This window comes from Schistocerca cancellata, chromosome 9 (assembly GCF_023864275.1).
Source record: "Schistocerca cancellata isolate TAMUIC-IGC-003103 chromosome 9, iqSchCanc2.1, whole genome shotgun sequence".
Classification (NCBI taxonomy): Eukaryota; Metazoa; Arthropoda; class Insecta; order Orthoptera; family Acrididae; genus Schistocerca; species Schistocerca cancellata.
Genome location: NC_064634.1, coordinates 380,176,434 through 380,320,612, shown reverse-complemented (window position 1 = coordinate 380,320,612; position 144,179 = coordinate 380,176,434). Strand labels below are relative to the sequence as shown.

At 41.8% G+C, this 144,179-nt stretch overlaps 1 non-coding gene across 1 annotated transcript; it reads left to right on the top strand.

The window, feature by feature from the left end:
• The first annotated feature begins 47,173 nt into the window (after positions 1-47,173).
• Positions 47,174-47,245, top strand: Trnai-aau (transfer RNA isoleucine (anticodon AAU)). The gene has a single exon. It is a non-coding gene; the product is annotated as a tRNA-Ile (tRNA).
• The last annotated feature ends 96,934 nt before the right edge of the window (positions 47,246-144,179 follow it).

Sequence of the window (144,179 nt, the reverse complement as noted above, 5' to 3'; positions counted from 1 at the left end):
AAGCACCACGAGGAAATTATCCGAATGGGACACAAATCGGTAGATGTGATGTAAAGCTCTTTTTCTCGAATAAATCATCCAATTCTTTTCTAAACTTGTGATGTTTTGTTTGTCTGTACATGTACAAGTTGACTAAGCCAATAACGCGTACGTTCACTTCTGGCTCTTACGAAACCAGTTATTCGGCTTCGCATTGATTGGTAGAGTTGTTAGATGTTCGCCTCAGGCAGTCGTGCCAAATTCCGTCCAATTCGTGCGTTAAATCGTAAAAATCCCGAGCTGATTGGAAGGCCCTGTCTAAAATGATCCAAACGTTCTCAATTGGGGAGAGATCCGGCGACCTTGTTTGTCACGGCAGGGTTTGACAAGCACGAAGACAAGCAGTAGTAAATCTCACCCTGTGCAGGCTAGCATTATCTTGCTGGAATGTAAGTCCAATATCGCTTGCCATGAAGGGCAACAAAACAGGACGTAGAATATCGTCGACTTACCGCCGTGCCGTAAGGGTGCCGCGGATGGCAACCAACATTCCTGATAATCGGGTCATAAGGCGAGCGACAGTCAGGTTAGTATCACACCGCTGTGCAGGACATTTTTAGACACGCCTTTGTCCTTCAGTCTCATTGACGTAAGTAGAACTGTCTTCATTGATGAGTCCCGTTTCGAACTGAGCCTCGATGATCAGCGAAAAAGTGTCTGGGGACGCCTCGGTCAGTGGCGAGATACCAATCTGACTGTCGCATGCCATACAGCCCAAAAACCAGGAGTCCTGTCTGGGTGCCGTTTGTTTTCATTGCAGCAACGAGGAGTGGCTGCGCGGTCTAGGTCATGTCACGGACTGCGTAGCCCCTCCCACCAGACGTTCGAGTCCTCTATCAGGCATAGGTATGTGTTGTTCTTAGCATAAGTTGGTTTAAGTAGTGTGTAAGTCTAGGGACCGATGACCTAAGCAGTTTGGTCGCTTAGGAATTCACACACATTTGAACATTTTTCTTTCATTGCAGGACCCCTTTGGTTTTCATACGCGGCTACCTTTCTGCACAGCGGTACGTCGAAGACACTCAGCGCCCCTTCTTGTTGACCTTTATGGCTAGCCATCATGGGTTCATATTTCAGCAAGATAAAGCCCGCCCGCACACAGCGAGAATTTCTGCTGCTTGTCTTCGTGCTTGCCAAAGCCTACCTTGGCCAGCAAGGTTCCCGGGTCTCTCCCCAGTTGAGAACGTTTAGAACATTATGGACAGACCCCTACAACCAACTAGGTGGTGGTGGTTAGTTTAACGTCCCGTCGACAACGAGGTCATTAGAGACGGAGCTCAAGCTCGGGTTAGGGAAGGATTGGGAAGGAAATCGGCCGTGCCCTTTCAAAGGAACCATCCCGGCATTTGCCTGAAACGATTTAGGGAAATCACGGAAAATCCTAAATCAGGATGACTGGAGACGGGATTGAACCGTCGTCCTCCCGAATGCGAGTCCAGTGTGCTAACCACTGCGCCACCTCGCTCGGTACAACCAACTAGGGAACTGCACGATGTAACGTCGCGACTCCCTGAGGAGGACATCCAACAACTCTGTCCATCAATGCGAAGCTTGCTTTCTTGCATAAGGGACAGAGATGGTGACTTGGCCAATTTTTCTTGAATAAATCATGCAACTTTTCTAATATTGTAATCACTTGTTTACCTGAACGTTTACATCACATCTACCAATTTCCATTCCACCGGATAATCCCTTCAATGCGTGTCGTCTTTTTGTCTTAGAATCTATTACACACATATGTATATTTCCCATATATTTAAATTATTTTACACATACACTCCTGGAAATTGAAATAAGAACACCGTGAATTCATTGTCCCAGGAAGGGGAAACTTTATTGACACATTCCTGGGGTCAGATACATCACATGATCACACTGACAGAACCACAGGCACATAGACACAGGCAACAGAGCATGCACAATGTCGGCACTAGTACAGTGTATATCCACCTTTCGCAGCAATGCAGGCTGCTATTCTCCCATGGAGACGATCGTAGAGATGCTGGATGTAGTCCTGTGGAACGGCTTGCCATGCCATTTCCACCTGGCGCCTCAGTTGGACCAGCGTTCGTGCTGGACGTGCAGACCGCGTGAGACGACGCTTCATTCAGTCCCAAACATGCTCAATGGGGGACAGATCCGGAGATCTTGCTGGCCAGGGTAGTTGACTTACACCTTCTAGAGCACGTTGGGTGGCACGGGATACATGCGGACGTGCATTGTCCTGTTGGAACAGCAACTTCCCTTGCCGGTCTACGAATGGTAGAACGATGGGTTCGATGACGGTTTGGATGTACCGTGCACTATTCAGTGTCCCCTCGACGATCATCAGTGGTGTACGGCCAGTGTAGGAGATCGCTCCCCACACCATGATGCCGGGTGTTGGCCCTGTGTGCCTCGGTCGTATGCAGTCCTGATTGTGGCGCTCACCTGCACGGCGCCAAACACGCATACGACCATCATTGGCACCAAGGCAGAAGCGACTCTCATCGCTGAAGACGACACGTCTCCATTCGTCCCTCCATTCACGCCTGTCGCGACACCACTGGAGGCGGGCTGCACGATGTTGGGGCGACACCACTGGAGGCGGGCTGCACGATGTTGGGGCGTGAGCGGAAGACGGCCTAACGGTGTGCGGGACCGTAGCCCAGCTTCATGGAGACGGTTGCGAATGGTCCTCGCCGATACCCCAGGAGCAACAGTGTCCCTAATTTGCTGGGAAGTGGCGGTGCGGTCCCCTACGGCACTGCGTAGGATCCTACGGTCTTGGCGTGCATCCGTGCGTCGCTGCGGTCCGGTCCCAGGTCGACGGGCACGTGCACCTTCCGCCGACCACTGGCGACAACATCGATGTACTGTGGAGACCTCACGCCCCACGTGTTGAGCAATTCGGCGGTACGTCCACCCGGCCTCCCGCATGCCCACTATACGCCCTCGCTCAAAGTCCGTCAACTGCACATACGGTTCACGTCCACGCTGTCGCGGCATGCTACCAGTGTTAAAGACTGCGATGGAGCTCCGTATGCCACGGCAAACTGGCTGACACTGACGGCGGCGGTGCACAAATGCTGCGCAGCTAGCGCCATTCGACGGCCAACACCGCGGTTGCTGGTGTGTCCGCTGTGCCGTGCGTGTGATCATTGCTTGTACAGCCCTCTCGCAGTGTCCGGAGCAAGTATGGTGGGTCTGACACACCGGTGTCAATGTGTTCTTTTTTCCATTTCCAGGAGTGTATTTCTATACATATTTTAATCTGTAATTGCAGCGAATTTCATTCTGATTTTCAAGAAAAAGGACTTTTGCTGGCATCTGTATGGTTCTCCACCGTTTTCCACCATGCGACTCCAGAAATGACATTAAATGTAACTGCGATCTTAAGATCTGTGAGATGATCATTGTCCACGAAACACGCCAACAATATTACTGACTCCCTGCAGAGCTTATTCTCGCGACATGGTTGACGCACTGAACAACGCAAATAAAAGACAGATTGCACTTCAAACTTTGATAGTGTTCCAAGTCAACAAAATAAATAAGTAGCACCCTTTCTCATCTTCACATCCTCCTCTTCCTTCCCCCCCACCCTCTTCCTTCCCTCCCCCCCCCCCCTCCGCTCCTAACTCCTTTAGGTTCGCTTTGCTTTTGCTCAGCTGGTTAACTGGGATAGATTAGGGACATCTACATCTACATTTATACTCCGCAAGCCACCCAACGGTGTGTGGCGGAGGGCACTTTACGTGCCACTGCCATTACCTGCCTTTTCTGTTCCAGTCGCGTATGGTTCGCGGGAAGAACGACTGTCTGAAAGCCTCCGTGCGCGCTCGAATCTCTCTAATTTTACATCCGTGATCTCCTCGGGAGGTATAAGTAGGGGGAAGCAATATATTCGATACCTCATCCAGAAACGCAGCCTCTCGAAACCTGGCGAGCAAGCTACACCGCGATGCAGACCGCCTCTCTTGCAGAGTCTGCCACTTGAGTTTGCTAAACATCTCCGTAACGCTATCACGGTTACCAGATAACACTGTGACGAAACGCGTCGCTCTTCTTTGGATCTTCTCTATCTTCTCCGTCAACCCGATATGGTACGGATCCCACACTGATGAGCAGTACTCAAATATAGGTCGAACGAGTGTTTTGTAAGCCACCTCCTTTGTTGATGGACTACATCTTCTAAGGACTCTCCCAATGAATCTCAACCTGGTACCCGCCTTACCAACAATTAATTTTATATGATCATTCCATTTCAAATCGTTCCGCACGCATACTCCCAGATATTTTACAGAAGTAACTGCTACCAGTGTTTGTTCCGCTATCATATAATCATACAATAAATGATCCTTCTTTCTATGTATTCGCAATACATTACATTTGTCTATGTTAAGGGTCAGTTGCCACTCCCTGCACCAAGTGCCTATCCGCTGCAGATCTTCCTGCATTTCGCTACAATTTTCTAATGCTGCAACTTCTCTGTATACTACAGCATCATCCGCGAAAAGCCGCTTGGAACTTCCGACACTATCTACTAGGTCATTTATATATATTGTGAAAAGCAGTGGTCCCATAACACTCCCCTGCGGCACGCCAGAGGTTACCTTAACGTCTGTAGACGTCTCTCCATTGATAACAACATGCTGTGTTCTGTTTGCTAAAAACTCTTCAATCCAGCCACACAGCTGGTCTGATATTCCGTAGGCTCTTACTTTATTTATCAGGCGACAGTGCGGAACTGTATCGAACGCCTTCCTGAAGTCAAGGAAAATAGCATCTACCTGGGAGCCTGTATCTAATATTTTCTGGGTCTCATGAACAAATAAAGCGAGTTGGGTCTCACACGATCGCTGTTTCTGGAATCCATGTTGATTCCTACAGAGTAGATTTTGGGTTTCCAAAAACGACATGATACGCGAGCAAAAAACATGTTCTAATATTGTACAACAGATCAACGTCAGAGATATAGGTCTATAGTTTTGCGCATCTGCTCGACGACCCTTCTTGAAGACTGGGACTACCTGTGCTCTTTTCCAATCATTTGGAACCTTCCGTTCCTCTAGAGACTTGCGGTACATGGCTGTTAGAAGGGGGGCAAGTTCTTTCGCGTACTCTGTGTAGAATCGAATTGGTATCCCGTCAGGTCCAGTGGACTTTCCTCTGTTGAGTGATTGCAGTTGCTTTTCTATTCCTTGGACACTTATTTCGATGTCAGCCATTTTTTCGTTTGTGCGAGGATTTAGAGAAGGAACTGCAGTGCGGTCTTCCTCTGTGAAACAGCTTTGGAAAAAGGTGTTTAGTATTTCAGCTTTACGCGTGTCATCCTCTGTTTCAATGCCATCATCATCCCGGAGTGTCTGGATATGCTGTTTCGAGCCACTTACTGATTTAACGTAAGACCAGGACTTCCTATGATTTTCTGTCAAGTCGGTACATAGAATTTTACTTTCGAATTTGCTGAACGCTTCACGCATAGCCCTCCTTACGCTAACTTTGACATCGTTTAGCTTCTGTTTGTCTGAGAGGTTTTGGCTGCGTTTAAACTTGGAGTGAAGCTCTCTTTGCTTTCTCAGAAGTTTCCTAACTTTGTTATTGAACCACGGTGGGACATTCAAGTCGCAAGTCGCTGAAGTGCCATCTAATCGAAAAATTTCTACCCAGCCGTTGAATCACACACGGTGTCTTAGGCCTAAATCTGTAAACAGTAATGGTACATTACTCCAACAGTATTCTTCTACAAATCAATGACTCATGTATATACCAAGTTTGCTAGAAACTGCTCGAGGCGTTTATGAACTGTGCTTTTATATTATTTTATATCATATTTTACATCCACACTCAGCTGTAGAGGTACAAGGAATATCTTACACTGCCAATCTTTATTTACGAACAGCATGTGACACGTGTACCAATGAAAGGTGTCTGCTTAAGCCACCTTTCACGAAAGTATCGGGTCGTTATTATTAAAGTGCAACTACTCGCTGAGGTCCAGAGTGAGCTGCAATTATCGTATGGTAGCGAAACTTGGTAGATACACCAACATGTTTATGCGGAGCCGCTTTTCAATGGAAAAAAAATTAGTTCCAGTTTTGGCCACCAGGTACAGATCCGCCGCCGCACATAATCTCGTAGTGGCACATGTTGCTCATACTGAACAAATTTGTAAGCGAATGTTAATAATAAAATCGATATTATGCCTTTCTGACTTGTTTTACTTTTTTTGTCCACGTCCCATTCCTAATCCATAATCACCTTGAGGCTAAAATTGGAAAAAAAAAAATTCCACCGCAAATCGGTCCCACATTCTCGCATTAAAATATATACAAAGCTTCGCTGCCATACGATAATTAGAGTCTATAATTGTCCTCTCTGAGTTGCTGCACTTTAATTATAACCACCTTGTATTTTAACTTGGATTCACCGAGTTCAACAGATTGTAGATCTGCTACTTGCTTATTACATAGCCATACCTGGGAGAAGGATTGCATAGTGAACCAACTTTATTAATTTCATTCTCCTTTTATTTCATATTAGCATCCTGTGTTGCCTTTTACCAACGACTTTATCACGGTTATCTGCATCATCTGTGAACGTATCGTTAATAGGGCGGACATGTGCAATCGTAGAATTGGTGTAGCTTTCTTGGTTCTAATTTTAGAATGATGGGAACGTGCGTTGAATTTTAACTTTCGAGGTTGGCTTGTATTGTGACCAGACTGAAGACAACAGTTTCTCCTGCTCTTGTTAAAAGTTCGTCTTGTAACTAGTCAGTCAGACCAACAAACGAACTGTGGAATTTTCCACTGAATTCTTCTTCAAATTTTGTTTAGTATACTGATGGGACACAAAGGAACTAAAAACGTTAACTGCCAGAGGGGTGATTTATATCAGTGGGACAAGTTGAGATAAGCCTCCTCCTTACTAGGCAGATGCGCAAACCAATACGCCATCCGGAGACAGTGGTCACCTTAACCGTATGGAGGACTGCTCTAGCACACATATCATCACAAACTCTCAACTTATACCACGCACTTCCGGCCTCGGTGGCCGAGCGGTTCTAGGCGCTTCAGTCCGGAACCGCGCGACTGCTATGGTCGCAGGTTCGAATGCTGCCTCCGCCATGGATGTGTGTGATGTCCTTAGGTTAGTTAGGTTCAAGTAGTTCTACGTTCGAGGTGACTGATGACCTCAGATGTTAAGTCCAATAGTACTCAGAGCCATTTGAGCCATTTTTTATACCACGCACTACTGATGCATTGCCTCTGCTCATTAGCCTCACCACTGGCGGCATATTGGCGAATATCGCAAGAGTTCCAGCATGGTGTGCACTGCACTGAAGGGATCATTGGTCGCCATTGCCTTAATTATTCCTACGAAAGAAGAGACACCATTTTGATCCTGCAGCCACTATGAATAAGACACTTCCTTGCGGGAACCTTGAGTGAGGGGTGCTGGCATTTCCTTTAGCATCCTCCAGACTGGGTGACGCGTTTGGTGCCATGGAGTCGTTTTCGTGGCGATTGGTCGCCAGCCGCCTCCACTCTGGGATGCCGCACCTGACCACAGCGTCCGAGAACTTGAAGAATATTTTTCGTTTGTCAACTTGTCCTGATCTCTCCTACATCATCGCTACAGCCAAATTCTTCTTCTTGTTAATGCCACTCCAAAACTGAAATACTTTTAACGTGCAAGAGTGTGGCAATTTGCTACGCTCGTCACCTATCGAGCATTACTTATTTCAAAGTAGTTGCAGTCACTAATGGAGTTCATGGATTCGAAGAATCTGAGACCAAACCTTATGATCACCTTCGTGTAATGAAAATAGTTTTCAGCGGTGAAAGTTGCTGCAGATCACACCGAAAACTAGTAATGTTCCTGCTCAAGCCACATCACTTACAGGCCAGCCCACAGAAAGTCCTAATGCTTCTCTGAATAATATCAGGTTCAGAATACTGAATAACAAGGACATTCGAAAACTGCTGCTCCAATTAAGCCAAAATTGTGCGGAAGTACTTTAAACCATTGCCTAAAGGAAGGCCGTCCGCGAAAAAAGCACGAAAGAGTCACACTTCGCAAAAATGTAAGTGTCTCAGTAATCTCACCTGTAAATCCGATGTTAACTGATAAGTAAGCACACAAGATGGAACAGTAACATTTAAAACAAAGAAACTGAAGTGCAGCGTCCTGCGTGTAATGATATCTATCCATCTCCACAAACTGGACAGAGTCATAAGCTATAACTGAAAAAAACTTCACAAGCCAAGATCTCTAAAAAGCCATTTTATTGGATGACAGGTTTCGACAGAGCTACGCTCTCATCATCGTGTGTTAACCTGTCATCTAGTAAAATGCTTTTTTAGTGATCTTGGCTTGTTAAGTTTTCTTCAGTTACCAAATACTTCGGTTCGCCTCCCATACTGACAATCTCAGGAATATATAAAGAGTCATAAATGCCACACACGCTGATTCGAGGGTTGCTCGAACACTAAAGGAGAAAATTTGTATCTATTTTTGTTACTGATAAACACCGATCTAGAGTAATATTGATTTTCAGAATCCTTTCATTAAACGCTATTCAATAAAAAATACAGAAGAATGTTCAATTAATTAATGTATTGACTTATACTTCCCAAGAATAAAAAAGTATTCAGTTTTTATCTGTACTGTCATCTTTCTCCGTCCCACCAGGCTAGACGAGAGCGCTAATACGCTGCTTCCTGGACTTGGATAGGTGCGCCGACCAGTGGTCGAATCCACCCAGCGGATTACCGACGAGGGCCGGTGTGCCAGCCAGCCTGGATGTGATTTTTAGGCGGTTTTCTACATCCCACTAGGTGAATACTGGGCTGGTCCCCACGTCCCACCTCAGTTACACGACTCGCAGACATCTGAGCATGTTCACACTATTCCATGGATTAGTCTAGTCGCAGGCAGCTGGGGTACACTAATTTCGTCCTGGGGATACGGGGTGACGGCGGGAATGGCATCTGGCCACCCCTTAACAATAACCTTGCCAAATCCGATTCTAACAATGCCGATCCTGTGAAACGCGGGATAAAGGCACAAGCGATAGATATACGTCTACATCCTCATCTACATCCATACTCCGCAAGCCACCTGACGGTGTGTGGCGGAGGGTACCCTGAGTACCTCTATCGGTTCTCCCTTCTATTCCAGTCTCGTATTGTTCGTGGAAAGAAGGATTGTCTGTATGCTTCTGTGTGGGCTCTAATCTCTCTGATTTTATCCTCATGGTCTCTTCGCGAGATATACGTAGGAGGGAGCAATATACTGCTGGACTCTTCGGTGAAGGTATGTTCTCGAAACTTTAACAAAAGCCCGTACCGAGCTACTGAGCGTCTCTCCTGTAGAGTCTTCCACTGGAGTTTATCTATCATCTCCGTAACGCTTTCGCGATTACTAAATGATCCTGTAACGAAGCGCGCTGCTCTCCGTTGGATCTTCTCTATCTCTTTTATCAACCCTATCTGGTACGGATCCCACACCGCTGAGCAGTATTCAAGCAGTGGGCGAACGAGTGTACTGTAACCTACTTCCTTTGTTTTCGGATTGCATTTCCTTAGGATTCTTCCAGTGAATCTCAGTCTGGCATCTGCTTTACCGACGATCAACATTATATGATCATTCCATTTTAAATCACTCTTAATGCGTACTCCCAGATAATTTATGGAATTAACTGCTTCCAGTTGCTGACCTGCTATTTTGTAGCTAAATGATAAGGGATCTATCTTTCTATGTATTCGCAGCACATTACACTTGTCTACATTGAGATTCAATTGCCATTCCCTGCACCATGCGTCAATTCGCTGCAGATCCTCCTGCATTTCAGTACAATTTTCCATTGTTACAACCTCTTGATACACCACAGCATCATCTGCAAAAAGCCTCAGTGAACTTCCGATGTCATCCACCAGGTCATTTATGTATATTGTGAACAGCAACGGTCCCATGACACTCCCCTGTGGCACACCTGAAATCACACTTACTTCGGAAAACTTCTCTCCATTGGGAATGACATGCTGCGTTCTGTTACCTAGGAACTCCTCAATCCAATCACACAATTGGTCTGATAGTCCATATGCTCTTACTTTGTTCATTAAACGACTGTGGGGAACTGTATCGAACGCCTTGCGGAAGTCAAGAAACACGGCATCTACCTGTGAACCCGTGTCTGTGGCCCTCTGAGTCTCGTGGACGAATAGCGCGAGCTGGGTTTCACACGACCGTCTTTTTCGACACCCATGCTGTTTCCTACAGAGTAGATTTCTAGTCTCCAGAAAAGTCATCATACTCGAACATAATACGTGTTCCAAAATTCTACAACTGATCGACGTTAGAGATATAGGTCTATAGTTCTGCACATCTGTTCGACGTCCCTTCTTGAAAACGGGGATGACCTCCGCCCTTTTCCAATCCTTTGGAACACTACGCTCTTCTAGAGACCTACGGTACACCGCTGCAAGCAGGGGGGCAAGTTCCTTCGCGTACTCTGTGTAAAATAGAACTGGTATCCCATCAGGTCCAGCGGCCTTCCCTCTTTTGAGCGATTTTAATTGTTTCTCTATCCCTCTGTCGTCTATTTCGATATCTACCATTTTGTCATCTGTGCGACAATCTAGAGAAGGAACTACAGTGCAGTCTTCCTCTGTCAAACAGCTTTGGAAAAAGACATTTAGTATTTCGGCCTTTAGTCTGTCATCCTTTATTTCTGTACCATTTTGGTCACAGAGTGTCTGGACATTTTGTTTTGATCCACCTACCGCTTTGACGTAAGACCAGAATTTCTTAGGATTTTCTGCCAAGTCAGTACATAGAACTTTACTTTCGAATTCATTGAAGACCTCTCGCGTAGCCCTCCTCACACTACATTTCGCTTCGCGTAATTTTTGTTTGTCTGCAAGGCTTTGGCTACGTTTATGTTTGGTGTGAAGTTCCGTTTGCTTCCGCAGCAGTTTTCTAACTCGGTTGTTGCACCACGGTGGCTCTTTTCCATCTCTTACGATCTTGCTTGGCACATACTCATCTAACGCATATTGTACGATGGTTTTGAACTTTGTCCACTGATCCTCAACACGTCATCTTTCTCCGTGATGAAAGTCATCTTGCCTCAGTATTTCAGCATGCTGGCACTTGTTCATTATCATTAAACATTATCTCTGTAATTGTGATTGTATGAAAATTAAAATTTATGCGACTACTGGGGTTGAACATAAACATGGAAAGATTACGAGAAACGCATGTTTGAACATTAATGCAGACGAAACCCAAGTCTGCAGGTTTTAGTCTTGTATTTGGCCACGAACGGGACCTGTGCAGTGTCCTCAGTACGTTGCAAGTCTCAGTTGTGTTCGACTTATCTCACAGTTATACAGAAGTCCAAGATGGGCATGTTGTTGTTGCTCGTGTGGTAGATGCTCTCATTACGAAGGTAGACGATGTGTTTGGTTTTTCAATAGAAACGAAATCGAAAATTTACAACGCATACTGGGAAAGCGGAAAAACTAAGCTACAACACAACGGAAGTGTGTGATGAGGGATCGTGACAAACGAGCGCTGAAGAGGACTATCACAAAAAATAAGGAGGTGACAGCAGCAGAAATCAATACAGAGCTAAATGTCGCCCTCGTGAATCCTGCCAGAACTGGAACAACACGAAGGAGCTTCCATAAGCTGGGAATTAAGGGACGAGCTGGAATTCCAAAACCAGTGATCAGTCATACAGATGCCCACAACAGGAAAATGTGGTGGCGAAGCCACAAAATCTGGATTATGGAACAATGGAAGAATGTCATTTGGTTGGATGGTTCTTTTCGCACTGTTTCCAACTCCCGGCCGAGTTTACGTTCAGGAGTGGAATATGGTAAGAGTTCTGCGATGATTTGGGCGGCCGTGTCGTGGTGTTCCATGGGCCCCATGGTTACTTTTCAAGGTCGCGTTCTTGCCAAGCACTATGTGACCATTTAAACTGATCAGGTCCATCCAGTGGTGCAAAGTTCTTATTTTCCCAAGGGCGATGCTGTGTTCCAAGACGACAAAGGTCCTGTTCACACGGCTCCCATTGTCCAGGACTGGTTTTGTGAGCACGAATATGAATAGTTATATCTCCCCTGGCCACCGCGGTCACCAGATCTTAATATTATTCAGTCTTTGTGGTCTGCTTAGGAGAGAAGTGTGCCTGATAGCTGTCCACCTCAACATCGTTACCTGAACGTGCCACTATTTTGCAGGAGTAAGTGTATAAGATTACCTTGGAAACCATACAGGACCTGTATTTATCCATACCGAAACGATTGTCAGCGGTTTCCAATGCCAAAGTGTCTCCTAAACCTGTAGGCATGGAAATTTGTTGTGTTTGTGATATTTCCATATTTTGGTCCACCCCTGTAGATAAAATAAAATAAAAGACTATTCTATTAATTTATATAAAGAGTAAGAATTTATTAAAAATTCATGTCCGCTAAGATCGCCAACTTGACCCTGTTTCTCCTGCTCATACAACAATTCTGTTGAGTAACTCTCAGCAAGACAACACTTCCTAAATACTCTTCTGATATCGTGTTCTCGCCATACCCTGCAGCCCAATACATTTCTCCTAGCCGCGCCTAAAGTGTGCTCCCATCTACGTTGGTCCTATCGATAGTGCGTATTAACACACAAAGGCCTTCCGCCATACTGCGCTAGACAGAGTAACGACGTGTATGTGGGGACCACGTCCATGACAATCGTTCAGTTGGAGCTGCTCTGCAGCACGCTTTATTAACAGGGGTGGGGTTCTGTTTAACAGAATCCCTGTCCTCCTTCGGCATGCAAGACAACAGAAGTTGATTTTGTAATGGCTTTTACTATTTTTTCGTACATCGACAAAGAAAGATGGCAGCGTGGGAAGAACGACTTCCTGGACACCATTGTCCGAGTTGGTACTTGCTTAATATATCTGTGTGATCTCTACGATAACTGATGACTACATGACCATTTTGATAACCTCATCTGTGGGCTACTTCTGTCTGTTCGCTTTCATACGAACACCTTCCGTTTTATGCCTTTATTTCAACTTACTTTAGTTTTGCACCTTTAATGTCTCGTTGTGGAAACGATTTGTAAATTGATGCCACTATGATAAGTTTTCGCACTGTCAGGAAATATGGTATTACATTACGTGTGACGCAAATCTACTTTAGTTTTTCGCCGTTAGTGTCTCGTTACAGAAGGCGCGAAAACATTTATTAAATTCATACTACTACGATAAATTTTCGCACTGTCAGGAAACATGTTACTACACAAGTTCAAAACGAATAACTATTCAATTCACTGACGATGCCTAATAGTAAAGGTGGAACACATCTGAAGTATAAATATAAGTTGCAACAAGAAAAAGGCGTTTCAATATGTAAAACAAATAGTATTTGAGGGAATTTGATAATGTTTTTTATTTTATCCGTCTCAGTTGCTTGAATATGCAGTCTTCTGCTGAGTGGTTACCGGTTTCGGTCCGACACGCCCATTCTCAAACCATAAACCTAGTTATTAACTGTCGCCAGTCATACAATACGGCGTCAGGAGGCACGAAAAACTTCTGTACAGGACGTGAAACTGTGGGAAAAAGTGTCTTTGTGATACGTATATTTCAAAGTACTAATTGTTGTGGATTGGCAAGACAGCCAACCCACTATGACAGGAAGCCGAAAGGCACGCGTTTAAGCTCACAAAGGCGGGCGTGAGGTCTGGAACAGGACACTGAAATGAGACTAGTAAAGAAAGTACGTAGCTGCTGGAATACGTAACTTTAATCCATAATTGGTGAACGTCGCTCTTGACGGTACGTGTTTTACAGCATCAATAGTAACTGGTAATGGCGCCTTACTAGGTCATAGCAAATGACGTAGCTGAAGGCTCTGCTAACTATCGTCTCGGCAAATGAGAGCGTAATTTGTCAGTGAACCATCGCTAGCAAAGTCGGCTGTACAACTGGGGCGAGTGCTAGGAAGTGTCTCTAGACCTGCCGTGTGGCGGCGCTCGGTCTGCAATCACTGATAGTGGCGACACGCGGGTCCGACATATACTAACGGACCGCGGCCGATTTAAAGGCTACCACCTAGCAAGTGTGGTGTCTGGCCGTGACACCACACTAATACTGGTCAATAAATAGGGAGTGTGATGGCCATGGCCTTAGAATCTATGCCAGCGTTCCCCGGAATGATTCAGGAAAATGTATAGACTGGGTTTTCAGTACAACAGTGTTTCCGAAGCCTAATCCTTTTAGTACGTTATAACAACTGCAATTATAGTTAAATAAACGTCAGGTATGTAGAAATGTTCTAAAACAACATTTTGTCACTGACTGAAAATATTCAGTTAACTCCTGAGCGCATGCAGTACTTTCGGGAAGAGGCCGGTCGTTGATGTGTACTGCACAGCAACGCATACTGAACGACGCTCACGGACATGATTCCCACATACACGTCGTTACTCTGGCTAGCGTTCTCAGAATGGCCGTAGCTGTTCCGTTCACATCAATGCATGCTGCTAACAACAAATTACATACGACTGTCCATGTAAGTATTTCGGACTTACTAAAGAGTCGTTCTCATACGACCCAGATGACATACTTCTGGAATAAGAAATTCCCTTGTGTTAGGACTGATTTACTCCGAAATATTATCCCATCGACATAAAAAAATGAGACAGATAGAAACTCCAAAATGGCAAAGCAGGAAATACCTAGGTCGGAAATGCAAATGTGTAGAAGCGTGAATGACTATGAGGAACACAGATGCCACCAACAGGATAATTACAGAGACTTTTGGAGAAAAGAGAAACTGTCATTAGAATATCAAGAGCTCACATGGCAACCTATGAATATCAGGAGCTCACTTGGCAAGCCAGTAATAAGAAAAGTAAGGAAAGATGAACGATGGAAGGAATATGTATAAGAGCTATACAAAGGAATCGAACTTCAGGACATTATTACAGAAGGGGAAGAGGAAGTAAATCAAGATGAGATGGGAAATACATAACTGTGAGAAGAAAAGTCAGAGCACCGAAAGACCAATGTCCAAAGGTGGAGGCTGGAGTAGACGAGATTTTACAAGAATTATTCATTCCCTTTGGGAGAACCAATCATTATAAAATTATCCCACCTGGTATACAAGCTAATATGAGACAGGTGAAGTAATCTTAGATTTCAGGACGAACATAATAACTCCTATTCCATAAAAGGCAGCCACCGACAGATGTGAATATTACCAGAACATCAGTTTGACACACCATGGTTGCAAAATACTGACACGAAATACTTAGAGAAGAATGGGAAAGCTAGTAGAAGCCAACCCCGGAAAAGGATGACTACGGGAAGAGCATCCGGCAACTCTCTACGACTAACATTTGCAAATCCCGAATAACTTATTGTCCTCTTGAAGCTACGAGATAAGGCCAGAAGAAGATTGCTCATATACTAACTGAGGAAGTTTGATTAGGTGTCATCTTGTTAGGTGAAACAAATATCTTAACGACGTATATCAAGTGCAAATGAATAGCAAAAATAACGAAGGAAATATAGTGAAAAGTAGTTCATAGTGTTTTTCAATGTATGGGTGTAGATGTACAAGTAAATGCACAGATTAGACTAGATTACATCACATGCACTTTTCGTTCCTGTAGATCCGTAGTGGGGAGATGCTCAAAGAAAACAAATATGCTGATGTGCCTTCCACGGTTACCAAGTCAAACTGTCCTCATGAATGTGGAATAAATAAAAAAAATATATTAATTTAGACGGTAGATGCTCAAGGTGCAATGATAATTTTTAGGCTCTATGTAGCAATGCATCAACAAACAGGAAGATCATTTTTAACACTTACTATGATCGCAGTATATCGAGGAAGCAATGATGGAAATAAAAGAAAGGTTCAGGAGTGGAATTAAAATACAAAGTGAAAGGATATCAATGATACGATTCGCTGATGACATTGCTATCCTGAGTGAAAGTGAAGAAGAATTAAATGATCTGCTGAACGGAATGAACAGTCTAATGAGTAGACAGTATGGTTTGAGAGTAAATCGGAGAAAGACGAAGGTAATGAGAAGTAGTAGAAATGATAACAGCGAGAAACTTAACATCAGGATTGATGGTCACGAAGTCAATGAAGTTAAGGAATTCTGTTTCCTAGGCAGTAAAATAACCAATGACGGACGGAGCAACGAGGACATCAAAAGCAGACTTACTATGGCAAAAAAGGCATTTCTGGCCAAGAGAAGTCTACTAATATCAAATACCGGCCTTAATTTGAGGAAGAAATTTCTGAGGATGTACGTCTGGAGTACAGCATTGTATGGTAGTGAAACATGGACTGTGGAAAAACCGGAACAGAAGAGAATCGAAGCATTTGAGATGTGGTGCTATAGACGAATGTTGAAAATTAGGTGGACTGATAAGGTAAGGAATGAGGAGGTTCTACGCAGAATCGGAGATGAAAGGAATATGTGGAAAACACTGATAAGGAGAAGGGACAAGATGATAGGACATCTGCTAAGACATGAGGGAATGACTTCCATGGTACTAGAGGGAGCTGAGAGGGCAAAAACTGTACAGGAAGAAAGAGATCGGAATACGTCAAGCAAATAATTGAGGACGTAGGTTGCAAGTGCTACTCTGAGATGAAGAGGTTAGCACAGGAAAGGAATTCGTGGCGGGCCGCATCAAACCAGTCAGTAGACTGATGACCAAAAAGAAAAAAAAAACTTCAGCTGCGGATGCTCATATTTTAAAGTTTCCCGATAAATATGGAAAATCCTTCTTTTTCCACTTCTGTTCTACAAAAGTGAGACAGTAACCTAATTCTGTAACGCTTCACACCTGTACTAGTGGTTACATGATGTTGAGAGAGGCAGATTATATGTCAACTGGGTTTAATGATTCTGATTCATCAATGCAGATAAGTAGTTCGTTAATTTTACTCCTTACTGCTCACATATTTTATGCAGTAAAGATAGCCGGCATTTCACACTGACTGATATAAAATTGGATGGAAACAAAACTTTTACTGGTTGCTGAACGATTTTAGCAAATAGCTGCTTGAGCAGATGCAGTATTCCAGAATTATATTTGGTTTCTTTCTGAAACTTGAAGTTTGTTTCAATGCTAACCTCTCTTAAAACAAGGATTGTTTCTGCCCTTTCTAACCTAAAATATGCTGTACTGTGATACCTGAAACCATTTGTGTTTTATCTCCCGTGACAGTGCCTACGCCCCTTAAATTTTCTGCTATTAGTGCAGTCAGTTTACCCTCCCGTTTTCTGGTGACGTGAAGACCATACCTAGTACAGTAGTGGAAATCATTATAAAGGCAGGTTTCTTCTGAAATTAATAGTACAATGTCTGTGTCACACTATATCGAATTTATTATGAAAGTAGTAAACACTTACAGGACACTAACAATTATGACGGAATTACGTAGTTTCTTTCATAACACGAGTAACAAAATTAGAAACCTGCGTTTTGTGGGTGGAAATTGATATAACGGCGTTCACCGTCCCGTTGTGTTGTCACATTGTTAGTATTTTGTCCAACCTCTGTTCTTCCTAATTGTCTCACAAATTCTTTTCCGCATTGATTTTGTTAGAGTTTGTAGCTCTTGCAGTAAAACTCTCACCGACTCTTTTCCTATCGCACTTTTCAGCACAAATACGGCTTCAAATTATCTGCCATTGCGATAAACACGCCTTGCAAGTTCAAATTCAAATTCAAATGCCTCTAAGCACTATGGGACTTAACATCTGATGTCATTAGTCCCCTAGACTTAGAACTACTTAAACCTAACTAACCTAAGGACATCACACACATCCATGCCCGATTCGAACGTGCGACCGTAGCAGCAGCACTGTTCCGGACTAAAGCGCCTAGAAACGCTCGGCCACAGCGGTCGGCGTCTTACAAGTGTTCCCCAAAAGTTTTCCATGGGTTTCAAATCCGTGCTACGTGCAGGCGATGGCAAGACAACAAACTATATTTTTGGCTCTAGCTGAAACGTGCACAGATGAATTATCTTCTCGAAATGTTAGGGTTTCGTCCTGTAGATCCTCATACATTCTCATCGAGTCAGTATCTAGCATCTCACTGTACATGTTAGAGTTCATTGTACTGTTCAGGCAAGCAATGCGTGATTTATCATTAGTGCAGAAGACTGCCCAAATCATAACAATTCCACCACAAACATTTCTGTCTTACCTGCTGCTCTGTTCTCAGGGCATGCCAATAACGTTGAATCCATCCGGTCCATCTAAATTAAACTTCTCATCACTGAAGCTCAATTTATCCCATTCTGAAGTCCATGACGTACGTTTTTGAGCAATCTGCAATCTAGCCTATTTATCTTTGTGTATTAGAGCAGGTCTCTGCAGTAGTTTCTTGAATGCAAGATATTTGTCATTTGACAAAATTTGTCGTACCGTCTACAGGTTACTGGCAGATGTAAATCAGCAACAAGCTTCGAAGAATAACTGGTTGTGGCCGTTGCTTCGCACAAAAGGAACCGTTTCGATGCCTTACATAATTTTCTATGTAGGTCATATTTTACTTTCTGTCCATATCGTGCGACCATCCTACCGAAATTATCAGTCACTGTACCTGAACAGTTCCACTTCTTGGCGATTTAACGATTAGGTGTCCCATTTCCTTGTATGGACCAACTTTTTCTTCATCTCATGATCTGTGCGGCTGATCCCGGCGGAGGTTCGAGTCCTCCCTCGGGCATGGGTGTGTGTGTGTTTGTCCTTAGGATAATTTAGGTTAAGTAGTGTGTAAGATTAGGGAGTGATGACCTTAGCAGTTAAGACCCATAAGATTTCACCCACGCACATCTCGTGAAAACTGTTTCCCACGTGGCAGTGTCACAATTCTGGTTTATATACACAACACGCTTTGTCAGTAAATGTGTCTGTTTCCTATATGCAGTAAAGGCACATACGCACACACTAATACAACACACAGCCGACTGACTTTATACTGAGTTCCACCCTCCGTCACATGAATCGTTGATGTCTTTTTATATACTGTACTATTGACATCAAATGCGGTACCATTTGACTGCATTTGTCAGTATACTGAACAACTATTTCAGCCGACAATGTCAATTGTCCTACAAAGATCCGTGTGTTGATGCCGATTTCCACTACTGCATAATCCCACCCGCGACACACTGAGCGACAGTGATGACGTAATGATCTCTGTGCCTGTGGCTGCAGCAGCCGGGTAGGGCCGGGCCGCCGGTGAGCGCCGCCTGGCACCGCCCCAGGTGCGCCGCGCAGAGCCGGCGCGTGCTCCACGAGGCGGACGTGCTACGTGCCCGAGATCTGTCCGCGAGATGTTCGCAAAGTGCCGTATGGAAACCCACGCCTATCTGCTGCTGCGACGGCCATCGGGGCTCACGCGCTAACGGGAGTCCGCCGGCCTTCCCCGCCAAATCGCCGGCGATACGTAGCGACACACGTAACCACCCAAGGTCCGCCCGCTGGTTTCTGCCGTGTTTACTGCCGCCAATTGTTGTAAAACCGAGGGTACCTCTGTCAATGGTTTGTGCTAACTGGACGGCGTAACGCGCGCGGATGCTTATCTGTCCGCTCGCCGGCGCCGTATGGGAAGTCCGTATCTGATACGCTTTCCGCGAGAAAGCCCGTAATAGTCGCCGGCCGAGACCGATTTTGGGCAATGTTCTATCGACGACGTGTTAATGGCTTATTTCGGCTCAACTCTAACGAGCTACCCTTTCAATTTCTTCTTTTTTTGCGGAGTTAAACTTTTTTTCTGCAGCGAGGTCGTCGGTTCTTGAGAAAGTAGTGAGATTTGTCGAGGAACTGCCGTGCTACTGTTCAAGTAACCACCCCATCATTCTCCTGTATCAATTAAGAAAAATGGCGGTAATTGTAGATAGAAAGACATTAGCGTCTCCGAGCGAGTTTACGCAGTCGTTAGAAAACCACACTCACATTCGGAAGGACGACAGTTCCGTGATTTCCATAAATCGCTACCGTCAAATGCTGGGATGGCTCATTTGAAAGGGCACGGACGATATCCTCTCCCATTCTTGAAATAATTCTGGCTTATCCTCCTTGTCTAATGATTCAGTTGTCCACTGGACGTTAAACCCTAATCTTCCTTCCTTGAAGGTCTCGACTGACCTTGCTAAATACGGAATTAGTTCTGAGATATGTGAGTGGCTCGAAGACTTCTTCAGTAATATAATGTTTTCGCTGCCCTGGACGGCAAGAGTTCATCATATACAAAGGAATCGTTACGAGTGCTTCAGAGAAGTGTGATAGGACGGCTCTTGTTCCTTGTAGTGCGTGATTTCGTGATGAGGCTACAAACTTTCAGAGATATGGAGAAGAATAAATGTAACAGTCTCTGGCTAGGGACTTTGATTTTTAGCAAAAAAGAAGAAATTGAAGGGGTAGCTCGTTAGAGTTGAAGTTATAAACGAAAATCATACTGATACGTCCGACATTGGGAAATATGTACCGGTACTATTGTTGCTAACATCCAAACTTCCAGATGTCAGACACTCAGATCGGTACCGAACGTTGTATGTCGAAGGAATATCAACCAAAACATCGATGTAGTTCGCGCTATATGCTACCGTCCAACAGAACACTCACATTAAAAGTAGCACCAGAACTACAGACTAAATGAAAAGCGTATCTGTGAATAACTATTGTGCGTGGGTGAGTTGGTAGAGCGTGAGGTTGTCGTATCAAAGATCCCGCGTTCGAAGCTAGTGATGAAATTTTTGTTCAACTGTTTACGTGTGAAAATGTCGCATGGGATAACCATTCCCTGACATCTCAAAGGACTTTTCGGAGTTTGTAGCAATGTTCTTTTGGCAGTCTGCTTTCGCTTTGTTAGTTAAAAGTAGCAAACCTATAGAGTTGTATAGAGAGTAATGGTGTTGTGTCGGACATGTGCTACTGAACAGGCACCACTCGTGATGAAGCAGATAGTGCATTTGTAGTTTCACAGAAGAAACATAAACAATCGGTACTGTAGAATAAACAAACAACTGCATCACACATGCGGAAATATTAACCTTCACGTACGATATAACCTACCAGAAGACAAAATCAAAATTTACATAATTCCAGTAAACACAAGCTCCATTTATCAACCGCTATTATCATTTATTTATTTAAACTGTTTAGACCCATAGAGGATCACACAAAGCGAACTACGGTTTGTGCTTGCTATTTTTCTTGTCCTTCCAGAATAATTTCGTCCTCTCGCTATGTTTAGCTCGTCTTTCTTCCGTTCATTTTCCCGTAGATCTTTTGAGTTTTTCTTCTTGGGCATCTTTCCAGCAGTGGATCTACTGTCTGAAGATTTTTCGATCTGCTATGTCTGCGGATGTGATGTTGGCATTTTTGAGATTAGGTTGAACTTGTTTGATCCAAACTGTTGTCGTTTTTAGTTTCTGTGAGTACATTACAATTTTCTTTATTAATCTGTTGTCACCAAGTCTCATGATGTGTCCATAGAACTTCAGTCGTCGTTTGCGGAAGTCTGTTTAAATGTTGGAGTATTTATCTGTTGTCGTGTTTGAATGTAGCCGATATCCTTCGTCTGTGACCTTTGGACCCAGGATTTTGCGAATGATTTTCCTTTCAACTTTTTAGATGTTGTTGAGATCCCATTTGTAACTGGGGTTTAGAGTCTCCCTTGCATACAGTGTTACGGGTTTGATGACAATCGCATAGTCTCGATTTTTTTTATATTCATGCACCTTTTGTTGTAGATGTTCGCAGTTTGCCCGTATGCTTTTCGCATTTTGACATCACGTGTTTTTTGGGATAATCTTCCTGTTCCTGTGGGTTCGATGATTTCACCCAAGTTTTTAACGTGATTGACTTTGTTTGTTGTGTCGTATTCTGTGATAAAATTTTATGTTTTGACGTGTTTTGCGGCCATAAATTTAGTTTTTATTAAAGAGATTTGGAGCCCGACTTTTTCCGTACATTCTTGGAGTACTTAGATCTGACGAAATGCTGTTTGTTCATCCTCCGGGAAGATCGCGAGATCGTCAGCGAAGGCTAAACATGCGACATTGATGTTATCCTGTTTTTTTTCCTAGCATGATGGGTCTTCAGCTGTTTTGTTTTGTCAGTTCTTTTTCCCATTCTTTGATGACCTTGTCAAGAACGATGTTGAAAAGTACTAGGGACAGTCCGTCACCCTGTCGGACGCCGGTTTTGATGAGGAAAGGTTGAGAGATTTTTCCGCTGAACTTGACTTTGGAAGTGGTGTCGGGTAGGGTTTGTTGGATGAGTCGTCGTTTTTCGGGTCAAGATTGCTTTCTTCGAGTATATTAAAGAGGTATTATCGATCGGTGGAGTCGTAGGCTTTCTTAAGTCGACGAATGATCTGGTGGTTGCGAGGTTTCGTGTAGCTTGAGGTTTTAATACTATGTATTTCAGGTTGAAAATTTGTCCAGTGGATGATTTGTGTTGTTTAAACCCTGTCTGGTAGTCACCAATTAGGGGCTCGATCTGTTCCTGTGCACCTTGTAGGAGGCAGGTGGAGAGTATTTTGTAAGGGACGGGGAGGAGGGAGATTCCTCTGTAGTTATTTACGTCGGGTTTCCTTTTTTGTGGAGTGGGTGGATGAGTGCCCATTTCACTTTCCCAGATTTCTTGGGTGATTTGTGTCATTTCCTTAAGTGATCGTGGCCCCGGATTATTCAGTAATTCTGCGACTATTCCATCTTCTCCTGATGCCTTTCCGTTCTTGAGTTTCTTGATGTGGTGATGGATTTATTGTTGTGTTGGTGGTTCTGTATTGGATTTTGTGTGCTATGGGACTCGGTGATGGAAACGTTTGGATGGTTTGGGACAGTTGAGGCGATTGGAGTAGTACCGTGCCAGTTCTTCTAAGTTTTCTTGGTTGGTGAGTGCAAGTTTTCTATCACGTTTCCTGGCAGTCAGCTTCTGCGGTGAGTAACCTTTAATTTTGCTAGCAAAAATCTTGTAGACATTTCTGCTGTTGAAGATATCTGCTATTGATTTGAGTTGTTTAGTAATTCTGTCGCGTCTTGTTTTCTTGGTGGTTCTGTTTGTCTGCTTGCGGATGTTGAGGAAGTGCTGTTGAGTTTCTAGTGATTTGTGGCTGTTGTATTTTTGGAAGGCGAGTTGGCGGTTAACGATAATTTGATCACAGTCAGAATTGCACCAGGGGTGTTTTACCTTCTTTTGCAGTGAGATCAGTTCTTTGGCTTTTTTTATTATTTTGTTGCGGAAGTCAGTCCAATTTTTCGCCGGTTCTTTCTCCCATTCTTCTGCGATTTTTGTTTCCTGAATTTTCGACGTATCAAAATTTTGGATGTGGGCTTTTTTGTGGTGAACTCTCTCCGGGGAAAAATTTACTTTGACTCGTGTAAGGTAGTGGTCCGAATCGCTATTCGCACACCAATAGACTTGGACATCATGCACGGTTCTGTAGTGAGCTTGGGAGATGACTACGTGATCGATCTGGTACTCACCGAGTTGCTGGATTGATGTTCGCCACGTTTTCTGTTTGTGGCGCCGACGGACTGCATTGTCCTCATGATTCTGAGAATAGTGGTGGACAGTTCCCTGCTGGGTGCGACTGTCTGGCGCCAGATGGCAAGTTAAGTCCCCTCAGTTGAATAGCAGAGGCATGATTGGTAAACTTAAACTGAGGCTAGTCGACGTCATAAAGCCCTGCTCGAAATTGGAGGGAACGGCCGCTATTGGCGCGGAGACAGTGTGGGGAAATGTTGGAATGAGCACTGAATGCTAATTCGCGGTTTTTGAGAATAGTAGGGAGTTGAGCAAGGTTGGCTTCGCTCTTACGTTGCACGGGCGCAGTGCATTCGGGATCTGATCTTCGTCGGAGTCTGACAGTCTTGCGACATAGTCGCACTTTTTCGTCAGAACTTAGAATTCTCGGACAGCCTTCGAGGCCAGGGGTTGAAACAGAGTTTCTGCACACCAAAAGTCGGTGCCTACATCGTCAGAAAGCTGCCTACCGACGACCTGCTACAAATTTCAGGATTTGTAAAGTATCTTGCGGCTCCGGCATTGAACGACCTATCACTTTTATACTGAAGTCCTCAGCAGCACGCGCGCTCGCTTTGCCACAAGTCCACCATGCTTGTTTCTCCATGTGATCCCATTTGAGCTCTCACTACTAATCGGGATACTACAGTATAGTCGGGAGAGTAACATTTGAATCATTAGGACCTCCAGTAAGTATCGTCAGTCTATTGCATCACAGAGAGTAGGAGCCCTTGTTCTCGAGCCAACTCTTATTCTCATAATAGTTCAGCATACCCTGTCCTTTAACCTACTGTTTGTTTCGATAAGCATGTGCCTTTATTTTCTGATGTATAGTAAATCTCATTGTAATATTTAATCCGCATATCATTTCGTAGATATATGCAGAATATCCTGTTGTTTATTATGATAAAGATCTCTTTTATTTCTCTGAGCATATTGCGATTTTTGATTAAATTATTGTGAGCGTGCACTCTTTATTTCACCAACTAGCAGGGTCCACCATCATTTCCTTTCGTTTCCGTTGTGCGCATAATTAATTAGGTGGTTGGTAAGGAGGGGTCGAGTGCTTGTCTCTTTCTCATGCAAAATTTGACAGAATTAAAGAGATACAAACTCTTCTCCACCCTGCACTTCGAAACTCTTTCATTCACACATTATGGAGCTTTTTCTTGAAGCGTAGTATGGCACAAGGACATACTGTAGAGCTTATTCCTTAAGGGAAATATAGTAAAAGGATGGAAGAGGCTGCTGATGCTAAATATAGTGAACGAAATTAAAGTACATTGGCCTCCTCGCCAATCTTTCTCCCAGATCTCATTTTATGTAAAGCAAACAGCAGCAAAGAAACCTATTAGAGTAATAGAACGTAATTTAAATGCTTCTGACAAATGTTATACGAAAAGGGACTGATACAGAAGCGTCTCAAGTTGTATTTCCCTGATCCATCTCCTTCCACTTAGGTACGATTGTGGACACCTCCATTCACTGTTCCCTGACCGGACCAAGCAATCGTAGAGTTATCGGATTTCGTTCTCGTTTCTTGGGCTCGTCTACTGGCCCCATTACTCATCCATAGTGACTGTTCGCTATAGTTATGTCTTGATTTTTCTGAGACAGTGTCAAGTAGAAGATTTAGAGTATCATATGATTATGTTCTAAACAGTTTTAACTTTTAAAACTAGTCTAGCAGTCATTGTTGTATCTTCAGGACATTGAGCCGTGGTAAAAATAGCTGTTTTGAAGAGCTCGCCGCAGCGCGTAGTGTGAAGCAGTCGCCCTCCGTTTCTGTCGGTGGCGTCGCTGTGGCAGTCGCAGCTTTGGTCTCTCTCTCTGGTGGGAAAGGGTAAAGGTTGCCTGTTCACGTGCATTTAAGGGGCGCTATGAGCTCGCCAGTCGATCAGGCTAGTCTGTCTCTCGTCCGCATTTGTTAGGCAGTTAGTGTCTGTCGTTCGGATCAACCTTTAAAGCCGACAAAATGAGAGTCTTTCCACTCAGCGAGTGGTCGTCCGGTCGGGGCTTAGTTCCTGCATCTGCGCGTTAGGCCGCCAGTCTGCTCTATTTTGCTCAGGCAGTGGTCATTGGCGGTTGGAACGATCGGATGGTCGGTCGCGCACTGAGACACAAGATGACTTGTCCGTCTTGAGCGTCGGCGCATTTGAGGTCGCCACGTGAGTCCAGTGGGCCTCGGCGTATAGCGAGGAGTAGTGACTTCGCGGTCGACACGAGAGCAACAGGAGTCAACCCACGACATCGGTCTGGCCGGTGCGAGCTGCGACGCCGTAAGACGGGACATCGGCGCGCCTTCCTGCGTCCGTTGAAGCGGCTGGCAGCAGGTGGTTCGGGAGAGCGATTTTGGGATGCTGCGCCCGGTCTTCTCGAGAAATCGCAGTTTATTAGAAGTTAAGTGATTGGTGATATCTTGTTTGATTTAATCTTGTTAAATTCTACTTGTCTTCTTGGTGAGGTCACCAGCCGTTTTGCTTTGGGGTCGTCCCACCATTCTTCGCCGTTTGCCCACCCGCGGGAAGGTGGTTGTTTATAAATTGGGTGGTCCGTTTTTCCCTTGTGGAGCAGGGGCGGGTTAGAGCAACCTGCGGTTCGGGTTGTTCGGTAATCTCCCTATCAGTCTACCGTACGTTTGTAGCTGCCTCTGTCATGTTTGTCGGATGTGGTGTGTTAACGAATTTATTGCTTGGAGTGTAACGGCCTAATACTTGAAACATGTTTTGATCTTTGGAAACTTTGATATTATTGCCTATGATCTTGAGAGGCGGTATATATGTACTGTAGAGCATCTTAACTATTGTTTGGCTAACCTCGTAGAATCTTATATAAGATTGCATTTCATGGGCTTTTATTTGAATGATCATTTTAGTACCTAAAGTTGCCACCCTTTCACTTTTCTTAGAAGTTAAAATCAAGTTGCACCTTCGGTGGCAAGGTTAATATTTTAACTGATCCTGTTTTGTACCATTTCCATCCCTCCTATGGGGGGTGCATAGTTTGTGTGCTTGTGTAAATTGTTAAAACTCTTAGTTCAAAGTTATCTGGTGTATTGCAGATTTGCACCAGTGTAGTCTTTCAGAGGCTGTTGTGAGCGGTCGTAACTACGGCTGTGTCAAAAGGGAGCGGCAAGGTTCTGTGCCCGAAAGCTCATACAGTCAAAACTTGTTTCTTTCTGCCTCTGAATAAATTGTAACTTGATATTTAGAGGGTGCTTTCTGATTAAAATTTTAAATGTGTTTCTTTTAAGAAATGCTTTTAGGCACTATTAAAGTGAATAAAATTCCCATTTGTTAAAAGGAATTTGGTTATGATTTCATCAGTTACTCCCTGGCAACTACTTCCATGCTTACATAGTGTAATTAAATGTGTTAATATTCTTGATGAATCGCTAGTAAATAAAATAAATTCTTAAGAATATTATTTGAAAACAAATCACGGTTCAGACATTATATGTTGTACCAATATCGAACCAATCTCTGCTGGCCGCTGTCCTCCTACCAAACGTACAGGTATCTGCCATCGACCGCAGGTAACGTCTTTGACACAAGCCTTTCAGAATGACGCGGTGAACATACCTACACGACATAGACGTTGCATAAAACGCCAAAAGAGCCAATGAGCGTCATGAAAAGACATTACGCGTTCTCACTAGAATGGTCCAGGCGCTCCCGTATCGTGCCTCCGAGATAGATCCCACTCTCCATCGGGAACGGTCCACTTTACATAGCTGGTCAGATATGGAGATGGCGTGGCCTTCAGTTGAAGTGCGATATGCGCCCAGCCGTGGAGATAGAATCGCTAGCATATCTTTCTACGTAGAACACATCTTCACGGTATCTACATTTACATATATAATCCGCAAGGCACCATACGGTGCAATGTAGTTGCCGTCTTGTAACACTGCTGCTCATTACCTTTACTGTTCCACTTGCAAATGGAATGAGGGATAAAAAATGGTACATATGCTCCCGAAATAGCCCTGATTTATCTAATCATCACGGAGCCTACGCGAAATGAAGGTTGGTGGCAGTAGAAACGTCCTTCAGTCTGTCGCAAATGCCGTTTGTCTAACTTTCTACATCTACATCTACATACATACTCCGCAATCCACCATACGGTGCGTGGCGGAGGGTACCTCGTACCACAACTAGCATCTTCTCTCCCTGTTCCACTCCCAAACAGAACGAGGGAAAAATGACTGCCTATATGCCTCTGTACGAGCCCTGATCTCTCTTATCTTTGTGGTCTTTCCGCGAAATGTAAGTTGGCGGCAGTAAAATTGTACTGCAGTCAGCCTCAAATGCTGGTTCTCTAAATTTCCTCAGTAGCGATTCACGAAAAGAACGCCTCTTTTCCTCTAGAGACTCCCACCGGAGTTCCTGAAGCATTTCCGTAACACTCGCGTGATGATCAAACTACCAGTAACAAATCTAGCAGCCCGCCTCTGAATTGCTTCTATGTCCTCCCTCAATCCGACCTGATAGGGATCCCAAACGCTCGAGCAGTACTCAAGAATAGGTCGTATTAGTGTTTTATAAGCGGTCTCCTTTACAGATGAACCACATCTTCCCAAAATTCTACCAATGAACCGAAGACGACTATCCGCCTTCCCCACAACTGCCATTACATGCTTGTCCCACTTCATATCGCTCTGCAATGTTACGCCCAAATATTTAATCGATGTGACTGTGTCAAGCGCTACACTACTAATGGAGTATTCAAACATCACAGGATTCTTTTCCTATTCATCTGAATTAATTTACATTTATCTATATTTAGAGTTAGCTGCCATTCTTTACACCAATCACAAATCCTGTCCAAGTCATCTTGTACCCTCCTACAGTCACTCAACGACGACACCTTCCCGTACACCACAGCATCATCAGCAAACAGCCGCACATTGCTATCCACCCTATCCAAAAGATCATTTACGTAGATAGAAAACAGCGGACCTACCACACTTTCCCGGGGGCCTCCAGATGATACCCTCAACTTCAATGAACACGAGGACAACGTACTGCGTTCTATTACTTAAGAAGTCTTCGAGCCACTCACATACTTGGGAACCAGTCCCATATGCACGTACCTTGGTTAGGAGTCTGCAGTGGGGCTCCGAGTCAAACGCTTTCCGGAAGTCAAGGAATATGACATCCGTCTGATACCCTTCATCCATGGTTCGCAAGATATCATGTGAAAAAAAGGCGTGTTGTGTTTCGCAGGAGCGATGCTTTATAAAGCCGTGCTGATGCATGGACAGCAACTTCTCTTTCTCAAGGAAATTCATTATATTCGAACTGAGAATATGTTCGAGAATCCTGCAACAAACTGATGTTAAGGATATTGGTCTGTAATTTTGAGGACCCATCCTTCTACCCTTCTTATATACAGGCGTCACCTGCGCTTTTTCCAGTCGCTCGGGACTTTACGTTCGGCAAGAGATTCGCGATAAGTGCAAACTAACCAAGGAGCCAATGCAGTAGAGTACTCTCTGTAAAACCGAACTGGAATCCCATCAGGACCTGGCGATTTATTTATTTTCAAGCCATTCAGCTGCTTCACAACCCGAGGGATGTCTATGTCCTCCATACGGGAATCTGTATGAGACTCAAACGGCGGTATGTTTGTACGATCCTCCTGCGTGAAAGATTCCTCAAATGCTAAATTTAAAATTTCAGCTTTCGTTTTGCTGTCTTCCGTTGCCGGGCCAGACTGATCAGTGAGTGACTGGATGGAAGCCTTCGACCCGCTTACCGATTTTACGTAAGACCAGAATTTCCTTGGGTTTTCACCAAGATCTTTTGCTAAGGTATGACGGTGGTAGTGGTTGAATGCTTCGCACATCGCTATTTTTTACAGCAGCACGAATCTCTACTAACTTTTGCCTGTCCTCATTCTCCCGATCTTTTTTGCTCCGCGAGTGCAACTGCCTTTGCTTCCAGGGCATTCTTCGAATTGCGTTGTTAAACCACGGTGGGTCTTTTCCGTCCGTAACCCACTTTTTCGGCACATACTTGTCCAATGCGTGATTTACAATGTATTTAAAATTTGCCCATAACTCTTCCACGTCCATCGTACCGGAAATAAGTGAAGTCGATTCATTTACTAAGTGGTATTTAAAATTTGCCCATAACTCTTCCACGTCCATCGTACCGGAAGTAAGTGAAGTCGATTCATTTACTAAGTGGGATGCTAACAACTACTTATCTGCTCTTTCTAGTAAGAATACTCTCGTAGCCTTCTTGACCGACTTTTTAACTTTCGTAACCATAGTCGTAATGACAACATCATGATCACTAATCCCTGTCTCAACACCGACACCGTCGATGTGGTCTGGTCTGTTCGTGGCTACCAGATCTAAAATATTTCCAATAGTCACGAACGTTGTGTTAGCCGCTGATGAAATTTCCGGGTGGTTGGGTCGTGCTTCATGTAACTTAATTGTTCCTGACGTTTTGGATTCCACGGATTCCCATTTGGGTTCATTGAGCATTTCCATAATACTTGCGCGCTGATCGAACCTACCAGCAATAAATCCAGCAGAACACCTCTGAAATGCTTTCATGTCTTCCAGTGATCAGAAGAGATGGAGATATCAAACCATCGATCAGTACTCAAGAATGGGTCGCACAAGTGTTCTATACGCAGTTTCCTTTATAAATGAGCTACACCTTCTAGAATTCTCCTAATAAACCGAACTCGACCATTCGCCTTCACTACCGCCAACGTCACGTTTTCGCTCTGTTTCATGTCTAACCGCAAACGTTATACCTAGCTATTCGATGTGACTGTGCCAAGCTTCACATCACTAATAATGTATTGGAACATTGTAGGGTTGGTTTCCTAGTCATATGCATTAAGTTACATTTTTCCACATGTAGAGTGACATGCCTTCCATCAGACAAAAAATGAAATTCTGTGCGAGTGATTTCGTATTCTCTAACATCACAACGACGAAACTTTCCCGTGCACAGTACAGCCACCACTAAACAGTCGCAGACTGATGCTCAGGTTATTTCTGTATGCTAAGTGATTCCGTGAGATTTTTACAAACTTTTAGTGCTGATGTAGAAGGGTAACTGTATCAATTTTAGGTCAGAGACCGATGTCTGGACGAGCGGTTCTAGGCGCTTCAGTCTGGAACCGCGCGACCGCTACGGTCGCAGGTTCGAATCCTGCCTCGGGCATGCATATGTGTGATGTCCTTAGGTTAGTTAGGTATAAGTAGTTCTAAGTTCTAGGGGGATGGTGACCACAGATGTTAAGTTCCATAGTGCTCAGAGCCATTTGAACCATTTTGAACCTTGCCTGGAAACAACAGAGTCGAAAGTTATAAGATAAAATCGTTCTGATACCTCTGACAATGGAATACATGTACCGGTACTGTTACTGTTACTGCCGAGACAGTGAGTAGACAACTTTCAGAGGCGGTAGTATGGGCCAAAAGCAGCAAGCTCTTTGGTTTCCACATGTTTGGAGGAGTTAGCATGGACCAAGCCAAGAAAAATTTACCAATAAATATGGGGTCTAAAATGCATAACTTATGGGCTATGGGCACTTGCTCAGCCGAACACACGTGTTTCACTGTTGCGAAGATTAACAAGTGCTCACAGCTGTGAGATACGCATACTACAGCCGATCTTTACTGGGTATTTTTTCTTGTTTTGGTTCACACTATCATCGCGGAAAGCTGCCTACCTTACAGCCACATACCAAAACCTCCAGATGTTAGACACTCAGATCGGTACCAAACGTTGTACGTCGATAGAGTATCAACCAAAACAGCGATTTAGTTCGTACTATGTGCTGTCGTCCAGCAGAACGGGAGTAAACATTAATGAAAAGTAACACCAGAACTACGGACCACAGGAAAAGCATGACTGTGAGTAACTAACACGTATAGCTTCCGTACGGAAGATGGTAGAGCATTAGTTTGTCAGATCAACGGTCCTGGGTTCATACCCCAGCGGTGACAATTTTTTACTGTATTATGCGTGAGTGTGTTATATGGGACAACATGTTTATGACATGTAAAAGGGCGTTTGGAGTTTATTTATTTATCTATTTAACCTGATCAGATTAGGGCCATCAGGCCCTCTCTTACATCGGACCAGTGTTTCACACATGCAGCATTTCACACATCAGAGTTACATCATGACAATAGTTTAAATAAGAAAATTAGATTACTCTAGTCACAATATGAATAAAAATAATGACTAAGACCTAATAAAGTAAGTACTGGCAGTATTTTTACAACAGGTGCTATACATACAAATTATGATAAAAGTAATAGTAGTAACAGTAAAAAAAATAATGATGATAAACATGAGAAAAATGGGCAATAGTAATGAATATTTGTGCAGATGTACATTAATATCTTGGTGTGTAAAGTAGATGTTTACTAGTATAGCGAGTTTTGGGGGAGGGAGACTTAAGGAGGGGGAAAGAGGGAAGTAATGAGGTGAAGTGCATTCGTGTACTAAGGAAAACATTACTGTTGCTTAAGCAGATACGTCATTAACTGTTTTTTGAAGCTGGACATGTTTTTAAGTTCTCTAACACACCGAGGGAGGTTATTCCACAGTCGGGTTCCCGCTACTGTAAAGGACTTGGAGAACGTGACTGAGCGATGCAGTGGAATAGAGAGGATTTTATTATGATGGGAACGTGTGTTTCTGTCATGTTGTTCAGACATAAGCGTTAAGGGCGAGGAGAGATATGAGGGACAGTGTACATTTATAAGGCAGTAGATGAGACAGAGTTTATGGAAATCTCTGCGTTTGTCTGCACGCAGCCAGGACAATTTTGCATATGCTGGTGAAATGTGATCAAAAAGTCGAACGTCACAGATATATCGGACGCAGGCATTCATGACCAGTTCCAGACGTCGCGAGTTTTCCTGAGAGAGGCCTTGTAGGATAATATCGCTGTAACCAATGATAGGGAGTATAAGCGTTTGTACTAATTTCTTTTTCAGATCGAAAGGGAAGAGTTTTTTATATTTTTGTAGGACATGAAGGGACGCTGATGCTTTTTTGCACACTGCAGTTACGTGCTCTGTCCAATTTAGATTTTCATCTATTATTACTCCCAAACTCTTTGTTGACGGAGAGAAGTTAATATTTGTTCCATTTAGGATAAGAGATGGTACGGATTCCCGATGTTTTGGGCTAATGAGCTTAGAGTGACCAACAAGTACCGCTTGGGTTTTAGATGGGTTTAGTTTTAGTCCTATGTCCTGTGCCCATTTTGATACTGCATCGAGATCAGTATTGAAGTTTTCAATAGCTTTCTTAAGATTGTTTGGTTTCGCACTTAGATACAACTGAAGGCAACGTTCTCTTGGCAGTCTGCTTTCGCTTCATTTCTTTGAAAGTAGTAAACTTTTGTGGTTTCACTGGGTATACAATTAGAACAGAAAAATAAAGAAACAACTGCATCACACGTGCGAAAATAATAGCAAAATAATAATAATAATAATAATAATAATAATAATAGCGCCCGTGTGAATTGTTAGACCCTCCATCGAGCGCCTCCCCAAGTGGCGGATAGGGGGAAGCCTCCCAGCTATGGGTGGTACCGAGAAAATCAGATACTCGGGGCAGACCAAATACTAACATGAACCCAAGAAATCCAAACACGCCTGTGTGAAAATCACCGGTACTCTTGTCAGCGTCTGTGAGGTCAGTGAGCTCGGCTGAAAACAATATGTTCCAAAGGCCTCAACAACCTCTGGTCCTAGCCGGTCCTGGAACGAACCAGGCCAAACCAGTGAAATACAAGTGAACATGAACTGTGCACGCAATCACAACTTTACCCCATGTGGTATACAGTCCACCTGTCAAGAGACGGCAGTTGGGCTTTCGGATTCTGGTGAGTCCTGGCAAGTACAGCAGAGAATGTCAGAGACCCCTGGGAAACTTCCCTACAGACAGAAAACATTCATCGGAACACTGAACGTCAACACATTTATTCAAACAGGAAAACTACACAACCTCACTGAAGAAATCGATCAACAATGAATCCTCATCCTCGCTCTTCAAGAAACACGACTGACCGACGACGAAACCATGGACAATGGAAATTGTCGCATCTTCAAAAGCAAAATACAGCAGAAAGTTGGGAAAGGTGCACCAATTTTCGACATGGCTTTTCTTGTGCGTAGATCTATCTTCAACTCTGTCACGGAAATCTCACCCGTCAACAATCGACATATGACTATGCGCATTCAGAGCGCCAATAAAAAGTATACCCTCATCAATGCACATGCCCCCACCAATGTCGACAGTAAGAAGAACGCCGAAACCGACAATCCTTCTTTCCACGAACAATACGAGACTGGAATAGAAGGGAGAACCGATAGAGGTACTGAAGGTACCCTCCGCCACACACCGTCAGGTGGCTTGCGGAGTATGGATGTAGATGTAGATTTATGAAAAGGGAGAATGGGATAATGAAGACAATTTTAGACCTATTTCTATGCCGTCAGTGTTTGCTAAAGTTACTGAAAAGGCTGTGTATCTAAGGATAATCGATCATTTTATATCACATAATTTGCTATCAAACGTACAGTTCGGCTTTAGAAGTCATTCAACAACTGAACTCTCTTCTCTGTGAGGTACTAAATGGAATAAACAAAAGGTTTAGAACGCCAGGCATATTTTTTATTTAACTTAGGCTTTTGAGTGTGTTCATCACAAAATATTGCTCCAGAAGTTGGACCATTACGCAGTACGGGGAGTAGCTCACAGTTAGTTCACCTCATACTTTAACAACAGACAGCAAAAGGTCATTATTCACAGTGTTGAGAATGGCTGTGACGTGGGGTACGGTTAAATTGGGGGTGCACTAGAGATCAGTGCTGGGGCCTCTCCGTTCCTTATTTATATAAGTGATATGCCCTCTAGTACTATGGGTAATTCTAAAATATTTCTGTTTGCTGATGAAACACGCTTGGTAGTAAAGGATGTTGTGTGCAACATTGGCTCGGTTTCAAACAGTACAGTTCATGACATGAGTTCATGGCTTACAGAAAATCACAGTAAGAGTTTCTATTGTTTCTAACAGACAATCCAACAAAACCCGACGTTTTAATTTCACAGAATTTGACTGTGATTAGAGAATCTGAGCAGTTCAAATTTGTAGGTGTTCAGATAGGTAGTAAAATGTCGTGGAAAGGCCACGTTCGAAGACTCAGTGCTGCCATTTTTAGTATTCTAACGGTATCTGAAGTAAGTGATCGTTCGACACGAAAATTAGTCTGCTTATTTTCATTCGCTTATGTCGTATGGTATTATATTTTGGGGTAACTCTTCCCATTCTCAAATGAGTCACCCTTTATCACTGCTGATATGCGTTGAAAATTCACCCCCCCCCCCCTACCTCTTAAGGAAGCGAAACTATAATTTTATCTTCTTTTTTGATACTTGCTGGTTGAGTTGAGAAAAGTAAGCTTGAAAGGTAATAAATACTAAATCTCATGCAAGAGAACTGAATTCTTTCCTGTACGGGCATTCTGCCATTTCCCCACTCCTACTGTACGATCTCTCGAAATGACACTTTTTCTTGAACAGAGAATTTTGATGCAGTCAGTCCCCTGCTCCTTCGTGTGAAGTCATTACTTCCAAACTGCGTTGTAATTGCTAATGTAATTTAATGGACTATATTCATTAAGGAATTAGCAGATGTATTAGAGAAGAAAGGGAGATCGTAAACCTAAACCGAGAGCAGCAACCTTTCGAAGTGATGCACTCTGATCCATCGCCATGCTATGCTGCCTGAAGGCAGACAGACATTGTTCGACCCGACAGCGTGGCTAAACTGATACCAACCGTGCACAGAAACTAAATACTTTGCTATAGTAGTGAAGCACAGGGAAGCCAAGCAATGAAGTTACACAAGACAATATACTACTTAACTGCTATCTGAGGACCAAGGATCCTAAAATTTCAAAATTAATCGTAGCAGAAATATTTGCATTAGTGTTTTAACGTAAGTTTTCGTAGTAAATTTTCTGTAGAGAATTAAGGTAGTGGCAGTAAAACCGGAAATTTTATACGCATACATTTTGTGTTGTTTGTTATTGAAGTAATAGTATATACTATTTTAATAGGACTAGTAGTAACAGGTGACAAAGCTAACTGTAAAAGGGGTTAAAATAAATTGAAGTAACGAAAACCTCTTTTTCTGTTACGTAAAGGAACACCAGACTGAAAGAGGAAAAACATTCCGTAGGATTACTACGCCCAGAGTAGCACTCGCGGTTCTAGGCGCTCAGTCCGGAACCGCGCGACTGCTGCGGTTCCAGGTTCGAATCCTGCCTCGGGCATGGATGTGTATGATGTCCTTAGGTTAGTTAGGTTTAAGTAGTTCTAAGTTCTAGGGGACTGATGACTATAGGTGTTGAGTCCCATAGTGCTCAGAGCCATTTGAACCATTTGAACCAGAGTAGCAAATATGTATCCATCTAAATGTTAAGAGTGATAGCGGCAGAAACAAACAGAGATTAAAAAAATGGCGTGATAGAGTCTGCAAACTTGGTTCAGTAATCAGAAAAGAAAAAAGAAAAAAAATTGATTGTTATAAATATCCACATGAATGTAGTTTTATACATGACTGCCCAATGCTGCCATTAAGAAAGTGGATTAGAATAAATAAATCTTTATGTCCGATCAGTTTACACCTACAGAGCACTGACGCGTAGTCCAATAGTCGTTCATAATCAATTTCTATCGTTCTCAGACTTACTGGAAGCAATCGATAATATTAAAAGAGTATTGTACTATGCGCTTTGCACGGGCTGTGCTGAGCGAGGGTATGAAATGTGCGGTGGACCATTTGTGACTCAGTGTTAGTTGCTACGAGAACGAGAGCTTTCGCCTATTCAAATAAAGCCTAAGTAGTGATTGTAAGAAGAGCAACGGAAGATGAATTCGAAAGTAGAACACTACGTAACAGAGTAAAAGATAGGGACTTTTCGTCAGATCGGTAGATAAAGTTTGTAATAGCGTGAAAGCCGTCTGTCCAGTCGTAGTTCACTATTCTGTGTGTAGTTGCATCGCTGTCATGGCTCTCCGCGATAGACGATTACTGTGCACCTCATTAGGCATCACTACCTCAACTGGATTCATGGAGTCCTCCATTCCCTCCTATATTTTGATAATTCTCACAGCTACTTGTTTTTACCATACACAATATTCTTGATAATCTGTTGTGCATATTTCTTTATTCTCCACCGCCTCTTGTTTTCCCCAGTAGGCCATTACGATTTTGCAACAGGATGAACTATTCTGACACACGAGCATGTGCCACGCATCTTTACCTTCCTTTTCGTAGCGCTATTCCGTAGACCTCTCTCCTCGCCTCGTCTATAATGCGTTGAACTATTACAGTACAAACGAAACGGGAGGGTAGAGGACAATGAAACAGGGAATATTCGAAATAAATATAATTACATCGTTTTGTTTCTATGGCCATTTTAGTTCAAGAGGACTGAGCCCGTAAGGGCTACATTTAGATCCAATTGGAAACCTAATAAGTTTTTGCTTAACGTGTTCAAAAGTCTTCTTATTTCATTATCCTCAGAGGAAGCCAGCGACATAAAAGCGCGACAGGAAATAAAAAATCTCGCACGGCGCGCACGTGCAGTACCTTAGGCCATTTGAGGCTATTTCCCGGTTTGATGGTTCACAAGTGTCGTATATCGAACTGCTTGTCTCGACTTCCCCTGCAGTACTGTGATGCGTTGTAAACAGTTACTGGACACAATCTGTATAGTGATACGGCCTCTTAAAAATTAACTACAGTTAATATGCAGTGAAGAAACGATACAAAGTTTAACATATACAGGGTGAACATTAATGAAACCGACAAACTGCAGTGACGGATTGCTAACTGGAAATGGAGTAAGAAATGGTCCTATACATGTGTCCAGACAGACAGTGTGCTTCCAGTGACAACAGATCGTTCCGGAACACAGTACAGAGCTGCATCGCATCCATGTCACAAGAGGCGTTCCGTATGGCCTCCATGGGATTGCAGATGACAGGGATATTAGCGGTTGTCATGCAGGATACACATAATCGTACTTCGGCTTACACTGTATTCGTGGGCTACTTGCCTGGAGCTTGTACTACGGTTTGTCTTAATATCCCGTAGAACCCGGTCCTCCAAATCTGATGTACGTACAGCCCACTGCGTTCGTCTGTTTCAAAGTAGCCATGATCTCACAAACGCCTGAAATGATTTGAAATGTTGTGCGGTGTCTGTGAGAGTAGTTGTTTTGATACAGCCGTGCTGCCTCTCGGCTGTTTCCAGCTGCTTGGCCGTACACAATCGCCATCTCGGCTTGTTCACGACATGAATACTGTGAATACTGTATCATTCTGCTGCCTGTAGTATGTTACGTCAGCCACACAGTCTCCAGCACATAAGGAACACGCAGCACATGGTGAGAGGAACTGTCATTCGTCGGCACCGTCTACTGTGCAATGACGCATTTCCAGACACACATTCATAGGACCTCTTTTCCCCCATTTCCGACCCTGAAGTTTCTCGGTTTTATTAATGTTCATGCTGTATCTGAACGAAACAACACAAATTAAAAGGAATGTAATTAGAGTCCTATGTGATTAGTGTTTAACTTAAATTACAACAGCTGTTACTGACAAGAGACTGATCCAATCCGACATGTCGAAAACTACCGTGAAATTTTTCACTTAGGAAGAATGCACCGAAAGAAATGTATTGTCAAAATTTTGACTGCTAAGATGCACTACAATTATTTACAAAATTTTCTCAAGTTTCGCCCTAGAGACCACAGACAAAACTTCTAGGACGTCATCCTTGTACGCAACAAAACCTTCGACATTATCTGCCAACCTAACAGATGTAAGTACGGTTCGATACTAATGACCCAGAACAATGAATAACTTACGGAGCCTTGGGAGACGAAAGCCCTTGTTAATCTTTTTGAATCGCAGACGAATGGAGTAGCGGCATTCCCCTCATATACGCTCTGGAAGGCGTCTCAGTTACTTTAAAACGGAGTGAAAAAGGCTTGACGGAACAGCAGGAGTAATTGACTTACGTGGAGGTACAACACGTGCACCGTTTACCGCCACCATCCACCATCGAGGTACAAATGGTCTGAAGATGGTCACATTCTGACCAGAACTGGTTCCCATTGTAAATAAATAAAAATTTTACTGCGTTCAGGACTGCTTTTAATCCAGCAGCTGGCCCGCAGTTTTTCTCCAAGAGGACCGTTCTCAAAAAATACCTCTCATTTAGGTATGGACATTTCGCCGGAAGACGGGCGACCGACCCACTGTTGGTTGAGGTGACAGGTCGTTCGGCCACCGACTTCCCGTAGGAGTTTATTACTGAGTCGATCTGGTCCCCGCTACAACAGTGTCACGGCAGAAAGAAAATGAATGTTTGAAAGGGTTCATCCGCTTATCTCAAAGCAAAGTTTGCCAATGGAACGTCAGGTGCTTTGAGGGCTATAATCGGATAAGGCGTGCGGATAGATGCTCGACTTGCGGGTGAAAGAGAACAAATTGAACCGGGTCACAAGAAATCGACAGTCGGATAGAAGGACCGCTACAGGAAGGTGCCAAAGGAAGTTATGGAGGTTGTAGTGGGACGCGAAATTGAAGCGTCACCCATCCACCAGTGTCAGCCCAGTTTGCAGGTGAATATAAGTTTAATTTCGTTTTGTTTATGTATTTTTTAATATTTTTTGTGATAGCTGTGAATTATCTAAAGTTTGTATTTTTTATATGTTTCATGTACGGAGAGGGCGGCGCAACGAACGGAGACAGCATCTTCGCTGCCGCGACCAGAGAGGAAATTGCTGGCCACTATACGTCGCGGGTCGACAGTCAAAGAGCAACAGAAGATCCTGGAACCGAGTTATTGCGTCGTGCTTCTAAAAAATTGAAAATGAATGTTTTGTACTCTTTTTGTATAACAATGACGTCATAGAGAGCTTAATCTTATTGAAAATGTCAGTCCTAGTTTGTTAACGGTCAAGTTCACATATGTATGTAGGAAGCTAATAAACTAGTGGAGGTTACTAAAGTTGAAACACGTGTTCTGAGGATTTATTTATGGAGAATTATGTGAACTGATTAATAATATATTTGACAAGATTATTGGATTTTGACAGCGTTCATCGCAACTTCGAATCTGAAAAGTTTAGTCAATGTGTGATTCTGATATCGATTAAGTCAAGATAACGTGTGTCAATATAAGTTCTGAGGAGAAACAAACGAAATTTAAATTGAAAGAGTTTACGCAAACCAATTGGCCCAAGTGACGAAATTCTTTGCTTACGACTCAACTGATGTTTTACAGTTTCGTTCAAGAACCATTCTGTGACAATTTAAAAATAATATAAATCATTTTGAAGTGGGTTGTAACTGACGTAGGTGACGAAGTCTGCACATGGTCATAGGTCGAAAGAAAACCATTTATAAACAAACCTATACGTCGTTACACTACACCGTGGCGACCTTATAAACAGGACTTGTGTGCAACTAAGGCACACAGGTACGAAACAAAACATCAAGAGTCCTTCGGAAGTCAACGCGAGTTCTCGTGGAGCCTTCACCAGCCAGCGGCGACTTCGCGGGTGTGGGCATCTGACGGAGCGCAGCCAAACAGTACGGTCACGCAGTTATTCCACGAGAAGGCGCATCTGTTGGGCAGTAGCTGAACGCTGCAAACCCCGACAACCTTTTTTCTCCCTAAGCTAACAGGCCCAGTGCGTCAGCTGGGGGGCGTTCCTCCGGCTGGTATTAGAGGTGTTGCTGAGGGCTTCGCCTGTCTACGGCGGTGCCGGGCGTGGTTGCAGCCAGGGACGTCTCCGGTGTTCGACTCAGCGTCCTGCTGGTTGCGGAAGCGGGATCGCAGCATCTCAGCGGCATCGACGGCTGTTACTTCTGCAGCCCATAGCAGCACACTGATCATCGAGAACTACAAATTACAATATTAGTGTCCGGTGAGTCTGTTTCAAGTTGGTAGTGCAGTGTTGTACATAGGGAGTGTGCTTTTACAGGATTGTTGATTACAAGTCTGTGTGTGTAACTAGTTAATATCTTACAATAATGTCGGGAAGTGAAATGTCAGACGAAGAGCAGTCTATGTCCGATACGAGCATGAGATCCCTTTTTAGGGCGATTGCTAAATTAAAACAGTCTAACGAAGAATTTACTGCTAGATTAAAAGAGGAATTAAAACAGTCTAACGAAGAATCTACTGCTAGATTAAGACAGTCTAACGAAGAATCTACTGCTAGATTAAAACAGTCTAACGAAGAATCTATTGCTAGATTAAAAGAGGAATTAAAACAATCTAATGAAGAATCTACTGCTAGATTAAGTGATAAAATAGAGGCTTCTAAAGTTGAAATGCAGGAAAAACTAGTAGGACTTAGTAATAAGATTGCGGATAATTGTAAAAGGTTAAAAGAACATATCCAGGAATCGCGCGAGGAAAAAGCTCGTATGCGAAATGATATTACTGACTTAACCGAGAGACTAGATAATGTCAATATCTTAGTTGTAAATGAAATACAGAAAAATAATGATATGTTACGAGATGAATTTTCTATGCAAACAGAAACTGTTCGTAGAGAATTATTAGACTCTATTAAAGAGGTCTCTACCAAACCTGTAGAGATTTCTTCAATAGATAATGTAGAATTAGAGACATTAACTCATCAAGTAGAAAAAGATCATACTGAAATAGAAAACATGAAATTTTTAATTACTGAAATATGCAGTAACCTTGAGACCTCCAAAGATAATAACATTGACGAAGGTACAGAGCGTTCACATCGTGAACACAGTGAAGAATCGATATTAGCTAACCGCGTATCCAATACAGAAATGCGAATACAGGAAATTACTAAACGGTTATCGGAATTAGATAATAATGAAAACATTTCAAATAACGTAATCAGAGACAACAGTCGCATCGAATTTGCTAGCTCGGACGACAACAATATAAACAAAGAGATCACGGCAAGCCAATCCGATGCAACTCCGTCTCTGAAATCTAAACAAAGTCCAACTATGTCTCTCGCAGAATGTTTGGATGATATAACGACAAATTCAAATGTGGCAAGTCGATTTCCTGTATTCAAACCAGGAGGCGAACTTCACCCTATAATCTTTATAAAAGCTTTTGAAACTTCATTATCTCCTAAATGGAGTAATGAAAAAAGGATCTCAGAATGTAGTTTCGGATGCTTTGTGGAGACTCCCCGTAGGAATGGAGAATATTAACATTGCAGAAGAACCAGGAACAAATTACCATGTTTATTTCCTTTTAACTCAGGAGAACGAACGTAAGGTTAAACGGATAGTAACTGCTATTAGATGCACTCAAAGAAATGATGATCAATATAGGGACCTTATACAAACCCTTAATAATGGGGACGAAACAGTTAACACCCGGGGTGTGTGGTTATATTTTAACGACTTGTTGTATTGGAAAGCACAGAGGGAACACCAGAGATGGAAAATCTGCATTCCGAAAACTGTTGTGTACGAGTTAATTACTTATATTCATGAAGGTTACGGGCATTTTGGAATTCATAAATGTATTAAACATCTAATGAAGTATTATTATTTCAAAAATATGTCCCGTATTGTGAGAAGTATTATTAGGGCTTGTGAAACCTGTCAAAAGGTTAAAGTTAATAACAAATCTAAGCGTTATAAATTATATGCTGTAATTCCTCGAGGTCTGTGGGATCTACTGTCATTAGATTTTTTCGGCCCTCTGCCTCGTAGTTCAGGAGGATTAACTTATGTGTTTGTTGTAATGGAATGTTGGTCCAAACATGTGAAGCTATATACTTTGAAACGAGCGAATACAGCAAGCGTTATACGTTGCCTCACCCGAAATTATTTTGTTAACTGGGGCATTCCTAAACGACTTATGTCTGACAACGGTAGTGCCTTTATTAGCCAAAAGTTTCAAGATATGATAAAACAATATGGAATCAAACATATCTTAATTTCGAAATATCACCCTCAAAGTAATTTAGTAGAAAGAGTCATGAAAGAATTAGGACGATTATGTAGAACTTATTGTGCACATAAACATACTCGGTGGGCCAAACTAATGCCTGAATTCGAAAAGATATTAAATGAATTGCCTCACCTAACGACGGGATTATCACCTATAGAAATTTTAGGCAAACGAATTATAGGTGAGCCTTTACTAGCTGCTCTACCTTGGCCACCAGCAAATGAGATCCAACAATGCATCCCAGACGAAAAAGTTTGCGAACAGATTATTAAAAATGCCGAACGGAGAATTAAAAGTTATAATCAACATGCTATAGAACCCTCATTTCAGGTAGGAGATCTTGTGCTAGTACGATCTCATCCTAAAAGTTCTAAGATCGGTAAGGAATGTAGAAAATTCTTCTTTATCTTTGAAGGTCCATATGTTGTACATAAGATTGTACATCCCAAAGCGTTACTTCTTATGGAACCTTCATCAGGTGTAATTAAAGGATTATATAGTGTTGATCAAATGAAACCGTTCATTCCTAAATAAGTTAATATTTAGTATATGTTACATACGGAAGAGCGTTCATAGTTCATTCATGTGAAGTTTCGTGATAGTTACGTGTTATTTTAAAGAAATAACAGAAAGCTTAAACAAGTGCTCTACAATAATCTACTGGTACTTCAAAAAGTGAAAGATAACCAAAAGGGGGATTTATATGGAAGAAATTTTGCTATTAGGTCAAAAGGAATTTTGTATATTTTCATGTTTACTCGGATAGTAGGAACCAAAGGGGATGGTCAATAATTTTAGGGACCATGGGCGTCCAGAGCTATATGGCTCACGAGAACATAGCAGAGTGCCTTTAATAGAGGTTTGTAATAGTGTTAATATAGAACACACCAAACGGGGCTCTCTCGCTTGTTTCTCCTAAATAAATTGCCATTACCAAACAAGGTGTCCGAAGGTAAAGAAAGCCGTGCCGAGATTCTAAAGAAAGTTTGCTTGATTTCTTCTTGACCTCAGGCATAAATAAGGCATTAGGGAAAAGAATGAAGTAAAGTAAATAGTACTATTAGTTATTGTGAGAAACATATTAGTGAAATACATTTTTGGAAAGAATAACTCTAGTAAATGAATAATACTAAAACTAATTTATCACAATTTGAACGCTCTGTCCTAATGTAACCACGTGAAAGAACGTACTAAATTATTATTTACTAGCAACTATTAAATGAAGAGGAGTAATCTCCATATATTCGGTTATGAATTACCATAATAGCACAATTAAGAGTAAATGACAAATAGTCACAACAATATCGTAGTAAAAGGATGAAATCTATCTAAGAACAAGGACTCTAGATTACGTAAAATGTGAGGAAAATGTATTAACAGTTAAATATTGTATACAGAAAAGGTCTTATTTTCGGTTAAAACCTGACAAACTGAGCTTGTGGGTGGGGTATGTAGTGGGACGCGAAATTGAAGCGTCACCCATCCACCAGTGTCAGCCCAGTTTGCAGGTGAATATAAGTTTAATTTAGTTTTGTTTATGTATTTTTTAATATTTTTTGTGATAGCTGTGAATTATCTAAAGTTTGTATTTTTTATATGTTTCATGTACGGAGAGGGCGGCGCAACGAACGGAGACAGCATCTTCGCTGCCGCGACCAGAGAGGAAATTGCTGGCCACTATACGTCGCGGGTCGACAGTCAAAGAGCAACAGAAGATCCTGGAACCGAGTTATTGCGTCGTGCTTCTAAAAAATTGAAAATGAATGTTTTGTACTCTTTTTGTATAACAATGACGTCATAGAGAGCTTAATCTTATTGAAAATGTCAGTCCTAGTTTGTTAACGGTCAAGTTCACATATGTATGTAGGAAGCTAATAAACTAGTGGAGGTTACTAAAGTTGAAACACGTGTTCTGAGGATTTATTTATGGAGAATTATGTGAACTGATTAATAATATATTTGACAAGATTATTGGATTTTGACAGCGTTCATCGCAACTTCGAATCTGAAAAGTTTAGTCAATGTGTGATTCTGATATCGATTAAGTCAAGATAACGTGTGTCAATATAAGTTCTGAGGAGAAACAAACGAAATTTAAATTGAAAGAGTTTACGCAAACCAATTGGCCCAAGTGACGAAATTCTTTGCTTACGACTCAACTGATGTTTTACAGTTTCGTTCAAGAACCATTCTGTGACAATTTAAAAAGAATATAAATCATTTTGAAGTGGGTTGTAACTGACGTAGGTGACGAAGTCTGCACATGGTCATAGGTCGAAAGAAAACCATTTATAAACAAACCTATACGTCGTTACACTACAAGGTTAAGGAAATAGGCACATCTGCAGCTGAAGTTTACACACCAAAACTTTGGTACTATAAGCTGCTAGAGCTTGAAATGTCTTGAAATTAACGAAATACCTTACACAATGACGATGGGACCAGTAGACAGGATGAGGTGAGCATACTTTAAATGAACAGTGGAACTTCAACAGCTTAGAAAATTGTAATCTTTTATTTATTTATTGCTCTTACGCAACGTTATTTACTTACTTTGTGCTTTTCTATTAAGAAAATGCGAAGGTATTTTACGATGGTGTTGTAAGACAAAATGTAAAAAGAGAAATGATGTGATTTTTTAATGTTAATTGTCCGAGTAGTGGGACACATGATATTGACAACAGCAGGAGTATAATATTAATATTGAGCTATAGGTTGACGCAGGACCTTGATAGTGTTAAGTTTCAATGAAACAAATGATTTTCATGATAACAGCGTTATGACCATACTTCTAAATAACAAAGCTTGCAGGCTCGACTTGTGAAAATATAAAGTTATGTACGATAACGCGCTGATGGCACGTGATCGTCGCGTCACCAAACTGGCCACATGCAACTGGTTTCATTGAGTGAAATCATATAAAATGGTTAACAGCTAGTAGAGCAATATATTAATGACTGTGATAATGAATGAAACAGAATGAATTTCTAAATATCAGATATACTGACAAAATAACACAGCAAAATATCCAACAGTCGAGAGAGCATACAAACAACCCACGCAGGACAAGATTTGAAACAAATAAGTCATACATCACTTTTTTGAAACACATGATTTGCAAATCTTACAGAGATTACATGCGCTAATGATGTACTCGGCAAGATGATTGGCTCTTTGACTGTAAATTACGTTATAACGATGTCTTGCAGTGTTCACTGGATGAAGTTTAACCACCACAGGACGCTGTCTTCCATTAACAAAATAATTTGTAACAGCATTTCGAAAGTTTCCTGCAGGTGCAATTGTTTCTCCGTATGTCCCTCGTTGTAATCTTTAAATATTTTTGTGTCTACTCTTATAGCCAGAAAAACGGTATGCAGTAGCATAAGAATGGAAACTAAAGTGATCAAAAAACTGTGTGGTAAACAGCATGTCATTACAATACATCTGAGTTTAGAAGGTCCCAATTAGATGTAGGCGTGAAATATTCAAAATTCCGAACATATTTTCAGCTGGACACCTTGCCGGTAGTATCCGTTAGTTGTTCATCATGTCTACCAGCAAAGGGGATGCCTCTTTGTCCAAATCTGATCTCCTCAAACCACCTTACTGTGCATGTGCATCATCAGTGACGAAGACGTAAGGTAAGATCGTGGATGTGTTTTTTACAGTTTTATTCATTTTAAATGTGTAATAAATCGTTCTACAGGTTCTCAAAAAATGAAGTGTTTTGAAGTACTCCATCAGAAAGTCTGAAGTTGATTCCAAAATCGCACATTATAAGTCCGTAATTCCCATCCACTAGTGCCAGTAATGACATACTGTGTATAATCTTGTGTTGTTGTTTTTGTTGTGGTCTTCAGTCTAAAACCTGGATTTCTGCATCTCTCCACGTTAGTCTATCCTCAGCAGTCCTCATTAACTTTGCATAACCACTACAACCTATATCCATCTGAACCGGCTTACAGTATTCAAACATTGGTGTTCCTCTCCAATTTTTACGCCCTCTTCCACCACATTTCCCTCCATTACTAAAATGACCATTTCTTGATGCCTCAAGATGTGTCCTGTACTCGATTCTTTCTTTTAGTCAAGTTGTACCGTAAAATTGGTTATGTTAGCATTTTTCAAGCATAACTTAGTAATCAAAGGAAGCTACATGGTTCCAGAGACCTTTTGGAGTCTAAAAAATCTGTGATGTATGTATGTAGACTGAAATGACGAATGAGAATTTGTATTACGGCCAGGATTCGAACCTAGGCAGGTGCGCTAACCACTGTGCCACCCTGGCATTATGGCTTTGCACAGCTGCACATCCTGCCCTAGCACGCCTTCCTCTTCAGTCCAAATTCCCATTCATGCCTCAGCCCACTTCGTATTCCAACTAAACTCGAACAGCACTGCAAAGGCTCTTGAACTATACTGGAAAGCACTTTAGCATCGAACGAAACGAGGATCCTGCCTGAAAGCCGGCACAGGTGCTACAATAGTGCGTGCAGTTGTGCAAAGCCACTGTGCCAAGGTGGAGTAGTGGTTAGCGCACCTGGCTAATGAGCAGGAGACCTAGGTTCGAATCCTGGCCTTGGTACAAATTTTCATTTGTCGTTTCAGCCCGTATATATGCATCGTAACTTATTAGACTGGTAGTTCAGTAATACTCACACCTGTCAATACCCGCCTTGTTTGTAATTGCAGCTACTACAATATTACTGAAGTCTATTTCACCTGCCTCACATATTTTGCAAATCAGATGGAATGGTGTTGACATGACTAACCCTCCCGAGAATCTCTGTCAAATTCTTCTCACCGTATCGTATCTCTCATCGTATTTCCTTTTATTTTCTCTCATTGTCCTATAATATTATATTTCCTCTTGTCTAATACTTCTATATTTTGCCTCCAACTTTCTCGCCTTCTCTTCTTTGATTAGTTGAATCCTGTAATTGTGAAATTCTGATACCCAGCTAGACGAGAGACGGTCTCACACTTCCCTTCCAGCGTTTCGAGCAGTGTGGGAAGTTGCAACGTTACTCAAAACGGTTGGCTATAGTTCTCCACTCATTTGCATTTTGTGGACACTTAAAAAGTAATAAATGAACTATAGATTGAGCAATATCTAGATAAGAAAATGAATGAATAAGAAGATAGTGAATATTTTGAACATATCAAAAACTCTAACTTTTTTGAGGAATAGGACAATGAGTGGACAGTAACGTTCAAAGTGACACTGTTTCCGACTTTATGGTAAAATTCAATCAACTGAAATACCTGAACAACGAACACCAACTTCTCAAATTAATGCTACTGCAGAGAAGCTGGATCTCACCAAAATCACCAGTGTGACCTTCCAGACCTACAGCTGATAGTAGTGCTGTAACAAACTTGATTTTTTGATTGTTAAGGATAATTTAAGCAACCCAGACACCAGAACAGCATTTTGATATGTTTGTAAAAGTCGTACTATGAAACTCCGCGATTTGGATGGCAACCAAGGGCTGGTTGGGGAGAAATTCATTAAAGATGTCTTGTTTGAAATCGAAGGTGGCACTTCAGGTGGAGGTTATGCATTTGTTCGTCTAGTGCCTTGTCACCACAAATCGTTGACGGAAATCTGTCCGGCTCCCTCACGTCTTTACAGAAACAACTACTGTGCTTCTTCGAGACCGAGTAGTTCACAGTACACCTGAGCCACCTCGTGGCTGTCACCACACCAGACACCGTCTGTGCATTCAGGATCTTCTCACCATAACTTAAACCAAGTCTGCTGTCATAATGAGTTAAAGCAAAGAAACTGTAATGTACTTTTCATGTTTATTTCTGCATACAATGAATCTTCATAATTCGTATTTTTCTTTATTTGTGATTTTGTTAACGTAAAAAATAATGCAATATAATTATGTGTTATTCATTAAGCTGTCAGATGACGATCAGTTTGCCTTTAGGAGTGCTAAAGGCAAGAGTGAGTCAGTTCTGATGTAGCGCTTGATAACGGAAGGAAAAGACGTTAGACAATGTAACGTGATGGAAGATGTTTGAAATTCTAAGAAAAGTAGTAATAAGTTATGTAAAAATACGGGTAATGTACTCGTGTAATATGTACAAGAACCAAGATGGAAATTAAGAATGGAAGACCAAGAAAGAATTGCTCGGATTAGGAAGATATGAGACAGTGTTTCAGACTTACTGTTCAATCTATATACGAAAGTGGCAATGATGGAAATAAAAGAAAGGTTAGGGAATGTGATTAAAAATTCACGGTGAAGGGATATAAATGATAAAATTCGCTGAAGCATGATCCTTAGTAAAAGAGAGGAAATGTTCCACGATCTGTTGAGTGGAATGAACAATCTAATGACCACACACTATGTATTTAGAGTAAACCGAAGAAAGCCGATAATAGTGAGGAGTAGCGGAAATGAGATTAGTGGTAAACTTGACATCAAAATTGGAGACCACGAAGTAGACAAAGTGAAGGAATTCTGATAATTTCGAAGGAAATTAACTCATGACGCACGAAACAAGGAGGAAATGAAAAGCAGTCTAAACGAGGCAAAGAGGGAAGTCCCGGAAAATATTTCTACCAACGTCGCACACAGTCGTTAGTTTGAGAAAGAAATTTGTGTAAACGTACGTTTGGAGCACAGCGTTGTATGATAATGAATCGTGGAGCGGGGAAAAACGAGAAAAGAAGAGAGTTGAAGTGTTTGACAGGCCGTTCAGTAGAAGGGTGTTACAAATTAAGTGCTAGATATGAATAAATGCACCCGCAAAATTATCCAGAATATATGGCATTCATGCAGCCCAGTTGTAGCTGAGGCAGCGAGAACATATAACTGCAAAACTCGCAGCACCTTATAACAGCCGCCTTTATACACAGCACTATTCAAGCTATGAGAGCTATTATTTTATAAAAGTTTTACTAAACGTTAATTTAGGCAGTCGGTCTCAAAATTATTCTTCATCAAAACATATAAAAACCAGTTGGCAAATCAATCCGGATTGCAAATCATTTGTGTAAGAGCACACAAATCTGTGATTACGTTTTGTTGCAAGGTAAAATTACTGTCGACAGTCCCGTTGTGATACACCGTTTGAAGAATAGAGAAATTCCAACAGTTGAACCCAAAATTTCAATTACTAATTAACTTGCTGCATTAACTATTTCATGAGAAAGATGTTGAATCAGCTTTTACATGTAATCTTGATTGTGTACTTTACTGGGAGACACTAATTGACCAGCAAATCACTCCCTCACATAAAGCTAAGAAATTATTCTGTACAGTTCTGAGCAAAGCAACATCTTAAGTAACCAACGAAATTAATTGGCAGCTCGACTTTGCTTACATACATGTCCCATTAACAGAAGTGCGTATAAATGAAGACACACTAGTCCCTCTTGGCAAACAATGAAATGCTAAATAATCATTTATCTTGAATGTTTGTTGAATAAGACTGTCAGAATAAAATTATTTTTAGATTAATAACTGACCTGAAAATTAAATTCTGACTGTGCCACACAACTAGACTCAATCGGCAATATAATTTTTCAAGATAACATAAATTTATGGCTGTTGAATCCTACCTAGTCGTCGAATATGTGGGGTCTAGGAAACCTGAGTTCTCGGATCGCTAGACAACACTCCAACAAGTCGCACTAATGAGTTTTGTTACAAAATGAACAATGACACTACTTAACATTGACATCAACACAGAAGGTTCGCAAGCAAAGGGCGACATGCAAATAAGCAATCTCTACAGTATGTATAATTCCTAATACAAGTGAAGTAACACAGTTGACTCTTCTATTGAGGTAGCCAGTCGTGAAGCTTCTGTGGAAGCGGGCCCGCGGCCAGTCTGGCGCTGCGCTTATGTTCTCTTTGCATAGAGGCCGCTGCTGTCGCGTTGTCCTGGAGAGGGGTCGGTCAGCGTGAAATTGGCTGCCGTCTTCTTCACAGCCCTCTCTGTTCTCTCGTTCCCGACTGGCGTGCCAGGCGCTTGACTTTACGCCGTAACATTCCTCCCCCCCCCCTCACCACCCCCTAAAGCGACGGACCGTCGTCGAATAAGGAACTCGACAACGGCTGGGGAGCCCGGAGCATGGACTCTCTGAGGGACTGGAAGCTGTGGCTGCAGGGGTCGCCAGACCTCCACTCGTTCCCTGCCACCCGGCCTTCGCTCTGACGAAAACGCCCCTTAGAAAACGACCAGAAAGGTACGCACCCACCTCCTGAGGCCCGTAGCAAGATGTAGAAGGAGTCGGCTGCTGCGGCGTGGGCGATTCCAGCTCCATCGGTAGGACGAGAGGAGGCGAACGCTCTGTCTCCTGCGGTGTCGTGATGACACCCTCTGGAGGCTGCTGTGGCCGCACTGTCCTCGGGATCCGTGAATCTGGGAGAAGAGATACAGAAGGATCACCGCAGACATGTGGCGAATTTGATTGTGATGGCAGCACTGCAATCCGTCTGCACCTGAAATGAGATACTTGCATGCGCCAAGTCGACGAAGGATCTCGACTCGTGCTCACCGTCTGCTGCCGCAAAAAAACCCTATAAAACACAATATCATGCGGCGCGAAGCGACACTTGAGGCTTTCCTTTGGTGCCGGATACTGAGGAGTGTGGAGCAGTGTCCGATGGCGGCGGCCGTAAAGCAATTTCGCCGGCGATCGTCCATCTCGTGGATGCGAACGATAGGTGGTGACAAACATTTTTGCAATGATTGGTCCGTGGTGTGTGTGGTGCGAAGTATGGCCATCTGCTGCCTGAAGGTCCTGACAAAACGTTCCGCTTCGCCTCTTTACTGTGAATGGAACGGTGCACTAGTTAGATACTGTATGCCGTTGCGTTCACAGAATGTTTCGGATTCATTGGATATGAGGTTGGTTATTTTGAAAATCAGCCTTATGCAAAATGAAATGATCCTATGGCATTTATTGGCCGGGATATCCCCTTCGGGGTTCGGCCGCTGTACTGACGCAACTTCAGCGACTTGCGTGTCAATGATGATGAAGGACACACAACACCCAGTCCACTGCCGGGAGTCGAACCCAGGCACCCTTGCCTGGTAGGCGGTAGCGCTACCGCTGCGCAACGGAGGCGGACAGCCTTATGCAAACACAATTAGTTTATTTTTGTATTTACTCAGACATGTTTAGACACCTATGTGTCATCCTCTGTGGGTCAAATTTTTATTTCTGTAAAGTATGATACGAAATTTATAATAATTCAACTGTTGTAGGCCTCAGAATTACAATACTTGTAATTCGCTTTGTTTTGTTTAGACGATCACCTTAAAATTACATCGATAAATAAACTGCATTGTTATACACTGGTTTTTATGCCCTTTTTCGTCTTTTTTATTTTATTTTATATTTATTATTATTATTATTAGTATTATTTTTTTTACAGCATGACATCTGCGAACTAGCCATGAAGAAAATTAATGTGCATTTACCAAGAACGTTGGTGAGTCAATCAACGGCTATTGAGCGCAATGTTTCCACATAGTTTTTCACACAATTTTCGCTCACTAGTACACTTCACATGCATTTATAGAAAGTGTGGCAAAACGTGATCTCAGCAGACACTTCTGACTCCATTCTCAGTGATAGGTGTTATGTTATTGCCACTGCTCACTTGTTCATCGTTGGTCTCGGTTGAATGTTTCGTCAGAACTGTGGCTGCTGGGAGACGCCTGAATGTATGTAATGTGTGTGTGTGTGTGTGTGTGTGTGTGTGCGTGCGGGAGGGGGGGAAAAGAAAACTTCCTCTCTCCCCCTCCCCCTCTCTCTGTCTCTCTACGACCAGCTGGCCGGGGTGGCCGAGCGGTTCTAGGCGCTACAGTCTGGAACCGCGAGACCGCTACGGTCGCAGGTTCGAATCCTTCCTCGGGCATGGATGTGTTTGATGTCTTTAGGTTACTTAGGTTTAAGTAGTTCTGAGTTCTAGGCGACTGATGACCTCAGAAGTTAAGTCCCACAGTGCTCAGAGCCATTTTCTCTACGACCACCCCCCGCCCCCCTTCTTCTCTCTCTCTCTCTCTCTCTCTCTCTCTCTCTCTCTCTGCCATAAGCAAAATGACTTGTTTCAATAAGTCTGTTTGCACATGTAACTAAACTATATTGATAAAAGAACACACAGTAATTACTGGCCCGTGTGATCCGCAATAATATAGAAAATTGTGCATTGCCTACAGGCGTCGATTTTGTGCACTACGTCGGCGTAGTCGAATATTGCGTAATTTCTTCCTCAATGTTTACAAGGAACACACATGGCCCTTCTTGTAATTAAAAGTTGCCATTTAGTACTGTTTATATGCACTGATGAGCCAAAACATTATGGTCACCTGTTAAATAGCGTGTTGGATCCACTATTCAAGCACAGAACAACAGAGATTCTGCTTTTCATGGATTCTACAAGTCCTTGACAGGTTTCCAGAAGTATGTGGCACCATATGTCTACGCACAGGTCAACCAGTTCTCGAAAATGTCAGGATGGTGGCTTAAGAGCACGCAGCTGGCGCCAGACAAGTGTTCCAGTGGGTAGAGATCAGGCACATTTGCTGGCCAAGACGTCATTGCGAGTTCACTATAACGCCCCTCAAACTACTGTAGCACGATTCTGACCTTGTAAGACGGACAATTACACTGCTAGAAGATGTCATCGCCGTAGGGGGAGACTTCAAGCATGAAGCGATGCAGGTGGTCGGTAGTAATGTTCACGTAGTTCAATACTGCCATTATGCCTTCGATTACTACTACAGATCCCGTTGAAGCCCAACTATGTACCCAAGGAGAATAACTCCGCCCTCACCGGCCTGCATCTGTGGAGCGGTGCATGTTTCGTGCAGCTTTTCACCTGGATGGCGGTGCGCAAAGACCCAGCCATCGACCTGACGTAGCAAGAAATGCGATTCATTCGACAGACGACACGTTCTATCGATCCACGGTGAAAACTTGGTGAATCTGTGCTCGCTGAAATCATAACTGACGATGTCGTTGGGTCAACACAGGAACGCGTAGTGGTCGTGTGATGTGGAGCTCCATTTTCAATAACAGCCTTTGAGCGGTGAGCTCTGAAACACTCGTGCCTGCACCAGCATTGTATGGATTACTCAGTGGTGAATCCTCCGACCTCTACGTTTTGTGATGAGACGTCATCGCCCAATACCATATGCCCCACCTTGAACCACTTTCCATAGGTGCTCACGACAGTAGTAAGCAAAAAGGCGACCAGCTTCTCTGTTTCAGAAATTCTCGTTTCCAGCCTCAGCGCCACAACAGCGTGCTCTTTGTCAAAACGGTTTATGTCTGTAGAGTTGCGCAATTGCGGCCCGTATCTTCCCTGTAATGACTGCCAGTTCGGATCTCTTCCGCTTATATTCTTTCCTTACTACGTCACGTTCCCACAATACCACCAGGAGGCATTCAACCTCGCGGTGGGCAGTGGTCATAATGTTCTGGCTCGTCAGTGTTTTTCATGTCTTTAGTATCGGAGTCAATGACCAGCTAAAGAAATATTTACATGGATTTCATACAGGGTGATTTTTTCCATTGTATACAAAATCTAGGGGTTGATCGAGGAGGGCATTCTTTTTTTTGTCTATCAGTCTTCTGACTGGTTTGATGCGGCCCGCCACGAATTCCTCTCCTGTGCTAACCTCTTCATCTCAGAGCAGCACTTGCAACCTACGTCCTCTATTATTTGCTGGATGTATTTCAATCTCTGTCTTCCTCTACAGCTTTTGCCTTCTACAGCTCCCTCTAGTACCATGGAAGTCATGCCCTCATGTCTTAACAGATGTCCTATCATTCTGTCCCTTCCCCTCACCAGTGTTTTCCACATATTCCTTTCCTCTCCGATTCTGCACAGAACCTCCTCATTCCTTACCTTACCAGTTCACCCAATTTTCAACATCCGTCTGTAGCACCACATTTCAAATGCTTCGATTCTGTTCTGGTCCGGTTTTCCCACAGTCCATGTTTCACTACCACACAATGCTGTACTCCAGACGTATATTCTCAGAAATTTTTTCCTCAAATTAAGGCCGATATTTGATATAAGTAGACCTCTGGGCCAGGAATGCCCTTTTTGCATTGCTAGTCTGCTTTTGATGTCCTGCTTGCTCCGTCCGCCACTCGTTATTTTACTGCATAGGTAGCAGAATTCCTTGACTTCATCTACTTCGTGACTATCGATTCTGGTATTAAGTTTCCCGCTGTTCTCATTTCTACTACTTCTCATTACCTTCGTCTTTCTAAGATTTACTCTCAATTCATACTCTGTACTCATTAGACTGCTCATCTGTTCAGCAGATCATGTACTTATTCTTCACTTTCAATCAGGATAACAATGTCATCAGCAAATCATATCATTGATATCCTTTCACCTTGACTTTTAATTCCATTCCTCGATGTACAGACTGAACAGTAGGGCTGAAAGACTACATTCTTGCCTTACACCCTTTTTAATCCGGGTACTTCGTTCTTGGTCGTACGCTCTTATTAGTCCCACTTGGCTGTTGTACATATTGTATATGACCCGTGTTTCCCTATAACTTACCCCTATTTTTCTCAGAATTTCGAACATCTTGAACCATTTTACACTGTCGAACGCTTTTTCCAGGTCGACAAATCCTATGAAAGTGTCTTGATTTTTCTTTAGTCTTGCTTGCATTATTAACCTCAACGTCAGAATTGCCTCTTTCGTGCCTTTACCTTTCCTAAAGCCAAACTGATCGTCATCTAGCGCATCCTCAATTTTCTTTACCATTCTTCTGTATATTATTCGTGTCAGCAACTTGGATGCATGAGCTGTTAAGCTGCTTGTGCGATAATTCTCACACTTGTCAGCTCTTGCCGTCTTCGGAATCGTGTGGATTATGTTTTTCCGAAAGTCAGATCGTATGCCGCCAGAGTCATACATTCTACACACCAACGTGAATAGTCGTTTTGTTGCCACTTCCCCCAACGATTTTGGAACTTCTGATGGAATGTTATCTATCCCTTCTGCCTTGTTTGATCTTAAATCCCACAAAGCTCTTTAAATTATGATTCTAATGCCGAGTCCCCTATCTTTTCTGAATCGACTCCTGTTTCTTCTCTTACACGTCAGACAAATCATCCCCCTCACAGAGGCTTGCAATGTATTCTTTCCACCTGTCCACTCTCTCGTCTGCATTTAACGTTGGAATTCCCGTTGCACTCTATTAATGTTATCATTCTTGCTTTTAATGTCACCGAAGGTTGATTTGACTTTGCTGTATGCTGAGTCAGTCCTACCGACAGTCATTTCTTTTTCGATTTCTTCACATTTTTCATGCAGTCATTTCGTCTTAGCTTCCCTGCAATTCCTATTTATTTCATTCCTCAGCGATTTGTATTTCTGTATTCCTGAGTTTCCCGGAACATTTTTGTACTTCCTCCTTTCATCGATCAATTGAAGTATTTCTTCTGTTACCCATGGTTTCTTCGGAGTTACCTTCTTTGTACCTATGTTTTCCTTCTCAACTTCTGTTATCGCCCTTTTTAGGGATGTCCATTCCTCTTCAACTGTACTGCCTACTGAGCTATTCCTTATTGCTGTATCTATAGCCTTAGAGAACTTCAAGCGTATCTCGTCATTCCTTAGTACTTCTGTATCCTTTGCGTGTTGATTCTTTCTGACTAATGTCTTAAACTTCAGCCACCTCTTCACCACTACTATGTTGTGAACTGAGTTTATACCTGCTCCTGGCTACGCCGTACAACCCAGTATCTGATTTCGAAATCTCTGTCTGACCATGATATAATCTAACTGAAATCTTCCCGTATCACCCGACCTTTCCCAAATATACTTCCTCCTCTTGTGGTTCCTGAATAGAGTATTCGCTATTACTAGCTGAAGTTTATTACAGAACACAATTAATCTTTCTCGTCTCTCATTGCTTGTCCTGAGCCCATATTCTCGTGTAACCTTTTCTTCTACTCCTTCCCCTACAACTGCCCTCTAGTCCCCCATGACTATTAGATTTTCATATCCCTTTACATACTGTATTACCCTTTTAATATCCTCATACACTTTCTCTATCTCTTCATCTTCAGCGTGCGACGTCGGCATGTATACCTGAACTATCGATGCCTGTGTTGGTTTGCTGTCGATTGTGATAAGGAGACCATTTATTCAGTCATGCATTGTTACAGAGACTGAGGTCTAATACGCGCTGCACCATGCAGCCACAGTTACAGTATGTGCTGAATATGGTTCCCATGTGCTTCAACTGGCAAAATGGGCTGGAGCACCATCATGTAGCACCCACAGAAGCCTTCGAGCCATCAATGGCACTTCTTCCCGCAGGGGAGGCAAGTCTCCCGCAAGAAACGGCGATAGTTCTGGTCTGTTAGGCGACGTGGAAGGAAGACTGGCCCCAAAGTACAATCGCCAATTATCCCGACTAACATATTCCGGCTGCACCGATGCTGATGATTCGCTGTAACCATATCATTGGGGCTGCATACAATCCCACAGATGACTGTTATGAAAGTTGAAGATACCACTCCGCTTAAAGGTGGCCTCATCTGCGAATAGGATTGATGACACAAATCCCGGAATCGTTGTTGCCTGGTGAAGAAACCAGTGACAAAACTGCTCCCAATGTGAAAAGTCTGTCGCTAGTAAGCCATTCACACGTTGTAGATGATAAGGATAGTAACATTGACATGCAGAATGTTACACGCGGTCGTCTGGGTTACCCTGTACAAGCGGGCCAACTGCCTGGTACTGACGCAGCAGTCGCCTTCTCCCGTGTGTCATATTCTGCTCCAAGTCTGGTGTTCGAACATTTCGGGTACGTCCTTCATGACTTTCTGCTTCGTGAAATGACCCTGACTCAGACAAACAGCAAAACACCGTTGCAAACATTGACTGCTGTGGTTGTTGTCGGCGGGGATAGATACAACCTAGCTTCCTGCCGCCGGTAGGCATTTGCCTTTCCGTAATTAAACACCATGTCGGCAAGCTTTCGATTCGAATACGTAATCATTGTGTACAACGCTGTATCACATCCACTACACGGTGAGTAAGTAAGAAAAGTGAATCGAACGCAACGTTACCAATTACTATGGCAGGAGGGGGTGCTAGGACCTGACGTGCGAGGAACAGTACCATCTTCTAGGAGGAGAAAGTGCATACTGTAACTGTGACTGCATGGTACAACGCGACTAAAAGCGCAGTCTCTTAACAAAGTAAGATTGAATAAATGGTCTCTAGCATGGAAACCATTTATTTCCGGACATAAGTTCATTAGACCTTTTTCGTTCCGTATCCTTTCGTCGATCAGTCCCTACAGTTTTTACACGGTGGAAAAAAATCATCCTGTAGATTTTTGCCTCATATTCGCTCCGAGACGTCCTCAGTACGATGACTGACTTCTGAGTACCGCTCTGTCCTCAGTTGTCGCAGCCTCCACTCACCGTCCACTTTTTCCATTGGCGGACTTTCGCCTTCTTAACACATGGGGATTTCCTTCCGGCTTTTCCTATCCTGTTGTTACAGTTCTGTCGACCCTATACATGGACCAGTAGCCTATATAAATTCGCAGATTAATTACAAGTACACAGGGTGGAAATTATTTATACCGACTGACTCTAGAAGTTTGCGCGAGACACCGAAATAGATATTTCTAACTAATATCACATTTCCCTGATAACATTTTTTAAACTGATAGAGTGAGTCTTCTCTGGATGAAAATTATTTAATCTAACAAACTCAGGGAGGATGCATGGGGCAATGAAAAATGAAATAACTTTTCTAATGTGTTTTCCTGTGACGACAAAAAGTAACACAAGTAAGTTCTAATATTTTATTATCAGTAGGTAATAACATTAACATAACACATTTACTTCAGATACACAGAGGTTCAAAAATGCCTCCATTGACAGAGGCTATACAGGTGGGTCATGTTCTGTCTAGTACGGCCAATGATTGCAGGAGCGTCCTTCATTCCTACTATCCCAGCAACCAGATCCTCTTCTGATTCAACAGTGGCTTTTTAAACAATGTTGCACATCTCTCCTCACAAAAAAATGAGGGGGGTTAACTCAGCGGACGAGTAGGCCATGGTCAGGACTACCACTGCCAATCCACCTTTTTGGAAACTGAAATGTGCCGGCGCCCCGCAATGCTAGTATCACCTGCGCTGTCTTTAGAAAGTGGCACGTCATCCAGCAACTCTGGCAATACTCCCGAGTGGACACTGTATAATGCGTACCATTTAATGGCCTAGTTCAGAGATATCGCCAAATTAAACAGTCACCTACAATACCTGCCTCCACATTCGCGTAGAAATGCACTAATGATCACGTGTAAATGGACGTGTGGATTGACTTGACACAAAACATGTGAATTGTGGATGTTGAAGTCCCCATCACTCACGAATGTTACTTCGTCTACAGAAAGCACAGAGAGTGAAAGTGCAGGATGCATTTTACACTGTTCTAGGTGCCTCTGCGAAAACTGAGTGGATAATCGTCTGGTTCCAGGTTGTGCTCACACCGTAAGGCAAATGATGTAGCTATTGCTCATGAAGGACGTTTCTTACATTCGCCTAATTCATCCCCACGTTATGTGGAGTTGCGCGAGTGCTAAGAGCTATTACCCCCTTTACCGGACAAAAAAAATGCTTGCAGGTGATTATGATATTTAAAAAAAAAAATTGTTTTGGTGTCTCGTGCAGTTACTCAGAGTTTGTCGGCTTAAATAATTTGTCACCCTTTAGAAGTGGTTAATATTTGGCACTAAATCGAAATAAACATAAATAGCGACACAATTTTCATACAACCCGGAAAAATATTGGAAATAACTTAAAATTTGTGAATGACATAAAGCGTTGTTCTTAAAACCTGAAGAAGACCATTGGGTCGGTCGTCGAAACAGTGTACAGGAAATAGAAATAATACCTTGGCTGAACATCAAGATTCATCATTGCTCAATGACGCCGAGAATATCTGACAGCTCCGATTTCCTCTCTACCCCCATATACCGGTACCGCGGCGGTGCTACGCTGTCTGCTCCTTACCCGATGTGACGTATTTCCTTATTTGGGTATGAAATGCCGAACTTCCGCCAAAGACGGCAATCGGTTTCGTGCTAAAATAAAATAAGTTATAACCTCCAAATATAGTAATTTCTCCAAAAATTCTAAATTCTAATCGAATTTTGAAGAAAGAAGTTCCTCTCTTTCAGGACTGAAGTACTAGCAGCGGAAATTACAGTAACTCCATTTCAAAAAGCTAAGTTTGTGTCAACATCTCTGTAATAAATAAGCTATAAAATGAGACAATTCGTCTCACTGATGGCGGCATAGAGGTGCCGAAACATGTTTGGGTCAGACGAAAAAACAAGCGGATCTGTATCCAATAATTTTAACTGAAAACACAGCAAATACAAAAGCATTAAATCCAAATGATGGAGACCATACGTCGCTTAGTGAGGAATTTTTCATTATTCGTTGGGGCGCAAACAGAATTTCTATGTCTTATACGGTTCCGGAAATATCTGTGCAGAACAGCTTAGCTGAATTACCTTGCATACGCTGCACAGTTGTATTTTCATCTAAACTGTCAATATTTGTTCCACAGCAGTCTTCCTTGTCTTTCCAAGCGTAAAAATAGGTTTCCAGCTGAGTTTGAAGTCTTCTTCTCATTTGTCACTCTCTTCATTGTTGCTGTAAAATGTTTGGAGGCTTATTCCACTGTCAGCTACTTTACTGACGACAACCAGTGTACAGCCGTTGGCAATTTCGTATTCAAAGTAAATACATAACGAGTATATAAATTCATGTGTTTGACCTGACAGAGCTATAAAAAGACATCGACATTATAAAGTTCAGAAACAGTTTCTCGATATATGTTCACGAAACCTCTAGAAGGAAGCGCCCCGCACCACTGCCTCGAAGACATAGTTGTCCAGAATCGCAGTAATACTTGAGATCTCACCCTAGAGTTATAAACAAAATCGCGTTACGTGATTGACTGTAGTAAACATGCGAAGTTGCTACGCGAAGCCCAGTGTAACTTCGCTGCCTGTACAGACTACAGATCATACGTGACACTTGGTAAATATGTAGAGCCAAGTCGAAGTTCAGAGCTGGTAAAGGGGATAAAATTTAAATTTGTTGGATAAACTGGAATTAAGACTTCGGCAGAATCTAACTCATCCCAAATGACTATTGGACACGATCGAGCACGCAACGTTAGACTTAGCAAAGTAACATCTCCCTTTCTTGTCTCTTGTCCGTTGTATCGAGTACAGATTCATAACGGTATGCTAGAGCAAAGCGCACAAATGTTCTTTGTTTGCAATAATAAATGTAATGGTCCATTCTAAGTCATTTTGGTGTATTACATTTTTGGAATGAGGCTTTCGGAAAAATGTACTTATTTATCCTAGGAAGCTTAATATCATAATGTCCTCTCTTACCTCTAACCAGGCATATTTTACATATCCAAACAGGCATATTTTGCATCAAATTCATTACATGTAAATGAGGTCTTATGCGTAAATGGAATCCAACAACTCGAAATAGTTATAAAATAAATAATGGAAACGGTAATAGCCACAGTAGAAAAAGAAACATAGTTTATATTTGTTTGTGAAAAGCAGAATAATTTAGCGTTGGCAGCAATGGACAAGCCAGACAGACTGGAAGGGGGACAGAAACAAAAGTAAAGTGAAGTTCATACGAAGACAATCAGCTGCTAAACTCATTCCTTGCAAATAGCGTTGTGAAACTGTTTCGTTATTGGCTGTCTACACATTGACGTCAGTCCACATTTCATTGTCAATGTTTTATGAGTACTGAGACACCATTTTCATCTCTGAAATTAAATGCGTGGTTGTTACATTGGTAATGGTGCAATTCAGGCTAGCTTGCTTGAGATCATTACAATAAAAACGAACAAACGTGGTTGAATAAAAAGATGACAGTTCGGGTATTGAGCGTCGTAGTATCCACATCGCGTTCGAAAGTCCGCAGTTGCCAAATATGTTTCAGACGTTTTGATGGCATCTAATAGGGAAGTTTCTTGTCTCCAGCTTTCGGACATCGGGCATTTCACACAGTTCATATTAATTTTTCTGTTTTTATAGTTATTCCCGCCTCATATTCTTTGGATACCATCCTCCTTTGCTTCTAGTGAAGAAAGTCTCTTCAGGATGGCTTCATAACTTCATAAGGACCTAAGGTTTTACAGAAGTTTCCAAATGCAGAGAGCGATCTTTATTAATATTAGATATTATTTCTAACAGAATCTATTTTGTTCCGTAAATTCGACATCGTCAATCCTTCGATCACGAATAACTGTCTGAACTGCGTTGCACTTTGTTCTTGTAATGAGCATTTAACGTACAATTATCAATAATTGTACGTCCAAAAATCAATAATTTCCTAGGTTCCATACATCATGTCGCATTTATTGAAATACAAACCAACTGATGGTTTCATGTCGTGAAAGTTGGAACGCCCCGAAACTTAATACATTCGTCAACTTTCAGTACTGCATACCACCCATGAGAGGTTCCTGGCAGTACGGTTTCGAAACTCAGTTTTGCAACGTCGTTTTGCTGATGATCCTGAGGTGTACGGGAAGGTGTCGTCGTTGAGTGACTATAGAAGAATACGAGATGACTTAGGCAAAGTTGCTAGTTGCTGTGATGAATGGCAGCTAGCTCTAAATCTAGAAAAATGTAAGTCAATGCGGATGAGTAGGAAAAACAAACCCATAATTCTCGTATACAGAGTTAGTAGTGTATTGTTTGACACAAAAATGGTTCAAAAGACTCTGAGCACTATGGGACTTAACATCTGAGGTCATCAGTCCCCTAGAACTTAGAACTACTTAAAGCTTAATAACCTAAGGACATCACACACATCCATGCCCGAGGCAGGATTCGAACCTGCGACCGTAGCAGTCGCGCGGTTCCGGACTGTAGCGCCTAGAACCGCTCGGCCACCGCGGCCGGCTGCTTGACACAGTCACATCGATTAAATATCCAGGCGTAACGTTGCAAAGCAATATGAAATGGAATGAGCATGTAAGGACTGTAGTAGAGAAGACAAATGGTCGACTTCGGTTTATTGGGAGAATTTTAGGAAAGCGTCGTTCATCTGTAAAGCATGACGCATTTAGGACGTAGTGCGACCCGTTGTTGAGTACTGTTCGAGTGTTCGGGATCCACACCAGGTCTGATTAAAGGAAGACACTGAAGCAATTCAGAGGCGATCTGTTTCATTTGCTACCAGTAGTTTCGAACAGCACACATGTATTACGGAGATCCCGTGGCCAACGCAACAGTAATTGACGATCTCGTTCGGTAACCATGTATGTTACGGAGGCCCATATTTAATAATGCACGCTGACCGGGAAACTCCAAAAGGTTTGCGCCTGTGCCAGCATTTTACTCTGTGGTCAGATCTATCACAATCACCGCTGATCCTACCTAACAGAATGGACAAGCCTCCGACCTCCACATTCTGTGAAACTTGGACGTCCAACACCTTGTCGCCTACTTGTCTTTTCACCATTCTTTAACCACTTACCATAGAAGCTGACGACATTAGCACGCAAGCAATCAGCCAGCTTCTTCATTTACGAGTTGCTCGTTCCCAGGCTCCAAGCCGTAACAGTCTGACCTTTGTCAAAGTAGTTTATATGACCTATTTTCCCTTTTATGGCTCCATCGTTTTCTGCTCTGCTAACACGTCACTTACCTGCAGTGCCAGTAGGCAACACTCAGCCTCATTACGTTCTGGCTCAGCAGTCATATTATAGCTGTTCGCTACCCGAATGTACCAACATAAACAAGAACCTACAAGAGAAGTGGCGTGTGGGATCTACTTTTCACTGTGAAGAAACGCTGCTCTGCATACGAGCTGCCAATTCTTGTTGTTTCGAAGGAAAGATCGACGTCAGCTGCAATCGAGCATCGAAATAATTCGATAGCGAAAGTTGAAAATTTGTATCGGACGGGGGCTTGTACACTGATCACCCGCTTAACACGAGCGATTGCAGCGGTTATTTGGACACGCTCCCCGTCCTACCCAAACTGTCAACTTGTCACACGCTAGTAACGTCCATTATCCATTCAGCTACTTGCTCGCAGCGAGTCTTGTATTCGCGCAAGAGGCTCAGACCCTGTTGTGCATTTGCACTGACGTCATCAAGGCAATTACGCCAATAGGTATACTATTGTATGTGTGTGGTGTCTGTTCTGTCAGATATTTCTTGCTGCGACCAAGTAGTTGAATGGACAGTGGACGATACTAGCGTGTGATAAGTTGAGAATTTTGGTTGGACGGGAAGCATGCCCAGTTGGCCGATGGGCGGGCAGGGTAGCTCAGCATGTCTCGTCAGAGGGGTGGCTGCTTTCCGTAAGAAAAACAAAGTGAGCGAAGTATTCAACAATGAAGTGGAATGGGTATCAAATGGCGTCTTCCCGGACCAAATGACGCGAACAATGGCGAAAAAATGGAAAAAGGCTGGTAAGGCAACCACTCACATTAAGCGGCAGATAACACCGATACTTGCAGCCGCTACATCAACAGGTATATCTGACCGAACATATACAACATATATACGCAGTATAACTTTTGCTTTTGCCTGCCAATCACATGCCAATGTAGCACAACCGTCCCTCTACAGTCATCTTGACTTCCAACTGTCCAACAATGTTCGGGAAAATCACGTCGGTTGTCGCGTGACAAGCAAAACAGAGAGGTGTATAGGGAAGCCTATCCCTGTAAACCTGCAGTTTAGTCGCCCTGAGGAGTACCTTGGCAAAGTCGGTCGAAAAGTCGGTTTTGAAGTGGTTTTAGTTACAAAATGACGTGTAAAATGCCCAAAACGTGTTTATTGTCTTTGATTCTGACAATGCAGGCCTGAAGAGCCAAAGAAACTGGTACACCTGCCTAATATCCTGCAGGGCCCCCGTGAGCACGTAGCCCGTGAGCACGTAGAAGTGCCGCGACACCATGTGACATGGACTCGACTAATGTCTGAAGTAGTGCTGGCGGAAACTGACGCCATGAATCTCGCAGGGCTTGAGACGTTCCATATTTATTTATTTACTTATTTATTTATTTATTTATTGCATGTCACCTCTCATTTTCATCAATTTTATTAACGTTTTATATCATTTCATGGTGGGAATGGGACGAATAAGGTTATTCTGATGAGAATATTTGTACTGAGAGCTCATATTGCTTTTCGCATGATTGCTACGCGTGCTTGGAACTGCAAGTGCTCTTGCTTCTAGTTTTCTCTGTTAATTTCCTGTGTGGCTTGTTGCGAGGCGAGCACCGGAGGACGCGACACACTGCGTTTTCGTGGGGGGTCTGCAGTTCCGCGAATACGGAGAGGATCGCACATCAGTGGGCTTGAGCGCCTGGCGGGGCGACTGACCTCGGAGTTCGCCTTTTGTATGGAGGGCGAAACGACCTGCAAGGCGTCTTGAGTGTCGCCGCAGCTTATGCATTTACCGTTCCGGCGCGTCTGGAACGAAGACTGCTGGCGCCGACTGACTGTATTGTCTTCATGATTCTGAGAATACTTGTGGACAGTGCCCTGCTGGGTGCGACTGTCTCGCGCTGGATGGCCGATGGTCTTGGCATGCTGTTTCCGTAGCCGGTCAAACGGCAAGTTTGGTGCACCCAGCTAATTAGCAGAGGCATTATTGGTCAACTTAAACTGAAGCCAGTTGACGTCGTAAAGCCCTGCACGAAATTGGAGGGAACGATCGGCACTGGCGTAGATGATGTTCCGAGATAGTGTGGGGGAATTTTGGAATCAGCACTGAATGCGGATTCGTGGCTTTTCGAGGATAGTGGGGATTTCAGTAACGTTGGCTTTGCTCTTGCACTGCACGGGTGCGTGGCACTCAGCATCTGATCTTCGTCGGAATCGGTCGGTCTTTAGACTCAGTCGCACATTTTCGTAATCGTTGTGGAGGATGACTTCAGTCATCCTTCAGTTTCATTCTGACCCAGATTCGTGCTCTGGGTTTTCGCACCTATACCGACAGGGTATAGGTGGAGATACATCCTCGTGCATCCAGAAGTTCCTCTGCTTCGATTACACGAGCAGAACTTAGAATTCTCGGACAGCATTCGAGGCCACGGGTTGAAACAGAGTGGCTGCACCACAGGAGTCGGTGCCTACATCATCAGAACGCTGCCTACCGACGACGTGTTGCAGGTTTCAGGACTGGTAAAGTATTTTGCGGCTCCGGCATTGCAGGCTCTATCGTTTTTACTCTGAAGTCCTCAGCAGCACATGCGCTCGTTTTGCTACAAGTCCACCTTGCTTGTTTCTCCATGTGCTCCCATTTGAGCTGTCACTACTAATCGCGATACTGCATTATAGTCAGGGGAATAATATCTAACTCGTTAGGGCTTCCAGTCATTATCGTCAATCTATAGCATCACAGAGAGTAGGAGCCCCTTGCTCTAGAGCCAACTCTTATTCTTATAATAGTTCAGTATACCCTATCGTTTAGCCTAGTGTTTGTACCGACAATCAGGTACCTTTATGTTCTGATTTGTAATAAATCTCATTGTAATATTTAATCCGCGTGTCATTTAGTAGATAGATGTAGAATCCCATTTTCTGTCTTTTATTCTGATAAAATTTTTTGAGTATATTACGATTTTTATTAAATTATTGTGAGTGTGTACTTCTTATTTTACCAGCTAGCAGGGTCGACCATCAGTTCCTTTCGTTACCGTTGTGCACATAATTAATTAAGTGGTAGATAAGGAGGTGTCAAGCGCATGTCTAGTTCAAATGGCTCTGAGCCCAATGGGACTTAACATCTGAGGTCATCAGTCCCCTAGGCTTAGAACTACTTAAACCTAACTAACCTAAGGACAGCACACACGTCCATGCCCGAGGCAGGATTCGAACCTGCGACCGTAGCAGCACCGCAGTTCCGGAGTGAAGCGCCTAGAACCGCTCGGCTGCAACGGCCGGCATGTCTAGTTCTCATGCAGAATTCTTCAGAATTAAAGAGGTACAAACTTTTCTCCACTCCAGCACCTCACATGCTGTCCATAAATCCGTAAGAGTACGAGAGGGTGGAGATCTCTTCTGAGTATCATGTTGCAAGGCATCCCAGATATGCTCAATAATGTTCATGTCTGTGGAGTTTGGCAGAAGTATTTAAACTAAAGGAGTGTTCCTGGAGCCACTCTGTAGTAATTCTGGCGGTGGGGGGAAGGGGGGGGGGGGCTTTTTGTCCTCCTGGAATTTCCCAAGTCCGCCAGAATGCACAATGGATATGAATGGCTGGAAGTGATCAACAGGATCCTTACGTACGTGTCACCAATCATAATCGTATCTAGACGTAGCAGGGGTTCCATATAACTCCAACTGCACACACCCCACATCTTACAGAGCCTCCTCCACCTTGAATAGTCCACTGCTGGTGTGCAGGGTCTACGGATTCATAAGGTTGTCTCCATACCTTTACACGTCCATCCGCTCGATACAATTTGAAACGAGACTCGTCCGACCAGGCAACATGTTCCCAGTCATGAACAGTCCAATGTCGGTGTTGACGCACCCAGATGAGGAGTAAAGCTTTGTATTGTGCAGTTATCAATAGTACACGAGTGGGCTTTCGGCTCCGAAAGCCCATATCGATGGTTCGCACGCTATTTATTGATGAGCCAGCATTGAAATCTGCAGCAATCTGCGAAAGGGTTGCACTTCTGTTACGTTGAACGATTCTCTTCCGTTGTTGTTGGTCCCATTCTTGCAGGATCTTTTTCCGGCCGCAGCGATGACGGAGATTTGATGTTTTACCAGATTCCTGATATTCACGATACACTCTTGAAGTGGTCGTACGGGAAAATTCCCACTTCATTGCTACCTCGGAGATGCTGTGCCCCTGCTAGTGCGCCGACTATAACACTATGCTCAAACTCACTTAAATCTTGATAACCTGCCATTGTAGCAGCAGTAACCGATCTAACAAATGCACCAGACACTTGTTGTCTTCTATAGGCGTTGCCGACCGTAGCGCCGTTTTCTGCCCGTTTACATATCTCTGTATTTGAATACGCATGCCTATACCAGATTCTTGGCTTTTCAGTGTAGACTTTACAAAGAAAGTTAGTTATGTCGTCCCACGCTAAGGTCACTAAGATCATTTTCCAGCAAGAGAGGCGCGTAGTCAGAAGAGAGTAACAGAACCATCACAGTGTGCAAATGAAGCTGTGCGCCGACTGGAAACGTACTCCAAAGATGAAGAGTGCGCAACGGTAAGATTCTTGTTTTAAAACGTTTAAATTGCACATAGATTCACCGTGAAATTCTGGCGATATATGGGCCAAATGAAATGTCACATCCAGTGCCAACAAGACGTGGGTGATGCTAGTCGTTAAGGAATGCCACTGACCTCGACCACAGGTGACAATCTTTGGGCAGTGGAGAAACACATTCGCAGCAGTCACAGACTGGCTATCACGGACTTTGTTAGGTAAATATGCATCCCAATAGGCAGCGCACATTCCGATATCGTCTGCAGTATAGGAAACTGTGCTCAAGTGGGTTCCACAATCACTGTAACTTTCACACAAAGGGGAAGGTTTTCGGTGTCGATCGATCATTTGTCAAATGGTTCAAATTGCTCTGAGCACTATGGGACTTAATATCTGAGGTCATCAGTCCCCTATAACTTACAACTACTTAAACCTAACTAACCTAAGGACATCACACACATCCAGGATTTGAACCTGCGACCGTAGCGGTCGCGCGGTTCCGGACTGAAGCCTAGAACCGCTCAGCCACTCCGCCCTTCGATCATTTGTCACCTGCAACAAAGAAAACACCTATGAAATACAGACACAATCTCGTCCATGAAAGAAATGGAAAAGGTCATTGCCACCATTTTCTTTAACTGCGAAGGACAGACAGATTTTATGATAAAGGGCACAACCATTAACTCCTATCTCTACTGTGTAAGTCGGACATCACTGCGCAACACCGTAAAGTACACGTAGAAAATTAAGGAAAGACATTTTCGGTGGGAAGTATAGTAACATCCTTGAGTGCCGCGCACCGAACTAATTTGACACACGTGCGCTCCTTCTTGGGGGAATACTTGGCTGCTTTTCTCCATAGTAACTGGGGTTTCTCATCGAGGACTGAGGTCAAAGTTCGTCATTTCATGGATGGCTGTGGAAAGAATGTGTATAATATCTGAAGTCTTACTACTTCCCTTTGCCTTTTTGGTCGCAGGTTTTAGTCTTCAGAGTCGGCACGTTTCCTGTTTCTACTACTTTGGTTTGAGGATACCGAGCTGCTAGTATTTACAACCATGCACCGAAGAAGAAAGAAAAATGGTGAACACTCTTTATTATGTGTGAACAACGTGCCGTTTGTAACTCTTGTTCTTTGATCATGGCTTTGCTGTACAGATTGTATTTAAATTCTCGCATGTACCGCTGTCTTGTTTTGAGTAACAACTGTTTTTTGGTCGCAGTCCACAACGCATACCAGCATTCCGAGTTATCAGCACATGCCCAAGTTATTGAACGTCTATTTCTTAAAGGCAAACGAAGTTAGATTTTAAGGCGTACTGTTTTATGGAAGCAGTATGCCCGTTTTCCTGTACAAAAGAAAAATTAACCCTCTAAATTGCGTACTTCGTTTTTAAAGGGATGTGTGTAACTATGACAGGCTAATCCTCTAAGGTGTTTATCTTCTTTCAGTATTCATGTATTAAATTGTCATCTAGATTTTTAAATAGTAGTGAGTCACAGTTAGAACCTGAAAGAGTCTTATATTTATAATTGCGTAAGCTTCCATGGTCAGAGTCAGTTGACATAAAAGTTTTCTGAGTATGGTACCGCGTCATCATGTAAAAAAAACCTGTACTGGAGAAACCAGTAGTCCCAGAAGAAGGCCACTGTAACTGTCATAGGAACGTTGGTTTCTCCAGTACAGTTTCTTTCTTTCTTTTTACATTATGATGCGGTTCGATACAGAGAAAGCTGTTATGTCAACCGGCATTCTATTCATTTGTGATTTTGTTACTTTGTGGTTAAATTTTACCTTGTGTGTGTTTTAGAGCAACTAATATGAGAGACCGAGCGATGCCTGGGTTAAGCTTAAGCTTAACACATGATGCCAATGCTTGAGTAAATATCAAATACACACTATGTGATCAAAGTATCCGGACTTCCCCAAAAACATACGATTTTCATATTAGGTGCATTGTGTTGCTTCCTACTGCCAGGTTCTCCGTATCAGCAACTCAGTAGTTATTAGACATCGTGAGAGAGCAGAATGGGGCGCTCCGCGGAACTCACGGACTTCGAACGTGGTCAAGTGATTGGGTGTCACTTGCGTCATAAGTCTGTCCGGGGATTTCCACACCCCTGAACATTCCTAGTTCCACTGTTTCCGATGTGATAGTGAAGTGGAAACGTGAAGGGACACGAATAGCACAAAAGCGTACAGGCCGACCTCATCTGTTGACTGACAGAGACCGCCGACAATTGAAGAGGGTCATAATGTATAATAGGCAGACATCTACCCAGACCATCACACAGGAATTCCAAACTGCATCAGGATCCACTGCAAGTACTATGACAGTTAGGCGGGAGGTGAGAAAACTGAGATTTCATGGTCGAGCGGTTGCTCATAAGCCACACATCACGCCGGTAAATGCCAAAAGACACCTCGCTTGGTGTAAGGAGCACAAACGTTGGACGATTGAACAGTGGAAAAACGTTATGTGGAGTGACGACTCACGGTACACAATGTGGCGATCTGATGGCAGGGTGTGGGTATGACGAATGCCCAGTGAACGTTATCTGCCAGCGTGTGTAGAGCCAACAGTAAAATTCCGAGGCGGTGGTGTTACGGAGTGGTCGTGTTTTTCATGGAGGGTGCTTGCATCCCTTGTTTTTTTGCGTGGCGCTATCACAGCACAGGCCTACGTTGATGTTTTAAGCACCTACTTGCTTCCCACTGTTGAAGAGCAGTTCGGGGATGGCGATTGCATCTTTCAACACGATCGAGCACCCGTTCATAATTCATGGCCTGTGGCGGAGTGGTTACACTACAATAACATCGCTGTAGTGGACTGACCTGCACAGAGTCCTGACCTGCATCCTAGAGAACACCCGTTGGGATGTTTTGGAACGCCGACTACGTGCCAGGCATCACCGACCGACATCGATACCTCTCGTCAATTCAGCACTCCGCGAAGAATGGGCTGCCATTCCCCAAGAAACCTTCCAGCACCTGATTGAACGTATGGCTACGATAGTGGAAGTTGTCATCAAGACTAAGGGTGGGCCAACACCATATTGAATTCCAGCATTACCATTGGAGGGCGCCACGAACTTGTAAATCATTTTCAACCAGGTGTCTGGATACCTTTGATCACATAGTGTAGTTGTTCCACAACTTTTAAATGAAATTTAATATGGTCCCTGTTTTCACTGTTTAAATTATCTTAAAATTGATTATCTTATTGTTCGTCATGTTCAAGAACTAACTTGTGGTAAATTTTGAAAATTTTGATACATACTCAATGTCTTAATCTATCGTTCACATTGTGGCCATTAAATTTTTATGGTGGTCCTTATTTTTCACTTTATCATTTTCAAAATGCCGCTGAGGCAAATAATTTTGTTAAAAGACTTTTTTGTCTTTGATTCGGCAGCTTATCAATCCCAGATCGAGGCTCCCTACGTTTCCAACCCACCGTACATTTCACGTATTGCGTCATATTATTTCCATCGTTGCGGCAAACTGAAACAACATCCGGGCGGAAAGAGATTTTCCAACTATAAGGACGTTCAGTCAGCGATTGTCGGATGGTTACGTGACCATGGAGCGGACTTCTATCGTCGAGGAATTTAAGGATCAGTAGTACGATCCGACCGTTGTTTAAAGAGACTTGGTGATTATGTTGAAAAATAATGTCAATTATCTTCGTCAGTTCGAAGTGTTGTCCAACATTTGGGAGGGGCAGTTGGCCATGTATGTTAATTTTTTAGAGAAAAGTTAAGAGGGTGACAAAAGGAAGAGCTTTAGTTTCTTCTTCAGTGCATCAGGACAATGATTTGTGAGCAGCGTGCTGTGTAGCTTGTTCTGAAGGCGGACAACGGCAGTCGAGAAGGAGTTCCCAAACATTTTTGTGTTACGGACAGCTAGAGCAAGAGATAAGTGAGACCTTACATAGCGATTGTGGCCTGAAGGCCGAAATTTAATGTGTGATACGAGGCGCTGTAATGTGTGCTCTCTGAAGAGCCAGTGTAGTAAACAGCATATTGTAGTCACATAACTTGTGAGCCAGCTACCACCGTAGCTGCGCGTACGAAGCACTGACATAGTCAAATGTGCGACTGATTCAGAGGTAACAAGCACAAGTAATCATTACTGCATAGGATTTTGAGTACAGGTACTGTGTAGGATTACATATCAGTAGTAGGGATATTTCTCTGTAGACCGCGGGCATGTGATGTGCGTCAGTCTTATTTTTGCCATAATCGTTGCAGGTAGCTCAACCACAAAGTGATACGCACGGCAAGTGCCACTAAATCTTGGTGGAATGGCGCCATGCCGTAGCTCCCACACACGCTTCCCCCGAACTGCCATTACTCTGCACGACTCACGAGCTGCAAGATCTTCGATAAGTCCCACAATGAAACCACACACTGGCGTGCCATCTAGATACGGTTTCCCATCGTTGCACGTCTCGCGTCAGAATGTCTTTTATGGCGACCTTTATGGCGTTATATGCTGACGAGATTCTTTCGTTTCCTTTCTGCTCTAAGACGTACGAGCTGAAGATCCGGCTTAAAAAAAAGCTTCCATCAACATATAAGTTGATCACTTCTACAACACGACTTATTCCACTCGTTATCTTTGAAGGACGACAGTTACTTCAGCTGCCTTACACTCACGATGAAACTGGGACCTGCTTCGCACTGTATTACTAAAGCGACTTGATGAAGTCTACTGGTGGCGTATTTCTCCGTCCGCTTCAGTGTAGTTGTAAATTATGAGTAACGTTCAACAAGGCCTTGTATCTGGAAGCGCGATTAATGAAGCAAAGGCAGACAACGTCACTAATCACCTGAATGCACGTGTACTCTAAGCCGAAGGAAATCAGAAATATTCACCGATTGATCAAGTAGTAATGTTTGCGACAAGTAGCTAATCGCCCATACACCAGACATGTTCAATGGGCTACACGTCAGGCGAACGTTCAGGCCAGAGAACCAATGGTCCCCTTCGTTCTTGGGAGAAGGATTGCACTTCCTTGCCACATGTGTCCAGACAGAGCCCTCTCGAAATATTTCATTTGTTTATTTATCTAATCTGACCTGATTAGCTCCCTCTGGCTTCCTCTTACATTATACCAGGATTTCACACATACAGCACCTTTTCATAACATTGTTTCCTAAGAAATAACCATTTAAATACGACAAATAGTATTAAAATGATTTGTCTAATGTGGAAATGTGGGTAAATAATTCTGGCCATGAACTAGTTGAGTCAGTAGTGGCAATACTTGTACTACTGTTACTGCCACTAATAGTGCTAATACCAGGGTTGGAACTTAAATAGTGGCAACTATTTACTTACAACCAATACGAAAGAGTTACATCTTTGGCTCTTCTTTAATTTTATTAAAAAATTCTTGTGGTTCAACAGTATTATCGACATTATTTATATTATAAATCATTGTTCTTCATTTTAAAGCAGAAATTTTCTCTTAATTCACTTATGTGAATAAAAACATAATCATCTTGAAAATTGTAGCATGAAAAATTTTTAAGATAGGTTTTTTGATTAATTTCATGCTATTTATCTACTAGAGGATTTTGAAAATAATTTTCACCCTCAATATTATTAATATTACCCTTAGATCTGTTGATAAGACAGATTAATTAAGGTTAATTAAGTTTAAAATAATTCTTAAAATTTCTTCTTTTACAATTTTTTCAAAGATCTGCATAGGACTTTCTGTTCATTTAAACGTTATTTTTAATATTGTCTTTAGATCTTTTTAATATGATCAATTAATTTTTTATTAAGTCCAGATAATTTATAAATTTTTTTCAAAAGTTCTTTTAAAAATTTTTATTCTCTTTGTTTTTTAATTCATATTTCCAACCATGTTCAGTGTAAGAACGATAAATTTTATTGGATTTTTTTAAATTTTGTTTTATAAGTGATTGCAATTGTTTTATATGTTTGTATCTTAGTTCTCTCCTCTTCAGTTGTTTCATATCAGTATGTTCCAAGGTATTTTATCTAGTGACATTTGAATAAATCTTTTATTATTAATAATTTTCTAAATCTATAAAACATCATCCACTTTTTCTTTGCAATAATTTTCTAATTTTTGAAATAGTTTTTGAGTCCAATTTTTTATTACTTTTTATTTATATAGGAGCAATTTATATTTTTAAAAATTAAAACATTTATAGTTGAAATGTGTCTATGAAAACTTGAGTTGACTGTATTGATAAACAGGATTTGATAGACATTATTTACAAAGAAAAAATTTAATAGATGTTTTATAGTTTTAAATAAATGATAATTTCGCTTGTGGGGACAGATAAACAACTTGTGTTTACATGATCTCTGAAGATTTATTTATAAAGAAAAAATTTATTAGATATTTACTGTTTAAATAAAATGGAAATTTAGTTTTGGTGGTATAGATAACAAGATCACAGAGAACGTAGATAAATTTTTGAATGGGGCTACAGCAAAACTAAAATCTTGGTCTTAAAACCACGAATTTTGAAAAAATACTCTTTGTACCAGAACTCTCATACATATACTACTAACAGTTTTCTTCCATTTGCCAAAGTAGGAGGAAGTGTGTAATATTCATATTTTTCCCTTTACTGTAAGATAGTGACACTAAGACTACCCTTAAGTTAGGTGTATAAAAGTCCCTAGGCCTACTGCTATCCAAAACACTTGACCCTACCTTCCTTTCACCAAAAGAATCTGAAGTATGTGCTCCTGAATAATCCCATTTTTATGCGCGCCGCTTTTGGAATGTATTAAGTAGTGCATACCAATTCATAAATGATGATAATGACTGTGAATAACTGTTGCTCATTAGTTACTTAATAGATGTTAACCTATGTGTCTGTAAAGTGCTTACAAGGTATGAAGCCACAGTAGAAAGCTACACTTGAAATGTATTTATCTTAGAAGAAGGTCGCCGAAGGAAAGTTGCCTGTTATTGTCTATTACCCTGGCAGACATGTCGCCTAATGACAGTCAACCGTTAAGTTATTGTCCTGGAAGTAAGTTGCTGAACGAAACACTTTTGTTAACTTGGAACTACCTCTTTGCTTTTTCTGTTCTCACTCTTGTCAGCTTCCGTTGCTGTTGCTTTAGTGATACGCGCGAAATAACTATATCATGGCCCAGTAAAAACCATAATCCAATTTTTTGCAATGGGGTAACAACTTAAAAGCATACAGGTGTTGGAAATCGACTTCATGGAACGCATATACCATATGCAGATGTGGTACATAATTAAAGTTTTGATGTGATTAAACACTGAAAGGACTTACCATGCAACCCAGCCTACTCTTTCTCATATACAAATTCTGGTGTGTGAAAAGTTGGTAGAATTATCAGAACCATTATGCATAAACGGTGTAATGATTCCATAACCTACAATGACAATCTTATATTCCTCTAAACGGGGTCAAATGGTTCAATATGCATAGATAATTGTAATTAAAACAGTTACATGACAACTGGTGGTGCCCTAAAATGGTTCAAATGGCTCCAGGCACTATGAGACTTAACATCTGATGTCATCAGTCCCGTGGACTTAGAACTAACTTAAGGACCTCACACACACCCATGCCCGAGGCAGGATTCGAACCTGTGATCGTAGCAGCAGCGTGGTTCCGGACTGAAGCGCCTAGAACCGCTCGGCCACAGCAGTGGTACCCTAACACACAGTGGTTTAACACTTAGTTAAAATGTCAAAAAATGCACAAACTGGGACGGAACTGAAGTAACTGTTTGTCATGAAGTAAAAAATGTTACCCACTCTTATACACGATGCATACGTATAAAAACCATACCTTTATATTAATTACTCTTCACTATGGTGAAGCAGTGTGACAGAGTGCGGGAATCAGAGTTGCCTAACGTGGAACGGGACCTTCGAAACTCTTATTAAATCCAAAATCACTGTAAAATCCAATAACAGCACAAAATCTTCTCTAACGTAACTGAGCTAAAGTAAAAGTCATCGCAAACGATCACATTGTAATAACGTTCTCCCACGACCAGACAAAAATGGACTGACGAGCACGTCTGCTCACTTACGCAGTTTAGTTACAAGTGTTTTGAAAATACCCCCACTAAGGAAATGACTCCTCTGTTATTAAGAATCGGGGAGATTCGTTGAGTTTGAAATAACTAACCAAGAAATCTCTTTCCCGTCGTAACGTTTTCATCATTGTACGAGACTGTCTTTTTCCCAGTCATGCCTACCACCACTCTATCGAAAGAACGGTTTATCCCTTCAAAAATTAGAGGGCAGAGATTTGTTGGGTTCGAAATGTACAGTTAGTCTTTAGCTGAGGCTTCGCTTTTTCTTTCAACCTTATCGTGGTCTTTTCTCTGTTTATAAAAGTGGGGAGGTGGGAGAGAAATTTGTTGAGTTTGTAAATCCCAATCAATCTTCTCGCCCTGTGCCTTTTAAAGCCCATACCCTTCTCTGTCACCACACTACGTTAATTTCGAAACATGCACACAATCACCCATTGACAATCATTCATGGAATACTGGATAAAGGAAATAAAAATAGGATCCATAGAAATAAATGTAATAAAACAATTAGCTTCGTCCATCTTCTTACTGCAAAGTTGGCACGGTAAAAATTTTCCGTGGCAGAGTCGATAATGGGCAACAATGTACAAGTGATAAATTAGCTGAAGCTACAAGATACGAGCAGGTAGCCACGTTTGACATTATCTGACCAAAAGTTTCTGGTCACCAAAATGTTATACGGTATTAGATTACATGACGGGTGGACCCATCAGCACAAAAGAAGGCAGGGAGTCTTATATTGTCAACAGAGCAGCGGTAGCAGCAGTACAGGTCAGTTAGGAGAGCTCAGCGACTTCGATCATGGCTTGTCATTGGGTGTCACCTGAGTAACAAATGCATCACGGATATTTCAACACTTCTAAAGCTACCCAAGTCGACTGTTGGTGATGTGGTTCTGAAGTAGAAACGCGCCATGACCATGCAGACCTCACATACTTATGGTCAGGGATCGTCGAGAATTGTAGAAATCATCATCATCATCATTTAAGACTGATTATGCCTTTCAGCGTTCAGTCTGCAGCATAGCCCCCCTTATACAGTTCCTCCATGATCCCCTATTCAGTGCTAACATTGGTGCCTCTTCTGATGTTAAACCTATTACTTCAAAATCATTCTTAACCGAATCCTGGTACCTTCTCCTCGGTCTGCCCCGACTCCTCCTACCCTCTACTGCTGAATCCATGAGTCTCTTGGGTAACCTTGCTTCTCCCATGCGTGTAACATGACCCCACCATCTAAGCCTGTTCGCCCTGACTGCTACATCTAGAGTTCATTCCCAGTTTTTCTTTGATTTCCTCATTGTGGACACCCTCCTGCCATTGTTCCCATCTACTAGTACCTGCAATCATCCTAGCTACTTTCATATCCGTAACCTCAACCTTGTTGATAAGGTAACCTGAATCCACCCAGCTTTCGCTCCCATACAACAAAGTTGGTCGAAAGATTGAACGGTGCACAGATAACTTAGTCTTGGTACTGACTTCCTTCTTGCAGAAGAGAGTAGATCGTAGCTGAGCGCTCACTGCATTAGCTTTGCTACACCTCGCTTCCAGTTCTTTCACTATGTTGCCATCCTGTGAGAATATGCATCCTAATTACTTGAAACCGTCCACCTGTTCTAAATTTTTTCCTCCTATTTGGCACTCAATCCGTTTATATTTCTTTCCCACTGACATTACTTTCGTTTTGGAGATGCTAATCTTCATACCATAGTCCTTACATTTCTGATCTAGCTCTGAAATATTACTTTGCAAACTTTCAATAGAATCTGCCATCACAACTAAGTCATCCACATATGCAAGACTGCTTATTTTGTGTTCACATATCTTAATCTCACCCAGCCTGTCTATTGTTTTCAACATATGATCCATAAATAATATGAACAACAGTGGAGACAGGTTGCAGCCTTGTCTTACCCCTGAAACTACTCTGAACCATGAACTCAATTTACCGTCAACTCTAACAGCTGCCTGAGTATCCATGTAAAGACCTTTAATTGCTTGCAAAAGTTTGCCTCCTATTCCATAATCTTGTAGAACAGACAATAACTTCCTCCTAGGAACCCGGTCATATGCCTTTTCTAGATCTATAAAGCATAGATACAATTCCCTGTTCCACTCATAACACTTCTCCATTATTTGCCGTAAGCTAAAGATCTGGTCCTGACAACCTCTAAGAGGCCTAAACCCACACTGATTTTCATCCAATTGGTCCTCAACTAATACTCGCACTTTCCTTTCAACAATACCTGAGAAGATTTTACCCACAACGCTGATTAAAGAGATACCTCTGTAGTTGTTACAATCTTTTCTGTTTCCATGTTTAAAGACTGGTGTGATTACTGCTTTCGTCCAGTCTGATGGAACCTGTCCCGACTCCCAGGCCATTTGAATTATCCTGTGTAGCCATTTAAGACCTGACATTCCACTGTATTTGATGAGTTCCGACTTAATTTCATCCACCCCAGCCGCTTTATTGCACTGCAATCTATTGACCATTTTTTCCACTTCCTCAAATGTGATCCTATTTCCATCATCATTCCTATCCCATTCTACCTCGAAATCTGAAACGTACCTGATCGCATTTTCACCTACATTGAGCAACTCTTCAAAATATTCCCTCCATCTGCCCAAGGCATCCACAGGATTCACCAGCAGTTTTCCTGACCTGTCCAAAATACTTGTCATTTCCTTCTTACCTCCCTTTCGAAGACTGCTAATTACACTCCAGAATGGTTTTCCAGCAGCTTGACCCATAGTCTCCAACCTGTTTCCAAAGTCTTCCCACGATTTCTTCTTGGATGCTGCAATTAACTGTTTGGCTTTGTTTCTTTCTTCAACATAACTTTCTCTATCTACCTGGGTTCTGGTATGTAGCCATTTTTGATACGCCTTCTTTTTCCTTTTACAGGCTGCCTTGACTGTATCATTCCACCAAGCTGTTTGCTTCATCCTACTTTTACACACTATTGTTCCAAGACATTCTTTAGCCACTTCTAGTACTGTGTCCCTGTACCTTGTCCATTCCTTTTCCAGTGACTGTAATTGACTACATTCAACTAACTGGTACCTTTCTGAGATCGCTGTTATGTACTTGTGCCTGATTTCCTTATCCTGAAGTTTCTCCACTCTTATCCTCCTACATATGGACCTGACCTCCGCACTTTCGGCCTCACAATCCCAATTTCACTGCAGATTAAATAATGATCAGTGTCATCAAAGAATCCCCTGAATACACGTGTGCCCCTCACAGCCTTCCTGAATTCCTGATCTGTTATTATATAGTCAATGACAGATCTGGTTCCCCTGCCTTCCCAAGTATACCGGTGAATGTTCTTATGCTTAAAAAAGGAGTTTGTGATTACTAAGCCCATACTGGCACAGAAATTCAAGAGTTGTTTCCAGTTCCTGTTGGCCTCCATATCCCCTCCAAATTTACTCATAACCTTTTCATACCCTTCTGTTCGATTTCCAATCCTGGCGTTAAAATCACCCATGAGCAGAATACTGTCCTTGTCCTTTACTCTAACAACTACATCACTGAGTGCCTCATAAAAACTATCCATCTTATCTTGATCTGTCCCTTCACAATGCGAATATACTGACACAATCCTAATTTTCTTGCTAGACACTGTCAAATCTATTCACATCAGTCGTTCGTTTACATACCTTATTGCAACTACGCTGGGTTCCATTTCTTTCCTGATGTAAAACCCTACATCCCATTGTGCTATTCCTGCTTTGACTCCTGACAGGTAGACCTTGTATTCTCCCACTTCCTCTTCTTTCTCACCCCTTACCCGAATGTCACTAACAGCTAAAACGTCCAGCCCCATCTTACTTGCAGCCTCTGCCAGCTCTACCTTCTTCCCAGAGTAGCCCCCATTGATATTAATAGCTCCCCATCTCATTACCATTTGTTTGCCAAGTCGTATCTTAGGAGTCCCTGGTTTGTCAGTTAGAGGTGGGACTCCGTCACCTCCAAAGGTCCCAGGCATTTTGCTCTGATTGTTGCCAGCATCATATTTAAAGTACCAGAGAAGCAGGTTGCTAGCCTTACTTGCCCCGAGTCCCACTGGGTTTTACCCCTAACGGCTGAGGGACTAACCGGTGGATTTGATAGTCTTTGCCGTATGAGCACAAAGGTGACCACGACTCAGAATATGTCCGAGATGGCCAGCCTTATTCCAAAGTAACTGATATCCCGACTGTCGGGACCACTTACTTGGCCACTCAAACGTTGCCCGTGGTTCATGAACTAGGACATGACTACAGGAACCCACACCATGAACCACTATTGTAGAAAGTGGTTCTAAAAAAATCACATGAAAGCAACGGAATAAATCACTCCAAAATGCGTCCAACAGTCCAGCTAGCACAATGACTGTGCATATGGAGTTAAAAATAATGGGGTGTAGTGCAAGCTCCTAATACGCCATACATTTTTGCGGTCAGTGCTAAGCGACGCGTGAGAACCTAGAAAGAGCGACGTCACTGTACGGCGGATGACTGGAAAAAAGTGATTTGCAGAGATGATACACGCAATCAGATGGAAGAGTCTGAGTTCGGCGAAAACCTGGAGAATGTTACCTGCCGTCATTTGAAGGGCCAATAGTGAACTGCGGAGGGGGTGGAGTAACGACAGGGGGGGTGTTTCTCGTGATTAGGGTGTATTCCATTCATTGCGGTTACGAAAACGTTAAATGCAGGAAAATATTTCATAATAACGTGTACTGTATACAGTAGAGGAACAATTCGTAGACGATGATTGATTGTGTCACCATAAACCAGCAGCACCTGTGCAGCAATGGTTAGCGGACAATAACATTCCTGAAATTTGCCCCCAACCCCGCCATAAATATAGTTATACAGCCAATTAAAATTAAAAACCAACCACAATTACTGAAATGGATTGGCGTGCCCAGAGTCCCGACCGGAACCTAATGGGTCACCTCCACGATAAGTTAGAATGTCGACTTCGTTCCAGACAGCGTCCGACACCATTGTCTGTTCTGGTTTCGGCTCTTGAGGAAGACCGGGCTGCCATACCTCCACAGACATTCAGACACTTCACCAAAAGTGTCCCCTGCAGAGTTCAAGCTGTCACAACGGCGAAGAATGGGCGTATCCTTTATTACTGTCCACTAATGGGTGTCGGGATACTTTTGATCACATAATGTACCTTTAGAATTGCAGAAGCGTCACTTTCGACAGGTCCCAGCGGGAATGCGCGCAATGAAGCAGACTGCCGCCGGCGACGCATTTGCATCGCGGAAGGCTTGTGGAGCTGACGTAAGGGCGGCGCCCTCTCAGAACGCCGATCATAATGGAACGAGCTATCCATCCATTGACGTCGCGCGCCTGCATGCATAATCCATGGCTGCACGGGAAGAAATTAGCGCGTCACCGATGTGCGAGCGAGCGCACGAACTGGCACAACAGAGGCTAACGAACAGATAATGCTCCTCTGAAGCAAATGCATTTCTGGTGAAGTTACCGGGACGACATTCTTCTATGAATACAGTGCAGAGCGGCAGAAATTTAGTGTTATTTCGGCACAGAGTATCCGAAAGAGAGGGAGAGAATATTTTGATGTTAAATACAGTTATTCAAGTAAATACAACCTTCGAGAATCTGTTGAAAATTGAAATTTTTTTGTCCACGTTTAAAAATTCTCGCTTCCCATACAAAAAATCGGGCATTTGTTCAAATGTTCAAATGGGTGTGAATTCCTAAGGGACCAAACTGCATAGGTAATCGGTCCCTAGACTTACACACTACTTAAACTAACTAATACTAAGAACAACAGACACACCCATGCCCGAGGGAGGACTCGAACCTCCGGTGGGAGTGTCCGCGCAGCGGGCACTTGTATACTCCATCAGTGTTTTTAATAAACATAGCAAAATTGCTAGTTGGAACGCTTTAATAATACATACGACTAGAACTATAAAACTAACGTAGGCTACCGTAGACTATCCAAATTTAACGTAAACTACTGTCGTTTTCCTAGCAGCCTCGGTCAGTGAAGATCGTTCAGTTACGATCGTACCCGCGTTGCCTGTACATTAGATGTGTTGCATACCAACCAAGCGATCGCTTTGTTCACATATGCAGTCAGTGTCTTATTAGATTCCCCTAGAAACTGGAAGCTGTGAACTGTCTAGAAAATGAGTGAGGATATATAGAAGTCCATGTAACGTACGGAACATTTTTGTTCTGTATAGTTATCTTTTTTTTTATTTATTTATTGCTCCGTGGGACCAAATTAAGGAGAAGTCTCCATGGTCATGGAACGAGTCAATACATGAAATTATAACACGATATTAGAAACAGATAAAATTAAATATAAAAAAAAACATATTCAGGTGACAAGTCGTAAGTTTAAATGAAGACAATCAACAATGTAACACTGGAATCTGCTTAATTTTTTAGCTCTTCCAGGAGCTCCTCGACAGAATAGAAGGAGTGAGCCAGGAGGAAACTGTTCAGTTTGGACTTAAAAGAGTTTGGGCTACTGCTAAGATTTTGGAGTTCTTGTGGTAGCTTATTGAAAATGGATGCAGCAGAATACTGCACTCCTTTCTGCACGAGAGTCAAGGAAGTGCATTCTACATGCAAATTTGATTTATGCCTAGTATTAACTGAGTGAAAGCTGCTAACTCTTGGGAATAGGCTAATATTGCTAACAACAAACGACATTGAAGAAAATATATACTGTGAGGGCAATGTCAGAATTTCCAGATTTTTGAATAGGGGTCGACAAGAGGTTTCCAACTTACACCACATATAGCTCGAACAGCCCGTTTTTGAGCCAAAAGTACCCTTTTTGAATCAGAAGAATTACCCCAAAAATAATACCATACGACATAAGCGTATGAAAATATGCGAAGTAGACTACTTTTCGTGTTGAAGTGTCACTTATTTCAGATACTGTTCTAATGGTAAATAAAGCAGCATTTAGTTTCTGAACAAGATCCTGGACATGGGCTTTCCACAACAGCTTACTATCTATCCGAACGCCTAGGAATTTGAACTGTTCCGTCTCGCTTATAATATGCCCATTCTGTCTGATCAAAATATCGGTTCTTGTTGAATTGTGAGTTAGAAACTGTAAAAACTGAGTCTTACTGTGATTTAGCATCAAATTATTTTCCACAAGCCACGAACTTATTTCATGAACTACATTATTTGTTACTGTTTCAATATTACACACAAGATCCTTCACTATCAAGCTGGTGTCATCAGCAAACAGAAATATTTTTGAATCACCTGTAATACTAGAAGGCATATCATTTATATAAATAAGAAACAGCAGTGGCCCCAGGACCGACCCTTGGGTAACGCCCCACTCAACAGTGCCCCATTGGGACTGAACATCACTACCACTCTCAATATTGCGGAGAATTACCCTCTGCTTTCTGTTCTTAAAGTAAGAGGCGAACCAATTGTAAGCTACTCCTCTTACTCCATAATGGTCCAACTTCTGCAGTAATATTTTGTGGTCAACACAGTCAAAAGCCTTCGTTAAATCAAAGAAAACACCTAGCGTTCGCAACCTTTTATTTAATCCGTCCAAAACCTCACAGAGAAAAGAGACTATAGCATTTTCAGTTGTTAAACCATCTCTAAAACCAAACTTAACATTTGACAGCAAATTATGTGAATTTAAATGCTCCTGTAACCTTGTACATACAACCTTCTCGATAACTTTAGCAAACACCGATGGCATGGAAATAGGTCTAAAATTGTCAACATTATCAATGTCTCCCTTTTTATAAAGTGGCTTCACTACCGAGTACTTTAATCGGTCAGGAAACCGAGCACTCCTAAAGGAAAAGTTACAGATATGGCTGAGAACTGGGCTAACATACATAGAACAATACTTCAGTATTCTGCTAGATACCCCGTCATATGCATGACAGTTCTTGGTCCTTAGTGATTTAATTATTAACTCAATCTCCCTCTTGTCAGTATCATGGAGGAGCATTTCAGGTAACAGTCTCTGAACACTTTTTTCTAAGAGCGCTATATGATTCCCTGTTGGGACTAGGTTTCTATTTAGTTCACCTGCTATATTCAGAAAGTGATTATTAAATACTGTACATATATGCGACTTATCAGTAACACGGACATTCCCACTACGCACTGATTCTATATCCTCGACCTGTCTCTGCAGACCAGCAACTTCCTTTACGACTGACCATATGGTTTTAATTTTATCCTGAGACTTAGCTATTCTATCTGCATACCACATACCTTTTGCCTTCCTAATAACATTTTTAAGCATCTTACAATACTGTTTGTAATGGGCTGCTGCATTTAGATTTTGACTGTTTCTAACGTTTTGATATAATTGCCACTTTGTTCTACAAGATATTCTTATCCCTCTAGTCAGCCACCCAAGCTGCCTGTTTGTGCTAGTACCCTGTTTTGAACGTTCTAACGGAAAGCAACTTTCAAAGAGCATGAGAAATGTCTTGAGAAAAGCATATTTATCGTCTACTGTATCAGCGCTATAAACATCTTGCCACTCTTGTTCCTTTATAAGGTTTACAAAGGTCTCTACAGCAACTGGATCAGCTTTCCTGAACAGCTGATGACTATATTTAACACGTGTTGCAGCATAAAAATCTTTTAAAGTTAAAATTTGCGCATCATGATCTGAAAGGCCATTCACCTTTTTGCTAACAGAATGCCCTTCTAGTAATGAGGAATGAACAAAAATGTTGTCTATGGTTGTTCTACTGTTCCCTTGCACTCTCGTTGGAAAGAATACGGTTTGCATAAGATTATATGAATTAAAGAGGTCTACCAGTATCCTCTTCCTTGCACAATCACTTATACAATTAATATTGAAGTCACCACATATAACTAACTTTTTGTATTTCCTATAAAGTGAACCAAGAACCTCCTCTAGCTATAGCAAAAATGTTGTGAAATCGGAGTCTGGGGATCTATAAATAACAACACTTACAAGTTTAGCTCCGTTAAATTTAACCACACCTGCACAACATTCAAACACCTTTTCAGTGCAATACTTTGAAACATCAATTGACTCAAATGCGATGCCGTTTTTCACATACATGGCTACTCCCCCACACCGCAAAGAGCTCCTCGAAAAGCAGCCAGCCAACCTGTATCCTGGTAAAGGAAGCCTCTGAATTATCTCCTTATTTAAGAAGTGTTCAGATATACCAATAATTTCAGAGTCAACATCTATAAGCAGTTCACTAACTTTATCTCTAATACCTTGTATATTTTGATGAAATATACTAATTCCCTCATTACTCGGATACCTAAGCTTTGTCAAATGTGATTCCCTTGCTAGAGAGACTTCCCTTAAGCAGGAATACCTATCAGCTGACTTCAGTCTAAAAAAGGTGAAGCTCTAACACCCACTACAGCAGGAATTTTCCCATGAGTGATCCCACCAACCCCACTATGCTGTCACCTATAAGCTTTACCAACCTCCCCTTCCCATACCTGTTGAGGTGCAGGCCGTGTCTAGTGAAACCCGTCCTGCTGATAGATTCCACCGACACCACTGAAATGTGACCCATGCTTTCTGTCATCAGCGCACCCCCAAGTCTCTGCCCGAGGCAGGATTCGAACCTGCGACCGTAGCGGTCACGTGGTTCCAGACTGAAGTGCCTAGAACCGCACGGCCACAGCGGCCGGCTACGAAAACATTGGTATCACATAGGAATAGATGGAGGTCAGCACCAAATCAGTTGCAAGATTGATAACTGGAAAGAATCTGGTACAGGTGAGCGTAGGAAACCCACTCACAACGTTCTTGGCAACAGTTGTGATCTAACACCTGTTATCGCAGCTTCTTTCGCAGCCGAGATAATTTCTGAATTCGCACAAAAATAGTTTTTATACATTTACTGGTAGCAATCCCCAAACTAAGGTAACTGAAGAGTTCATTAAGTAAAGCGTTCATCGGATGGACGCAAGGATATCGCATAGTGTTCCGTTGACATGTAAGGCATTACGTCGAACATAACACTGTCGAATTAAAACGCGGTAGGAAATCAACCGTGACATTCGCGTGGAAGAATGCGTTAAATGTAAATGCGTCAAATGTAAATCGTGATGGTAGTATGGGGATTTGAGTCGGGCCTGGTGGTATGGTGTAAAAGCGTGTGCCTTGAAAACGAAAGGTCGTGGGACCAGCTACCGGTAATACCATCGATTTTGTTTTAGCCTACCTTTAAGCTAACATTCGTCGATCAGTGATGTGAAAATTCATCAGAAACGACTCGTGGTTCGGTTTCCACGTTAAGCAGTAGGTTCCCTTTCCCCAAGTGGATAATTGTGTGTGGATTGGTGAGCAGCGGAGTACGGTAAAGACATCGTGGAGGGATTCTAACCAGGCAAGTATACTGCGAGCCGTGTGACGTGTTTCCCTGAGCTGCTGGTAGGTGCCATCGTGCCGAGGATAAACAGAATGCACGTAGAGGTGGACATGGTCCCCAAGGATAGATGCTCACGTGTGTTGATCCATTGTGGCTTCCAGAAACTACGATATCACTCAGCGGGTGCCAGGACAACATTCCCCAGACCGTAGCACCCCCTCCACCGACCTGGAACATTCCGACGATTGTTGCTCGGTGTTTTTCCTCAGATGTTTCACGCCGTACACGTCACCTGCTCGATGGAGCATAAAGCGCGATTCATCCGGAAAGCCCACCTGTTTCCACTCAGTGAAAGTCCTGTTGCAGTACTGGCGTGCAAATTCCAGCCTTCGTTACTGACGAATAGCGTATAGCATGTGTGTATGAAAAAGGCGCCTGCTGCGGAGGCCTATATGCAGCAACGTTCGCTGAACAGTCATTGAGGAGACACTGTTCGTAGTCCTTTGTTCCATCTTGGTAGTTACTTGCTCAACAGTTGCTCGTCCATTCGTCCGTACACATCTCTCCAGCTGTCGTTCACCCACGGTGCGCCACTGTTGCCTCGACGCCGGTTTGGGATAGCGCCACTTTATTATGCACGGGAACTGTTAACAAACGTAGCCGCTTCGGAAATGCTTCCACCCTTGCTCCGAAAGCTAATGATCATGCCCTTTAGGACGTCAAATTGTACCGTTTCCGCATTACGACCTCGACTGCAGTGTTTCGTACCCCCACCCCTCCACCCCCTCGCCGAACACGCTTTTATACACCCTTCACTGCTTGCGCTGCCGTCTGTAAGTGGTTATTGCACGTCGACGTAGGCGGCGGTCACATTAATGCCACTGGACCGTGTATTACCATTACAGGAACTTGAATCTGTCCCATCTCAATACAGGACTAGTGTCTCAAGTACTAGGTTAGTTCGTCCACTTACGACGTACAGCCGTTCTGTTTCCTCCGCTTTACTACTCAGTAATCCAAAACAGTTAGCGCATTTAACGAACTTCAAATATTATTCGTGAATAAAACGCTCCAAGTTAAAGTTTAATGTAATTGTTTTAACAAATTACAATACAAATCCAGTGCTATTCAAAGACCGTGCTGAGTGGTCATATGCTACGTTCTAAACGATGATACATAGGTTGATTGTAAATTATTTACAGCAAACCTGTATACGGTGTCAGTGACTGTGGTATGTACTGCGCATTTCAATGGTCGCACCTCAATCACCTGGTGCAGTCTTTTATCTTTTATACTTTGAATTGTTTTTGTGGCGTCCACGTGAGATGTTTGTCGGGATACAGACGTACACTGACGAACTAACATGCATTCGTATACACATGATACATCAACATCAGTGGCGTGCTTTCCTTCAGAATGAGACGACAGACAGAACTGAGAGCGAAAGCGGTTTTATGCCATGGAACCACTAATTGTAATGGCGGCTAAAGAACGCCCTTAACGCTGTTAATTACATGGGTAGCCTCCAGAGCCTTATGGCCACAAAGTGTATCTCGGAAACCGTGGACAAATTCGGGCCGGATGATTCATTACTTCCAGATCTCCGAAAGACTTTCCACACCTTACCGCACTATTGGCTAATAAAAAAGATACTAGCACCCAGCTTACGTCTTTCAAAAATTTTTGTATTCACTAACGTAACGTCGCTAACATTGTTATATTCACCTTTCCAACCTCCACTACACCGCAATTTCAAATGTTTCCTTTGGCACTCTCTTCTCAGTATACATTCTTCAGCTCCCTTGAGTGCCAAACTCCAGACAAAACAATTGGCTAGTATTTTCCTGGGCTATTTATCTAGCTTTCCACATAATAAGTTCCTCTTTATATTGAAAGCTTCCTTGTCTGCCGCAGTTCGAGTTTTGACCTCACGGTGGCATCATAAGTCTATCGCTAATATGCTTACTAAGTATTTGAAATCGATTTTTGGGTAATTGTAGTTTGTCCTATCCTAACATTAGCTATTTTACCTCCGCTGCTAGTCACCATGCACATTATTTTTCTCTTATTTATCTTCATTGCCATATTCTTGACATTTCTTATTCAGATCATTTAATATTTTGTTTACGCTTCCGGCTAGTAACACCATACCATCCGCAAATCATATACATACTATTTTCTTTCCTCCAATATAAATTCTACTTATTCCAACCCAAAAATTCTTAGTAACTTCCATTACTTATGGGTGAAGAACAACGGGGAAAGACAGCAGCCTTGCCTCACTCCCTTTCCGATCATACTTTCAGACATTTCATTCCAGCCTTTAATCTTCTCCCATGTTGCAAATATATATATTATACCAGTTTTTTCTCCTTCCATCAACTCCCTTCTTCTTCAAAATACTCGTCAACTTGCTCCATTGTACTCTGCTGAAGACCTTTTCTAAGTCAGCAAATACAGCATTAATTTCTCTCCCTCTCTCAGATGACCTCTCTTCTTTACTTTTAAATAATCCACTTGCATCTCTCGTTCCTTTAGCTTTTCTAAATCCAAACAGTCCCTCCATAATGTGAAAACTGAAAATAAAGGAAAATGAAAACTGTTTTTATAAGCTTAAATTACTCCATGCCGCCTTCAGCTATTGAATTTCAATTTATTTATTCACTATTACGCAATTTCGGCCTTAGGTCATTTTCGGGTACCATTCGTTGGGTAGTTGGGCATCCAAGTGCTATCATGACAAATGTTGCCATACCGGTCTATTGCGTGTGTTGTGTCTGAAGCACGCCATTTGAGGGTCACATTTAGAGTTGCGCTCTACCAAAACTACAGTTCGTTATGTTTGGCAAATTACGTAAATGACGAAGTAAATAGTAGTGTTGGTAACACTGGTAGGAAAAGAAAAATGAATATGTAACAACGAAAAGGGGATCAGACTGCACTTCGTTTTTTATTTGTTTTGCACATAGTTCAGCGTTGGTCTGTTTTGTATGTTACGTCCGTACAAGATATAAATTACACTCCATAAGTAATAAAACCATATGATGCCGTAACTTCTGCTACCTTATGTAACCAAAGCAATCACATTTGATGCAAGTACAGTTTACACAGCTTTTCTTATAAGGAAATTGTGTTTTCAAGAGCTATATGATAAATCTGTATTTTTATTTCATTTTTACTACAACCTCCCACTATTTTGCGTTACAAATCAATAGTTTTGGAACGAAACCTGAATTAAAAATTGACGAATTCAGTTTTGCTATTAGAACTATTTATTTTTAAGTAAGTGACAGGACGATATCTCTAGTAGCTGTAGCTATAGATGTAGGAAGTATGCAGCAGACCTCAGTAGTTACTGTGCCTAGAACAGTTGCAAAGTCTAAGAGGAAGAAGAAGGTTCTGCTGTTAGGTAGTTCTCATGGCAGAGGTGTAGGCCAGCAGTTGCAGGAAGTGCTGGGAAGTGAGTACCAGGTCACCAGCATTGTGAAGCCTAATGCAGTGTTGGCTCAGGTGACTGTTAACGTAGGGGAGTTATGTAGGGATTTTACTAAAGAGGATCAGGTAGTGATTGTGGGTGGGGCTGGTAATAGTATTGATAGGGATGGGGAGTATAACATAGACGGTGACCCGGAAAAGGTAGCCACTCAGACTGGCAACACGAATGTGCATTTCGTGGAACTGTGTGTGTGATGTCTTTAGGTTAGTTAGGTTTAAGTAGTTCTAAGGTCTAGGGGACTGATGACCACAGATGTTAAGTCTCATAGTGCTCAGAGCCATTTGAACCAATGTTTTCGTCTCTACGTAATTACAGCTCCCAGTATCTTCTATAAATTGTTTTGCGTATGTTAGTTCAATTTATATAGGCTGTTTCACTGTTAATGTTAAACCAAAAACGACGAGTAGAGGACAATGAAATAAGTGAATAGTCCTAATAAACACAGGTCTAGAAACCATTGGTTTCCACGATACGATGTATGCACAGTTGCAGTGAACCCGATGTTATAGCACTGTTAATTTCCAAGGCTATGTTTTCGATTATGTTCCTTATGACGAAACGAGGCACATGTGGTGAATGCATGATGGTGAACAGGCACGCCTTTGTGTAGCTGTTCAGGAATATGTAGCATGAATCTTCGACAGCAGATGTATCGGTCGTAGCTCGTCAATACCATGGCCTCCCAGATCCCGTAACTTGAACCCGCTAGACTTTTGTGTGGGGATTCTTACAAGCTTTCGAGTATTCCAGAGCTGTTAAGTGTCGATTAACGCCAGAAACGCATAGTGGGTGATTGGGGTGATTGTCAGTGTATTCGGAACAAGCACGACATATTTGATCGTGTACGGATCCTGATTAGGGGACATGGACATGTGGAAAACTTGTTGTAATTATTTTGTCCTAAAGTGCATATCTGCACTTTGGCTCCTCAGGGACTCTATTATAAAGTATTCGTGTACTCAGTCGTAATACCCGGTATCGGAGAAACTATTGGATTCCGAGCCTAAGTTTATTCTTTTTTAAAACCAAATCAAATCATTTTATTCCATCTTTATCATTCTGCAATGTAATTGATGTCATACAGAAGTACATTAAATACAGATAAAAACAAATTCATAGAATATACATGGACATTTTATAAAAAGAATATTAACTACATTATGTTGATTAAAAGATTTGCAGATCAGAATTACACGACTTTAAGATTCTTACAGATAAAAGAGTCAGTAGATACGGTCATCTTTGCAGCATGTAAAAAACTGTCCTAGTGTACTAAGAGCTTTCAACCAGTTATTTGTAATAATTTTAAAATCAGATAATGGAACGTGATATGGCTGTCAGGGCAATCAATTAAAAAACTAAACTATCTACTTCTATGTTTTTTTTTGTTTTTTTTGGTCGTATGTAATGTGAATTGATTTTCTCATGGTACATTTATTACGATTGTTTGCTTGTTTCCTCATTCCCTATTCTCCCCTTTTGTTTGTACCAAAATTAATCTAATAACCTGTATAATGGTAGGACAGATTTAGATACCTGATTTTAAATTTTAAAATCGACCAAGTCTCTGACAACAGATCACTGCTTATTAACTGAAATCTAACCCTTAATAAATTACGGAAAGATAGGAAATTAACAATACGGGACATGGATAAATTGAAAGAACCAGTTCTCAAGAGTTTCAAAGCGAGCGTTAGTCACTTACTTCTACTCAGTAAACGTCGTGTTGCAATACTGGCGTGCAAATTCCAGCCTTCGTTAGTGACGAGTAGCGTATAGCATGGGTGTATGAACGAGGCGCCTGCTGCGGAGGCCCATATGCAGCAACGTTTGCTGAACACACGTTGAGGAGACACTGTTCGTAGTCCGTTATTCCATCTTGTTAGTTACTTGCTCAACAGTCGCTCGTCTATTCGCCCGTACACATCTCTGCAGCTGTGTGATTAATGTAGGGGAAAGGAATACAATGGAACTTAAGCAGCTTTGAGGAACGGAATACTGAAAGCACCAGAGGATCAAATAGGCAATAAGACAACGTCCAGTAGAAATACTTGAACGTCACAAGATATACTGAGTTTAAGAAATGAAGGAAAAACTATGAAAATGCATAAAACGAATTATGCGAAAGGGAATACAGATGTTAAAAAAAAATACTGCCAGAAAGTGCAAAATGGCATAATGAGTATGGCAAGAGGACAAACGCAAAGCTGTAGAAGCCTGCATCGCTAAGGGAACTACAGATGCCACTTAAAGGAAAATTAAAGAAACTTTTGGAGAAAAGAGTTGCAGCTGTGTGAATATCAAGCGCTCAGATGGCCGCCAGTACTAAGCAAAGTAGGGAACGTTGACAGGTGAAAGGAATATATAGAAGGGAAATGAAATTGAAGACATTATTATGGAAAGTGCGTGGGAATTAGATGAAGATGAAATGATGTGATACTGCAAGAAGAATTTGACACAGTTCTGAATTACCTCAGCGAAATAATGCGTCTGGCGCAGACGAAATTCCCTCAGAACTACTGAGATCCTTGAAAGAACCAGTCACGACAGAACAGTTCCTCCAGGCATACAAGATATGTGAGACAAGCGAAATATCCTCAGACTTCAAGAAGAGACTAATATAGTGCTGCCGCTTACTATTCGGCGCTACCATGGAAACAGTAGCTTTGCTACGGCTGTGTTGAAAACCGTGGGCGCTGGGACAATTCTATGCCAATTTCATCAAGAGGCTTCTTTACTTAGCACGAGGCAGAACAAGCCGCACCTCGCAATCATGGCGACGTAGCAAAAGTGCAGAGCAACTGCAGGATGAGCCATATGTTTCTACGTGATTCAGCCACAGGGATGTTGATTCATACATGTTTGGAAGCCGTGCATCGACATAACAAACGTGTCATTAACCAGTATAAATACTCATTGGTTTCAGTTACTCGCGGTCTGGCAGCAACCACCGCGAATATAGGGTAACGCAAGCAACCATCAGGTTACGGGTCAACAAACAGCCGACGCTGGATGGGGCCGCCTCCAATAGGCAGATTCCGTGTGATAAATGTGCCATCTGTAGACTTCGTGCCGTGCGACAGATGACCCATTACCAAGCCCTCTAGTGCAGCAGCCAAACTTCTGCCTCGGAGGGCAGCGGTCCGTGACCAGCGCGATGCAGTCCTCCGCCCTTTCCATCCTGGGCGTGTTTCCAGCACCTACAATCATCGTATGCAAGGGCAAAGGCACCTGGACTCTGACACCTCCACGAGAATTCTGGCCGACATATGTGCACCTGCTGCATACCAGCACACTGTGCAGGGTTGGCCCACCCTGCTGAGCGGGCGAAATAGTGTCAGCAACGTATGGTGCAGACATCAGAGCCAGACACGTCGCCGACAGAACGACGTCACCGCACTATGAATGCTGTAGCATAAGTTGAACAAAAATGTTTTACCTTTCAGGTGTGTTTTTCTACCCACCACCGGCTGGCACCATCATCTCCACCTCCTCGCCGCCTCTCAACCTCTACGCCATAGTAGCCCCTCACCCCCGGGCTGCTACAGTAAATAATGGCTATTCCAAAGAAGACAGCTATTGACTGGTGTGAATAATATTGAACCAAGAATTTAACAGGTCATGGTGTTAATATTAACACTAATTATGTACAGAAGAAGGGAAATATTGATAGAAGTCAACGTCGGGAAAGGTCAGTTTGGATACTGGAGAAATGTAGGAAGACACGAAGGATTACTAATTATACGACATATCCTATAAGATAGGCTGAAGAAAAGCTAATGTAACTTTGCAATATCAGTAAATTTTTAGAAAGATTTTGCAGTATAGAGTGGAATACACTCGATGAAATTCTGAAGATAGCACAGATAAAATACGGGAAACGAAAGGTTATATACAACTTGCATTGAAACCAGACTGCAGTTACAAGAATCTAAGTACATTAAAGCGATGCAGTAATTGAGAAGGGAGTGAGACAGCGGTTGTAACCTCTACGTAGAACTATCAGAATCGAGAAATTTGGATAGGAATTAAATTTCATGAAGATGAAATGTAAACTTTAATGTTTGGTGATGGCATTCTAATACCGTTAGAGAAAGCTTTGGAAGATCAATTGACAGGAATGGACTCTATCTACTTCCACTTAATTTTTAAGATTCTTTAATGGTTCCAAATTTCAGATGCTTTCAGAGTTTCTAATGGTCCACGTTTTGCTTTCATGTCAGATCTTGAAACGCGAGGACTCTTCCCACACAAACCTGTTTCTTAAGTGCACATATGTGTCGCCCGCCAGTCAGCTATTTTTCCAGAGTGTGATAGCCTGCTATGTCCGGCTGAAGGTCACAACTACTTATGAACCACCTGGCGAGGTGTGTCTCGCGGAGCTCAGGAATTTTGGTCTTATTTATTTATTGTACGATGAAAACAAATTCATATGCAACATTGTGGACAAATGGGCAGAATCAAAAGCTCGTACAATCTTACGTCTGCAGATCTAGTTCCCTTTGATCGCTTCATCCGATGCGTGGTGTATGTCTATTATCGTTCCTTTGTACGGTCGAAGAGGACAGTCGGTAACCGATATGGTGGACTCACCACCAGGAGGCATCACAGGCACAATTTGAAGAACCAGTCCGAAGGTTTCCCGACTACATGTTTGTTGACTACAGATGACTGCTCACACTGGATTTTCCTTGAATCGTTGACAAAAAGATGACCCAACAGGGTTGTTTGCAGTGCACTACGGCGGATTCCCTGATTTCAAGTGTTGGTGTTCTGCTTGTGGAATATCTCAGTGAATGGGCAGCTGAGAATTTTTCAGGATGTTGTTGCAGACCTTCAGGAGAACTCCTGATCTTCTTAGAGCTGGAGATGGTATACTGCTGTGAACAGGAAGCCATAGGGTGTTTGTTCTCCGAATACCTCCCGTAATTATCCACACTGCCTGATTGAAATGCACATCTATCCTTTTAATGTGAGCACCAGTGATCGAAGTCGAACAGCAGTATTCAGTAACAGTAGGTGACAAGATCATAATTGAGAATCTTAAAATATGTGCATTAGTTCTCCATGAGGTACCAGCAAGTTTTTGAAAAACGTTACTTCTCGTTTTGACTTTAGTAGATGCTTTGAGAGATGCAGTTTGTAACTTAGTTTTTGAATCTGATTTCTGGTTTGTAATTTGCCTGTCTAATGCGTTGTTGAAATGCAGATATAACTGTTTTCTGAGGATTTACGTGGAAGCACCATTTCTTGAAGTATACATCCAAGGCTTCCATATCAGTGGCTAAAGTGATTCAGCTTCAGAAAAGTTGAAGCTCTGCGACAACAAACAAGCGTCATTAGCACAGAACGCTAAGAAAGGAACAATGATGAGACCGAAGTATATGACGATATCTCTTGGTCAAAGGACATACAAGAAGTCGGAAGGTCCTTTTAGGAACCACAAGTTCGAAGAATTGGACTTTGGGCTGCGGAAGCCAGTCAGGATGTTCACCGTGAAAATTTATTTGAGGCAACGCAGTCGCAACAGCCACTCTTTGTTTTGTACAGACAAAGATGCTGACCTGCGGTTTCAGAGTGCTGTCTCATATATTTGGGCGAGACCGCTGCATGCGTTTGGCTTAATCTCTGCGTTTCCCGTGTGCATCAGTTTCGTTTCTTGCTGATCGTATTGCTCTCGAGTTTTGCTCATGCAGAGTAAATTCTCGTGTCGTGTGTTTCTTCAAATAGCAACGAAAATAAATAGTCCTTGGTGATCCGTTTTTAACCCTGTGCCCAAACAGATGGAGATCGCCAGTTGCGATTAACACATCCGCGAGCTCCGGTGGTAACCTCTCTATCTCTCTTAACTAAAAGTAGGAATACTGATTTCACTGTATTATTTTTTAGTCTTTTGAAATCACTACACATCTTATGATTTTGTGCGAAACTTGGACGAATCGTAATCGCCCTCATGGGGTTGTCTGTTCTGTGATATTAATCTTTTTGAACCTTAGAACATCTTTTTGTCACTATCTGCATTCATTTTTACCCCATTCCATTAAAAGTTTTGCTGTGTTTGACTCCCGTGGTCTTCAGGTAGGTCTTTGATTAGTAATCAAAACGTCCCAGGTACCGGGTTCAAACCCCGCCAGTGCTTAAATTTTGAATAACAGTCATCATCAATGGCGGCCAAAGACTTCAAGAAGTCACGTCATTCTGCCCATAGCCTTGTCAATGAGGGCGGAGGAGCGGACAGAGGTTTAGGGCACCTCTAGCCCTTGAAATGGAAGACTGCCCAAAAAAGGTGGAAGAATCAGCAGTGATCAACGGATCAACGGCATGAGGATGTAGAAGGCAATGGAAACTACTGTATTAAGGACACGTAACGTGTATCCACAGGACATGTGGCCTCTAACTGAAAAAGTGTCATGATGATCTCTCCATTGGCAAAGGATTCCAAACTAGTCCCCCATTTGCATCTTCGGTAGGGGCCTGCCAAAAGGTAGATAACTATGAGAAAAAGGCTGATTAACCAACGAAAGAATAACGTTCTACTAGTCGGGTAGTAGAACGTAAGACATTTGAACGTGGTAGAGAAGCTAAAAAATCTGTCAAGGAAATTTTAAGGCTCAATCTAGATAGCGTGGGTGGCACTGAATTGAAAAGGAAAGAAGACAAGGATTTCTGATCTGAAGAATACAGGGTAATATCAAGAGCAGAAGAAAATGGTATAATGCGAGTAGAAGTCGTTGTGGCCGTGCGGAGTGGCCACGCAGTTTGAGGCACCATGTCACGGACAGCACGGCCCCTCCCGCCGAAGGTTCGAGTCCTCCCTCGGGCATGGTTGTGTGTGTGTTGTTCTTAGCATAAGTTAGTTTAAGTAGTGTGTAAGTCTAGGGACCGATGACATCAGTAGTTTGGTCCGTTAGGAATTCACACACATTTGAATATTTTTGAATTTGTTGTGAACAGGAAGGTAGGGCAGAGAGTATGATACTGTGAACTGTTCAGTGATAGGGTTGTCCTCATCAAAATCGATAGCAAACCAGATCCTTCAAAAATGTTCAGGTACACATACCAACGTCGAAGCAGATGAAGACGATATTGAACGGGTAATTAAGGTAGTAAAGGGAGATGAAAATATAATAGTCATAGGGGATTGGAATGCGGTTATAAGCATATAAGAAACGGTGTATGGGCTTGGTAGCAGGAATAAGAGAAGAGAAAGACTAGCTGAGTTCTGAAACAAATTTATTTTAGTAACAGCGAATACTCTGTTTAAGAATCACAAGAGGAGGAGGTATACTTGCAAAAGGCCGGGAGATACACGAAGATTTCAGTTAGATTATATGACAGTCAAGCAGCTATTCCGAAATCAGCAACTGCATTTTAATGCGTACTCAGGTGCAGATATAGACTCAGATCACAATTTGGTAATGGTGAAGAGTAGGCTGACGTTTAAGACACTAATCGGAAAGAATCAATGCGCAAAGAAGTAGGATGAGGATGTACTAAGCGATGAAGAGATACGCTTGAAGTTCTCTGAGGCTACAGATACTGTGATAATGAGTATCTCAGTAGGCAGTTCAGTTGAAGAGGAATGGACATCTCTAAAAAGGGCAGTCACAGACGTTGGAGAGAAAAACTTAGGTACAAGGCAGGTAACTGCGAATAAACCGTGGGTAACAGAAGAAATACTTCGAGCGATCGAATAAAGAAGGAAGTACAAAAATGTTCAGATAAATTCGGGAATACAGAAATACAACTCACTTAGGAATGAAATAAATGGAAGTGCAGGCTAACTAAGGCTAAATAGCTACATGAAAAATGTGAAGAAATCGAAAAATAAATATATTGTCTGGAGAACTGAGTCAGCATATAGAAAAGTCAAAACAATTTCGGGTGAAATTAAAAGCAAACGAGATAACATTAAGAGTACAATGGGAAATCCAGTGTTAAATGCAGAGGAGTCGATAGGGAAGAGATAGGGGATCTAGCATCAGAATCAGAATTTAGAAGAGCTTTGGAAAACATAAAATCAAATAAGCCAAAAGGGATAGATAACATTCCACTGGCACTTCTATAATTATTGGGGTAAGTGACAAATGAACAGGTTCCAATCCTTCCCCGGGCAGGGATGTATGTAATGTCCTTAGTTAGTTAGGTTTAAGTAGTTCTAAATTCTAGGGGACTGATGACCTCAGATGTCAAGTCCCATAGTGCTCAGAGCCATTGAACCATTTTTTGACAAATGAACGATTATTGACTTTCATAAAAAATCATCCACACAATTCCCAAGATTGGAAGAGCCAACAAGTGAGAGAATTATCTTACAATCAGCGTCCAAGTTGCTGACAAGAATAACATAAAGAAGAATGGAAAAGAAAATTGAGGATATGTTAAATGACGATTAGTTTTGCTTTAGGAAAGGTAAAGGCACCAGAGAGGCAGTTCTGACTTTGCGGTTGACAATGGAAGCAAGGCTGAAGGAAAATCAAGGCACATTCATAGACAGGTCAAACTAGAAAAAGCGTTCGACAGTGTAAAATGGTCCAAGATGTTCTAAATCCTGAGAAAAATAGGGGTAAGCTATAGTGAAAGACGGGTAGGATTATGTGCAAAAAACCATGAGGGAACGATAAGAGTGGAAGACAACGAGCGAAGTGCTCGGATTATAAAGGGTGAAGACAGGGATGCAGTTCAATCTATACATCGAACAAGCAATAGTGCCAAAGAAAAAAAATTCAAGACGGGATTAAAATTGAAAATGAAATGATATCAATGTTAATATTTGCTGATGACATTGTGATCCTTAGTGAAAAAGAATTACAGAACATGTTTGATGGAATTATCACTATGACGAATATATGGATTAAAAGTAAATCGAAGAAAAACGAAAGTAATGAGAAGTGTCAGAAATGAGAAAAGCGAAAAACTCAACATCAGAATTGGCGATCATGAAGTAGGCGAAATTAGGGAATTCTGCTACCTAAGCAGTAAAATAATACATGACGGACGGAGCAAGGAGGTCATAGAAAGCAGTCTAGCTCTGGTACAAAGGGCAGCCATAGCCAAGTGAATACTGCTAGTATCAAACATAGGCCTTAATTTCAGGAAAAAAATTCTGAGCATGAACGTCTGGAGCTCAGCCTAGTATGGTAGTGAGAGATGGACTAGGGAAAAGCTGGAACAGAAGAAAATAGAACCATGTTGAAAATTAGGTGGACTGATAAAGCAAGGAATGAGAGGGCACTCCGCAGAATAGACGAGGAAAGGAATATATGAGAAACACTGACAAGAAGAAGGGACAGAATGATAGAACATTTTTAAGGCATCAGGGAATAAAGTCCATGGTACTACAGGGAAATGTAGAGGGTAAAAACTGTAGAGGGAGATAGAGATTGGAATACAACCAGCAATTAATTGAGGACGAAGGTTGAAAGTACTACACTGAGTTGAAAATGTTGGCACAGCAGAGGAGTTCGTGGCTGGCCGCATCTAAGCAACCGGAAGACTGATGATTAACAAAAAAAATTGACTATTCACCCACATAGATTATTATATCTGCACCGTCACTGGTTTTCCTCGTGGCATCTTTTCCCATTTAACGATATGCTCCAATAAGAAAGCCTCACACTCTTCTGCTGTCTTCTGTAAAAGTTACAGCTATCAGGTAAGTCAACGTGATGCAATTTACAGATGTACATAGTTCGGAGCAGTGATGTCATCATAAATCTCTTCATTATTTATCAACATTGAAAAGTTCTTGCCTTGGATGTTTAGTTTAAATCCGTAGAGTTTCGTCTACAAGATGAGGCTCATTACGTGTCTATTAATTAATGCAGCAGTATTCTTGGTTAACATTTATTAATCTGCTTTCTTCAAAAACTTTTCAATTAAATTCCCACTGCGCTTGCGAAAGCTGTACCGTACCGCTGTCTTCAAAATTTCCGAATCAGATTTCATTATCAGTGAAGAATACCTAAAAGTTGCCTGAAAAATCAGGGTAATTCTTGTTTCAAAATTTTAACTGAACATTTACCTTAATTTTTCAACACAATGGTAGGTTTGCGATGTATACTTTTAGTCGTTCCACTAGTGTAGTAAGCAAGTCCATGCTCTGCGTTCTGCTACAATGCTCTTTACGTCTTCGCGATTTTGTTTATGCTTCAGTCATATTCTCTCTCAGTACGCTGTACACTCTATTCAACTAGTTCAATTTGACACGGAAATGTTGGGTATCAGACAAAGAAATATTAACGTTAGTAAGTACCTGTACTGAAGCAGTAGAAATGACCATAAACAACGTGAAAAATCGACCGACTGGCTGAAAAAGACAACTGTTACCCGACTGCCTAGACAGAAAGATTCTCTCAAGTCTTTGCCTGAGTATTACTACAGACATTTATTTTATGGAATTACAAGTTTTTCGCTTCAGGAGGATGAGGCTTATCTCACTCGTGGTCAAAACTCATTTTACACGTATTTTCAAAATAAAAGGTCTGAAACTGTCTTCTTCTATGATCAATATTACAATTTCACAACCAAAAAGTTTTAAGGCAATTGGTTTTGAAAATCAGTGTGGTAGGCACGTGTGTCACACATTCCAAGTTTCATTTTAACCTAGGATTTTCAATGCAAAATTTTTGATTGTGGAGGGACTTTATCAGGATGGTAATCATAAAACCGTAACCAAACAGTAGCAAAACACATTGATTCCCACGACAAGGAAAAACATGAAATACTGTATACAAATTTACGCCATGAAATTTGAAGATGTCTATTATCTATCATATACTAATGTTTTTTATTTCATTCTGTGGCGTTTGCTGGTACATATACATCGATCAATGTACGTAGTCTTTAGTGCCTCGCTCTCTACATTTAACTTAAAACTAAAGCTATAAATTTTATAATCTGATTTATTATACTCCTGGAGTGGTGAAAAAATCTGAATGATACACTGTAAGAAACACATAAATTAAAAAAGACGTTTACAGAACATTCTCCCAATAATTCGCCCAATGAAAAAAGAAAAAAGCTATAATATCCCACAATGACCAGCTTCCTTTGACTCGCTATTTTCAAGTGGTGTCTTTGGTGTTTTTATGGCGTCCCGCTGCACGTCCATTCCTTTATCCAGGAGGGCAGTGTACCGACAAAAAGCTAATGGAAGTTCCTAGTAAGACCTTTTCTTATTGAAGCAGTACGTATTGCTTTGTTACGAACTGCCACTGTGGACTCTATTGCACAATACTTACCCTAGTGAGTTGAATCGAATCACACGCAAATAGGATCGCATATTAAATCACTTCACTTATATTTTTACTACCACATACACACATTTCTGGTTTCTTGGTTCTTTGACAGCAACTCAAATAACTTTTTGCTTCCTCCATCTTTTCCGGATTTTATTAACTCCAAATGTTTATCATCGATTTACGCTGACCTGAACGCAGATCACGTGCCTTCTCAACTCCTTATCGCGATACTGGGTCATCTATTTATGTGCACATTAAGTTAATCTTCTTCTTCTGTCACGCTTTGGAGCAGTTTTTCTCCTTCATATAGATCGTCGGTATATTCCTGCTGTTTCTTCTTCACTTAACAGAAATTTTCCATCCACACATCGCTTCGTGATAGTAGTATCTCGTTCAAAAGCAGATTGCATACTGCCCTGTTACACTTTTACCAGCAACCCCTCCCCTTCTCCCCTCCCATGATTCTTTAAAGAAAGGAATAACCATATATAAAACAGCTTCAGATGCCTGATTATTTTACCAATGAGTTAATGCGTTAAGTATTTGATGTTACGCGTGTAAAACCTTTATGGTTGAAGACGAAAGCCCTAATTATTATCGTTTCATAAGATTCGGTTTATTCACCTTCAAGCTAATGAAAAATTTTCGAAAATTTTTGAAATTTTGTTTAAAGTTTGTTGGGAGTCACTAAGTGCTATCACTATCAAACACTGGATGAGTATAGTCAGAGTAATTTGAGTACCATGAGTTACGCCACTGTAAGACATACACACGGTTTCTAATTTTAATACTTGTGTTAATGTGTTAAGCCTTTAACGTAAGTTTAAACCACGTAATGAGTAGATTATGATAGCATTTAAAATTTTTAAATTCGATCAGTAGTAATATAAAATACAGCAAATCAATTCTTTGTTGCCCCTGGAAGCTGTCTAGATAGGCAGCCTGCAACTCTGATTTTTCAGCGTCTAGTGGCGCAGATCTGCGATGTTCTGGCAGCGGCCGTTTGGCAAGTGTCTCGGAATGTGCAGACGACAGTTGGCTGGAGTGCCCTTGAGTTCGCAACGCGGGTGGGCGATGTCGGGGGAACTACTGTGGCTCAGAGACGCTCTGATTCACCCGCCGCGCTGCAGCAGAGACATAGCACAATGCGCTCCCGTTTCGTGTAACGTGCTGACGCGCAGCACGGGAACTGCCGGAGCCGCAAATGTCAACCTGGCTACAGTCCGCTTCAGAAAATTGCCACAGGTGCCGGAACTCGAGCGACCGCAATATTTTCCTCAAGATCGGTCACTGAGGGCTTTCCTAGGCGACTTTCACATCAAAAATCAATCACCGTCCATGACTAAAAGTCAGAAGGGCACCCGCGTTGTCTCAAGGACGAGGTTTTATTAACGTACTTTCGATGAATAGTGTACAAAAATATGCACGGCCTTTTCCCTGCCCTACACACTCTTTTCTGGCAAGAGGAGATTCTGACACTGAGTAACAAATAATTTATGGCAACGACAGTATACAGGGTGTTTCACAATTCCCATTACAAGCTTCTACGGGTCATAGAGGTACATAGTAGATAAAGTTTCGACGAGGATCCTATGTCCAGTAGTGTAACGTTTGGTATGCACAAGGCAGAGAGTTTAGAGTGTGGTGCATCCGTGGAGCACCACAGTCTACCTCCCTATTGCAAACATATCATTTTCTCGCAGCCATTGTAGTCGGACAACAAATTATGATTCACAGAGGGAGAGGAGGAGAAGAACAGAAGGAGGATGAGGAGGGAGGAGGTGCAGGAGGCAGCTGAAAGGTGGGGAAGAGCATGTGGAAAAGGAAGACGGTGGGAGGAGGATATGGACACAGAGTGGGGGAAGTAGGAAATGAACAGAAAGATGGGGAGTAGGAGATGGATTGAGAGATGGGGGAAGAATGAGATGCAAAGGGAGAGGGATAAGGAGAGATGATTCACAGCTGATTCACAGCTTCACCTGTGTACATGTACAGCACATACATTGCACAGATCTCCCCCTCTCCCTCTCTCATACATCTCTCCTTATCCCTCTCCCTTTGTACCTCCTTCTTCCCCCATCTCTCAATCCATCTCCTACTCCCCATCTTTCTGTTCATTTCCTACTCCCCCCACTCTGTGTCCATATTCTCCTCACCCCATCTTCCTTTTCCACATGCTCTTCCCCACCTTTCAGATGGCTCCTGCACCTTCTCCCTCCTCATCATCCTTCTGTTCTTCTCCTCCTCTTCCCCTCTGTGGCCATCTCCTCCTTCTTCATTTCCTCCTGACTCTCTCTGTCCATATACCAAGTGAGGTGGTGCAGTGGTTATCACACTGGACTCGCATTCAGGAGGATGATGGTTCAAACCTGTGCCCGGCCATCCTGATTTATAGATTTCCTGTGATTTCCCTAAAACACTTCAGACAAATGCTGGGATGTCATTTGAAAGGGCACAGCCCAATTCCTTCCCCATCCTTCCCCAATCTGATGGGACCAATGACCTCACTGTTTGGTCCCCTCCCCCAAATCAACAACCAATCTGTCCATATCCTCCTTTCACTCTCTTTGTCCACATCCTCTCCCCCTCCCTCTCTGTCCATTTCCTCCTCCCTCTCTCCACCCATCTGGTCCTCCGCCTTTCTCTGTCCACCTCATCCTCCCCCTGCCACTATTCTTCCTACATTCCCCTCTCGCTCTGCTCAACTGTGTTCATTTCCATGTATAACTGCTGGAACACGTTCTGATGTGCAAGGAAGCCTAGATTTCATGGGTTACCAAACCTTTTCATCTCCAACCCCACTCCTATTGGAGCTTGGTAGTTCCTACCCACCAATAGCCCACTTCTGCCTAGACAATAAATAGAGTGTGTATCAGATTTGTAGGGTGTGTACCAAATATGGTTGAAACCGAAACTGTGTTTCGAGAGAAGATGTGGAACACACACACACACACACACACACACACACACACACACACACACACACACACAATATATATTAGTTTGTGTCTAGATTTTTTCAAGGGTTATCATCTTCCTCTTCTCAACTTCCACAGCTTCCTATCTATCCAATTCCGCTCCTGAAGCTCTCTTGAATGCCTTGCATCACTAACAGTTTGCATCCATCATCCAGGTGCTCTTCCACTTTTTCTTTGCTCAGCTGGTGTCCATTCATAGATTCCTTTTGGATGCTGATTATCATCAGCTCGTTGCATCTGCTCATACCAAGTTTAAATTTTGTTATTTACGGCATCGAGAATACTGCTTTCTTCTCCCATAATTTTCATATTCTTTTATTTCTGATGCATTCTAGTCTGGAGATGCCAAGAATCCATCTCAAATGACATCAGTGATATGTGATGTCATAATTACAACAAGGACTGATGACAGAACCTTCTGTTCAGTTTGTGTGCGTACCACAAAGTGGAGGATTTGAAAGCGATCTGATCTTCAAATTTATTTTTTATCAAATTGGTTCACTTCCCAAAAAAGATTCCTTGCCAAAGCGATATCTACTTAGTCCCCTCCACAAACCCAAGAAGCCTGTAATAGGAATAGTGTAATATCCAGTATGTGCTGCTTGTAAAGATTAATCTCTTGGTGTGCTACCAACAGGATTCTTACTATGAGTGTTGCACAGTTTTCATTCTCCACAAAGGCAATCACTCTCCCCAGGAAGTATAAAATTTTACTTGAATCCACAAAATTTGGCTTCATAAAGGGCACTAGCATCAAAACGGAGCATGTTCTCATGTTGCAGCTATCAGATGCAGGAAACCAATGTTTACTATTTTTTGTTCATGCAGTCTCACATAGAATTACCTATTTCAATAACGACATTTGACAAGTGAGACATATTTACGTAGATGGTGCTATTTGAGACAAACTAATCACTCAAGAATGCTAATTACAAGGCTCACTTATTGTCACTCTGTAAAAATGTTCCAACAGTTGCTAAACTATCAAGGACAGTTGTCAAGTTTTAATTATCACCTTGAAAAGAAGTTATGTAAGTAACTTTTTTGCTTGTTTGGAGATACATTTTTGTATTCCTGGTACACACTGAAATCCCAGTGCCACAATATTGTAGCACACTGGAGGAGAGCTGAACTTTACTAGCACAGCCCATTGATAACCTGGAGCATTGTGTAGCAATTCATTTTCTGTATTTGAAAGTAACAATATAGCAACAGTTTACGCTGAGCTGGCACAAGTGGATGCAAGAAAGCATCATCATACATATGGCACAACTCTCACATGTTGCTAGCAATATTGTTACCTTTTTCTGCCACTGTTTTGTGGATTTTTATTGAGAGAAGTGGGCATGTTTGATCTGGAGCAAAAGTTTGCATTTTTCTCGATGTTCAGCTGCATTCCTGATGTGGTCTCTTCTTTCCATCTGCTGATAGAAGTGATATTTTGGTTTGTCACGTTGGCAACAGCATTGAGTCATCCCCTCCATGTGGAATTTCTTTCTTCAGTCTTGGGAGTTGAGGGTTGAGAAGGAAGTCTCTTAACAGTTCGTTTCCTGGCCGTCATCTCATGTTGACTGGCACAACTTAGCTGATGTTCGGGAAAATGAAAGTGTCGCAATTGTGATAACGCAAACCATATACTGAGCAGCTCACAACTTACTTGTTCTGCCACACAACTTGTGTTGCCTATTTGATTATCATTTTTGGTGTCTTTTGTCATGTTAAATTTGAATGTGTGAGCTGCTGAGATGAGGAAATCTTACTATATTTTATCACACACTCTTCCATATAATTTTGTACCTCCCCCCCCCCAAATATTAACGTCATTTTCCATCATTTCTACACAGATTTTAGAGAACTTTATTTTCTGTCATTTTAAAACAAATTGTGTGAATTGTAAAGCGTAAATAAAATCTGTACTCAAACATGATGTAGACATCAAAATCCCTTAATTATGCTACAATTTTATCATTGTTAGCTGAATCCACAAACAACAAATTTAGCATATTCCACACTGAAACAGTTATCACTTTCATGGTGTTTGCATTGTGTGCAATGGCCAACCATAAACTAGTAGTATATATAAGCAGCTACTGGATAATGACAACTTTCTAAAAAATTCTCTCATATAAACCAAGATTATAGTTTTATTGTTTCCACATTTATAAATTTATCTATATTCATGAATGAAATTTTCATTTAATTAAAAAATAAATTATTCAATTAAAATTTCATATTTAAAATACTAAATTTATGAATACAAAATTTTGGCTAAATTAACATTAACATTTATTAATTCAAATAGATTAAATTTTATGAACATTGTTAAGAATAGTATTTTCATTAGCATTAATAATCTGATTATTAATTCCAAAATCTAACCAATACAAACTTTTTTATTCATATTTTTTGTGTATTTTATCTTCTTTGGATTGAACAAATTTTTCTAAACTATATTGACCAACAGGATTTTTTATTCTTTCTTTATAGTGTATAATTTATTGTTTTTGTGTGATACTTAGAGTTAAAAAAGTTTTTATACGTTATTCTTATTGGAATAGTTAATCTTTTTAATAACAGTTAAATTATCACTCAAAACAATTTCCCCATTTATATTAATAAAATTCATGTAAATAAAAGACAAACTAGGAACCAAAATTAAGAAACCCAGAAAAAATTGAACAAAAAATATGGTAACCTTTTACCAAGTTCTATTTGATACTGAATAATAGCACCAAGTGGTCGTGGCAAGAAACAGTGGGGATTGATAATTACATTCTAGCACCTGTGTGGTTAAACTGCAACAAAATTAATCATTTTCATGTTTATTCCAAATGTTTAGATCAACCAACATTTCAAGAATTTATAAACAGGTGTAAAAATTTGAAGATAACCATAACAAAAAAATGGTTACTTGTATTGAAAATAATAATAATGTGATTATTTCATTAGATCCATGTGTAGATAATTCAGTTATAATTTTTGATGACTTAAATCTTGACAATCAAGATATAAGTAGAGAATATTTTACTGGAATTAGACATGAAGGAATAAATTGTTTTTACTCAACTCAAACTTATTTTAAATTACTGAAACAATTAGTTACAGATGGTTTACACTATTTTGGTATTTTTAGACCAGATGAAACAAATTTAAATCATATTTATCATCAATTTGTTAAGGTGATTTAAAATTTGATGATTTTAAAGAAATATTGGAATAAAGATGAATTTGGTTTTAATACAATAGATAGCACAAGAAAAATTAATAATGGTAAATGCAGTGAAAATATTAAGCATTTTTCAAACATTGAATGTAAATATTAAAGATAAATGTCGAACATAAATGTTAAACTTACATGTTGAACATAAGCATTGAACATAACTGATAAATCTAAACACTCAACATAAACGATGAATGGAAATATCTAACATAAATGATTAATGTGAAATAAAAACGATTATAGTTTTATTTAAAATAAATGCTTCCAGAATATGATCCAGTGGTTGTCAAAAGCTACAAATAATGGAAAAGTAGGGAAATAGTTTAAAGAAAAGTTTAAAAAATGGAAACCAAGTACAGAATATGAAAAATTTAAAAATAAAAATCAACCAGTCATGGAAGGAATTGAACAAGTTAAACAGGGAATCAAAGGGTTAGTTAATAAAGTTTTGAAAGCTATTGAAGAAAATAGAGAAGTTGAAAAACAAATGCTTCCTTATAATCAACATTATTTAAAAGATATTGACGATATTTCAACAGTTAAACAATATGATAGTGATAAAGGAATTATAAGTTTATTAAATCACATATAAAAGCTCTGTTGAAGGATTATGCAAAACAAAAAAATCAAAAATGAAGAAGAATCACCAAATGCTTAAAAATAAATATACATGAAACACTGTTAAAATTTTTCAATTATTAGGAAGATACAGTTTTTGGATTAATACCTGTTGGTGCATTTAAATTTTTTGGTAAATTACCAGTAAAATTTTATGGATGTAAATTAACTATTGGTAATAGAACATATGAATTTAGAGATGGATTAAAGGATCTCTTAACTAAAAAATAAATAACTATGGAGGATATGAATAAATTTGTTATGAGCTCTGATTTATCATATTATGTTTATATATTGATTCATTCAGTTGCAAAATATTCTGACAATACTCCAAAACAAAATAAATTCAATAAAGTCAGTAAATATAAATATTAGATAAAAGAAATTGTTGATCTCTATTATTAAAGAAATTACCAGTAAATTTTTGTACAAGCTTAGATTAAAGTTTTGATGGAAAAATGAGTTAAACTCTGATTAAAAAATATTCAGAGCAACCAGTCGAATATGATTTAAACATATTAAGTTCGCAGCTTAGCAGAAATAAAAATTATCATAATGCAAAAGTTCCAATACCTGAAATGAAAACAAGTACATTTCGTACTGTTACTACAAATGATCTGAAAAGAATTCCTTATTTAATTAGATTTTTGAATAATTTACCACACAGGTTTTGGAAAAGTGAGGATATGGAAAAAGATTAGATACTACCATAATTAGTAAATTGCCATTTGAATTACATATGCCTGATTATAATTATAATGGGCCTGGAACAAAATTAGAAGAAAGATTAGCTAAGGGTGGTAATGAATTAATGGACTAGATGAAGCTTGTAAAAAACATAATATTGCTTGTAGAGATAAAATGACTTAGAAGAAAAGACATGAAACAGATAGAGAACTTCAGTTAACTGCAAAAGGAAGAATGTATTCTAACAATTCTTCAGTTGGTGAAGAAATAGCTGCAACTGCAGTTTGAAGAATAATGCATGTCAAACAAAATTTAGGAGCTGGTTTAAATATTGATGATAAAGGATAGGATTTATAAAAAAGCTCTTTATTGGTTTTAATGTCTATATGCGAATATTCAGTTGATTATACTTTGCTACCAAGTGGCAAAACTACAGCAAAAAGAATGAAAGTTAAACTAATATTCTACCAGATAGTATTGATTAATTTTTAGATAATGCAGAAAGAGAAAAGAAGATAAAGTACCAACAACTAAAGGTAGTAATTTATTGATAACATTAAACACACTTGTTGTGAAAAAGTGTTTATTATCTAATTATAAAGAAATAAAGTGTAAGATTAATAGAACATGAAGGTGCATTTGTACCATAAGTAATGTCAGGTTCACCATTTGTTTTCAATGCTACATGAACAGCTGCAGCTATTCCTAAAGCAGTGATAAATAAAAGAAGGTGACAAAGAAATATAAAAACACAAAAGATAAAATTTTGCAGTGGAAAAAGGCACCGGAATGAAAAAGGTAAAAAACTTCGAAGAAATAAATGTATAATTAAATAATCTTTAATTATTCTAACATGCAAGAATTAGTTAAAAAATTAAAAATTTAATATTTTCTTGGCATTTTTATAATTTATCAAGTTCATGACATACAAAAAAATTAAGAATGTGGAATTGTAAATTTAGATACATATGATCATGTTGTTCTCATTGGATTTGTTGTTATCAAAATAAAGACATAAAATTTATTTTTGAATCATTAGGAGAAAATATACCTTAACAACTAGGAAACCATTCAAGAATAAATGAATTAAAATATCGAAAGGATACATAACTTCAACGAATTTATTTGTGGTCATTTGGGTTTATTTTTTTAAAACTTATGTATGAATTATAAGTTTAATGACTCTTTAAATTTAACAAATGGACATTTTTGGAAAAAACATAAACAAAATAATGAAAAATTAAAAATGAAGTAGAATTAGTTTAATGTATCAGCAATAAATAATCAAAAATATAAGATTAATTAAACGATTTCATAAGGAATTACATAATATTTTTAAAGCAACTGAAGAATTTAGCAAAGATAGAAAAAAAGTAAATATAAAATAATCTGGAAGTGGTTATGATGCAGTTAAAAACAATAGTTAGAAAAACAATACATAATAAAACCTGAACATACAAGTAATATAATTCAGTTGTTTAATTATGTTAACAACATGGATTTTACTGTGAAGATTAATCAACTTAATAAATCTAATATATCATAATATTTTACAAAAGTGAAATAGAAAATGCTTTTCAGATTATTTCTCAAAACAGATTAAACTCCATGCTTAAACGATATACATATTCTTAAAGATAATGTTTATGAAAAACATCTTATTGAATTTACTTATATAACTTGAGGTGAACAAGAAATGTATAATATGGATTAAATCTTAGAAACGTTCTCGTTATTGGTAATAACTTAAATAAAGATTTATCATTAAATGATTTCGATAAATGCATTTGACAAATGTTGTGAAATAACTTCTGACAAACAATCTATACAAATATCGCATTACTCAAATTTTTTAACTATAAGAATAAAAAATTCTGATAAAACTGTTCCAGTAGATTCGAAATTCATTATATCTGGTGAATTAATTTAAAATTTAATTATTCTGTATTCTATGTAAATGAAGCATCGTAATAATATGTACTGCTTTAAGGGTAAAAAAGTTATTAAAACACATAATTCTTGTAGATTAATGACTTAAAAATTGAAACAAACAATTGAGGGAATTGTTCAATTTGTAAATGAAAAATAGTAAACTTGTTAAAAGGATGCAGATATGGTTCACAACCTAACATTTGTGAAGAAATTATTAATGAATTTTATAAACCAATGAGAAGAAATTTTAAAAAAAAGTGTAGTTTCTTTTGGAATAGGCGGTTTATAGCAATCTGATTTAACCTGATAAAACCTGTGGATGTCATAAATTTGTTAGATATCAATGCTAAATAAAAAACTGTGATACAGTAAAGATTAGGAAAGTAAAATGTATTTTCAAAAAGGGATGAAGAGGAAACAGGTCAACAGAAACTTTTGAAGTTGTAAATTGCAGATTTAAAGTGGTTCAAAAATAAAAGGAAATTTTTATGCACTGGAAATACTGCAAATGAATATTTTTCATGTTAATCTTGCTAAAAAGTTTTAAATAAAGATGGTAATAATGCACATGTTAACTGGGAAGGTTAATAAAAGTAATGTAAATTCTTAAAATGTTAAAAAAGTTTATATTTAAATGGAGATAGTTATTGAAACTTTAAACATGTCTGGTATTGAATATAACATTAATTATATAATTGTTTTACTAAAAATAGAGTATATTTTTATACTCAAATACATTATTAACAAAACTGATTTAATGTTGGAATTATTTGAAAATTTTAAATTTGAATTAATGGAATCAGAAGGTTTAAATAGAGTTAGTGTATTAGCCATTAGTTTTATTTTCTAAAAAACATTGCTAAGATAAATTATATATTCATACAATTGTACTTTTGAACAATTTAGGTGACAAACAATAATCAACCTTTCTTCAGTTCCTTAGAATAAATTTATTGTATGAGGTACATAATTATTTGCTAATAAGTCTTCACAATTTGAATGTCTCTGTGTGATATTTGTATGATTTTAAACATTTTTAAATTGTATTTGAATAATGTCGTAATCATAAATATAATTATTATCACTAATTTTAAAATAATAAATGTAGGTCTTAAATTTTTGTCAGTTAACTGAAGAACAACACATGGTAATAAAGTAATTATTAGTTCATGCCTTTCATGTAAAATTTCTATTCTTGTATCAAATCTTTCATGTGAGTCTCCTATATAATTATCCTTTATTTTATTCAGATCATTTAAATGATTTATTTGATCTTCATAGAGTTCTTTTGACCTTTATCTTTACTTTACATTCAGCATGTTTATGAATTGATCATAAAAGTTTTTTTACAAATTTAATCTTAAATATTTTCTGAAATATACATAACGGATTACATAATTAAAGAATATAAATCAGATATTTTTTAAAAAAATTTCTATAATGTAACTGCAGGTTACCCCCTTTAATTTTTTCTATCTTTTATATATTTACTTTTATCATTATCATCTCAAACCTTCCCAGAATTCGGATATTCCAAAATATTGCAAATATCTTTTGACTTCAATCATGGACTATTATTTTTCACTCTTAGGTATTAAAAGTTTTTTATTGCTATATGTAAGTTTTTTTTATTTTTAACATTCAAAAACGAATCCATTTGTATATAACGAAATTTAGTAGAGTTTTTAATTCTAATTCGATTTTTCCTTTGTAAGTGGTAAGTGTAAAGAAGGTGATTTGTCTATTTTGTAAACAAGGAAAGAAATAGATAAACAATTAAAAATTACAAATAACAATACACCTTCAAAAATGGGTTGAGTTGTTTGTATTAAACAGAAATAAAAAGAATACAGAGAAAATAAATCAGGACATGTAACAGACCTTATTAATACCTGGAATAAAAAAACATGTACTTGTGAAAATTGTATAAAACAATTTTAAAGTTATACCTTCATATCTGTATCTATTATCAGGGGGCTGATGACCTCAGAAGTCCCATACTGCTCAGAGCCATTTGAGCAATTTGAGCACTGTGCAAGCTGAAGGTGGCTCCATAATTGGAATTTCTTGTTGTGCAGATATGTGAAAAAGTATGTACATACAAAAATTATTCCTCCCTCTTTTTTCTGTCACCTCAAAGTCGCTGAGAATAACCAGGAAAACTACTGGCCAAGACTTTCTGGTAGCCTCGAAAATGTCGACGGTTTTATCACAAAACTGGCCGTTATTGATTTAAAGAAATTAAAATATTGTTTTGCTTGAGGCTTTCCCTATGGACTAGATGTAATTATGGTTCTTGGGCGAGACGTTGGATGTCGTACTGAAAGGTCCAAAATATTTCTTTGGCGCAACTGACCAACCCCTTCAGGTGTGGAAACACATTGTGCAGACTTTGACAAAAGCCTCCTATATATGACAGAGAAGAAACTGCACAGGCATGAGCCAAATTTCGATGACCAGTATTGCAGATACGCAGATCGGTAGCGATAGAGACAGCTACGCCGCCTGTCGGACGATGAATGCACGTTCCGAGACCTGTCAGTCATATTGTGCGCTGCTCTCGGCTACCCCAGCGCCCCCTGTTGGGAGCCACCTGCCGGATAACATGTCCGTGCAGGCGTGTGCCCGTCCTCGCCACTCTCAACCAAATATGTATGTCGCCACAGCGGTGTCATCATTTATACGACCAACAACACTTCTTTGTGTTCGCCATGATTTTGACATGGCCAGCGCTGGATCCCATACCATGCTGAGATGGTATCCTCTGTCCCAGTTAGGCAAATTAGTCGAGCTGCAAATTTCCACTGCTTGTTTAATAACTGTCTTAAATAGGACTGTGATAAGTAGGAGGGTTTGGGCGCAACTTGAGTACCCTGTGGACTGGGGTCCCACAGCTTCCAAGCTGGACGTTTTTTGCTGCCTGGGCAACCCTCAAGGTAAAATGGATGCTTTGAAAGCTCCTCCTTGTCGCTGTCTGCTGCCATCAGTCGCCATCTGCTGCCATCTGTCCGTCGCCGCCAGTCCATCGTTGCCCGCCGCCGCCGCTGCCGCCACATTGTCCTCCTGTCCCTGTCCCTTCATTGACCCTCTCTTTGTTCTCTCTCCCTACTTTGGTGATGCCTGTCGTCCCTCGACCACACAGTCCACCATGAACACTGCTCCATTTCCTGTCCTTGTAGTATTCTCCCCTTTCATATTCTCCCCTCCCCTACTCCTGCTCCTCCTCCTACTCTTCCTCATAGCCCCACTCATGCTCCTACCCCCACTCCCACCCTTATCGCCAGTTGGGATGACTTTCTCCCACTCCCCACTCGCCATGCTACAACCACACCTTCTTCCTGCACCCATTTCACCACCCACCATAGCATGGTCGCCACCATGGTGCACCCCTCTCCCTCCAAAGTGGCTCTGCCTCACACAAGGTGCCTGCCTATCATCACCTCCCACTCCAAGCAGACCCTCACCCCTCCTCTCAGGCCATCCCCTCCAAAAACCACCAAAACAGCCGAGTGCCAACCTAACCTCAACTCCATCCTCCAAGAAACGACTGCCCACTCTCTTCCTTCTGATACCCCTACTGACACAATCCCTCCTCCTGCGTCCCCAGCTCCTGCGCTGCATACATTCGTCCTTTCCAAACCCAATTCCACATTCCTTGATTCCTGCACACCCATGCTAAAAATCTGCAAGTACACTACTGGCCATTAAAACTGCTACACCACGAAGATGACGTGCCACAGACGCGAAATTTAACCAATGGGAAGAAGATGGTGTGATATGCAAATGATTAGCTTTTCAGAGCATTCACACAATGTTGGCGCCGGTAGCGACACCTACAACGTGCTGACATGAAAGTTTCCAACCGATTTCTCATACAGAAACAGCAGTTGACCGGCGTTGGCTGGTGAAACGTTGTTGTGATGCCTCGTGTAAGGAGGAGAAATGCATACCATCATGTTTCCGACTTTGATAAAGGTCGGATTGTAGCCTATCGCGATTGCGATTTATCGTATCGCGACACTGCTGCTCGCATTGGTCGAGATCCAATGACTGTCAGCAGAATATGGAATCAGTGGGTTCAGGAGGGTAATATGGAACACTGTGCTGGATCCCAACGACCTCGTATCACTAGCAGCCGAGATGACAGGCATCTTATCTGCATGGCTGTAACGAATCATGCAGCCACGTCTCAATGCCTGAGTCAACAGATGGGGACGTTTGCCAAGACAACAACCATCTGCACGAACAGTTGGACGACGTTTGCAGCAGCATGGACTATCAGCTCAGAGACCATGGCTGCTGTTACCCTTGACGCTGCATCACAGACAGGAGTGCCTGCGATGGTGTACTCAATGACGAACCTGGGTGCATGAATGGCAAAATGTCATTTTTTCGGATGAATCCAAGTTCTGTTTACAGCATCATGATGGTCACATCCGTGTTTGGCGACATTGTGGTGAACACACATTGGAAGATTGTATTCGTCATCGCCATCCTGGCGTATCACCCGGCATGATGGTATGGGGTGTCATTGGTTACACAGTCGCCTCTTTTTTACATTGACGGCACTTTGAACAGTGGACATTACATTTCAGATGTGTTACAACCCATGGCTCTACTCTTCATTTGATCCCTGCGAAACCCGACATTTCAGCAGGATAATGCACGACCACATGTTGCAGGTCTTTTACAGGCCTTTCTGGATACAGAAAATGTTCAACTCCTGCCCTGGCCAGCACATTTTCCAGATCTCTCACCAACTGAAATCATTGCAACTGTCAACTGGCATGTCACAATACGCCAGTCACTACTCTTGATGAACTGTGGTATCGTGTTGAAGCTGCATGGGCAGCTGTACCTGTACACACCATCCAAACTCTGTTTGACTCAGTGCCCAGGCGTATCAAGGCCATTATTACGACCAGAGGTGGTTGTTCTGGGTACTGATTTCTCAGGCTCTATGCACCAAAATTGCGTGAAAATGTAATCACATGTCAGTTATAGTATAATATATTTGTCCAATGCATACCTGTTTATCATCTGCATTTCTTCTTGGTGTAGCAATTTTAATGGCCAATAGTGTATATCCCCAGTGCCCCCGTTGCTCAGCTTATCCCCCACAGAGACTTCATTTTTATCAAATCCCCCTGTCCCTCTTTCCACAGTGACCTCCTATGGAAACTACCCCATATCACCTTTGTTGGCCCCCATGCATCTCTCACAGCTTTCATGACCTCCCCATCATCGTCTGCTGAGCCTCACCACCATGATTACATAGCTCAGCCCCAGGGCCACAGAGGTTGAGGTGTTGGTGGAATTGAATGCCCACCCCTCCCTGGAAATCCTCTCATGCCAACGCCTCCTTAACAACTCTAGCCCTACCGTAATGTTGCACATGTTCACTGAATCCACCTCCTCAGTCAAGGAGCCCTAATTATTAACTGTCACCATCCTGTTGACCCCTCTTGTTCCACTCCTCATTCCTATCACTGCCAGCATTGTCTCATCTACAATGATCACCTCACCCAAAACTGTAAAAAAGAAACCACCTCCACCTGGCCCCACTGTAAAGCCTCCCATTTTCTCAGTGTCCTAACCTTGCCTCTCCTCCTTCCTGCAACACCTGCTATGAATCCCATTCACCTACTCCTAAAAATGCGAGGCCAAACCTCATCGCACCAAACTTGAGCTTACCATTCCCATTTGACCCATCGATCAACCCATCTGCCCCAAGAATTCCCTCCATCCACCCCTATGGCTGAAGGTATCATTCCTCACCATCATCCTCCAGGACATGCACCCCTTGCAACGCCCCCACACCCTCCAACAGATCTCCCTTGCCACCTGATCAATTTCAACACCTGTGTCACATACTTCCACAACCAAGCTCACTTCAGCTTCACCTGCATTAATACCCTTGCTTAAGCCTCTCTCGTCCACTCCCTTGCCCCCTCCCCAGCCTGGTGTTCCAACAGTATTGTCTCCTATACCTTGACATTCACTTCCTCCCTGCCAAAAAATACCTCTTCATGCATACCCTGTCCCAGCACCAGGTCGATTCCTTCATCCTTAAGGAAACCTTCCTCCAGCCTCATTATTTTGTCTGCACTTCTCCCTACCTCCTTCACTGCACCAACAAGCCCCTTCCCCAAGTTCGATGTGGGCATCACCTTCAACTGTCACCTCACGTGGACTCTCCATCTCTTTATGATCCAACACAAAGCCCAAAATTTACAAGCCCACAATTGACTCCACCTCCTGAAACTCTCATCTGCCCGGACATGGGGCTTCCACCATCCTTCATCCCTAAAAATCCTTGATCTGACCCATCCTTTGCTATGGCAGTGTCACTGGATCTCTGCCCCACCGAGATTCTATAAAGCCCTCCAAATCCTCAAACACAATGCCCTCCACCTCAGTTTCTGTATCCACCTCCCATTCCCCACCCGTATCCTGTATGAGCTCACTCTCTTCCCCTATCTTCTCTTTTTCCTCGAACACATCTGTAACCTGTACATTGTCCATAGTCTCAATCCCTTTCATCCCCTGGTGTCTCCTGTCCTCTCTAACCCCTGCCCACTGCTGCACCATTGCCATTATGTCCTGCCCTCACTCCATCTCCACACCCTTCACCTCCTTTACCAATGCACCTTCCAGCGCCTACCCCCCCATATGATGAGCTTTGCCTGATATCTACCCCTCCTACCAACTCTAACCCCACATCTCCCCCACCTCCTGAAGGCTCCCTCTGCCCTCCTTTTCCCTTCCCCTCAGCGGTTTTTCCTCTCTCCTACACCTTCCTCCTTTCCAGATGACTCTCTTTCCCATCTCTGTGTTCCCTCCTGGGTTGCTTTCCCCATTCCACCCCACCTTTTTCCTGCCCCTCGGTGCGCCACCCGCCCCATATTTCACCGCCCCTCTCCAGCCCCCCCTCCCCCACTGTCCCCTCCTCTCTTCTCTCCTATCACGCCTCCCCTCCCTCAGCAGGTCACTCCCGGCAGCTTTTACTCAGTGTCGTGTGTGCTCCATCTCATGCAGTGGTTTTAAAGTGTCATCGTTCGGATGTGTTGTTAATACTGTGGCCAACTTTTATCTTGTGCATGTGACTTCAGTGTATTTTACATGCTACATATATCGCCAGTTGTGTTTATCTTTATGTGGGTCTTTTTCAACTATGTCCCACAACGAACATCTCCATGTAAGCATATATTTTAACCCCCATTGTCTTCCCCTTTATTATGTGCGTTCTCCTTTTTATCGCCTTTTATATGTATATCGACTCATCTTTTTTAATGCCAGTAATGTCTCTCAGCTGAAGAGTGGTGGATTGTGCTGCTGCCAGGCCTCCCCTGCCCACATGGTGAAGGAGAATTAAATGACAATAAACATGAAAAAAATACAGTCTGAGCAGTGTGTCCGCCGCCCCTGACATATCGGACAGTTGCGCCGACATGATATTGTGGAACTATCATTAGGACATCCGACGTCTCGCCCGAGAACCATATTGACGGTTAATATTTTACTATTTATCTCTAGATTACTCATGTTCGCATAGCTACCGCCGACGGCAAAGTTACTGGTCGCTTGATTTTCCGTTCCATGTGCGAGATCTGATTTACTTCAGTGCACTGTTGCTGAGACGGCGGCGACTGTCAACTTCAGGCGTCGGAAAAATCCGCCGTGTGTGCAGCTGGCCTACGTGCAACATGTTCCCGAACAGCCAGCCGAAAGTATGCAGCTGACACATCATGCAGCAATGTCATCCAAATAGTATATCAGCTAGTGTTTCAGGGAATGAAGGTACACATGACATTAAAAAAAAAAATGAAATGATCGTGTGGCATTGTTGGCCGGGAGGCCCCATGCGGGGATGTTCGGCCGCCGTATTGCAAGTCCTTTTAAGTTGACACCACTTCGGCGACTTGCGAGTCAATGATGATGAAATGATGAAGAAGAACACACAACATCCAGTCATCACGAGGTAGAGATAATCCCTGACCCCGCCGGGAATCAAACCCGGGACACCGTGCGCAGGAAGCGAGAACGCTACCGCAAGACCACGAGCTGCGGACACATGACATTAAAAATGGCATCACTGCAATGGTGCATATGTGTTGGCATGGAAAGCTTTGCTTTCCAGACCTATGTATAGTAGCATTATTTGCTTGGTTTATTGTCTTCTTCTCGCCCCTTTTCTTTGTACCTACAGTAATGAAACTCCTTCTAGATACATGTCCTATTGGCATTTTAGATTTTTTCTGCACTCTTTATTTGTCCCTTTTCTAATCCTAGTTGAGTCATTAGCACTTCTCACTCATATTTTCCATCTGCCATATATGCCTACATCTATGCTCCGCAAACCACCTTGCGGTGTGTGGCGGAGGGTACTTGAGCCGGGGAGGGACTGGCGCCAAGATTATCTTTGGCTTAGGCACTATTGATTCCTTCTGGCAGAAGTTTGTCATTGGAGCTGAGGATATAGTGGGGCAGTACGGAGTGGAAAGGGGACAACAACAACAACAACGTTGAGCACGGCACGCGGAAGTGCGCGTATTAGCAAGACGTTGGAGAGACGACGGGGAGCGCAGTGTGTCTGACCACGGGCAGCAGTTAGCGCCTGATCGTACTGGGGTCAGTAACAGCGGGCCGGCGCTGTGGCCTCTTGGCACCCTCGTGAAGCTATGCATGTGCTCCCTTCCGTGAAGCAACACGCTGTTACTATCGGACTAAGCAACGTCTGGTGTCTTCGCCACATCGATCCAGCAGCTAGTATCAAGTTAAGTAATTCAAGTCCTACCAACGATTAGTGAAATATAATGATGATTGCTCTTGAGGCAGTAAAGCGTTGCAAGGACTGTGATGTGATATTTCATGCCTCTTATTGTGTGCTTCGTTCCTTAATAGTATTGTTCTTACTTCAGCTGGCAAGTGTCAAACATTGATACGTGTTCGCAGCCTTACCGAACGATCTATATTCCGTGTCTAAAGATTGCCGTGTGGTACCTTACAGGCCCACATAAGGTGCTCCATGTGATGCTTCGGTTTTAATGAGCCAGTTCCGTTTGCATCATTCGTGTACGTGGGTCTGTTTAAAGGAATGACATCAGTTTTATTATTGTTTTATTTTTAAGTTTGAGTATTAAGGTGAAGGAAGGGTTGTTTGGTTCCCTGTTGTAGCTTCTGATTTATGTTTCAGAGATCGGAAGCAGTGGTCCACCGAAGTGCAGAGCCTCCCCTTTTAAATTACTAGCGGGCGTACGGGCGGTGGACTTCGCCTGGTCTCGCGTGTGCTGTTTGGCTCCCATTTCGGTGTTCTGAACGGGGTGGAAGTACAAATGGAGTCCACATCTTAATTCGTAGATAAGTAATCAGTCGCCTCCACTGTTTGTGGCCAAGTCGCGGCCTCACAATCTCGGGCCTCAGTTATTGTACAATCTGCAGTTTTCTAAGAGTTGTGGTGGCTCTGCAAGGATGTCCGGGTTAAATGTTTTAAATATTTGTCTTAAGAATTTGAGGGATTTCTAGAACAATGTATCTCAATTGAAACCGTTTTCTAAAACTGCGGTGCAATTCAGCCTTAGTGGCGTATGTCAATTTTGATGGGGAAATAACTGGGTTGTTATTGATCAAACTGTCTATAACCTTGTAAAGTTGTTTGGTAATATCTCGCCCGGGAGCGGCAGTTTTCAATCTATGTGGAAATAATAATTGATTTCCTGGTTATTTGATGTAAAGTTTATTTTAAATTATTTACTTGGTTCGAGTGGCGTTTTTTTTAAATGTTTGTAAAGAGATTAATTCGCTTGTGGTTTCATACAACAAGCAGTTTGTATAATTGGCCTGAGTGGCGAGTTTTTAAATGTTTTTAACGAGATTAATTCATTTGTGGTTTTATATAACAAGCAGTTTCTAAAGATTTCCTGAATGGCGTTTCTTAAAGAAATTATTATCTGATTTATGACTGTAATTCTCTTAATGATTTATCTATGATGCAAATAAATGTGTTGAAATGAAATGGTCACTGTATGGTCAAGTCCTTCTCCTCCCTTTATATTAAAGGTTAAGGAATTTGCAGTTCAAAAAGAGAATTAACGTCCCAGTACTTGTGTGCCACTGTCACTTCCCCCTTTACCTGTTCCTGTTGCGTATGGTTCACGGGAAGAAGGATTGTTGATTAGACTTCGTGTGGCTTCGAATCTCTAATTTTTTCATCGTCTTTTCGCGTGAAATGTATTAGAGGAAACGATATATTGGTTGGACGTTCTCAGAACTTAAATAGTAGATCATACCGTGATGCAGAACGCCTCTCTTGCAGCGCCTGCTACTGGTGCTGGCTGAGCATCTCTGTGACGCTTCCGCACTTAGTGACGTGCTGATCTTCTTTGGATCTTCTCTGTTTCCTCTCAGTTCTATCTGGTATGATCTTATATTTACGATCATTATTCAGGTACTGCTCGAAGGAGTGTTTTATAAGCTACTTCTTTTGTTTACGCACTGCATTTCCTGACGATTCTTCCAATAAATCTCAGTCTGGCGTCTGCCTCACTCGCGATTAATTTTACGTGGTAATTGCAGTTCAAATCGCTCCGTACGCACACTCCTAAATATTTTTTGGAAGTAACTGCCTCCAGTGATTGTTTACAAGTTCTGTAATTATACAGCGAAGAGCCTTTCTCTCTATGTATTCGCAGTACGTTACGTTGGTGTTTTTTTTTTTTAGGGGCGGTTGCCACTCCCTTCACCTGGCGTAGATTCTCTTTAGGTCTTCCCGCATTTAGCTACAATTTTCTAACATTGTGTCATCTCTGTACACAATAGTAGCATCCACGAGAAACCTCACGCGACTTCCGACATTATCTACGCGGTCATTTGTAAATATTGTGAAAAGTAATAATCTTGTAAAACTCCCATGGGGTATGCCCGAAATTAGATGACACCTGAAGGTTCCTCTCCATTGAGAATGAAGTACTGTATTTTGTTTCGTACAAACTTTCAATCTAGTCATACAGCTTGTCGGATATTCCGCACTCTCGCATTTTGTTCATTAGGGGGTAGAACAGAACTGCATCGAACGCCATTCGAAAGTCAAGGAACACGGCATTTACCTGGGCGCCTCTATCTACTGGTTTCTGTGTCTCGCCGATCAGGAGAGCCAGCTTGGTATCACACGATCGTTGCTTTGGGAAACCATATTGGTTCCTAAAGAGGAGATTTTCGGTGTCCAGAAATGTCTCAATACGAAAGCATAAAACATGTTCCAAAACCCTACTACTGACCGAGAAGAGCGGCAAGTTGTGTTGCATACTCTGTAGTATCGAACTGATATTCCTTCAGGTCCAGTGGCTATTGCTCTGTTGAGCTATTTTAGTTGCTTGATACATATTATGCGCGATGACTTAAAGGAGAATTACAGTGCAATCTTTTTCTGCAAAACAGTGTTAGGGAAAAGGCGGTTAGCACGCTCTAAGGGAAAAGATAACGCGCCACGAAGGAATTATCCGAATGTCAGGAAAATAGTTAGATGTGACATACATGAATACACAAACAAACGATTACAATTTCAGAAAAAAGCTGGATGGTATATTCAGGAGAAAAAGCTTAACAAATCGAGCAAGTCAATAACGCGTTCGCCCACCTTTAGCCCTTATACAGGCAGTTATTTGGCTTGGCATTGATTGATAATGTTTTTGAACGTCCTCCTGAGGGATATCGTGCCAAATTGTTGGCACGTTACATCGGCAAAATCCCGAGCTGGTTGGAGGGCCCCGCTCGTAATGCTCTTAACTTTCTCAATTTGGAAGAGATCCGGCGACCTCGCTGGCCAAACTAGGGTTTGATAAGCACGAAGACAAGCAGTAGAAACTCGCATCGTTTGTGGGCGGGCATTCTCTTGCTGAAGTGTAAGCCCAGGATGGTTTGCCATGAAGGGCAACAAAACGGCGTGTAGAATATCGTCGACGTACCGATGTGCTGTAAACGTACCGTGAATGACAACCAAAGCGGTCCTAGAATGAAATTAAATGGTACCCCAGATCTTCACTGCTGGTTGTCTGGCCATAGAGGCGGGCAACTGTGACATTGGTATCCCACCGCTGTACGGGGCGCCTCCAGACAGTTTCATTGAGCACAGCTACACATCGTGCCTAAAATGCGGACATCTGCGTATATTATTCACGCGCCTGTCTGCGAGGCATAGTTACTGTCGAACTGAGTACACGAAATTAAATTCGCAAGTACTTAATGCCTTGGTATCGATATGTCCCCTATTTACCGTCCTTGGCAGCTGCACTGCGCTGCGGCGTCACACATTCACCCATCGGCCGCCAAAGTTTACAATTTTGCATTTTGATATCTGTATGAATATCAACTTGTGTCATTTTATGTTTCAAAGCCGTTATGGCGACGAAGTGTCTGGATATATGGTTTTTATCCATTCACTGACATTTACCGATTTAACATAAGACCGGAAATTCTTAGGACTATCTGCCAAATTAGTACATAGAGTTTTACTTTCTTATTCACTGAATGCATAGCCCTCCTTATGCTAGTATTCACTTTGTTCATTTTATCTATGAGGCTTTGGCTACATTTAAATTTGCAGTGAAGCTCCCAGTGCTGTCTTAGCAGCGTCCTAACACAGTTGGTTCTTTTTCATCCCTAAGAATTTTGCTCGAGGCACACTTGTCTAAAGCGTATTGTCCGATGCTCTTCAGCTCTGCCCACTGATTCTAAACATTGTTAGTGCTACAGATGAAATTTAGTGATGACATGTCACGTAATCTGATATCTGTCTCCTGCTAAACAGAAATATCTTCTTGCCTTTCGCTGTATCCCCATTTTCTTTTAAGTGTCTCGTGTGGAAAGAAAGCTACCGATTGTATTTTCACCTCTTTTGAGATGATTTAGCAATTGTATGTAGATGCTGTTTTCCACTCCGTCCGCCGGCTGTAGTTGGACATGGAAACTACATCTTTCATCAGGTCTAAGGCAGCCTTGAACGAGGCAGAGCTGTACCACGCACGCTCCTACGGCACTTGGTGTGCCCTCGCCTTCCTCTGGCATCTGCACTCATGTACCAGCCAGTTATATGGGGAACTTACAGTTTACCGAGAATACAGAACCGCAGAGCGAGGTGTCATTTTTAACACTATTTTGTCAACGGCAGAGGTGAAAGAAGCTATAGAAGGATCCACTACGGATTGAATCTCTAACCCTTATATTTGCAGTCTGACACTTTCTTAAGTTTTAATGCCTGTTCGTTTCCCTTATAGCCTGTATTTTTGTTTTCCATTTTGATCATTCTCGACCTGGCTTCACTGGAATAATTGTAAAACATGTGATGCTTACTTAACTCGTCGCAATTCAGCAGTAGGTAAACCAAATCCTTCTTCTTTCTCCTGGCCTTATCCCGTGTCTTCACAGTGCCGGCGTGTTAGTCGGATGTAATGGTAATGTTGGTGACAGAGGATGGCCGAATGCCCTCCCTGTCGTCAGCTTTTCCGCGTTGGGACGGGATTTGTGTACCCCATTTGCCGCAGTCTAGTGTTATCCCATGCGAAACTGTGAATACGTTTTCGAAATGTGTGCGACTCGTGCAACTGAAACGGAACGTTAGTACCAGCCCGGTATTAACATTTAGGATGTGTTAAACCGCTTAACAATCACATTCAGGTTGGTAGGCACATCGTTCCTCGTCGTTGATTACTGAGCGGATTCGATTCGGAGCCGGTGCGCCTCCCCGAAGCTCGGAAGTGGCGTGTTAAAGCACGCGGCGGCTATCCAGTTGGTCAATAGAGAAACCAAAGAGAAACAAGGAATGGAACTGCCACTTCTTCACTGAAAGTATGTGTAGGACGCTTGTCCCCTGTACTAATAAGGGCATCGCGCCTAATTGGAATCACCGATTTCGTCCAAATTTATCGTATATGCGGTGCTTGATCAGAAATGGTGGTGACAGAAGTATCAGCTCCAGAGGGCCAAGCGTTTACAAAAAATAGCATTTTTGGAGTGCGTCGGGCAAGGCATGAGCCGTTTATGTGGATGAAGTTTCCAGGCAGCGGTTGGAGCAGCGGAAAGAGTACAGAACGGTAGACCGAGTTTCGTGGCGCCGAGTGTCACGTGCAATATTTTTTAGTTTTAATTTTTACAATACTTACACTACAAATATACTGAGCTGACAAAAGTCATGAGACAGTGATATGCCCTTATCAGATGACGGTAGTATCGCATACACAAGACGCACAAGGGCAGTGCATGGGCAGAGCTGTCGTTTGTATTCAGATGATTCATGAGGTTGCCGACGTGGTTACGGCCGCACGACGGGAATAAACAGACTTTTAACACGGAAGGCAATTGGAGCTAGACGTATGGGACATTCTATTTCGTAAATCGTTTGGGAAGTCAATATTCTGAAATACACAGTGTCAAGAGTGCGCCGAGAATACCAAATTTCACGCATTACCTCTCACCACGGACAATGCAGTGGCGACGGTCTTCACTTAACGACCGAGAGCAGTGCCGTTTGTGTAGATTTGTCGGTGCTAACAGACAAACAACACTGCATGAAATAACCGCAGAAATCAACGTCGGACGTACGACGAACGTAACAGTTAGGACACTGCAGCGAAATTTGGAGTTAACTGGCTATGGCAACGAACGACAGACGCAAGTGCCTTTGGTAACAGCACGACATCGCCTGCAACGGCTCTCCTCGGCTCGTGGCCATTTCAGCTGACCGTAGACGACTGGAAAACCGTCGCCTGGTCAGATTAGTCCCGATTTCAGCTTTGTAGTAGGTGATGGTAGGGTTCGAGTGTGGCGCAGACCCCCACGAATTCAGCGAGTAAAGTTGTCAACGAAGCGCTATGTAACCTAGTAGTGGCTCCATAATGATTGGGCTGCGTTTACGTGGAATGGACTGGGCCCTCTTGTCCGTCTGAACCGATCGTTCACTGGAAACGGTTAAAATGGTTAAGTTTGGCTACATGGAGACCATTTGCAGCCACTCATGTTCATGTTCCATCCAAATCGCCCAACATGAATACCATAGAACACTTATTGGGCATAATCAGGAGGTCAGTTCATCCTGCACCGATAAATCTTCCGTAATTATGAGCGGCTATAGAGGCAGCATGGCTGAATATTTCTGCAGAGGATTTCCCGCTACTTGTTGAGTCATTCCACATCGAGTACCTGCGCTACCCCGGGAGGAAGGAGTCCAATATGAGATTAAATCCCGCGACTTTTGTCACCTCAGTGTAAAGCGAAGTAGTGATCAATGTATCTATTAATATTTTTCATAAAAGGTATGAAAAGGAAAGACAAAGGAATGTTAATGATAGAAAATAAATTACCAAGAAAGGATTGTAGATACAGTGTTCTCTGGAAGTAACTTTTCAAGCGTACAGCTCTTCGTAATTAGTTAGTATCCTTTTGACCTTCAAGTATTGTTATATGTAGTTACCTGTCAAGCAGTTCGTTGAGAGAGAACCTTTTATTAATGTAAACCAAGTTTGTTTGTCTATATAAACATTAAAACAACCATATAATTGTAAAAATACGGCGTTTTAAATGTGCCGAAAAAGTTACTGTTTCCTCTTGTTTTTACAATAAATAAAATCCCAGGAAATGTAACATAATAAAAGGATCTATTTTTATATACGAAGCTCTCTTGTATGCCTTACAATCCTTTCCTGTAAATTTATTTGCAAAGTCGTCGCGGTTGCTGTAAGTACCATACTATATTGGAAATTTATCTGTAATCCAAATTCTTCTGTGGCTTTATTTTTCCTTCCTTTTATGAAATTATTCAAAAGAGTAAGATCTTGACCATTATTCTGGTTAATCTGCAGTGTAAGTAACGTACAAATGTACCAGTTAAAAAAGTTTCAGCATAGTCGTTCGATACCAAGACCTTTGGAGTACAGTTCCGTACTCCTGCTGCGGCAGCCGCTGCCTGGAAACTATGCTGACATCCATGGCTCATGTGTCGCAGGATTCGCGGCAAAAACGCTGTTTTTTTTTTTCTTTCTAAACGCTCGGCCATCTGGAGCGCCCACTTCCGTCACTTCCATTCCTGGCCAAGTCCTGCGTGTATCATAAATTTGGAGGAAATCGATGATGTAGAGTAGCCACGGACACTTCGACCCCATGTAAGTAGCAAAGGAATGAAATAAATTTTTTTTCGCCTTGTTCTTAATAACTAAATGGTTTTCAATGGCGTGGTTCCTTTGCGCCATAATAAGGACTAAGTAATATATATATATATATATCAATCTACATAATCGTCGTCTGTGGGCTACAGACACAGCACGTGGTCAGAGTAACATTCATTCCTCAGCGCCATCCACGATGGTAACAGAGCGGCACGTCAAGGAACAAAATAAATTTAACAAAAATTTTCCTCTATGGATGGCGCTGTAACCGTCTTAACGTAAATGGGGTCGACTACAAATGACAAATGAGTCGTAATACGACGGCTACGGTATCAGTTGCGCGTTATACCATCCATACTCTTCGATGTGTGTGATTGCACAAGTTCGGCAGTCAACAGTTGTGGCACTGATACTTAAGTAAGCCCATCCACCACGGCAAGGTCATACCACAGAGGATGGGAAAAATCAATTTTACATTGTCCTGAGACCAAAAACCGCTTAAAAAGCCAAATGACATTGGATTCTAATTGTCGTGAGACTGCCGCAAGACATGTTTAATATGCTACCCACCGTTTCCTGCCACAATCGAGAAACGGCATGTTCCACAACAGATCGGAGTGTCTCGGAGTCACGTTCTGATTGCATTGCGCAATGTGTGCCTTCAATTCAGCACGTCGAACGTTCGCGCAACTCCTTGCGCACTACATGTCTGCAAACCACCGCTCGCCCCGTCCCACAATGCTGTGGCCACATGTTCGACAGACGTCGGATCAACTGCTTTCCTCCCTCTGCCACACTGCACTCTAAAAGGACCTGCCTTTTTGGAATTTTGTGATTATTTTCTCGAGACCCTCAGCAGACAATTCGTTTTTTCATACTTTTGGGTGTTTGGAACTTCTGCACGGTTTGTAAAAGAGCTTTACCAGCAGCTCGCAATCCTTCATGGAGGCAGCGCCGAGCGGGGTAGCCGCGCGGTCTTAAGCGTCTTACATGGTCCGCGCGGTTCCTCCCATCGAAGGTTCGAGTCCTCCCTCGGGAATGGGTATGTTTGTGTTGTCCTTAGCGTAGGTTAGTTTAAGTTGGGTTAAATAGTGCGCAACCTTAGGGACCGATGACCTCAGCAGTTTGGTCCCGTAAGACCTTACCACAAATTTCCAATTTCCATGGAGGCAGCCATTTTAGGCGTCTCAGACACAAACTGAGGAACGACCGTGTGCTGCGCCTCTGTTGGTGTGCATAGTCTGACGCCTACAGTGCTATCTATTGCTCAAATTCTTTAATTTTTTTCTTTATTCCATGCCGTTTCCTCCTACGTCAATAATATGCTGTCCAAATTTGAGGTCGTTCTGGGCAATCGTTCTTTCTGCGGCATTTTGAAAGTGAAACTTTTGTTATGGACACTATATACACTGATCAGCCAGAACATTATGATCACCAGTCTATTAGGCGGTACGTCCACCTTCGGCACGGATAGCAGCGGCGAGGCGTCGTGGCACGGAAGCAAAGAGGCCTGGGTAGGTCAGTGGAGGGAGTTGGCGCCACATCTGCGCACACACGTCAACTAATTCCTGTACATTCCGGAGAGGGGGGGCGATGAGTTCTGACGCCACGTCCAGTCACATCCCGGATGTGTTCAATCGGGTTCAGATCTGGCGAGCACATCAACTCGAACTTGGCAGTGTTTTCCTCGAACCACTCCTTCACCCTCCTGGCTTTGTGACATGGCGCATTACGTTGTTGAAAAATGCCACTGTCGTTGGGAAACATGATCGTTATGAAGGGCTATACGTGGTCTCCACTGTCGATTGTCCTTGGCCGTCACGGTCTATTGCACAGGCGCCACTGGACCCGTGGATGACCATGTTCATGTTCCCAACAGCATAATGGAGCCGCCGCCAGCTTGTCTCCGTCCCGCAGTACAGGTGTCAAACAGCTGTTCTCCTGTAATACTACAGATTCGCGCCCTTCCATCGGCACGTGGTCACGTTCTCATTTCAGTCGTAGTTGCCGATGTCGTGGTGTTAACATTTGGACACGCACGGGTCATCGGCTGCAATGGCCCATCGTTAGGAGAGTTCGGTGCACTGTGTGTTCTGCCCAATATTAAAATCTGATGTTCCGCGACAATTTGCCGCTCGTCCTGGTGTACCCGTCTGCGCAGCCTATAGCGTACGACATCTATAATGAGGGCTGGCCACTCAACCCCACGACATTAGGAAGTGGTTTCCCCTCGGTTTCGCCACGTGTTGAAGACACTCGCCACAACAGTCCTCCACTCCTCGAACACCCAACAAGTCAGTCAGCTTCCAAAATGCTCGTGCCGAACCTGCAGGCCATCACAGTCTGCCCTAGGTCAAACTCGGGTAGATCAAATGCGTTCCCCGTTTCACACACGGACAGCAGGCTCACTGATACTACGTGCCTGGTTTATATCGATAGTAGGTCGACGGTGATAATTTTACTAAAGGTTGCTTCGTCGGTAAAGAGGACTAATCACAGACATCCTATAATTTTGACGGTCTAATGCAAAAACCATCGACAAAGTGCTTCTCCTAGGGGAAAATCCGCTGCTAATTATCTTTGCATTCGTTGCAGGTGACAGGGATAGCAGTGGTTGTTATGCAGGATGCTTTGGCTTACACCATGTTGGTGGGCCACTTGCCTAGAGCTTGTACGAGGGTTCGTCCCAATATCCTGTAGAACCGGCTCCTCCAAATCTGGTGTACGCGCGATTCGCCGCCTCTCTACACGTTCGTGTATCTGAAAGAACCCGTGATCACACAATCGCCCAAGAATGACGTGAAATGTTGTGTGATGCGGTTGGTGTGTTGAGGGTACTTGTTCTGGTACAGCTGTGCTGCCTTTCGGCCGTTTCTATCTCCCCGGCCGTACACGAACACCATCTTGGCTTGTACCCGATATGAATAACTGACCATTCTGGTGCTTACAGTACGCTGCGTCAATCAAACAGGTTGCAACACACAAGGAACACACGGAACGTGGTCAGAGGAACTATCATTCGTCAGCACTATCTACCTGCCAACTATACATTTCCGGACACATTTTCATCAGATCTTTTTTCCTTCATTTCCAGCCAGGGATCCGTCCCCTCAGTTTGTCGATTGTAATATTATTTTAATCGTCTCATTTTCTACCTCTTTTATAGTTCCATTTAGAGTCCATCGTTTCGTAAAGCTCTCATTCGTGCTATTTCTTCCAAACTATATCTTATTTCTTACTCTATAACCATGGATGCCCTTCAGTACCCCGTTACTCTATTATTTCTCCAGTCATTTTCTGTAGGCTTTCAACATAATTTGTCCACGAGGGTTTTCCCCAGTATGGTTCTGAAATTTCGATGCAACGGTGTCAAGGTAATTATAGTGCTGGGTAAGGAGTCAAAGTGCCGCAGCCGTTTTGCGAAACCGGCCGGGAGTCACTAACGCATGTATATATGTATGTGAGTACTTATGTACCATGAATCAGGCGTCGGATGACGGAAGGTGAAAGCACGCGTCTTTCGCCACGGAGGGCCCCAGGATTGCGATGTTAATTTTATCGCCGCATTAAGGGTAATGGGGGCGCGTTCGTTAACACCGGGCGCGGCGTTGTGCCAGCCAGCAGGTAGCAGACGAGACACCTGCATGGCTTGGAGACTACCAGGAAGGCGCCGGGCGGCGATGTGTGGTCGCTGTTGCAAGGCGGGCGAAAACCCGCCCCACTGACTCACCTACCGACACGTCAGGCCAATCATCTCAGGCAGGCCGACACGTCACCACTCGTTTCCTGTGTGACAACCTGCAACACCCCAGCATCCCGATCTTTTCAACCACAATGAGCGTGTGGTCGAGAGCCAATACCCCAACGCTTGAGGTTTTGAAGAGTTGAAATCCCATGTGTGAAATAGAAAAGCTAGTTTTGCTCGCATTTGAATGTTTATGATGTCATATACGTCGCAAAATGATATCATTTTCCAAATACATTCCGTGATATATGTGAATACTGCCTGAAAAATGCGTTGACAGTGTAGTTAGTAGTAAAGAAGTAATAAATTAAATCATCATATCCCATGCTGAAGTTTACTGCACGAACTGTGAGAATGTAGTACATGATTAAAAAACAACGAATCACGAAGGAATTATCCGAACGGGAGCAAAACCGATAGACGTGACGTAACTGTACAAACAATCCGATTACAATTTCAGGAAAATTGTATGGCACATTCAGGAGAAAGAGCTTCACAAACTAAAAAAGTCAATAACGCGTTGGTGCATTTCTGTCCCTTATGCAAGCGAGTATTCGGCTTGACACTGATTGATAGAGTTGTTGGATGTTTTCTGGAGGTATGTCTGTCCAACTAGCGCGTCATATCGTCAAAATTCCGAGCTGGTTGCCGGGCTTACCCATTATGCTCAAAACGTTCTCAAGTGGGGAAATATCTGGCGACCTTGTTGGCCAAGGTAGTGTTTGACAAGCACGAAAACAAGCGGTCGAGATTGTCACCGTGTGCAGAAATTATCTTGCTGAAATGTAAGCCCAGAATGGCTTGCCATAAAAGGCAACAAAACGGGGAGTAAAATATCGTTGACGTACCGTTGTGGTGTAAGGGTGCTGCAGATGACAACTGGTTCTGCTATGAAAGGAAACGGCACCGCAGACTATCACTCCTGGTAGTTGGGCCGTATGGATTGGAGCTCAGTTCCAAGTTGGACTCATCACTGAAGACAATTCTATTCCTTGACTGGAGCAGAATCGTCTTCAGATTCTAGGCCTAAGACGTGTCCGGAGACACCCTGAAAAGTTTCAATCTGACTGTCGGCCGCCATACGGCCTGACAGCCGGGAGTGATGGCTTGGGGCACCACTTCTTTTCATAGGCACAGCAGTACGTCGACGCTATTCTACAGTCCGTTATGTTGCTCTTCATCGTAAGCCATCCTGGGTTTATGTTTCAGCAAGACGATAACCGCCCTCACGCGGCCAGAGTTTCTACTGCTTGTCATCATGCTGGCCAAAACCTACCTTGGTCAGCAAGGTCGCCGTGTCTGTCTCCAGCTGAGAACATTTGGGGCATTACGGACAGGGCCCTCCAAAAAGCTCTGGATTTTGACGAGCCAATGCACCATCTGCACAGGATTTGCACAATATCCTTCAGGAGGATGTCCAACTCCTCTGTCAATCAATACCTAACCAAATAACTCCTTGTATGAGGGCCAGAGATGGTCCAAAGCATTATTTACTTGCTCAGTTTGTGAAGCCCTTTCCCCCGAATAAATCATCCGATTTTTCTCAAATTGTAATCATTTGTTAGTTTTTGCATACACATGACAACTACCGATTTTGGTCTCATTCAGATAATTCCTTCGTGGTATGTCTTTCTTGTGTCAGAGTGTTTTATTTTGTGGGGGCTAGCCAGAATAAGTTTTGAAAATGGTTCAGAGTATGTGTAAAGTTTTTGGAGGTCGCTAAGTGCTCTCATACTCAATACTGGATAAATATCGTCCGAGTGATATGCTGCCTCAAGATATATGCACAGTTTCCAATTTTAGTACTTGACGTATTGTGTTAAACCTTTTAGCTAACAGAATACCTCTTAATGAGTACATGATGGTAGCATCTAATTTTTAAATTTGGTGCATAAGCACATGAAATACTGAAAATAAAGTTTTTGTGGCTCCCGGAAGTCGTTAGATAGGCAACCTGGAATTGGGACCGGGTTACTGCGTGAACGTTCAGCCACTTGGTGAAATAGATAAAGCAGGCAGTTGCGACACTGCTGGAACTTGATGACGAAATAGCTATCGAAAGTTTCTCGATATACTTCTAAACTTGTGTTTGTAAGTCTCACGTTGGTGTCTCAAAAATTGGTAAAACTTATTTTGATAACAAAATGTGTAAATTTCGTTGCGGGGCAACAGAACTACGTGAAAATTTAATTTTGAACGGCAATATGTGGAGCCCACGCTACACGATGCGGAATTCAGATCAGCCGGTACATCAAACAACTCGTCAGCGAGAAAGTAGTCCGTTTTCAATTATATGTACATATACCATCTGACTACAAAACAGAAAGATTCGTTTCTATATGTTGGCCATGAATATAGCTAACCTTTATCTCGGTCTTGTAAACATCCATTGAACCAGAACAACAGTTGCATAGCACATGCTGGATGCTGGGAAAGTTTCGCTGTCACGTGTAAATGCATGCATATTGTATAAAAGTGTGTGAGGTGATGTGCCAACTGGCCATCACAATGGAAGCTGACAGATGGACACTAAAAGCCGCCCATACTGTCGCAAGTCAGTACCCAGCATTATCCTAGGAAAAAATGTGTAACTTGCGGAAAACCACTTTAACTTGAACCTGAAAAGGTTCGAAAACCGGTTCATGAAATAATAAATAATATTCAAAAAAGTTGCTGGTTGCAATTTTATGTGTTTGCTTTCGATTAACAGTCACGGGTTCTAAAATGTCCGCAACGGATAGAATAAAGACTCCATGCTTAATATGCTTCATTAAGCCACGACAAGAAGACACCTTTTTCATTAAGTTCTCACACCTAGACAAATTAGCAAAATTTTTTTGATAACTTTTCTGTGTTCTTCCAAAATTGTTTCAACTGTAAGAACAAACTATATCTTACATTATAAAATTTGTACAGTAAACTGCAACGATACGCAATTTTCTAACAATACGAAGCTGTACAGTTACAAAAATAAAAAAGCACTGGATTACCTTAAAAATTGGCATTTCATATTTTTCTGTTAATATAATCTCATTTTCTTTCCTCAAAACATATTAGTACAAAATCCTTCTTAAGTAATATCGGTAAACATGTTAGGATCTAGAGGAAAAATTCCACACTCTCTAAACCCATTGACTGCTGTCATTCGAACGGCTGCACGAAGAAACGCTTCACTCAAGAGTGCACTAGTCTGAAACCTGTAATAGTTCATCCTCGATTGTTGCGAAGAAATTATTTACAAGCTTGTGTGTAGAATATTTTAAAAGGAGACATGAATGCGACATCCAAACGTTGGAGCTTGTGGCTACATTGTGGGGGCAAGCAAGCATACAAGAGTTGTATGATTTTGTTTGGCCATATCAATAAAACCGATGTTTTTAGCATGGTAGAGTGACCATAAGAGATTAGTAGAACTAGATATTGAGCAGTTGGTCTTAAAAATGTTCAAACCAATCCAAAAAACTTTAACCCTGCATCCACCTACTACGGCGGCATGCAAATTCGGTTCCTGTCGGAGCCCCATTTTTAAGTTCAATCTTCACTCTTGTCCTAGGGAAGACTACAAAAGGGGAAATGAAATTTCCTCCTGCTGACATGTACACCACAAAAGCCGACAGTAAACCCCTATCAGCTGAAATAGCAGCTCCGCCCTGTCGTCTTCCTTTGAGTGCAAACACTTTGCTGTTCTTGGACTGAATTGTCAGAAGACCGGTTTCACCTACACTATAAATACGATGAACAGGATAAAATAGTTCATCTTGCACTGTTTTAAGGATATCAAAACGCTTCTGCTCTATCCACAGTGGTTGATTCTAGCTTCCTAAGACTAATATTAGGATGCCGTTCTCTAGAGCACGCCATCTAGTCTTTGCCTGCTGTCTCAAACTCTTTGTTGAAACGATGTGGTATTTTGTTACCCTCTGCCAACTGGATTGCTAATCGCCGCAGGTCACTCACTGTAAGTCCACAAAATCGCTTCTCCAATTCAAAAATGCAATTAAGGATTTCTTGCTCTTGTTCTTCACTGAAAAAGCTGCCCATAATCTTTTTGTTGCCAACTGCATCTCCCTTTTTCGCTACAACTCTTCGCTTTAGCGTCTTACATGGAAGACAGATTTCTTTTTTGTTTTGCTGCTGCTGAAAAAGGCATGTTATCATTCTTTACTGCTTCAACTGCCTTTTGCGTCGCAAAAAGCTCCCATATTTGTTGCTCTGTTTGCCGGATTTGTTTTCTTGGCGTCTTGAAGCAATTACAGAAGAGCACAATAACGCGTGCTAGTTTAATGTATAAAACTCTTCGTAATGCTTTAATTTCAATTTTTATACTACGCATAAAATATGGAATTAGCTAATTCTCATTGGGATAAACAGATTGAAAATGATCTTTCGGGAATAGCGTCCATCCGTCGGGAAAATGGTTCAAATGGCTCTGAGCACTATGGGACTTAACTTCTAAGGTCATCAGTCCCCTAGAACTTAGAACTACTTAAACCTAACTAACCTAAGGACATCACACACATCCATGCCCGAGGCAGGATTCGAACCTGTGATCGTAGCGGTCTCGCGGTTCCAGACGGTAGCGCCTTTAACCTCTTGGCCACCCCGGCCGGCATCCGTCGGGAAAAGCGGCCACCTTGGCTACTTTTCCCGACCTGTTGCTTTGTCAGCGTTCCCGATCGGACAGCCATATTTGTATCAATGGTTTACAAGCGAAACAATACAGCCGAAGAAAACTACAGTGACTTATATATGTAAGCTAAAAGTTGAACCATGATATTACAAAAACCTATTCCTCTACATAAAAGTGAAGCAATTAAAGTAATATGAGTGACATACGTTACATCAAACGATGGAAGAAACTGTCACTGACAACACTAATGGTGTCGGTTTCACCTAGTCTGGCCACTTCCTCGGTAGGAAGTAGCGGTGTTGAAGACATGCACAAATTTCCCAACCTGGCCACTTTACCCTCCTTTCCCTAACCGCTATGACCAAAGAGGTTGAGTAAATTTATTAAATTCGCAACTTCCTTCATATACAGAGTGCGTTCCATAGGTAATGCGACCAATTTTTTTCGGACACAACGGTACACCACGGTGTGTTATAACCGGCTGGGCTAAGTGGAGGGGACTGTTAGCTTCAAAACGCTCTTTGTCTCATTCGGCTGCGAGCTGCCGGAGAGTCAAGACGTGCGTTTCTGTCAACCCCGTTTTCAGTTTATGTAACACGGCACAATGGATCATTCTGTAGAGCAACGGTACGCTATCAAATTTTGCGTTAAACTTGGGAAGTCCGCCACCGAAACGTTTCCATTACTTCAGCATGCCTTTGGGAATGATTGCTTGTCCAGATCACAAGTTTTCCGATGGCACAAGTCGTTCACGGAGGGCGAGAGGAGATCACCGACGAACCTCGCAGTGGACGGCCATCAACTGCACGAGTCGACAAAAATGTGACGCCTGTGCGCGCGGTTGCTTGAACTCGGACAGACGGCCGAGCCTTCAATTGATAGCACAAACTCTAAACATGTTAAAAACAACCGTTTTCCGCATTGTGACCGAAGATTTGAACATGAGAAAGGTGTCTGCCAAACTCGTCCCAAAAGTGTTGACTGACGAACACAAGCACGTGCGAGTGCTTCGGTGCCGAGAAATGTTGGAAATGTATGAAAATGATCCTCATTTTTTTAGACTCAGTTATCAGTGGTGATGTGTCGTGGATTTTTTAGTACGACCCTGAGACAAAAGGGCAGAGTTCAGAGTGGCACACCCCATCGTCGGCCCGTCCCAAGAATTCATGCATGAGCAGCAAGTCCAGGATCCAAACCATGCCCATTGTCTTCTTTGACGTCAGAGGCATTGTCCACCACGAATTCGTACCTACCGGGACTACAGTGAATTCAGTTTTCTACTTGGAAGTGCTCAAAAGACTGAAAAGGAGGGCCTCGCACTGCCGAAGCGACATCAACGACACGTGGAAAGTTCACCACGACAACGCCCCGAGTCACAGCGCCTTCATTGTCAACGACTTCCTCGCCAGGACCCGCAGGTTCGAATCCTGCCTCGGGCATGGATGTTTGTGATGTCCTTAGGTTAGTTAGATTTAACTAGTTCTAAGTTCTAGGGGACTAATGACCTCAGAAGTTGAGTCCCATAGTGCTCAGAGCCTGGCCAGGACCAAGACCACATTGCTTCCCCAGCCTCCCTACAGTCCTGACCTGGCTCCCGCTGACTTTTTTTTTTTTTCCTCGGTTAAAAGGAGTCATGAAAGGAAAACCTTGGGACACGATTGAAAGCATCCAGGCGCATGTTACATCAGCTCTATAGGACATTCCGGTAAAGGCATTCCAGGATGCCTTCCAGGCATGGGAAACACCACCTCCAGAAGTGTATCGACACAAGAGGGTGCTATTTTGAAAAATTTTCATTATTTGTACGAATATATTCAATAACTGATTTTTATGAATTTGGTTGCATTACTTATGGAACGCACTTTGTATGTGGCCAAAACTACCTATTCGATTTCGAGTAAAATACGAGGTTATTTTGATAAATATAGCAGTTGTGGTTGGTTGCATTTCAAGCTGCGTGTTGCAACAAAGTTTTGATAGCCGAATTTTTATATGAGAAGCTTAGAAGGGAATGATTTCTTATCTTGACATCTCGCTTCTCGAGCGGCCATCCCAATCAATTATATGAGGACGTGCCGAAAAGTGATACCTCCGAATATTTTATTCTGTTCTCTATATTGGTTGAAGTATTACGTGTTATGCATATTACTCGGTTGATTCTCCTGCTTCGCTCACGGAGGCTGGAACATTTTGCCGCCAGAGGGCTTCAAATTGTGGTGTATAACATGGCACTGTACAACGTAACTATGTCGGTGCAAGAGAAACAGCCTGCTGTAATCGAGTTTCTAACCGCAAAAAGCGTGCCTCGAAGCATGGAGCACCGTCTACTTCAGCGAGACAACTCCAGACCACACAGTAGCGCTGCGGCATCTGCAAACTGGGTTCACAGTCATCGATAGTCCACCGTACAGCCCAGACTTGATCCCATCAGATTTTCATCTGTTATAAAACTTAAAGAACACTCTTAAGGACTTCGCGTCGACAGCAGTGACGCGGTGCAAGCAGAGGTGAGGTTGTGGCTCCGTCAACGAAGTCAAACATTCTACAGCGACGTTATCAACAAACTGGCCTCTCGTTGAGAGAAATTCGTTCGACGCCACAGTAACTATGTTGACGAATAAATATATAGACATGAAGAATTAAGATGTAGAATGTTGGTAGTATTTGTTTGATTTAAAAACCTTTAAGGGTTTTCAGATAAAAATTTCGTAGGCGTTACTTTTCAGCACGCCTTCTTACTCCAGTGCAGGTCTTCCCTGACCCCTGACACTTTAAGGGAGGATGCATGTAATATTCGTGAAAAATGCTGAAAAATTTTTTTTGCGCGCAGATAGTTCTGTAGAATGTTAGAAATATTGTGTCCAATTTTCAGAATTTAATTCGTGCTACAGATGACGTAAAAACAATCGTTTCAAACAATGCGCACTGCTATGCCCCTTTTCTATACGACTCTGTCCTTGCTTGGGTGCCAGCCGCGGTGTCCGAGCTGTTCTAGGCACTACAATCCGGAACCGCGCGACAGGTTCGAATCCTGCTTCGGGCATGGATGTGTGTGATGTCCTTAGCTTAGTTAGGTTTAAGTAGTTGTAAGTTCTAGGCGGCTGGTGACCTCAGACGTTAAGTCCCAAAGTGCTCAGAACCATTTGAACGATTTCTTCCCTTGCTTGGGGTATTTTATTATTTCCTGCCGTCAGAGAAGACATCTAGAGGATGGAAGGCTATGGGCCAATTTTCGATGCGATTAACTACGATTTATTAAAGAAATGTACAAGTTGTGGACACAAAACCCGAACGAAAACGTTAATCATTTCATTTAGAGGAGTCGTCCAAAGAAAACACTTTGATCATCGACATTGGCTCATCGACGTTTGACCGCAGCTCGGGGTCTTGCGGTAGCGTTCTCGCTTCCCGCGCACGGGGTCCCGGACTCGATTCCCGGCGGGGGTCAGGGATTTTTCCTGCCTCGAGATGACTGGGTGTTGTTGTGTCGTCTTCATCATCATCCTTCATCCCCTTTACGGTCGGAGGAAGGCAACAGCAAACCACCTCCGCTAGGACCTTGCCTGGTACGGCGGTGCGGGTCTCACGCATCGTCCCCTATGCTCCTCTGAGTATGGGACGTCATCGTCATAATCATCATCATCATCTACTACTGTTACAATTTCTTCATATGGTGCTTTTCTGGTGTTATATGTGGAGACTGTTTGCAAAATGTGTTGCGAATAAAGTTAGTAATGAAGAAGTAATAATTTAAAATGTCATGCTTCATTCTGAAGTTCTACTGCATGAACAGCGAAAATGTAGTAACGATAAACTTCTTTTCTTTTATTATTTTGTGAGGTGTGTCAGCAAGAAAGCTTTCGAAATGGCTTTAATTAGGTGTAAAATTTGTTGGAAAATCGATAAGTGCTCTCCTCCTCGAATACCGAATGAATGTAATGTAGGTAATCTGCGTGCCGTGAGTTATACTGCCTTAAACCTGTCATAAAGGCGAAGGATTCACACAGTCCATATTATTGTCTTGTAATAGGTGTCCGGATACTTTTGATCAGGCAGTTTGTGATAGACTATGGTACTACGGAACATGCGGACTTGCGGGAATCGTTTCGGATCAGTGACATCAGACGAGGTTTGCAGCAGGTGACGTGTTGTAGTAGCCGCGTCGCTTTACGAGCGGAAGAGCTTTCCAGGCAGTTGTCAACCCCGCGGCCTCGGAGACGGAAAGCGCTATCGACAGACAAGCACAATTTGAGCAGCAGAGTCATAAAATCAGGGCATATGCGCAGCAGGCCTTGAGCTCCAGCGAACGATCGGTCGCGATATCAGCTAGGACATACATATTCATTACACGGGCCACGCAGCAATTAATAAACATTCTACGGCCGGCGGACGTTGACAAATTCGCATGTTGATTGTCAGATATTATCTCAAAATGGACACTCGTTAGAGCGACAGACAAAGCAAGGCCGAAATGCGGCAGACCTCTCGCGGCTGTGGCACCGAAACCTATAAATCTTTCCGGCGAGATCAGTCCTGTTACCAGCGCCGCGCATAAATTACCCGAAATGAAAGCACGGGAAATCGTTTTCGTGTGTTAATGTCACACAAATTACGTAATTTACTAATAAGCAGCCCAACACTCTTGCTTAAGAGAATAATTACGGTCAAAAAAGGGAAACTTATTTGATGGAAAAAAGCTTAATAAAACTGAAAGCATTCATTGTTTCATGCACTGCATTGACCTCGACGTTTATTGTTGCTTAACGCTACAATGAATTACAGAACACCGTTAAAGCGACGATTTCCGTTCCATATTTCGACGCTTAGTCCACCTAAAATTTCTTACTTCGTTAGTACATCGTATCCTTTAACTGTATCAATTCAAACATAAATATTTCCCCAGACTGTTAGATAGAAATGTTAAATACTTGGTCTAGTTCGAAGTTTGAGACTATTAAGACACTGCTCCTGTTGTAATTGCTCTACTTTTTCTCAAGCAGAAGAAGAGAAAGATCGATGCAAGATTGGGATAACGAGCGTCCAGAGTACACTCACGACAACTAATTAAGGAAATTGAGGTTGAACGAAATAAACGACTACGAGATTTTATTACGTCTTGATGGTCCATTTGATACATTATTACTTGCTTTCACGTTTTTGTCGAAACTTCCCTCGTAGCTGTGAGGTACCGCTCTCACTATGTGGTGAACAACAGTTCAAAGAACCATTCATAATTTCCAAATGAAATTTTCACTTGCAGCGGAGTGTACGCTGATATGAAACTTCCTGGTAGATTAAAGCCGTGTGCCGACCGAGACTCGAACTAGAGACTTGCCATTCACTAGCAAGTGCTCTACCATCTCTCTCTTTTTTAATGTATGACAATACTATTACAAAAATGTAAGTAGTATAATTTATTCATTCTTGATTAACTGAAATTGTTTTACTCTACACTGATGATTCTCATGATAAAAAGAGAGAAATTCAGCAAGTCTCTGAATACATATTATTATTATTATTATTATTATTTATTTTATGGCCTTCATTGGACCACTGTAGTCAAAAATACAAAGTTCTAAACAAGTTGTTACAAATGGATACAATTTGGTTCGAAAATAACTTAATATATTTAGGCAATATAATTATTACAGGCTATTCTTATATGAAAGGTGTTTTGCTCTTCTGTCTGCCCAATATTTCTTCATTCTTTCAGATATTTTCTTTCTTTCTTCATCTGAGACAACTCTTCCTGTACTTCTTTTATTGATTTTCATTTGTAGTCTGGTTTGCGGGTCTTGCAGTATTCTGGTTTTCTCTGTCTTGTTTTTTAGGTCATCTACTGTAATTTGAAGTTCTTTTATATTGTCCTTAATTTCTGTGATCCATTTAATGTCGCTCTTGCTATTCCACAATTTTTTTATTATTTTTTTACTAATCCTGTTTTCTGGAGTTCTCATCAGATGTCCAAAGAATAAGATGCGTCTCTTCCTGATTGTGCTCATGACTGGTTCTATTTTCTTATATACTGTTTCATTTGATGCTATTCTCCAATGTCCATTTCTTTTATACTGTTTATTTATACATGTCCTAATTATTCTTCTTTCTATTTTTAGTATTCTGTCAATTTCTGCTGTATTAGTTGTTTTGAAGATAGTTTCAGCTGCATACATTATTTCTGGTTGTGTAACTGTTTTATAGTGTTTTAATTTTGCATCTATAGATAGGCTTTTTTTGTTGTATGTAGTTTTGGTAATGTAATTTGCATAGTTCAGTTTTTTTATTCTATTTTGCCATGATGGCTTCTCATTTAGATTGTATGTTATTATTTCGCATAAATACTTAAATTTATCAACAATTTTGATTTCCTGTTCTCCTATTGTAATTTTGTTTGCAAGTAGTGGATCAGTTAGCATAATCTCCGTTTTTTCAAATGATATTCTAAGGCCTACTTTCTCTGCTATTTCTTGTAGTGATTTCACTTGTTGCCTGGCTTCTTGAACGGTGTTGGCTAGGAGAGCAAGATCATCAGCGAATCCCAAGCAGTTTAAGCTAATATCATCTTTTGCACTTCCAATTCTTATCGTCTTTGGATTGTCCTTGTACCATTCTCTCATTATGTATTCCAGTGCACAGTTGAAAAGTAATGGTGACAGGCAGTCACCTTGTCTTAAGCCTGTTTTTATGAGGAATGGTTCCGAAATTTCTCCTCTAAACTTCACTTTTGATTTGGTGTTGGTTAGAGTGAGTTGTATTATTTTAATTAATTTTGGATGGAGTCCTAGATTTCTTAAAATTTTTAATACTGAAGGTCTGTGGAGACAGTCATATGCCTTCTTAAAATCTACAAATGTTATTGCCAGAGGTTTGTTCCGTTTCTTGTAGTATGCCATAATCAATTTTAAACTAATTATCTGCTCTGCACAGCTTCTCCATGGTCTGAAACCTCCCTGATATTCCCCTAACTCCTGTTCTAATTGCTCCTTGATTCTTTCATATATGATCTTGGATAGAATTTTATATGTGCAATCTAGGAGAGAGATTCCTCTGTAGTTATCTGAGTTGCTCTTATCTCCCTTTTTGTGTAGTGGGTGTATGATAGCTGTGGTCCAATGTTCGGGAAATTGTTCTGTTACCCAAATTTTTGTTAGAGCCATGTGTAAGGAGGTCTTGACTGTGTCACTTGCATATTTCCACATTTCAACAAAAACCTGATCTTCTCCACATGCCTTATAATTTTTTTGTTCTTTAAGAATTTCTTCTACTTCTTGGAAAGTTGGAGGGTCTAGTTTGTTAGGTTTGGTTTTTATTGGGGTATTTATGTTGATTTGTAAGGGTTCTTTGGGTTCCTCGCAATTCAGAAGTTTGTAAAATGCTTTTGCCATGATTTCTGCATTTTCCTTGTTACTGTGTGTCATTCTTCCATCTTCATCTTTCAGTATTAGTGTAGGGGGCCTCATATTGTTGTAGTTGTTTCCCAAAGATTTTGTAGTAGTTCCTGGAGTTGGTTTTATGATAATTACCTTCTATAGACTTGATAATATCTTTATGAAATCCTCTCTTGATTCTTCTAATATTTTGAGTGAATTTTTTTCTTTCATTTTTTAGGTTGATGGCATTTTCTTCAGTTTTATGTGTTTGAAACTTTAACCATGATTGGTGTCTATCTTCATGGAGTTTGTCACATTCTGATGTCCACCATGCATGTTTCCTTCGTGGGTTCAAGGCAGCTAGATTCTCTGCTTCTTTTTTAAGATTAGGCACTAGTTGTTCTAGATCATCTGTCAATTTGATGGTTTGTGTTATTTGTTGGTACTTATTATTTTTAATTAGCTGATGTGGGTCAAACCTCCTTTTTATTTTATTAGTTTTTCCGGTCCTCTTCTTTAATGGTGTGAATTTGATTTTAATTTTAACCATATAATGGTCTGAGCCTGTGTCTACTCCTCTCAATACTTTAACATTGTGGATCTCCTTATGAAAACTTTTGTCCATACAGACATGGTCTAGCTGCCACTCGCCCTTCCTCCAGTCTGGATGTTTCCATGTTTTAAGTTTACTTGGCTTCCTCTTAAAGTATGTTGATTTAGATATAAGGTTGTGTTCTCTGCAGAGTTCTACAAGTCTTTGACCGTTTTTGTTTGTAAATTTATGTGGACTCCATTTTCCAATTATATCTTTATATTTCCTTTCTTTTCCCAACTGAGCATTGAAATCTCCCAATAAGATTTTTACATTCTTTTTATTTACTCTGTTCGCAGTTTGTTCTAGAAGGTCCCAAAATTTATCTACCTCTTCCTTTGTTTTTGTTAGACAATTTTTTTCATTTGTTGGGGCATGAGCATTTATTATTGTATAGGTTTTATTCATTGTTTTAAAGCTTAGAGTCGCAATTCTTGGTGATACTGCTTGGAAATCCGTTACTGAATCTATTATTTTTATGTTTACTAAAAACCCTGTTCCAAACTGGGGACATTGTTTCATTGCCCTCGGTCCTGGTTTCCCATTATAAATTCTGTATCCTTGTGATTCGAACGGGTCCTCTGTGGTGTTTCTCATTTCTTGGATCCCTGTTATTAAAATTTTTTGTTTATTTAGTTCATCTGTGAGCTCCTTGAGTTTTCCGGTCTGAAGTAGTGAGTTTATGTTGTGTGTTGCTATATAATTTATTTGCTCATGTTTAATCTTCTTTTTGTGTTTTAATGTGCATTTGGATGGTTGCAAACGCTCCGATTCGTTGCTATCTTCTAGTTGACTACCTACCGAATCCGATGTAGCCTTTTCCCGCCTTTTTGAGCAGGACGGTGGAAATTTTTTCCTAAAAGACCTTTCCATTTTTTACTGTCGAAGGTTGTCAACCTTAGTGTGAGCAAGCTCCGATTAACAACTCCGGTTGTTAACCGCAGAGGGTGTGTTTGGTCCGCGAGAGCTATTTTATTTCACTCAAGTCCGCCAGTAAACCGGTGAGGACTTCCCTATCCGCCACCTGGGACGCGCCACGTAGGAGTATCACCTCTCCTCCTACTATGACAGCATAGTAGGTTCGTGGGAATACATATTACAAAAATATGTTATCAAAATAA